The sequence below is a fragment of the Peromyscus maniculatus genome, chromosome 6 (assembly GCF_049852395.1).
Source record: "Peromyscus maniculatus bairdii isolate BWxNUB_F1_BW_parent chromosome 6, HU_Pman_BW_mat_3.1, whole genome shotgun sequence".
In the NCBI taxonomy this organism is placed as follows: Eukaryota; Metazoa; Chordata; class Mammalia; order Rodentia; family Cricetidae; genus Peromyscus; species Peromyscus maniculatus.
In genome coordinates, this window is record NC_134857.1 from 101504345 (window position 1) to 101626240 (window position 121896).

The 121896-nt window shown below is 40.4% G+C and overlaps 1 protein-coding gene and 1 long non-coding RNA gene across 8 annotated transcripts; one reads left to right on the forward strand and one right to left on the reverse strand.

Annotated features, from left to right (window-relative positions):
• Positions 1-39182: 39182 nt before the first annotated feature.
• LOC143273972 (uncharacterized) lies at positions 39183-51551 on the reverse strand. The gene is made up of 2 exons (XR_013052345.1): positions 51472-51551; positions 39183-39405 (listed from the first exon to the last, which is right to left on the reverse strand). It is a non-coding gene; the product is annotated as an uncharacterized LOC143273972 (long non-coding RNA).
• On the forward strand, positions 50874-118682 carry Arhgap29 (Rho GTPase activating protein 29). 7 transcript variants are annotated; one of them, XM_076574895.1, is made up of 23 exons: positions 50874-50960; positions 70843-71079; positions 80400-80534; positions 88609-88705; positions 89040-89112; positions 90420-90468; positions 91289-91426; positions 92148-92212; positions 92604-92714; positions 92831-92911; positions 93049-93237; positions 93961-94098; positions 104167-104327; positions 104848-104987; positions 105229-105333; positions 106662-106760; positions 107822-107961; positions 108557-108745; positions 108962-109099; positions 110945-111177; positions 112389-112719; positions 113209-113320; positions 116649-118682. In XM_076574895.1, the coding sequence occupies exons 2-23, from the start codon at positions 70875-70877 to the stop codon at positions 117536-117538; spliced, it is 3819 nt and encodes a 1272-aa protein (XP_076431010.1). In that variant the 5' UTR covers positions 50874-50960; positions 70843-70874; the 3' UTR covers positions 117539-118682. The 7 variants fall into 7 exon arrangements, with proteins under 7 accessions (XP_076431010.1, XP_076431013.1, XP_076431009.1 ...); XM_076574898.1 differs by having other exon boundaries at positions 113212-113320; XM_076574894.1 differs by lacking the exon at positions 50874-50960 and adding an exon at positions 52054-52191.
• The last annotated feature ends 3214 nt before the right edge of the window (positions 118683-121896 follow it).

The following is a 121896-nucleotide window of genomic DNA, read 5'->3' on the forward strand; positions in this document are numbered from 1 at the left end:
CCAGCAAGAGACGCTTCCCCAGATAAGGAAACAAATAGAAACAAGGGGACAGCATCTGGGGAATGAGAGCTTCCACATGCATGTGCTGCACATGTACACACACACACACACACACACACACACACACACACACACACGCACGCACGCGCGCGCGCACAAAAGAGAGAGAGGGGGAGAGAGAAATAAAAAGAATATTCACATTTTCGGTTTTTTCTCCTCTTGACACTGCTACTCCCATTTTCTCCATCCAGTCTTAATATCTCTTCTATTTATTTTTTCCTTTCCATTTCTTTATATCCACTGGTGTCACCAAGTTCATAGTTCAAGTCTTCATCTCTCATCTGGTCCCCGGTAGAAGCCTGTTGAAAGTTTCTCTCATCTTTCCAATATATAACCCACCTGTAATATCTACCTTAATAATTAATAGCAAATTAATGGTTTGCTGTGGCTCATTGGCCCAGATCATTGATTTGAATTCCCCTAACTTTTGGTCCTGACCCATGCTTCCTGCCTCATCCCTGTTGTTCATCTGCTGGTGCTTTGTCCTCCTACTGCACAGAGATCCCAGCGCTGTTCCTGCCTCTCAGGAGTGGTAATGAAAATATTCAAAGAACAGAGGCCAACAGCGAGAACATGACCACTCACAGCTGTCACTGCCCAGGACACAGCAACTCTAGCGGCCCGTTTCCAATCCCCTGAGCAGGACCACCTCCCTGGGGAGCTTCTGCGATGTCTTCTCCAGTTCCCAGAGGACCAGCCAGTGTTGGAAGTGAGGCGCTGTGTCATTTAGAAAGGTTTAGGGACCTGATTTTCCCAGTGCTCATGAAGAAGCATTCATGCGGCAGGCCCTGTTCACAGACCTGAAACGACCTCTTATGTTTTCTAAGATATTCTTGAAAAACCCACCACCTCATCTCTGGTTGCTCTATAAATACTTTTGTCTGTTTCTGTTTCCCAGAATTTTATCAGTAAAAGACATCTACCTCTCACTCAGGCCCACCACCAGGTCAGTTCTGTGACCAGCCTTGATCTTTTTTATTTTCATACTGACTAGGAAACCTTATGTCCTGAATTGACCTAAAAGTATGAGGAAAAGTTCCAGCGTCTTTTCTAACAAGAAAGAAGGAAAATAATACACAGGCTGCTCAATGCAGAACACTAACCTGGCCTTAAGGGAATTCTAAAGAACGGGTAGACACAATCGCTGTCTCCAGAACCTTGAGTTGGATGTGGAAGTTAAGACAGGAATAACTAGAATAATAGCATTTTGTTGTTGTTGTTGTTGTTGTTTGTTTTTTGAGGCAAGGTTTCTCTGTGTAGCTTTGCGCCATTCCTGGAACTCACTCTGTAGCACAGGCTGGCCTTGAACTCACAGAGATCCACCTGCCTCCGCCTCCCAAGAGCTGGGACTAAAGGCGTGCGCCGCCACCATCCAGCTAATAGCACTTATTAAAGCAGTTGTATTCAGGATTATGTCCAAATAACAATCATCGTGGGAGTGAAGAGTTGAGCATGTTTTTCTCCTACATGGAAAATGGGTCTTAATAGACGGTGTCTGCTTTAATCCATCCAAAGAACCAGCATATGTGATGGATACAGAGAACACAGAGAAGGGGCTGGCAAGCATGTGAGAGGCCCTAGGTTTGCTCCTTAGGTGCAAGTGAATAATAATAATAATAATAATAATAATAATAATAATAATAATAATCTGTAAAAAAGGAATGTACCAAAAGCAGTATCCATGCATTAGATCAGGGATATGGAGCACTCTTTAGATGCTGAGCCAAAGTTTAATATAATCAGCGCAGCGTTTGAAAATATCAGGCAGTACGTGACAACCTCCAAGCCCCATTTAATCAGCTGTAAGCACGTGGCGGTCAGTACTCCACTCATGGGGCTGTTGAGGGAGGAACGATACTTGCGTTGTGAACACTTACTATGTGCACTAGGTTATCCGCTGTATTTTTTTTTATTGTGGTAAAATACAGATAGCAAACATGTGCCACTTAAAATAAATTGCTTTTAAGAGTGGAGCTCGTGCTTATCAACTATGTTCACACTGTTGTGCAGGTATCACCCCATCCATTTCCAGAATGCTTTTCCTGCTGCAGACCTGAAACTGTACTCCTTAAACAGTGACACACACACACACACACACACACACACACACACACACACACACACACACACGCTTCCTTTGCTCCCGGGGCCTCGAGCAACCATCGGGCTTTCTGTCTGTATGAATGTGGCCGCTTGACTGAAGTACAGTCATGCACTCTGTGTCTTCTGGGACTGTTTTATTTCGTTCAAGATGTCCTCAAGATTCCTCTGTGTTTTAGCCTGTCTGGGAATTTCTTTCTCACTTAAGACTGAAAAATAGTCCATCAAATATCTTATATTACTGCATCATCAGTATCCAGAAAAACATAGCTGGCTGGAGGAAGAGCAGAAGGGCTGGACTGACACAACCCAATTCCTCCCACCCGCCCTCCCTGTGTGTCCTGCTTCATGCAGGTCAAGGGCCTGTCACTGCATCTGTCACAGGAGGGCCACTGTAGGAAGATTTTCTGTTGTTGATTGTCTAACACCATTTATTCAGCTTTTCTTCTTCTTCTTTTAAGTGTTTGTTTATGAATGTGGTGGGTGTACTTTGTGTGTGTGTGTGTGTGTGTGTGTGTGTGTGTGTGTGTGTGTGTGTGAAGGTCAAAAGGACAACCTTGATGCCATCCACCTTGTTTTTTGAGACAGAGTCTCTCACTGGCCTGGGGGCTGGATGACTAAGCTAGGCAGGCTAACCAGTGAGTGCCAGGGGTCTGCCTGTTTCTTCCTCCCCAGTGCTGAGAGTACATGCATGGGCCACCACACTTGGCTTTGTAAAATGAATGAATGCTAAGTATCAAACTCAGGTCCTCATGCTTACACGGCGAGAATTTTATCAATTGAGCCACTCCTCTGCCTCCAGCTCATCTTCATGGTAGTTCTCCTCCTCCCCCATTTCTCTCTTCTTCCCCCTTTCTCATCCTCCCCCCTCTTTCTGCTAGTGCTGGGGTGTTGAACTCAGGGCCTCCAGCATGCTAAGCTTATGTTTTGCCACTGAGTCGCACCACCAGCCCATAATCCCTCTCTTGCTTGAGGAAATCCACCTGTGCTACCCATGGGAGACCAGTCAGATCGGTGGGCTTCATCCTTCAACAGTTGCTGGTTCCAAAATGGTCGAGTGGGTGTGGTCAGAGTGCTTTCCAACACTTTGAGGAGGATGTGAGCCAAGAGTTACAGGCATCCACTTTAATCTTAGTGGGGAGATGGCAAGAGAAATAAATTCTGAGTGACATGAGTCCCTAGATCTAGACATGCCTGAAGCCAACTACCTCTGTCTGCTTCCCAAAGACATGACGGATGTATCTCTGAGCTTTGTCTTTAAGCTCATTGTAGTTCAGAGTCTGTAACTGTGCAAAGGTGTGTTACTTTCGTTTCTGCTGCATTTGTTTAAGGAGGTGAGAATATGTGTTTAATTATGTAAAGATGTGTTGCATCTGTTTCATCTTGCCTGCCTAAGGCACCTGATTGCTTTAATAAAAAGCGAAACGGCCAATAGCTAGACAGGAAAAAGGATAAGCAGGGCTGGCAGGAAGAGAGGATAAATAGGAAGAGAACTCTAGGCTCCAGAGAGAAAGGAAGAAGAAGGAAGAGAGAATGAGGGACATGCACAATGCAAGCAGCCAGGCAGACGCCAGCTAGCCAGACATAGAGAAGCAGTGAAAATAAGATATACAGAAGAAAGGTAATGAGCCCCAAGGCAGAGGGTAGATACAAGGAAACAGGTTAATTTAAGTTAAAAGAGCTAGCCAGAAACGTGCCTAAGCTAGGCCGAGCATTCAAAACTAGTAAGTCTGTGTGTCATGATGTGGGAGCTGGTTGGTGGCCCCAGAGAAAAAGCCGGGTACAGGCTAGTTCATCAGAGAAGCAGGTCAGGGAGAGAAGGAAGTGTCATGACCCTAGTGGTGTAGGAAGGGGACACAGCAAGCATCCTTCGGATACCTGGTGGCCAGGGACAATTCTATTTCTAAAGAGGTGGGAGAAGTTGTCATGGGGAGGGTTTGAACCAGAAGGTGTTTGGTACTCTCAGGAATACAGACTTCTGAAGTCTGCTAGCTACTTCACCCGCCTTACAGGATCTCAACTTCATGAACATATCCACGATCTGGCTGTGACAGGGCTCTCAGACTCTGACCTTTATCTCCCAGCCTCACTCAGTGAGCTACTCTGAGTTTTCCTTCAAAGCATTGCAAGGCTTTTCTTTATCCATCAGCCTGCTTGTTTGTGCCTTTATCGTGTACTCTGGTGAATGCTTGCTACATGTCAGGTGCTAAGCCAGGACCCAGTGATGAAACAAATAAGCATTGGCCTTCATGTTTAAGGAGTTTTTAATTAGTGGAGAAAACAGACACAGAATGGAGTATCATCCAATTGAATACAATTAAAATGGTGTGACGTAGAAAACAGGAAGTGTCTCCATGTAAGTGGTAACCCGGGAGACCTAGAGACCTAGTTTACACGGAGGAGAGTGGGAAGACTAGCATATAACTTCTCTGGGAAGGATCTTTGGAGCTGAGTCTGGGCCCAGTGAACTTAGAGAAAGGTGGAAACCAGAGGACCTGGTCTCACTGCCCTTAAGAAATCGGTGAACCATTATGAGCAATGTGAGGCCAGGAGGCTTCCAAACACAGCGTCCTTGGAGCTCAAACTGATGAAACAGGTAGCCTAGAGACACCAGAGTCACCTTGCAATGACCCTGTGGGTTTCTTCACTACTTCAATCACCCATTATGATATTTTTTCATGGAATTCATAGATGAGGAGGAGCATTATGTTAAAAGTTGACGGTCTGGCTGATGATGCATGCTTGTAGTTTTAATATTGTAAGGCTCTGGAGTTCAAGGTCAACCCCGAGCTCTGTAGCAGGACCGGTCTCTAAATAAATAAAGACATAGATGATAGCTTTAACTAAACTGAAAAGGATCTGGAGAAATTTGGGAGAAGGAAGACAGTCTCCAGCCAGTTCTCAGCAGGAGGGCGGAAGCCCAAGTAGGCTCAAGATTCATCCTCGTGAACTTGAAGGAATTGGTTAGACACAGCTACTGTGACTGTAGAAAGATATCTTGAAGCTGGAAGTATGGCTCATTGGTTAGATACAAGCTAATGTGACTGTTTAGAAAGATATCTTGAAGCTGGCAGTATGGCTCCACATTTTTCTTGCAGAGGACCCAAGTTCAGTTCCCAGCATTCACATGGAGGCTCACAGTCACCTGAAACTCTAGTTATAGGGAATCCCACACCCTCTTCTGGCTTTTGTGGGCATCAGGCATGCACACAGTACACATATATACATGCAGGGGAAACATTCATATGCTTTTAAATAAATAAAAAAATTTAATTTAAAGAAAAAGATTTCTTTTTTAAGCCCTTTACTCTGGGGAGCTTTTTTCTGTTGTTTTTTCACGCAGCTAAATCCAGTCCTTCTAAGCAAGGACAAAAGTCCTTTGCCCACAGAAAACTAAGCAGCATGGCCGTGTAACACCAAACACAGTGTGGCTGCCGGTCTCTCCAGATAAACACAAGGAAAGGTCATCCAAACACAGGAAGACAGCCGTCCCCTTCCCTTTCCTTTGCCCCCTCCCCTTCCTCCCCCTGGTCCTCTTATCCCCAGAGGGTGGACCCAGCCTTTCCCAACGTTTATTCTGAGAGCTGTGGCTCTCACAGTGGAACGTGCTTCAGACATGGGAATACAGCAGCCGGGCCAACAGGGAAAACCAAAAATATAAACTGAGCTATTTGGTAGATTTCTGTTCTCCTTTCCCAAATTGTGCCAGAAATGCCCGCAAGCACTGCTTTTACTGTTCTTGATGTCACTCAGCCCTTCCTGGGGGGAGGGCTCCTCAAGTTTATAGAATTTGCCAGTTTGCACAAAAGTTAGTCTTGCTTGGAATCTCAGAGCCTTTTGCTTGCTCGAGCACAAGACTGCAATAAATGTTAGGAAACAATATCCAAAGAGCCTCGGATCTCAGGCACTGGCAATGAGTTTAAGAAGTTCCCCTGAAATTACAAGGGAAATCAGAAGGCTAAATTTCCTTTAAATTTACTGTCGGAATTTCATAAATAAGCAGGAATTCTAAAGCCCATAAGTAAAGAGGCGTTTTATCTTCTACTGACATATTCTCATCAAAACAGTGGCAAGAAAATAAACTTTGTTCTCATCACTGGTTTTTACTCTTGACTGGAGGGGGAGAAAAAAACATTAATTCTTCAGGATTATGAGCCTCAACGATTATAAACCAGTATTTGTGATGAAATGTTCAGAACCAATTTCAAAACAGACCCAGGGTTTGAAAGCAAAGCATAATGGTGACCTTTCTCATTAGCTGTTGCTCAAACAAAGATATGTTCCAGCAATATCCGATGCTTCCTTCCTGCTGGGCCTCCACCCCATGCCATTTCAAACAGTGTGTCACTTCCAAATGGGAGCAGAGGATGTGGTGTGGCTGAGTTTCAGAAACATTGTGTTGGTGCTTTATTATTATTTTTGAAGGTTTTTAATGTTATATTTGTTTTGTTTTATTTCCACGAACTTATCGCCATGAGTTGGGTTCACAAGATTGACTATGAAAACTAATATAAACGAACGCAGAAAACTATTATAAACGAACACATTATACACACATTTACTCTTCTGTTTCTCTAGATTTCTATTTTTGTAACAAATAGCAACACTGCTTTTGTTGGTGGTGGTTTGTTTCTTGTTTTCCAAGGCAAGTTCTCTCTGGCAGACCAGGCTCCCCTAGAACTCACTGTAGTCCAGGATAGCCTCGAACTTGCTTACAGTCTTCTTTGCCTTCCAAACGCAGGGAGGGGCACTAGACGTGAATTAGCACGCTCAGTTCATGTCACAGGTTCTGCATCACAAGGACAGAGGTTTATCATCTCATTGTTCTTTGGTATTTTTATGAATGCTCTGGGGTGCAGAGAGCAAGCCAAGATTATTTTTTAAGAATCATTTACTTGTTTTGTGTAAAATGTTATAAACACAAATGAATACAAACCCCAGGGAAAATGTGAGAGAGGAAAAAAGGGAGCGGGGTTCAGAGAGAGGAGAAGGGCGGATGCTCCTGAGGTAGAGAACAGAAGCTGAAGACGATCAAAGTCAAACCTATTTTTAAAAAGAAGATTTATTTTTATTTTATGTGTATGTGCATTTTGTCTACATGTATGTGAGTTTATTTCATGTGTGCCCGTATCTGCAGACATCAGAAGAGGGCAGTGTATCTCCTGGAGTCAGAATTATAGAGGGTTGTGGGCCCCCATGTAGGTGCTGGGAACTGAACTGGATCCTCTGGAAGAGCAAGTCCTCTTAACTGGTGCATAGTCTCTCCCCCGGGGGGGGGGGGGTGCTGAGAGAGATAATACTGAGAATTCTGCTGCTGACCAAACAGCCACTAATACTGAACTAAAATGTCAATAAACGTGTTAGTGCCACTGGGAATGAAATCATTTACAATTTCTAAAATCAACGTGAGTTTGTAATAGAAGAAAATTTAATGCATGGCATGGCACAAAGCTTCCATTGTCTGCCACGCAGTCCAGAGAGAGAATCTGCTCCCAGCATTCCCAACAAAGGCCCTAAGCTGCTGATTAGACTGGCCCAGCTCTACAGCAATTATTGAGATCAGAGAGATGAATGACTCAGGTCAGGAACTATTTGTCCCTTTTTAATAATGATGCTAAGAAAGAGGGAGCCCTTATTTCCCCAAATAAAATCTGGGCATTCCAAACAAGAAGAAAAGGGATGACTAGTAGAGAGGCAGCCGGCTCCGTGCTCAGCAGGAGTTGTCATGGGGATTAGATGGTATGGATATAAAGTAGTTTTGATAGTGCTAGGATGACCTCAGCACTGGGGAAGTGACAGCTGCTGCTGGAAGCCTTACGAAGACGCTGTAAATTAGCTTCAATTTTTTAAAAAAAAGAATTTATTGGTTCTTATAACCTGAAAGTCCAAGGGCAGAGATTCAAACATGCAAAATATTTTTTTTCCGTATGGTTCCCTGTGAGAGATGGCTGCTAAGTCCCAAGCCCATCTCTTGGCAGCTGATGACTTCATAGGAAGAGAGACCCTGTCCATGTCCATGGAACAGAGTTCCTGGAAGGACGGTAACAGGTCTCGATTGAGTCTCAACCCAGCCCTTAATCACCATGGCTGGCAGGAAAGGAAAGCAGACTACCTGGCTTGGCCAGACCTCACTTGCATGGTGACCCTTGCAAAAGACAACATGGGGAAAGAGAAATATTGCAATTGAGAGGTTTTCCAGTATAAAAGATGTGCGTGAGAGGAAGATTTTTCTAAACCAAATAGAGGTATTGAGGTTGTCATAGAGAGCTCAATATGCTGAACATGGTGGCAACATGAACATGGTGCTCAGCTCACTTAGACTCAAGTTTAGATTGTTTCTGTTACTTACAACTAACTAAAAGGATTCAGGCTAATTTTACCAACACCATCAGCTTGGACATCATTCTACTTCTCCAGCTTTTCATCTTTTTGGTTTTTCAAGACAGTATTTCTCTGTGTAGCTCTGGCAGTCCTGGAACTCACTTAGAAGATCAGGCTAGCCTTGAACTCACAGAGATCTGTCTCTGCCTCCCGAGCACTCGGATTAAAGGCATGTGCTACCACTGCCTGGCCAACTTTTCATCTTCTTAGTACATTTGTTCAACTACTCCCTAGTAGGGTATCCCGTCCATACAGGACTCCTTCATCTTCTCCATATTTATAGACTCCTACTTTTAATTTCTTCCCTCTGTGACTTAAACTTATGGTTCATCATTTCAAAACCATCTTTGCTCCTTTTTGGTAAAATTCACCCCATAATCTTAACTGCTAGCTTTCTTCTCTCTTCTTGACCATGAAGAGTCAAGAAACTGGATAAAAACCACACAAAAGAGATTGATCCCACTCAGGATTCCTGCTCATACCGCCCTGGACCAATGGTAATCCTGCTGCATATGCTCTCTAATGAAGACGTCAGACCTTTCCCACTGTCCTCAAAGCTTTCACCGTTGTTATCTCCCACCTTATCAATCATGGATCTTCTTTGTTTTATACCAAATGGAACTGGCAGAGCTGTTGGTAAAAATATTTTCTATCTTCTCTCATAACATTTCTTTCTTTCTTTCTTTCTTTCTTTCCTTCTTTCTTTCTTTCTTTCTTTCTTTCTTTTTCTTTTCTTTTTTCTTTTCTTTTGAGACAGGGTCTTATTGTGTAACTTAGAAAGACTTTGAATATATAACCTCCCAAGTACTGGAATTACTAGAATTCACTACCAGGTCTAGTTTACCTTTTCTACCTGTGTCCTATCTGTTTATCTAAGACTTGAATTTCGACTCCCCTCTCCACTTGTTAGAAATCTGCACCATCAGTTGGCCTTTCTCTGGCCTGTCTCTCCCATCTGCCAATCTCTCCAGGTTGGGGAGCTCATGGTTTATCTATCCAATGCTTTCTTTTCATCCTCCTCTATTCTTCTCCACACCGGGACAGGCTAAAGTCAGGAGGAGAGATTCCACAGACTCCCTCAGGCTACAGTCTAGAGGAGAAATTCCACAGACTCCCTCAGGCTACAGTCTGGAGGAGAGATTCCACAGACTCCCTCGGGCTAAAGTCTGGAGGAGAGATTGATTCCACAGACTCCCTCAGGCTACAGTCTGGAGGAGAGACTCCACAGACTCCCTCAGGCTAAAGTCAGGAGGAGAGACTCCACAGACTCCCTCAGGCTAAAGTCTGGAGGAGAGACTCCACAGACTCCCTCAGGCTACAGTCTGGAGGAGAGAGTACACAGACTCCCTTGCTCTCTCTCTCTCTCCTTTCAGATCCCCTCTCAGCAGCAGATCTAGAGAGAGAGTACAACGTGTGATATCTGCTTCTGGAGCTTTCCCCCAAATGTCTTTGCAGTTTGGTTAAGTTTTCTTTGACCCAAGTTACTGCCTTCTCAAGGCAGTCAGCTCCTGAATTCTGCACATTATTCCTCTCATTCACCCTGTGTCTGTGGTATAGTCACTGGTGGGTGACCTACGGTCCAGCAGATAGCTCCACACCCATGCCCACATGGGTGGCCCTGGTTAAGCCCAGTAGGTCACAAAGTACAAACAAAAACAAGAGGACATGAAAGAAGGATGGAGACTAGATGGAGGAGGGGAGCTGGTGAGGATAGGAAGAGGAAAAGGAGAGCGGGGAGGTAAGTGTGGCCAGAATATGATTTATATACATATATGTGTGTATATGTATAATACATAGACACAAAAACTGTCAAAGAATAATTTTGAAAAGGCAAGTAAGAAAATCGTTCCATTTATCTTACCCTGGGGTGCTCTACAATCCTTTGTTGGGTCTCTATATTGTTACCATCATAAGTAATTTGTCCTAATTTTTTTCTTTCTTTTTATTTATTCAACGTGTCTTTCACATCACGCATCTTGATCCCATTCATTTCCCCATCCCTTTGCATCCGCCCTCTGCCCCTGAACCACCACCACCCCACCCCCCAAAATAAAACAAAATTTAAGAGGAAAAAAATTAAGAATCATGTCAAGGAAGCTGCAGTGTGACACAGTGAGTCACACAGTAAACCATCTGTCTGTCCTCCTAATTCCAATGTGGACATCTACCTCTACAGAATATGGAATTCTGTGTTAGAATCATAACAGACATTTCATCTGTTTCCTGTTGACTCTCCTGTTCTGACGAATTGTTTGCACCAGCCTATAAATATACTTAAGGACCCCAGATGCACACATCCATAATCCTTTCCTGTTGTCTATCAGTTTTAGTAGCCTGTACCCTTGGCTACATTCTCGGTCTTATCAAAAGTCGCAACTGTTCCATCTCTGAAATACTAAATTCCAACATCTGAGCACCATTTCCTGACAAGTGAGTATTTCTCAATTGCATCAAAGGCAGTGAGTACCTGAACACTACTCTACTTTTCTGCCTCCTTTGTTCTCGTTTCCTTCTCTAGGCAGCTTAGAAACCGGAGACACACCCTTGCCATCAATTGTCACCAACTCCATTCTTACATGTGGCAAAAATCCCAACACTATGTCTACCTTTTGCCCCACATTGATAAAGAATCACAGATGTTTGTAGGACATGGTGCCACTACTCTTTTAAGATCTCTAACGTTAACTTTATTCTTCTCATTTCCCCTCAACAATACGATGTCAAACCTTTTGTTAACAAGAAGAGAATTCTACAACACTTTCTTTGAATTGAAACAGGGCCATCGCACCTGGTAGACAAGAAGTCTATCATTGAGACACACCCCCAATTATCTCAAGTCCTTCCCACTCTGTCTCTGAGATATTCTTATCCACTGCCAATGATCACTAGCATGACCAACCTATACACTGATGCTTACTAAGTGTCAAATGTTATATCTAAACTCTAAATCATTATATCTAATTGAGGAATCTTTTGACTGCATGTTTGACCAGAAGCCACAATGCAATCTATTCTATATTAAACAATTAGCACTGTCCATTCTATATTCAAGCCCTATTCTTTTATTGAATGGCTCCATTTTCCACTTTCCTAGTTTCTGAAACCCAACTTTCTGAAATGGTCTTATTAATGTAGTAATTTCAATGTATTCATGTATTGTTTCTGTTTTGAGACAAGTTCTCACTATGTGGACCAAGCTGGCCTTAAATTCAGAGAGTTCTGCCTGCCTCTGCCTCCCTAGTGCTTTGAAGGTGTGAGCCGTTACACCTGTTCATTTGATTAAGTCCTTGCTGAATTTGTCTCTTTCTTTGCAGTTCTGAAACTTACTCCCTTTCTACTCCTTCTGACCTCATATTCTCTCTCTCTCTCTCTCTCTCTCTCTCTCTCTCTCTCTCTCTCTCTCTCTCTCTCATTTTGGTTTTGATAGTTTGGTGTTGTTTCATTTTTGACCGACTTTAAACTTTAAATCCTCTTGCCTCAGACTCCCCAGTTCTGGGATTACAGGTACACTCCCATGCTTGGCTCCAACTTTATTATTTCTTGCTTATAATATTATATGCTTATAATATATAATGTTGTAACAGTCTTCTAAGAAAGCTGTTATTTCTCTAATCTACCCCTCTTCCCAACAACAAAAGGATGATTGCAAAGCTAGAGTTTTACACTAGTTCTCTCTTCAGAAACTTCAGCAATCATACATTGCTTGGAAGGTGGAATCCATACACACATTAGCATCCTCTAAAAGTTCCAAATAGTGCAACTTCCTTTGTTTGCAAGGAATGAAAAAAAAAGCTACCTGTAGTGAACTCTGGTGAAAAAGAAGGCATCTTTATTGGAAAGACACTGGAGAAGTTCTTGGGGTTGAAGGGAAAATTGAATTACCAAGTGCTGAGAACCGGAATCAGGAAAGAGACAAAGACGCCAGCAGCAGAAAGGTCCCCCAGCTATACTGTGCTGATTGTGCACTATCTGGGGTGGCTTTCTCTCTGTGGGGTCCTTGTTAATATCACTCAACTAAAAAGAATCTGAGTGTGGGTCCCTCCCATTTTCAAATTTCCAGACACAATATATTTATTGGCACAAACTGACTGAATGGTTAATCTCTAGATACATAGTGGTGGGGATGGGCAGGAAATATGGGGCACAGATATGGCAATAAGGAACTCTGCCGGCTATGTGTAGTATTCTATAGCAACTGGGAATCACTGCAAACAGATTGCAGGGCTCAGAAACTCTTTTACACTCTGTCCTTTCTATCTTTCCGCTTTCTTTCTCCATCAACCCTTGAATTATGTTTTATTTTGTATGGAATGAATGTTTGGGTCTCCCCCAAATTCATATGTTGAAGGCCTAAACCTCAGTGTGATTGTATTTGGAGATCATTCAAGATAATTATGGTGAAATGAGGTCATAAGGGTGGAGGAATTTGATGTGATGAGTGGCCTTATAAGAAATGAATTCCCCCACATGCCAGGCGCATCACGTAAGGATGCAATAAGAAAACAGCTGCCTGGAAGCCAAGAAAAGAGCCCTCACCCAAACCCACCATGATGGTTTGCTACTAATATAAAACTCTGAGCCTACAAAACTGTAAAGCCGCACATTTCTGTGATTTCATCAACTTCTGTGGTCTTTGGTTATGGCAGCCAGAGGTGACTAAGCCAATGTACTTCTCCCTGCCATTATGTCCTCTCCCTTTCTTCATCCATGAACACTCTCCACTGTTTAGAGTCATCTGAAAGATCTAACCCTTCCCTGATGAAGTTAGGTTACTCTCACGTTCTTTACCCACTGACCATAGCTTTCTGAGCTTAGCTTTACAGTTCTTATTCCTTTTTGTAACACCTCATTAACAATCTGTCTCTCCTAACCTGTGGTGTGTGTGTGTGTGTGTGTGTGTGTGTGTGTGTGTGTGTGTGTGTTGTACATGTGAGTCTGTGGAAGCGAATAGAGTGGTCAACTCATTGTTGATTTTCAACATGTATTTGTGGAGTGTGGAGTGAGTGACTGAAGGCTATGGCTCCTACTTCCATACTCAATACATTTCCTGAAATACTCTTCCAGCCGGCATGGTGGCACAAGCCTTTAATGCCAGCACTTGGTAGACAGAGACAGGTGAATCCTTGAGTTCGAGGCCAGCCTGGTCTACAGAGTAAGTTCTGGAACAGCAAGGGCTACACAGAGAAACCCTGTACCCCCCCCAAAAAAAGAAAAACATAAAAACAAAAAACAAAAACAAACAAAAAAATCCAACCACTCTTCAACCTGTGGTCATTGCGTTGACACAGCTGACTGAATGTTTGACCCTCACTCATGAAATCATGAACAACTATAAAGCAATTGTTTTCATCTTTTATTTTTGTATCACCATGACATGCCCCCCGCCCCCCTGCTTTTGCACATGTTAAGGAGACAATAATTCCGTTGCCATTGTTGTCAAAGAAATCAGTACGGTTTTCAAAAAGCAATGCGCTCTAAGCCTTAGTTAACAGATGTTCGGTGTAAAAGACTATTTGTAGTCCTGGTGCCTCTTGTGTGTATCAAATCACATCTGAAATATTATGTTCAATTCTGGGCAACAACCATGCATTCCTTCCTCCGACAAATGTTTATGGAGTGCCTACACCGAGCCAAGCACCTTTATTCAATGCCAAAGCCTTAGAAATTTAGAAGGCAGGGTTGAATCTTTTTTCTTTTCTTTCTTTAATTTTTTTTTCCATTTATCATGAGCATGAAGCCAGGAGACTGTAGGCTTTGTTGCAGAAACGATCTAAAAAACGTCAGTAGCTCATCTTTGCTCCTCTTTCATGCCACACATTCATCGTGGATTGTAAGTGTCTCTACTCTGCGTGGTCTATGCTCCAGGACCCACTTGGACCGCTGCTTTTGTGGCAGGGGGGGAAGCATAGCCAGCCTGGTTCCTCAAGCTTCTGCTTGGAAACAACATGCAGCATTTCTGCTCACAGTGCAGATGACCACATTTGCACTCCCAGCCAACAGTAAAGTCGCCTGCCATCCTACGTGAGCCAACCTGCTAAGGCCCCCATTCTATCGTCTTTAAGGCAGTAATATCAATGTGGGCATTGAGGATGGAGGTAAGACTACAAACTAATCGATTCTATTGACCGGGATGCAGAGATGGCCCAGTGGGTTCAGTGCTCGCTACATACGCCGTGAGGACCTGAGCGTGGATCACCTTCACGGATGTAAAAGGCTGAGCATGGCAATATATACCTCTAATCTCAGTTCTGAAGGTTGGAAATGGGTGGATGCTGGGGGAGTGGGCCAATCCAGTCAAAATGGCAAAACCCAGGATCACTGAGAGACTCTTTCTCAAAAATAAGAGAGCCTCCACGTACACATACATGAGCAAGTGTCCTCAAACATACATGTGCACACAAAGGCATATGCGGCACACTCACGTGCATGCAAGCATGCACCACTCCCCTGTGTGCTCACACACTTACACACTGCTTTTGGAAGTTTAAAAATCCTAAGCCAGGAGTGGTGGCACACATCTTTTAGTCCCAGCACTCAGGAGGCAGAGGCAGGTGGATCTCTGTGAGTTTGAAGCCAGTCTGATTGACAGAACGAGTTCCAGGACAGCCAGGGCTACACAGAGAAACCCTGTCTCAGATAAAACAAAACAAAACAAAACAAAAAGTTTAAAAGTCCAGATAGTCACTACAAGAAGTTTCTGTGGAAAAAAAAAAACTCTCTGATCATTTATGAATAAATTATTTCTCTCTTTGAAGTTTTCTTTGAAGACCCACTAAACTGACTGAATTATGCTTTCAGCATTAGCTTGGTAAGTTTTCTATCTCTGCTTTTCAATACTAGGCCAGAATCAGAGAAATAGTTGAACAGATAGGTTGGCTACAATGTTTGTCGATGGTTTATTATTTGATGTTCTCATGTGAGGTCTGTTTTCCGAATAAGACCATAAGCATCTGGGTCTGGGACCATGCTTCATAGTTTTTGCATCACTAGGAACTAGAACCGGGGCTGGAGAATGGCATGGAGATAGACTGCTGGCCCAGCTGGTGCAAAGCCCTGAGTAAGGACAGTGGGGAAAGGAAGGACAATTCCCCACCACCAGAATTTCTTAGTGTTGATGAGGATGTTTAGGAATAATTGAGATGTCGTCATCATTTCCTAACACTCACTGATTTTCTAAGATTGTAACTTTCTTTGCATCTCATTTATTAAAATTACACACTATTTTCTATCAAACAATATCGGAGCAAAAAGCACATTTATCTGAATTTACATGTAAAAAGGTCTGATTTATATAGATACTGGTAATATCACTTCTGGACTGATCCACCTAAAAATAAGTGGAATGTTATTTTATTATTTTTGTTCATTTTTTTCCATTACTTTTCTTAGACTGATTAAAGGAAATTCTATAAATAAAGAGTTGAAACATCTTTTCATGATATAATTTGTTCTAGTTCTTTTAAATGTTTGGTAACCATGTGAGTTATCATCTGATAACATAATTATGCAATTGGGGGAATTCCAAAGTAAGACTTTGAAATCTGGTCTGTATCTCCTCATTTTACCCCTGAGGAATCTTCCCTTAAAGTGAGACACTGGAGAGGTGTCTGAGAGTCACATGAGTGGCACCTCTCCGGGCTTCTCCAAGCCAAACAGTCCTGTGTACCATGTGTGCATGGCAACCAGGTCATCTTTCCACAGTGTCGCGTGGTGTGGAAGGTGTCGTCATGTAAGGCTTTGAAGACAGGAGCCTTGCAGCCTAACGGCCTGCTCTTGGCTGCAGAAGCAGAGAGCTCTCTTCTGTGTTTGCTATTTCATTAAAATGGAGTCAATCACAATAACCACTGTGCAGAGTTGACACTGAGACTTAGAACAGTGCTTTTATGCCTCTTGCTTCAGCTTCAGGAAAGGTGGCTGGCTGCTGCTCTGTGTTTTTGCTAAACGTTTTAATTTGGTACTTATTTATGAAGCTCTAAATACTCGGGCCTAGACTGCTAAGGGAGAGGGAAGTTGGGGAAAATATATTGCCCCTAAGGGCAAGCATATATATATATATATATATATATATATATATATATATATATATATATATATATATATATATATATACACACATATATCCCTCTTGCTCAGAGGGAAAATTTTGATTTGGACTAGATGAGTGATTTACATCCATCCAGATCTAGTTTTATAAATTAGATCTCAGTATCCATCTGCTTCCGCCTCCCCAGCAATGGGATTAGAAAAGAGCACTTCTTCTAACCTGGATTCTGGGGACGGAACTCAGGACCTCATGTTTATGCAACACACGCTTTACTGACTATCTGCCCAGGTCACTGCTTTCTAAAAAAAGTTGAAGTGCTGGCCTCCACCCCAGACATATGAAGAACATCTTTTGGATGGTGGGGCTAGAAATCTGTGAAGATTTATTTTTTATTTTTTATTTTGGAGACAGAGTCTTTTATAGGCAGCCCTGGCTAGGCTAGTAGTTACTGTACAGCTTGAGCTATCCTCAAGTTCACAGCTGGTCTCCTGTTTCCTGTTGGGGTTACAAGCATGTACTACCATGGTTGGGAAGACACTGTTTCTAAAGTCCCTTTGTGATTCTGTTTATCTGCCATCTTCTGGAAGTATGGTCTCTGCCCACGGCCAAAAGGGCTGCAGCCAAAAGGGTCGATCATTCTGGCAGTTGGAAATTTGGTGAGAAGTAGCGCTCTCCCTACCTCTGAGACGTACCCTGTGCTCTCAAAGACAAGGAAGGGTGCAAGTCTGTGGTCACAGAATGCTCCTGCAGAGACTTCAGCGACTGCATTGTCCATCATAACAGAGCTCCATTCTTACATTCCAGGGTGGGGAATCCCTAAGAGCAATGCTGCCCAAACTGTCCTTCTTGCTCAGGATTGGCTTTCACCCACTCTAGCTGTAATTCCATGGCTTACACTGTATAGCGTTTGTCCAACCCTATGGACCCTGGTTCCTGCCTGATTCTATCCAGAACCCCCTTTCCTTGAGAGCTTGTGAGCACTGTTGATTCTGTCCAGACCCTTCTCACTTGAGAGCTGGAGTACCTGCCAGAGGAACTTATTTAATAAGAGAAGCCTATGTGTACATAACTCACATTCTGAAATCCCCTATGATAACACTATTATGTGTGATTGCAATTCTCTGAATTCTTTTAGCTTATTTCCTGCCACCAGAGTGACGAATGCTTTGATATGCTCTTGAATTTCTGTGATGCTCTGCCATGAAGTCCTGGAACTCATCTCACTGACGGTGTTGATCTCAGGGTTAGTTGTAAGTGCTGGGCCGTTCCCAGAAAGAGCAGCCTCCAGCGTACCTCCTGACTTGTGCTTGTCCAGTGAGATATGATAGCATAAGGGCCCCAATTCCTTCCCTATCATGCTGTCATGTTGGGCACGCACAGGGATTTATGTAATTTCAGAAAATTACAGGACCTTGTTTTATAGCGTCTAAATGTGCATATACATAAATCTATGTATTTTATAAATGCCTGGATATGGATACATGTATATATTTGTGTGAATTTAAGACAATATTTCACTGCTTTCATGTCTCAAAGAACTATATTGTGACCATTTCTTTAGGTAATAGTCACAACAACATACTGACCACCTACAAAGATGCACTTAGCCTTTGAAAAGATGGGATGATTTTACACAACAGGAAGTTATTACTCATCCAGGGAAGGAAGCTCCTACAAGTTCAAGACTGAGGAACAGGATGGTCCAGAAGGATGGGAAAGAGAATAACAGTGTGCTTCACTTAGTGATGGGCAGTTCTGACCGATCCTTTCAGGTGTAGAAGAGGAATGGGCTGAGCTATATTTGTTAGTGATGGGCAGTTCTGACCCACCCTCTCAGGTGTAGAAGAGCAATGGGCTGAGCTATATTTGTTAGTGATGGGCAGTTCTGACCCATCCTCTCGGGTGTAGAAGGGGAATGGGTTGAGCTATAGTTTGAAGTTGTCATAAAAGAATCAGGGTAGGCTCTATGATGACAGAATATTCACTACTCTGATTACCGGGGTAAGCCAGCTCAGGCTTACCTCCGCTTTTGCTAATTGTTTAAGCTGGGGCCATCCTTGTGGATTCCTTGGAACTTCCCTATCCCCATGATGTCTCCCTCTATCAAGATACCTTTCATAGCTCTCCCACTCTGTCCCTGTTTCAGCTCGACCATCCCATTCCCTTATGTTCTCATCCCTCATCTCCTACCCTCTATTGCCCCTCCCACTCCCAGTTTGCTCAGGAGAGCTCATCTATTTCCCCTTCCCAGGGTGATCCATGCATGCCTTTTAGGGTCCTCCTTGTTAGCTAGCTTCCAGTAACTGATGGAAGCAGATGCAGAGATCCACAGCCAAGCACCAGGCCAAGCTCCGGGAGTCCAGTCAAAGAGAAGGAAAAGGGATTCTATGAGGAAGGGCCATCAAGATCATGATGAGGAAACCTACAGAGACAACTGAACCAAACTAGTGGGAACTCATAAAATTTAGACCAACAGCTGCGGAGCCTGCAGGTGACTGGACCAGGCCCTCTGCATAAGCAAGACAGTTTTAGAGCTTGGTCTGTTTCAGGGGCCCCTGGCAGTGGGACCAGGATCTATCCCTGGTGCATGAACTGGCTTTTTGAAGCCCATTACTTATGCTGGGACACCTTGCACAGCCTTAATGCAGGGGGAGGGGCTTGGACCTGCCTCAACTGAATGTACCAGGCTTTTTGGACTCCCCATGGAAGAACTTACCTTTTCAGAGGAGGAGATGAGGGCTGGGTTGGGGAGAAAAGCTGTGGGGGGAGCGGGAAGAGGGATGACAGGGGGACCTGTGGTTGGTATGTAAAATGAATAAAAAAAAATTCTTAATAAAGAAAAAAGAAAAAAAGGGAGTTAGGTTAAGCTCTGGGCATTCTTTATCTCCTAGAAATGACCTCCCTTCCTGCTAGTACCCCTTTACCATCTATTACCATCCACTTCTCTTCCTTTATTCTTAATTTCCTTAACTTCAGACCAAAATTCTTCCGTATTTCTTTTGTGCATGGTGAATAAACATATTTGGTGCAATTAAAGCATTAACTCTCTTGTTGTTTTCTTTAGACAATGTCTCGTGTATCACAGGCTATCCTCAAACTTGCTACATTTAGACAAGCACAACCTTGAACTTCCAGTCTTTGTACCTTCACCTCCCAAGCACTGGAATCCCCTGTGTGTACCACGACACCTGGTTTACAAGGCCAAGCCCAGGGCTTTGTGCGTGCCAGGCAAGCATTTAACACACTGCACTACAACCCAGCACCAAATTTCTCTAATTTCTCGATGGCAGATTCCATGAGTCTACCACGCCCATGGTGGCTAGATAGTATGCCTATGAGAAAGAACAAGTAGAGGAAGCGATGATCAAGAATTCCAGAAGTCCCGCCCACCACACAGGCAACCATTCGCTTCCTCTACTTGTTCCTTGAGCTCCTTTTCAGCTGAGGAGATTTTTTTAAAAAGATTCACTTGTTTATGAATATGAGTGCTCTATTTGCATGTGTGCCTGCATGACAGAAGAGGGCCTTAGATCCCAATATAGATGGTTGTGAGCCACCATGTGGTTGCTGGGAATTCAACTCAGGGACTCCAGAAGAGCAGCCAGTGCTCTCAACCTCTGAGCTTTCTCTCCACCCCTCAACTGAAGAGTTGGGTTTTGTTTGTTTGTTTTTGTTTGTTTGTTTGTTTGTTTCTGTGAAAAGTTTCCTCAGGAAGTGTTGTGCTAGGCCGAGAGGGGAATACAGCACTGTCGACAGCTCCTGGCTTCTAGGCTGCTGTTCATTTGCAGGAGAAGCAAGCCAGACCGCCACCACCACCCCTGCCCCTTCCCCCAAAAAAAGAAATAAAGAAAAAGAGAAAAGCGAACAAAACAAAAAGCACCACTGACCAAAATGCCGAGTGAAACTGAACTGTAAGAAACTACCAGTGTAACGAATGCCGAGAGGTGGAAAGAGAAGCCAGAATTGAGTCCAGCGAGGCAATACCAGACGAAGAGTTTCTAAAGGGAAAGTGGTAACCATTTCATTTAATGACGGAGTAAAAGCAGTGACAGACGCGGAAGAAGTGATGGGGATTTGCTGGATTAACACGTGAGGGCCAAACTTAAGCAAAGGCCCAAGACTGCGGATGTGCAGGGGTAGTCTAACAATGACATCTAGTAGCTGCCTGTGGCCAGGATAGATGGCCGAGGTGGTACCAAGATGCCATGGAACACAGCTGGAACCCTAACCATAACCCCAAAGAGCAATGCTTAGCAAATACCCTACAGGGTGAATAGAAAGACCCTGAAGGCAAAGCTCCCTCTGGTTAAACGGCCCTTCCAGGCCCCAGAGTAGGAATGAGAGCAGAGGTGAAATCCGGGAATTAAGACAGAGATGTAGACCAGAGGAGAGGAACTATGAACAGGGTTATTCGAGGAGACCAAGAAGCAACAGTGTACGCTTACCCAATATGGGTGAAATGCCACCTGTTACCCGTCTCTTTGGCTTAGAGGTGAAATATATGCTGACATTGTCTTTACGGAACCCTGTTCTGCGTTGAAAGAAGGTTGGTGGGGATGTAAGCTGAAAACCCCAAGCGCACCTCACAGAGAAGATGACTTGGAAATGCAGGCATTGATGCAGAAGTGAGGCCGAGAGGCTGGGAGAGAGGAGCATGGCAGTGTAGGCCAGGGGCACAACACAGACAAGGGCATGAGATTGCCGGGCCCGTAAAGCATGGCTTCAGACTCCTAGCAGCTGCCCACTAATCTGCAGAAATACCAGGGCTGCTGGAGATTAGCCATCTGGAGCACACTCACAGCTGCTCTTTAAGAAGTGCTGTGGTAAGAGAGCAAAAGAAACCATGAGGAACACAGGCTGGAACAAAAAGACCAGAGAAGCCAGGAAGTGGGACACTGTTTCCCATCATCCAGACACTCGATAGCAGGATAAACAAGTTGTAATCACTATGTGATTCTTCCCAGGAATAAATAATCGATGCTATCATCATCAGCTTATTCTCCTATGTATCAGAAGTTAGTGTTTTTCCCTAATGGTTCCTCGGATCCTATTTGTGCATTTATCCGATAGACTTGGAGACACTCCTCATCACTTTCACTAAGGGCCCTGATATACCAGGTAGCAATACCAGAAGAGCAGGCCCTATGCTTGGAGCTGTTAAGTATTTGCTCATGTTTATTGACAGCCAAGTTGGTTAGAAACCCATCTTTCCAGACTGGCACACATACTTAGTAATTAAAGTTAGGGCTGTAAAATATTTTAATATGAGCATGCCCTGAGGGTCTTTAGCAGAGTTAGGTTTAATAAACTTAATAACCAATTAAGACACCTTTAACTTCAACCTCCATTAGGTTAATTTCTTTAATGAGTTTCAGAATGTCTCTTAGTATACTCCTTCCAGAGCTGTGGTGAGAACCACGCATGAAGGTACACACACTTGATATGGATTTAGCTTTCGAAACTACAAGTCCAGTATAACTGTGTAACCTTGGGAGAATCTGTAAGCTGCTGTTTTTGTTTTTTTTTTTCTCATTCTAGGGGAGATTTAGACAAGCTTCTCAAAGATCCTTCCAGTTCTTGCCTTTTATTGCTGAAAGTAGAGTAGATGTTTGTTGTGTGTCTTTCCTTTGAGAGTGAAACATTCCACCCTGCCAGCAAACTCCTTAAAACAGAAGGTGAACAACTCAAAAGGTTCAGGAAGTCTCCTAAGGTGACCAGATTCACTAGGCCCAAACTGCTGAGAGTCACACTCGGACAAGCCAAACTGCAAAGAAGACTCAGACCAGACGAACTGACAGGAAGAAGCAGAAGCAAGCTGGGCCACCCGGAAGAGGTTTAGAACAACTGAACCACTTGGAAGGGACACTCTGTAATATGGTGAGCTGCTTGCAGGCTGCCCAGTGTGCTCAAGGTTCCCAGATTTTGTGAGTTGTCACCCATTCTAGGTGGGCTTTGGTGATCCAAGTATCGTTTAGGCATTTCTGTCCTGTAAGTGACCCCTCATCCAAACTTAACTCCTGTTAAGTAACCCCTAATAAAACTCACTGGATCACCAAGTTGGACTTTGTCATATCTGTACGTTGGTCTGTTATGGGCTCCCTATCTGGCGTGAATAGATGTGTGTGTTGTGTCTCCCCAGGAAGAGTCTCGTCACACAAGAGTGCTATTAGTACTTTGCATTAGGGAGACAGAGGTCCCTAGTCTGTTCAGAATATATGGTGTTTGACTGTGTGTCTCTCTGTCTGGTCTCTCTCTGTGTATATGCTTAAATAAATCTCAGATAACCTGACAACTTTGCCCAGATTGTAGAATTACATTAGTGATTCATGTCCTCAGTGCACAGGAAGTTTCCTTGAAATGCTGTTTATTTACCATTTAATGTCCAGATAAAATTTGTAGATCATTCAGGTGACCAAGATGCATTGATTGTCTCAAAGCTGCTTAGCCCCTTTACTCCAAAGACTTGGAATTGTTTTACTATCAGGAGCTACACCTTAAAGGACCCATCAACAATTGAGAGCTCCCACCAATCTGGCTCCCTGAAGTAGTGATCTTGGGACAAAACAATTCACCAGCCTGTGCCTCCCTTCCTTCCTCCCATCACTCAAGGTAGGGCAATCCCACTGTGGGAAAAAAAACCTGGGAAGGAAGGAAGGGAGAATTACAAAGAAAATGAAAGAGGAAATTTAGAATATTACCTATTTCATTTGCCACAACTGGATAGTCCTTGTTCCCGGGAAGACTTGTGGAATGTAACCCCCTACTTTTTCTTCTTTTATATCAAGATTAAAAACAAAAAAAACAAGCATGTAAGATAGAGTAAAAGGCTGTCTGATCTACTTATTGCCTACAAAAATACCCACTATTTAAATATATATAACATATTTAAAACCCTGGTTAAACGGACATTTGTCTCCACGTTTTATGGGAGCATGATCTGAGGAAAAGCAATGTCGGAACTTTCTCATTCAGAGTGGCCAAGTGTTGATTATCCAAATCCATGACAAATCTGCCTTTCAGTTTCTTTGTGACATCCTTCCCTCCCTCTGTGTATTCAACTCATCTTTAAGAAGTTGGCCTGCTTTCTGATTTCCTCTAAGCTGGATCTTCCCAGAAGGGTAACTTTTTGTTTTGTTTTGTTTTGTTTTATTTAAACTCAGTTTGGATTCCCAGAAATTTAGAAGCATCCATATACAAATGTTAAAATACAAACACATTCCAAAGTAAGATGAAACAGTGCATGGCGCACTCTGCTCCAAAGGGGCCGTACTAATCAGGAAGACCCCGAGGTGGCCTGTTTTCAGTTCATTGTTCATACAGACCTCAACAATGACTTGAGGGTCAGAGCTATGGTAGTGAGATGGACTGGTCAGCAGCACTAAGACCAGCACTTGTTATGTAGGGTTTAGGTAAAGTTGATGTTTTACAACGCTCAGGAATAGAGCAAAAAAAATATTACAGAAAAGAGATTGAGCAAAATACAATCTGAGAACCCTTTGTCTCCCCACTTTGCATGCTTTTTTGGGGGGAGCTCCTAAGGAAACAGCCCCCTACCCTGTAGTTTAAAGCAACACCTGCAATAACTTCATATCCTAAGATGGCTTCCTTCCAAAATTGTTTTGTAAATTTGTATTTGTTTGCATGTTTGTTTGTGTGTGTGTGTGTGTGTGTGTGTGTGTGTCTGTCTGTCTGTCTGTCTGTCTGTCTGTCTGTCTGTCTGTCTATGTGTGAATGTATGCCACATTATGGGTGCCCTTAGAGGTCAGATCTCTTGGATTTGGAGTTATGAGCCACCCAACTACGTGAGCACTGGGAACTCAACTCTAGTCCTCTGGAAGAGCGGGTAAGTGCTCTTAACTGCTAAGTCATCTCTCTAGCACCCCTATTTTTAGGCTGATCTTGTAGTTTTGCATCTACCCACCTTTTTGCCCCAATTGAGATGGAAACCAAAACTTTCAGGTCTTTGGAGTACCAAAGAACCCAGAACCAGAGCAATCGAGATGCTCAGTAAGTAAAGATGACTCAGATTTGATGTCTGGAAGCCATGTGATAGAAGAATACTGACTCCTGTAAGTTGTCCTCTGACCTACACACACACACACACACACACACACACACACACACACACACACACACTAAATAATCAGAAATGTAATTTTCAAAAAGTCTAAGAAAAGAACCCTAGATCCAATCATTGACCTAACTTTTCAAGTAGACTCGGGCAATGAGCCTTCCTGTCTGCTGCATACTTCAATTTTGTTGCTCTCTAGCCATCTCAGCATCATCTTCCTTCTCCTCTTCATCTTCTGCTTATAACCTCTACTAACTGGCACTCCTCGACCTGCTGGACATTTAGAGAGAGCTCCAATGGTTGCCAGACTGCTTGTTGCAAAGCCGGAGGCAGGGAGGGTCTTGTTTGTGTTTTCATCTATCTGCAGGCACTGGCCTTTTACTATGGAAAGCATGCCTACCTAAAGTATGCACACAGGCCTGACCCATCCAAGACTCACATTGTTCTTCTTTTACCTAGAGAGGAACTCCAGACCAGGCTGTTCTTCAGCATATTAGGGCAACAAAGTTGCCTCCCCCACAACAACCTATGAGACAAACTAATAGCCTTATAGGGTAGTGACAGGAAGGTAGGAACTCTGGTAAAACATCCTTAGAACCATTTAGATATTCGCTTGCTCCTTACGGAGATGTTTGTAAATGTAGTCATGGCAATAAACACTGAAGAGCTGGCTGGGAAGGTTAAAATCGACTTCAGAAATCCTCCTGCTGAGCAGTTTCCAAACATGGTTCACACACATCAGAAACACTTGTGGAACTTGTTAAAAAGCTGGATTCTCTGGCAGTTAGTGAGTATTTTCTAAATTACTGTAACTAAGATCAGGATCCCAGAATCCTGTTTTGAATAAATAGGGAATAGCCCTCCCTGTTGCAGAACCCATGGGAAACCAGCCCACATGTGTCCGCTTTCTCTCCGGGTTCTCTGGGAGAAGAGGGGGCAAGTGAGAAGGAGAACATAGACATCAGAATTCAGTGATGACACCCTATCTTACAGGGCTCTTATCTGGAATAAGTGAGATCAATCCCCATGAGCCTGCACAAAGTCATTAGCATACATTAGCTGTTATTTTCCTAATCTTTTGTTTTGAGATGGGAGGTTATCCCTATGTAAGCTCAGACTAGCCCCAAATTCATAATCCTCCCACACAGCCTCCCGAATGCTGAGATCTAGGCATGTGTCACCACAGTTGGCCTACTTTAATATGTAACTTACATCAACCTTATCTGCATTCCTTGCTATCTTTTCCTTATGCTACTTCTCATCTGCTTTTTTAAATATTTAATCAAAATAAAGCTAGACCATTCTCTAGTATTAATGGAAGACCTTTGGGCTCAGTGATTTTTTTGATGATTAAACTACTCATCTCTTATGAATAAAGAGTCTAAAGGATTAATTATATTTGGGAAAAACAAAAACAATACCAAGGATAGGTCTTTTGAACGCCTAGTAAACATACTCTAATGTTAGGTATTTGTTTTGTATAAGCTTCAGTCACGATAGAAGGCGGCTCAACTATACATATGTTTGTCTCTAATTTGATATCTCTCATGCATGTTATTCTGTTGCCTCTCAAAGCAAACACAGCAGTTCTATTACATTCCTTAAAAACAAACAAACAAACAAAAAACCCAGGAAGGTTGGAAAGAAAAGAACACTAAAAAAAAAATCAATATTTTTTGTAACAAGAAAAATCTAAATGATAACTAAGAGAATGAGCCAAAACTTTGCATGAATATATTTTTCTTAAATTGTAAGCCCTGCAGCTGGAAAACCTACTAGCCAATCCAAAACAAAATGCTTAAGCCCTTCTAATCAGAAAACCATGCAGCAGAGTAGATTGCCACTCATCCAAAGGAGGCCCATGTTCTGACTCATCTAACATTTCATTTAATAATTTCTCTTTCTGGACCACAGAAACGTAGCTGGAATTTTAGTTTTCTTGTACTATTCCAGCCTTGGCATTGAGCAAGAGTCTGCCTTATCGGGATGTTTAGCAGTAGGCAACTCCTACTCTGAATTTGTTAGGTATTCTCCATCTAAGGACTTACCTGCCGGGGCACTGTGATTAACTACCCTGTAGGCATTTATAGTGTTTTGTTAATATGTAAGTCTACCCTCTCAAGCCTGGGTTTGTGTATTTGGTAATAATTAGAGTAATAATACATACATGTTGGATTATAATCTATCTAGAGTAAAGCTAATGCTTCTGGAACTTTCAATTCCAAGAAATAAACTCTGTTCTGTGTCATTTTTATAGTCCCCCAAGAAGCATTCAGCAAGGAAAGACAAGATATGCAAGTGATTTGGGGAGGGCAGGGCCATGAAGGATGGAGCAAAGAAGCATCAATAGGCAAGAAGAGCGGTCAGGCTGTGGTGCAGATCTGCCACACATAAAAGGAGAGAGAGGGAGAACTGGATGGATGGGATCTTAGACCACAGTGAAACTCTGTAGTCCTTTCAGTCAGGCTAGTGGAGAGATGTAGGGCTAAGGTTGCTTACCAGAGGAGCTTCACATTTGAGCATAAATTGGAACCCACCTCCATTTTAATCACTGACTGGGAACAGCCTGAGTGTACTGTGACTGTGGAGTGAACACTTGGACATCCAAAGGTACAGAAGATGGAGACTGTTGACCCACTCCCTCCTTGCATCTTTCTCTTGAAGAAAGATGGAAGTAATGCACGTCATCATAGTCCATCCATCCTTTACCTCATAGATCTGACACAGGCTCAGGAGCAGGTCCTCTGTGTTTTCTACAGTCCCCCTTCCAAGGAGAAACTCAGAAAGAGAAGGTTGGTGAAGTAGCTCACCTCTGTTGTTGGTAGGCAATTACCAAGAGTGCTTAGGTAAGTAGATGCATGGGTTTTCTACATATGGATCCTCGCCCTTGCTGTATAAAATCAGACCTTTCTGCCTTCCCACTCAGGATCAATTACTGCAGCCTGGATGGCGATTCTTCTTCTTGCCTACTGGTCTCTAGACCTAAGAGTTGCAAAGGGTCTAAGCTGAAGCTGTGTCTGGTAATTCAATAGGGTTCCTTGGTCTGTTCCTTTGGGGGACCAGGATTTCTAACCCTACAGAATTACTAGAACCAGTCTCTGGGATTTGTGATTGTTAATCTCCCCCACTTAATGGGTTTTGGATTCACAGTGGGAACCAACTGCTGAGCTGACTAGGAGGAGTTTCTAGATACAGGTTAATTGAGCTGAGAAGACTTATCCTAAATATGGACTGCACGATTTCATGGGCTGGTAATCAGGACTGAATGAAAGAGAGAAAGTGAACTAACCAGCAGCATTCATTGTTTTCTGCTTCCTGAATACAGATGCGATGTGACTAGCGGCCTCCTGCTTGGGCAGCTTCACTACCGAGACAAACAGTGCCGTCTCAAACTACAAGACAGAATAAACCATTTCTCCCTGAAGTTGCTTCTTCCAGAGTATTTTGTCACATCAATAAGAGTGATGGAGAGATGATTCTTTTTTGTCCTCTTGTAGTCTTAGAGAGGATATAAGCTCATAAAAAGGTCTCTAAATAATTGTGTCCTGAATGATGGCGCTCCATCCTAGACAGTATTGCCAACTCACTTGTACTTCAGCTGCATCTTCAGTAGGCCATAGAGGCATATATGGCTTAACTATGTTGGTGACCTGGAGGTCTGTGCTATATGCTCATGAAATAGACTTGCTTTCCAGTGCTACATTCTATATACCCAGTCCATCATTTCATGAGTTACTTCTCTATCTGCTTGACTTTACGATTTGGCATGTTTAAAATAAGCCAACTCATAACAGAGAGTTCTGGTTGTTGGTGTCCCATTATCACGCATTCCAAGTCTACAAGGGCTCAATTACACATCAAGAGCTAGTTCTCAAAAGGTGCATGTTTTCTTCACTCTGTACAGCATGGCTATGCTCCAGGACTGCATAGGCCCATTTTTGAGTCTTCCACTGGGGTGTACTGCTAACTCTACTTTCCTGCCGCTGACATCTCTAGCAACATAAGTCTGATAAGACATGTGGCTAAGCAGTCAAGTGGCTTGTAGTAGACCTTCTGCAGAACCTTATTCTGCTCTGGGTTCAACTCCAAGGTGTACAAATACCACGATGCTGGAATGTGTAGCACACTATTCCTATGCATGGGATGTGTTGCTTCGAGAAACCAAAGGGCTTCTTAGACTTGGGTCTTCTAACAAGTAGAGAATGTGAGCTAAAGTAAGGCATTTCTTGCTTTGAAGGTGTATCCAAGCAAATCCCTGACCATCAGACATCCTCAAACACTAAACTTTATTGAAACAGCAGATTCCTGAATCTTTGGAGATTCCCCTCACATTTGTGCTTGTATCTGCCCGGTGTTTCCAAAATTGTAACTACATCTTTTAACTATTCTTTTGCCTGATTAGTAAAATGCTAGTAATGTTCTGAGGACGGTCAGATAGTCCAGATCTCCTTTTCAAGAGTATATGACAAATGGTAGAATAATGAGCACAATCCTAGAGTATATGATAAACGATAGAATAATGAACACAGTCCTAGAGTATATGACAAATGATAGATTAATGAACATGATCCTAGAGTATATGATAAACGATAGAATAATGAACATGGTCCTAGAGTATATGACAAATGATAGAATAATGAACACAATCCTGGAGTATATGACAAAGAATAGAATAATGAACACAGTCCTAGAGTAAAACTGTAGTGGATCTGCTGCGGGGCTAGTTTCTGTTCTGGGTGCCCCCTCAAAGATGACAGCCTTCTTGAGATACTGGTAGAGGGTGGCACAGTGTTCTTGAATATATAATATGTTGTTCCCAGAAATCCACAGAGCTAAAATGCTAATGGTGTAGAAAATGTATTTTGTCTGTCCCCTTGTCCACCTTGACCATTTCCAACTTCCATCTTTGTTGATTTCAATTCTGCAGCTGGGGCCTAGAAAAACAACTCCCATTTGCATCTATATACCAGGTGAACCCTGTAAATGGGGACCCAGTCAGAATTTCAGTTATACACTCATATACTAGGCATTATTTAGTTATTTATTATAGCCAATTGGCCTGTGAGCTATTTGAGAACTATGATTTTGTTAGATTTCATCCCTGTGCCCCAACATCTTTAACAGTGTTTGCCACATAGTAGGTACCCAATGACTAAATCAATCTTTATACATTATTTTAACTTGCATTACTTTATGAGTAAGATTGTTCTCTAGACTGCTCTTTCCTCTCCTATTATTATAAAAACATAGCAATTATCCAGGTATGGTGGCTCAAGCTTGCAATCCCAGTACTCAAGAGGAGTGCTGAGACAGGAGGATTGCCCTAGGTTCAAGGGTAGACTGGGCTATATGGAGAGTTCTAGGCCAGTTCTAGGGGCTACAGAATGAAACTCTGTCTCAAAATAATACTAATGGGCTGTTGAAAGTTTAGTGGGTAAGAATTGTTGCCGTGCAAGCATGAGAAGCTCTGTTCTGATCCCAGTACTCATGTAAAGAGCCAACCATGACCACGTGCACCTTCAACCCCAGTGCTGTGGGGCTGAAACAGGAAGATCCTGGGGACTTTTCGCCATCAGCCTAGGTCCAGGTTCAGTGACAGACTCAAGAAATAAGGTAAGGAATGATAGAGCAAACCACTCTTGCCCTCCTCTGGCCTCCCTGTGAACACACACACACACACACACACACACACACACACACACACACACACACACACAAATAACAATAATAATGATAACAACAACAATAATATCAACAATACCTTTTGTTTCTTCTGTTCAGCTAATAGATAATTGCCATCTCAGAGCAGACAAAAGGCTTCGTCCAATCTTGAAATCTTAATTGTTCGTAGGTGAACTTGGTGACTGAGGTGGTTTGAATGAAAATGGCCCCCATAGGCCCATAGGGAGTGGTGCTATAAGGAAGTGTGGCCTTGTTGGAGAAAGTGTATCATGAGGGGACAGGCTTGGAGGCTTAGAAGTTCAAGCCAAGCCCAATGGCTCACTTCCTGCTGATCCAGATGTAGAACTCTCAGCTACATCTCCCGCACCATGTCTGCCTGCATGCTGCCATCCTTTCCACCAAGATGATAATGGACTAAACCTATGAACTGTAAGCCACCCCAATTAAATGTTTCCTTTATAAGAGTTGCCATGGTCATGGTGTCTCTTTGCAGTAATAGAAACCCTAAGTAAGACAGTTAGTATTACTTAGACTAGATATATGCTAACCTGTTGTGTTCCTTCAGCCTCCTGTGGTCAGCTTTGGAGAGACACATGCATTGCATTGTAATTGTCCCCTTTCCCTGTCTCTCACTGCCCTGAGTTTAGATTCCTTAAAGGAAGGAACTTTGTCCTTTACTCATATATAACCAGGACACAGCTCAATGCATGTCAAAGAACAGGAAGTAAGTTAATTGAGTGACTGTTTATGAATAAGCGAATCAAGTCACCTTCCAGGGGTAAGTAGCAGTTCATAGGTTTAAATTAGATAAAAAGCTGCTTCCTTCTGGATGCAGCTCAAAAGTTCTGTTTTTGAGCACCATGGTAAATGATTCAGCTGTGGGACTGGTTTGGGGCCAAAACTTGAATTGACTCTGGGAGTTTTGAAAAAGAGCTTTTTCTGGACTTTCACCCCAGGGCATTCTTGCTCTGTGGAATATGTGATGAAACTTCTATTTCTTTAGAAATAAACATTGCCTCAAAATAGAGAAAGGAAAAAAGATTATATTCTGTTGACAGAATTAAGTTATTGTAACAGGAAAAACACAATCTTCCTATAGCATATGTGTAATATATTTGTATACATATTGTGTGCATATGGATATGTGTACATATATATCTGCACATCACTAAAATCTAGCTTGGCTTAGCAGGAAAATATGAAAAGATAGATGGAGGTACGGCCTAGTGATTTGTCTATATTTTTCTATCATATAAAACAAGTATTTGATAGTTTGAGAACTAGTTTAATTAAATGTGCCAATTAATTTGTTCAGCCAATAGTTAATGAACTTATTGAATTTCTAAGACCCAGGCACTCATCTAGAAAGAGAGAGAGAGAGAGAGAGAGAGAGAGAGAGAGAGAGAGAGAGAGAGAGAGAGAGCGAGCTGTAGCAAAATAGCTGAGGCTGGGTCATATGAATGTGTGTCCATGCGTTTCATAGATAACTTTACCTTTTTTTTTTTTTTTTTTTTTTTTTTTGGCTTTTTTTCGAGACAGGGCTTCTCCGTGCAGCTTTGTGCCTTTCCTGGATCTCGCTCTGTAGACCAGGCTGGCCTTGAACTCACAGAGATCCGCCTGCCTCTGCCTCCAGAGTACTGGGATTAAAGCCCCGCACGCGTGCATGTGTGTGTGTGTGTGCGCGTGTGTGTGCATGCATGTGTGTGTGTGTGTGTGTGTGTGTGTGTGTGACGCACACACAAATTAAATCTTCATATGAATAGAAAAGAAACCTCAATAGGATTTGACAATGACGCTGTTTATTTACCTGTTCCCAGAACTTAACATGGGTCACACCAGGACATTCATTATCATAATCTGTATTCAAGATTTATAATATGATGGTGGCCTTTGAGCCAGAACTGTGGATGTGTGTTTTAAGTCTTTTTTTCTTAATAAACTTTATTATAAAACCAAGTGTCTTAGACAATGTCTTATTGCTATGAAGGGACACCATGACCACAGCAACTCTTATGAAGGCAAACATTTAATTGGAGGTGGCTCACAGTTTCAGATGTTTAATCCATTATTGTTATGGTGGGATGCATGGAGGAATATAGGCAAACACTGGAGCCGTAGCTGAGAGTTCTACATCTGGATCCACAAGCAGCAGGACGACAGAGCCACTGGGCCTAACTTTGGCTCTTGAAAACCAAAGCCCACCTCCAGTGACACTTCCTCCAAGAAGGTCATTCCAAGGAGGCCACATCTCCCAATCCCTCTTAAGTAGCACCTCCTTAATGACTGAGCATCCAAATATATAAACCTATGGGGACCATTCCTATCCAAACCACCACACCAAATAAAACACCAAACCAAATAAAAACACACTGAAATTAACCAGACCCAAAGTCTATACATCTCAATGAACTTCTACAGTTAGAATTGCCATTCTGAGGCTGTGGAGCTTCACACTGGATTTTAAACTTTCACTATCAAATTGTAGATGCAGCTCAATTGAGATATCTTAACAGGGCCTTCCTAGGGTGCTGGTTTACTTGCCCAATTCTTGAGGGCACAAGATGAACACATGATGGCTCTGCTCTTTAGCAGGCTACATTATTTTTAGGCCCTTTTGTATTAAGCCAAAAAAGAAAATGCTAATGAACCAGCTTGTCTACTTCTAAGCTATGGGAGTAATTTTGACTCAAGAGATAATGTTGCATAAGTCAAAGATGAGCAAAATCTGAAGAAGGCATGACCAGCATAGTGGAGAAATCCTTGGACTGAGGGAAGACGATCTGAGCTCTTGCCTTGGCCCTACTATGAGCTCGTGTGATTTAGGCAAGTCACGGCAAGTCACTCTACCTCCATGAGTCCCGAGTTTCTTCATTGGTATGATGCTCAAAGTTGTAAAGCTTAAAGTCTGTCAGTGAGTGTGCTTCCTCTGGGAGAGAATGATTGGTTGTCATCAATAGTTGATTTGCATGAGTCTGTGGAAGCTGAAAGTTTGGTTTGGGAAGAGGAGAGCTACTGAGACTATCTTAAAATGGGCTAACAAGTGCTCTACTTGCTGGGTCTTCTTTTGAATCACAGTTCTGGGAATGAGTTGGTTCTGTCTCCCTCTGTCTGTGCTCCACACTCCATGGTCCTTCCGGTGCAAAAGCTATAGCACTAAGCAGCTCCCATCATGGAACAGAGTGAGAAGAATGGAGTAGAAAAGAAAAACAGAGGTAAGGAGATAATGTTAGACCTCAAGTTAACGCAACGGGCTCAGTACTCAAAGTGAGAGCCTCTATCAGAAGGGAGCTTCAAAATCCCATTCAAAGCTCTGATACCTTTTAGCATTTGCCATTTAGTGTATCCCTGGTTATGTATTTGTTATATGTAACTATTATTAGTGCTGAGATGTGCCCCTACAACTATTTTCTTTAGGGTTTTTATCATGAAGGGATGTTGAGCTTTGTTAAAGGTCTTTCCACATCTGTTGAGCTCATCGTTTGATTTCTGTCCTTAAGTCTGTGTGCTGTATTATGCTCCCTGGTTTGTAGATGTTAAAACAGCCATAGATCCCTAGAATGAAACCAACATGGACATGGTGTATGATCTTCATGGGTTCTTGAATTTGGTTTGTAAGAAATTTATTGAGAAATTTTGCATCTATGCTCAACAGGAAAGTTGAATTATAGTTTTCTTAGTCTTATGCCCTTATCTGTTTTGGTATTGTGGTAATGATGGCTTCATAGGATGAGTTTTGCAGTGTTGACTTTCCTTTCAATTACTTATTTTTAAAAAATTTAATGTATTATTTTATGTGTATGGGCATTTTGTCTGCATGCGTATCTGTGTGTCATGTACATGGCTGGTGCCCACAGAGGCCAGAAAAAGGTATCAGATCCCTTGGGACTGGAGTTACAGACGGTTGTCAGTTGTCATGTGGGTGCTAAAAATTGAACCCTGGTCCACTGGAAGAACAGCCAGTGCTCTTAACTGCCAAGCCATCTCTCCACTCCCCCTTTCTATTTTATTTTATCTTTGTAAAACAGATCATACACATATACAAGGAAAGATGATCATATCTACCCTTCATTTCCTCCTGAGTCCCCCTCTGTGCTGGCTAGTTTTATGTCAACTTGACACAAGTTATAGACATTAGAGAGGAGGGAACCTCAGCTGAGAAATTGCCTCCATAAGACCAGACTGTAGACAAGCTTGTAGGTCATTTTCTTAACTAGTGATTGATGAGAGAGGGCCCAGCCCATGGTGGGTAGGGCCACCCCTGGGTTGGTGATCCTGGGTTTTATAAGAAAGCAGGCTGAGGAAGCCATGAGGAGCAAGCTAGTAAGCAGCACCCCTTCATGGCCTCTGCATGAGCTTCTGCCTCCAGGCTCCTCCATTGCTTGAGTTCCTGTTCTAAAGGACTGCTACCTGGAAGTACAGGTGAAACAAACCTGTTACTCCCAAGTTGCCTCTGGCCATGGTGTTTCATCTCAGTAATAGTAACCCTAACTAAGACACCCTCAACACGTCCTCTTCCCAACCTCATGTCCTCTGATTCTTTTGAAAAATAACTAACTAAGGCCCAAGCAGTGCTGCCCACACATGCGTGGCTGTGTGGCCAACCACGGAAGCACGGAAGCATGGAGCACGGACAGCCAACCAGTGGCCACACATCCACATAACAATGGTGTGTCCCCTCTCTAACAGCTATCAGTTGTCAGTTGGGGGTAGGGAGACATCAGTTTAGCTGGCTTGATTCTGTGTAGGTTTTTGCAGATGATCACACCTGCTGTGAGTTCATGCATACAATAGCTCTGTCATGCCCAGAGGGACAGCATTTCACGGCATACTTCCAGCTCTGACATTCTTTCCTTTTCCCAGTGTCCCCTGAGCCTCAGCAAGGATGGAGAGTAAAGAGGTTATGAGACGTCCCACTTAAGGTCCTGCCCTCCTGGGCATTTATTCTCAGCACTTCGACCAGTTATGTATTTCTACATTAACTGCAGCTCATTATAAAAGGAAGTTTATCCGACAAAACTCGAGAGTTGCACAGGTCTGTGGTTATAAATGTATTTAGAAGGCAGTTTGACAACATTCTGCTGCCCTTTGCCATTTCTCCTTTGAATAACCATTTCCACCCTAGTTTGACCCTGACTCCGGTGACTCCTCACTTTATCTTCAGTGAGATGAGATTTGTAGACTTTGATTCCCATTAATCAAGAGACATCCCCTCTCCTCCTCCTACCACTCTTGAAGAAAGTCAGGAGTGGGGGTTGAACAGTTAACTGAAGGTCTAAGAAAAGGTCATTGGGGTTTGGAGAGCATACTAGGCAATCATTGAAGGTTGGTTTCTTAAAGTTTCTTCAGATCTAAGAACTTCCCACTTTCCACATTCTTTTGCAAGGCTTGTCCCACCTTTGTAGGAGAAAATGAAACTTTCTGGAGTTAAGATAGCTGATCTGTACATCTTCTAGAGGAAAGCCAGATGCTAGGAGGAAGCAGAGCCTTCAGGAGTGTCAGGTCATGCCCACCAGGCAGATTAGGGATGCAGCTCATAGGGAAGCTGGGCCAAGCCAGCAATGCCACGGCAGCAGGAAAGCCAAGTGGGAAACTAGGACATCGGGGTGGGCCAGAGGCCAGAGGGTAGGTCTCTCAAGACGCCAGAAATGGAGCCCAAGCAAATGGAAAGCAAGATGGGCAAAATGGAAGTAGGGCAGAGAAAGTACGTCTGGGGGAGTGAAACGGGGTTTATTAAGATGAAACTGGCAAGCTGCCATAGGCCTTCCATGCCCATCCAGCACACTCCCTTAATATCCTGGAGCAAGGCCTTGAAGTATCAGTTTCTCACCAGACCTGTAGCGTGTGGCTCAGGGTGTGCTGGGAAGAGACTCTGAGCTAAAATGGGAAGGATTTGCCCAAAGCAGGAGCAAAGCCGGGGCAGACGTGGCATTTCAAAGGACAGAGGGCAATGAGAGACCAGGACCAAGCAAAGGCATGGTCAGTGTGGTCACATCTCATAGGTACCAAAGTCACAGCTAACTCAGAAGAGAAGCATAAAGGGATTACGTCAGTGGCCTCTTGCAAAGCCCAGGGATAGGGCAGACTGGAGCTTTATAAGATGAAAAACTAAATATCTAGAAAGTGTAATAGGAAGTAGAAACGAGCAGTGACCGTATAGACCCTGGAAGTGGGGCATGCATGGGTGTTGCCGGGAAAGAAGATATCATCTTGATGGCAGAATATAATGTGTGACTCAAGAGTAAACTCAAGAGCCCAAAGGGAGCAAGTAGAACAGAGCCATAGAGGAGTACCCCAGGGCATTTAGGAAATACCTCCCAGGTCATCAAAGCACTTGTATATTAAGTTTGCACCTATGAGCCAAAGTACATTTCTAAGCCCCACTGGCCAGCCAGTCAAGGGCTACTGAGATTCAACCCAATGGAGTCTTCTCGGTCTAGCAAGGAAAGTGCAGGCTTTGGACAGCTGGGTACCAATGATGAACCCAAGGAAGTATGTCGTGAGGATCAACACATAACCTAACACTGCAGGACTTAGAGAAAAGCCAGTGAAAACTGTGCAAGGTCAGTGAGACTTACTCTAAGTCACAGGAAAGGAAATGAAAGGCTGCTGGAGTGTGGTGGTCATCCAAATAAGAACTGCCACAGCTGTGAGTAGATATATTCTTTCTGGGACTCAAATTGGCTTTACACAAAGAAAGTGATAAAAATACATATTTGGCTCTTAACCAAAAATTCCACATCTAGGAATCTAAACTAGGGAAATAAGAATTGCTATATTCAGTTTTGTATACAAAGAAGCTCAATATTATATTATTTGCACCCAAAGAAAAATGGGAACAATAAAATAAAACAAAAATGGGAACTCAATGGAAGAGAACTGAACCATCAGAAGAAACTTTTGGAAGAAAAAATTGTGTTAATGGTTAAGGAGGTTTTTGTTGTAGATATGAGGGAGAGTATAGCCAGAGGCATCTAGAAGATTGCAGAACAGAGAGAGAAAGTAGTAGACTAAACTTGGCCAATAGACTGAACTGGGCCATGAGACGGGATGGGCATTGGGTGGGGTGGGGAGAGCAAGTGAGAGAGGAAGAGAAGAGACAGGGGCAAGAGAGAGGGGGCCAAGAGAACAAGCCAAGCTGAAAAATAAAATATTACATGGCCACATCAAATCATGCTTTTGAAGAATGCTAAATAACACTGGAAAATGTCTATATTGGAAATACATAGAAAATGTGTGTGTGTGCTTGTGTATAGTGTATAATGATAATGTTAAGTGTGTAAGTGTATAATCATAGAGAAATTGAAAAATATCCACAAAGGAAATAATATAGTCCTAAAGTAAGCATAGTAGAACATTAATAATCATTATCTTAAGTAGCAATATGATGGGTTATTCTAGAATGCTCACCAATTTTCTAAGACAAGTCTGTATAATTATAAACAGAAAATATAAATATATTGTATAAAAACCCAAGGGAAAATAGGGAAGAGGTGGTATTCATTACATGAAGGGCTCTGCCTCCTTTGATGGTATTTCATAATCATGTATGGCATGTGTATATATGGGCTGTAGGATTTTCAATACCTTTGAGTGCTGTTGTTCCTGATTTCTAGAAATAACAAGGCACATAGAACAAAGACTTATATTTCTAAGTTACTGAATTCTTCTCTAATTCTATTTGCCTTGATTGTGTTGGTATAGCAGTATGTGTATATTGTACACACAACACAGTAAAGCCAATACACATAAATAAGCATCTATTACTTCATCATGTTCAAGTATAGAAATGAAATTACATTAAATGTGATTGGTGCTATTGTAACCTATGTGTTTTAACACAGAAGCATGGTGGAGCAGACAGCAAAGCTTTGGGGGTGCAGTGGTGTAGGCAGACTTTTGTGTCTGGTCCATCAGCTCCCAAATAACCGACATGGAGACTTAATAGTAAATGCAAATGCTCGGCCGATAGCTCAGGCTTATTACTAACTAGCTCTTACATTTTTAAGTTACCCATATTCCTTATTTATGCTCTGCCATGGGGCAGTACCTTTATTAGCATGGCACGTTCATCTCTTGCTCCCTCTGTGTCTGACTGGTGACTCCAGATTCTGCCTTTCTTCCTCCCAGCATTCTCCTAGTCTGGCTCCCCTGCCTAACCTTATTCTGTCCAACTATTGGCCAGTCAGCGTGTTTATTAAACCGATCACAGTGACATCTATTCACACAGTGTAAAGGAGTATTGCACAGCAGGGTGGGGCAAGTGAAAAGGAGTGGCCAAGTATCACTGACTAGGAGATCAATGTATACTCAGGATCACTGGGATGGTAGCAAAAGTGTACCCTGAATACATTTGGCAGTGGCACAAGGTGGTTTCATGCTCTGATGTTTCAAGAACAGAGACATGCTTGCCTTGGTTAACAGGACCATGGGCATACATGGGTGGGGATGGAGGACTCATGAGGCTCTAAGGAAGTCAGAAAACACTTAATACCACACCACTCGACCTCACTGAGACAGCACATCTTTTGACAAGTAGAAGCTGTTTTTGAATGCATTACAGTTTGCCTCATTGTTTCAGCCTCTTGATATCATCACCAGCTGCCCTGACTACTGCTGTGCCGTTTTTATGATGACACAGTTGCTGTTGGTCTGTGCTGCTACTGTCCCTGATACTAATAGACAACTTCCTTTCTTCTTCTTTCTGTCTTGTGGCCTCTGCTCACTAATAGTGCCTGCTACTCCATGTTTCTGCTGTCTGTATGCCACTCTTACTTACCTCTGTCCCTGCTGCAACATCAGCACCCAAATCCCAAAACCTTTTATTTAAACATAAGGCCTCATTGGTACTGGTAATTACCCTTTTTATTTGGTAGAGCTTCCTTACCAGATTATTTCATAAAACACTGACAGACCTATGGATAGACTGTCCTCAGAACGATGGAAATCTGGTTGAACCTGGTGATGGTAGGACATAGGAGCCTGAGGCTAGCCCTCTTTAGAAGGAGCTATGGGCATTCCAGGAACTGGAAGAATGAGAGATCTTTCTCCAATGCAGAGTCCATCCAATCTGAAGCAGAGGTTAAAATAAGGCAGGGAAATGAGAACTGGAATAATAGTTCCCAAAGGGAAAAGGAGTGAACAGCTGGTCACACAGATAGAGCAAATATGTATGTATACACCAGAGAGAGAGAGAGAGAGAGAGAGAGAGAGAGAGAGAGAGAGAGAGAGAGAGAGAGAGAATAAAAAAAACCCCACTCTGTTGATATACTCATTTACTTTTATCTCTGAAATGTAAATGAACATTGCTTATCACAAACTGGCACTTTGGTTTAAATTGGCATTCCTATTCCTGGTCACGAGGCTTCTGATTTAAAGCCCTGAATAAGACCATAGAAATACCTTCTTATAGACAAACAGTCAAGAGTTTACAGTTCTTGGTGTCGAGACCTCAAAACGGATTCACCCAATAAAAAACTCGTGAATTTTGGTGGCTTCCCTGGTGAACCCCCAGGGACGAAGAGAGTTGATTCCTTTTGTGCTGGAAGCAGTGTGCATGGAGGATGAAGACTTTCTGTCAAGACTGACAAGACCTCAGATCTTGGTGACCTGGTTCAGACTAATCAATCTCTTTAAGCCCCAGTTTTCCCATGAGAAAAATGGAGTAGCAATAGCTTTTGACAGAGCTGTGCTTGCTAAAATTGTGATGAGTAAAGACCTAATCTATTACCATGATGTTCTCTTCACTGTGGGACGAGGTAGTAGGAACCCACACCACTCATTTCAGGCTATTGTTTTCTGGACTCTTGTTTATCATCCCAGAGCAGAAGACTCTTTGCTATGGTAGTATATCAAAGACTTTTCACATGTGCTACATGGCAGTCAAGTTCTCTAAGAAGGGAAATCAGAGAACATTCTAGAAGTCAACATCTCTGCTCTGTGCTTCTATAACTTCTTCCCTCTCTAGGAAGAAAAACATGCAGAATAAGTTATCACATCAGTTCTGGGGTTCATTCAGCTGTCATAAGGGGGCATGGTTTAATTTACAGTAGTACAGTGTGACTTATGCAATGTCATCAGTAATCACTCAGTGTTTTATTTATTAGTCCTCTTTAGGACATGTATCACAAGGCTATGTGACACGTCATAATTACAGCTAGAGACACTGTAAGAGTCTGTAAGTGCCTTCTGAATCATGAAAGGATAGGTTTGAGAGGAATTTAAATCAAGTCTCTGAAAACCCTTAGTTTTCAGGAGTCTCCTCCACTCAGTGAGCTTGCTTGTAAATCTTCCACGAATTCAAACACTTATGTTGCACAGATAACACATTTAAGGTAAAATACATCACGAGCTATATAGAGATTAGTACTGTTAACTATATTCTCAGCTGGGGGGTGGTGGTACACGCCTTTAATTCTATCACTCAGGGAAGCAGAAGCAGGTGGATCTCTGTGAGTTCGAGGCCAGCCTGATCTACAGAATTAGTTCCAGGACAGCCAGAAATACATAAAGAAACCATGTCTAGGAAACACACACACACACACACACACACACACACACACACACACACACACACACACACGTGTATATATATGTATGTATATGTATATGTGTGTATATATATCAGGTATTGGTTTTATGGAAGAGAAAATCAATTTTAACCACTCACCCTCAAGGAATTCTGAACCCAAAGCAGCAATGAGGATGTACTGTGATGAGGATGTAATCTATGAAGAGATTCTGGAATGTTCTCCTCTGCCCATTTATATGTACAAAATATTTATTTTTTTCTAGGGTGGATACATTAAAGCTTGCTAGTACTTAGAAATTTTAAAAAATATTTATTGATTTATTTTGATGTACAAGTACTCTGTTTGCATGTATGCCTACATTACAGAGGAGAGCACCAGATCCCATTATAGATGGTTCTGAGCCATTATGTGGTTGCTGGGAATTGAACTCAGGACCTCTGGAAGAACAGTTAGTGGTCTTAACCGCTGAGATCTCTCTCCAGTCCAGTACTTAGAATATTTAATGAATGCTAAAAATGTCATTGCTTGATTGAAATGCATCATTGAAATTTATAGAGTAAAATAGAGCTAACAATCTAGGGTATGTTGGAAAGCCCTTGCTGATGGAGATAGAGTCTAGAGTTTAATATGTCTAGAGTTTTATCTCTGCTATTAACTCATACAACTTTGAGCAAGTAGTTCATTCTCCTTGAGATATGTTTCTTTTAAACCAAATAAGGATGTTAACAATAATTGACATTTCATAGACTTGCTTTGACGATTAATTGAGATAATGTATGTGGTAGGACTTTGTACCCTAGGATCAAAAAGGAATACAAAGTTAATACTTGTTGAGCTTATATTGGAACCCAAATACTATGACAGAATTTCTATGATGGCTATTATAGTATTTCTACTAAGTAGCCACGAATACCCATTTCAGTGTCAGCAATACTGTCCTCCAACTTGCCATATCTTCCTCAGCTGCATACAAAAAAAAGTGTCTAGGACACCCCTTCAAGTTTGAGCAAGAACTTATCAACTCCCTCCCCAGAAAAGACCTACAGAATACCAGGCTTGTGAACTTCCTGCCTTCTGATTGGAATGACAATATTACAATGAGCATGATGTTGAATCCTGGCCTACACCCCAGAGTAGGAGGGATACTGACTCACTGTGCCTTGTATTGGAAAGAAGACATGTCCCACTTCCAGGGTTTGATCATGGCAACTTGAAGCACAACTGGACTTTAAAATCTCTACGGGATAGGCGTGTCTGGTATTGTTGAAGTCCTAGAAATGACCTTGTGTTGCTAGGGTTGATGTGATGAAGTACCCAAGCCTGAGTCGTCTAAACAACAGAAATGTGATTTCCCATGATTTTGGAAGCTAGAAGTCCAAGGTTCAGGTGCTGGCCTGGGTGCTTTCCTCTGAGGGTCCTAGACGGCTGCCTTCTCCCTGTGTTTCCCTGGGTCTGCTCTCTGTGCGTCTCTGTCCTAATATCCTCTTCTTATACCAGCTGTTGAATTAGGGTCACACAAAGACTCTGTTTTTTACTTAAGTACTCCTTTAAAGGCCCTGCCTCCAGATAGACTATGAGAATTCTGTTATATCCGATAGCACTCGGGAGTGCGGTGGGGTAGGACTTCAGCATATTAATTTTGGAGGGGTACAGTTCAGCTCATAATATTTTCTTGATAAATTAGTGGTTACTTTGTCCCCAAGAAATTTCTCAAAGCCTGTCTCTGTGTCTCTCGGCCTCTCTATTTTTGTCTTTGTCTCTTCATATATGTGTGTACATACATATACACGCGTATATGTGCATGTACACACACACACACACACACACACACACACACACACACACACACCTCCCTTGTTTTCTTTCCCTTTTTCCTCCAGTTCTGCCTTGCCCCCAGTTCCCCAAACTGCTTGGCACCTCCAACTCTGATTCATAAGTAAAACACTACTGCTGGCATTGACAGCGTCGTTACACTGTGGTATTGGTGTTCAAGATAAGTCTGAGGCGTTGAAATACCAGTTCTCTGTGAAACACCTTCAAAGGGTCCTTTTAGAATCCACTGTCCTTTGACCTACATCTATGCTTTTTCTTTTTATTTCTTTTTTCTTAAGCACCTACCAGTCCACTCGTTTTCTTAGAGTCTGGTTTCTTGGTAATTTTTCTTTTAGCTCCTTTTCCTGAATGGAGCCCTTCCCCCACTGTTCTTGATTTTTAATCACTACCCAGAAAGAACTTACTAGAAATCAGTGTGACCTTTCTGTTCCAACCCAGATGAACTCACAGGAGAGATCCTTCGATTCTAAAGCACATGCTGCCTCGCTGTCTGATTTGGGTCAGTTCCTGAGTGAGACAGCCTGCTGTCTGGATGCCTTGGGATTCCTCAGGCTCCCCACCCTGCATATACTAAGCAGGTAGTTTCAGTGCGGTTACACAACAGCTGTTTCATCAGGCTTTAGGCTGGTAGGATGTATAGTTATGTCTCTGACCTCATCTACTCATGTACTATGCAGCTTCCTGACCAAATCCAGCATCGTGTTGAACATCCCACACTAAATACTGCATCGAGCACAATGAGGTGAGTGATGTCAATCCGTCAGTAAATACCAATCCGTTCTGTTTGCTTGGTTCAGTTGTTTCCACTTTCAAGCAGCAACCTTTCCAATTAAAACCTCAAAATTTTATAATGTTTTTGAAGTAGAATTTTCTCAGTTATTAACCGTTCTCCCCACACCCCAGCTCTGAAGATGAATCTTACTATATTCTAGAATGGACTGGAACTTGCCTGGCCTTAACCTCTAGATTCTCTTGCCTCAGACTCTGGCGTTCTGGGATTACAGATATGTGGCTCAACTCCTACGTTTTCTTCTAATTTAAATTCCACATTGCCAGCTATTGAGATAACTTCAGAACAAAATAGTCTAAACCCAAGTAACTAAATGGTATAGTAATAATTGTGCACTAATTCTCCTGTGCTACCCAAAGTAACGTTCTCTTGAATTAACTTAAAAGCAGATTTGTAAATCAAATATTTTTCAACATTTACAAGCAGTTACTTCCCAGTCCTCTGGCAAGCACACTACAGGCAGTCACCCCTATATAAATATGAAGTTAGGAAGATAAACACTCATTAAATTCACTAGTGGTAGCATTGTTTCTCAGAAGGCTCAGCAATATTTGTTTAGTGAGTAGATAAAGAAAGAGATTGGCTATGTTTCCATTGGGCTTTACTCTTTCCTGGAGCTAGCCAGCCTGCCCTTAGGTGGTGGGTAGTGTGTGTGTGTGTGTGTATGTGTGCCAGAATGCTGTAGGAGAACTTTCTGAGTCAACAGCAAACCAAGATTCTCATTGGTGCTATGCTAAGTCACCTATTTTAAAGAAGAATTTTTTGTACTACTTTATTAAAAAAAATCAAAACTTTATTATTAGTTTCCTCAAAAGGAGTCTCACTGGAGGAAAGAAACTACTCTTAAGGGTAGTCTGATAGAAGATGGCCAAGAAAAGATGAACTCAACAGCATCTTTGGAGGTTCCTTGTCTCATAATGTTGTGGCTGGAATCTTCCCTTTTTTGTAAATATATATTTCTCCTCCTCCTTCTTTGCTCTTTTTACCCTACAGGTCCTTTGTGGACATATTATGACTTCCAGTTTGTTTTGTCCAATTCTGATGTATTAGTTTTTGTTTTATCTTTTTATCTTATATTATTATTCCACAGAAGCTTGTTTGTTTTCTGTCTGAAAGACAGAAAGGGGGTCGAGCTGGATGGGAGGGAGGTGGGAGGAGCTGGCAGGAGTAGAGGAAGGGGAAACTGTAATCAGGATAAACTCTGTGAGAAAAAGACTCTATCTTTAATAAAGGGGGAAAATAAATTTTATTATATATAAAAAACTCTTTCCAAATCAAGAAAAATAATAAGTACCAAAATTAACCACACCCCAAACTGATACAACATAATGAACTTATATGCAGTTAAAATTAAGTACTATTTATTAAGTCAGATCTCCGAATTAATAAGAATCAATTTACAGAACAAATTTTATATTTAGCATATTAGTATAGCTTACACATTCATATATTAAACTAAGAATGATTTAGGTGGGTGGTCTGATATAGTTTCATAGACTTCCAGAGATTTTAAAATTGTAGCCAATCAGCATAGAAAGAGCCCTGTCTTGGTGGCAGTCTACTTCGGCCAGTCACTGACATGTGACCTCTGAAGAACTGGGGCTTTCCTATAAAATAATGGGAGATGGAATATCTATGCTCTCACAGGCCTCTGGGTCAGAAAGCTAAAATTCTGTTGAGGAAAACAGATGCCACTTGATGGTCTTCTAGAGAGGGTGAGAATGAGATACAGAGGTTAGGAGTAGTTCCGCGTGTTTTCTGAGTAGCTAACATTTAGAGCAACGGGTGAAAGAAATGGCAGGATAACAGTTTCCCCTTTCTGCTTTAAAGGAAGAAGGAAATCGTTTCAGATTCTGGAGTTATTTATGGCTCTTTCAGATAGACTTGGCATGTGTTATTACGCTGATGATTACAGCTAGCATAAAAATATCGCCTAACACAGCAACATGGTTCTCTTATCTGATTGAAATTGATCCTTTCCACAGGAAAACACTATTTTCTACAAAACGTTTCACTGATGGGTTAACTCCAAGTCTTATTCCAGGATCTAGGGGCACAGCCATGAGCAGAACTGGCAGAGCTGCCTCTATTATGGAGTATAGACGTTCCCAAACACATGCTCACATATGTTATAGACATGATGTGTCTGTGTATAACTTGGTATCAAGTCAGTGAAGGAGTGAGTGGCGTGTCAAACATTAAAGCAGAGTGAGAAATACAAGGACACCCAAAGAGTGACATGCCACTGACATGGAGGAGGACAATCTAAGGAGGACAGGGAGCAATTGTTCACACAGCTACAAGAGAGGAGCCTGTTCCAGGCAGAGGGAGAAGCAAAGGTTAGAAGGACCTTCTGTATTTGGTGAAGGACAAGAAGGTAGTGCAGGGTGCCAATGGTAGACTAGGAGTCATTTCCCGCTAGGAGAAATCTGGTCAAGTTTATCTTTATGTCAGCATCAATTTTCCTCAAGTCAGGCAGAAATTCTTTCTCTTTTAGCTTTTAAAAAATGTTATTTCATGTTCATTGGTGTTTTACCTGCATTTATATCTGTGTGAGTGTGTTGGATCTCTTGGAACTGGAGTTACAGGCAGTTGTGAGCTGGTGCTGGGAATTGAACCCGGGTCCTCTGGAAGAGCAGCCAGTGCTCTTAACTACTGAGCCATCCATCTCTCCAGCCCCAGACATCCTTTCTTTATGGAGGGATTAGGATGTGTGCTCAGTTGTAGAGTTCTTGCCTGGCATGTGCAAGATCCTGAGTTTGAGTCCCAGTACCACAAAAGAAATAACTTTTTTAAGGTTTTGTTATTTGCCTCAGTTTTTTCTTTTTAAAACTGACTAACAATTATATAAGATTGTGATGACAGTGTTTTACTAAATGGTAAGGAAACTTAATGTACTGTCTTGCACAGAGCAAGACATGGATGTCTGGTTAAAGTGAGGACTCTTTGCAGATGTTACAATAACTGCATTTTTGCTTTTGTTTTTTGAGACTGGTGGGTTTCTCTGTAGCCCTGGCTGTCCTCGAACTCACAGAGATCCACCTGCTTCTGCCTCCCAAATGCTGGGATTAAAGGTGTGTGGCACCACTGCCCAGCCAATAACTGCAATTTTTAAAAGGACACTGACCATATATATTCACTGTTTAGTTTTCAGGGAGTTTCCTTCCACACTTAGGATATTATGTAGGATTATAGTAAGTACAGAGTAACTCAAGCACAGACATATTTTTGTTTTTCTTTTGAGACAGGGTCTCATGTAGCCCAGGATAGCCCATGTAAAGACTAGCCTTTGTTGTTGGTTGTTTTTTACTCTTTGCTCTTTGTTCTTTGAGGGGCCTGCCACCCAGCTCCCAAATAAATACACACAAGGCTTTCTTATGAATGCCCGACCTTAGCTTGGTTTATTTCCAGCCAGCTCTTCTTAAATTATCCCGTCTACCTTTTGCCTCTGGGCTTTTTCCTTTTCTTACTTCTGTGTATCTTTCATTCTTACTCCATGGCTGGCTGTGTGGCTGTGTGGCTGTGTGGCTGTGTGGCTGGCCCCTGGCATCCTTCTCTCCTTGTTCTCTTGTCCTTTCTTCTTTCTTGCTTCCTGATCCCTCTTTTTCTCCTTCTATTTCTTCTCTCTGCCTGCCAGCCCTGCCTATCCTTTCTCCTGACTTGCTATTAGCCAGTTCTTTATTAGACCATCAGGTGTTTTAGACAGGCAAAGTAACACAGCTTCCCAGAGTTAAACAAATGTAGCATAAAAGAATGCAATGCATCTTTGCATCATTAAACAATGTTCCACATCATAAACAAATGTAATACATCTTAAAATAATATTCTATAACAGACCTTAAACTCCTGATCCTCCTGTCTCCCAAGTACTGGGATTATGGCAGTGCACCACTATGCCTGGAAATAGGCAGAGGTTTAAACAAGAGCACAGAGGTTTACGCCATTGAAATTTCTATAAGAGGGGCTGGAGAAATAGCTCAGAGGTTAAAAGCATGTCCTCATCTTCCAAAGGCCTGTTAGGTTACCAGCACCCCTGTCAAGCAGCTCATAACTGCCCATAACTCCAACTCTAGGGGGATCTAATACCCTCTTCTGGAATCCATGAGCAGTGCACACACACACACACACACACACACACACACACACACGCATAATTTCAAGTTTTAAAAATCTTTTTAAGTTCTACAAGAATGTGTATAATAGCATAAAAATAATGTTGTAATCTAGTCATAATGCTAATACTTTAATCGAACTTGAAATGAGTATATCTGAACCCTCATTTAACTTTTTCTTTAAGTTTATTGTTCTTAGTTCGTTTCCTCTCTTTGTAACAGCACAGAATCTATGAATGTTTGCAGTGTCTCTCACATTCATTTCCAGCACATGAACTGATTGATTCCTTGTTTCTCAATTACAACCATCTTGGAATCAAGATTAATAACCTGCTTGGTGAGTTTTGTCCACTTTGGAATGTGAAGCCTTTGTGCTCCTGCGGCCTGCTGGGTTTTCATCGTTCTTTCTAAATGCTCAAGTCGCAAGGCTAGGGGCAGCAGCAGCCTAGGGTACCTGCTTGTGAGTTCACCCTCACCTCTTCCATGATCTCGTCCTCTCTCCCAAGCATTTAGTCATGCTTTTATTTGATATAAATAAAACTGGGAGTGGATTTAAAGTTCCCTTTAGAACAACGCTTGACATATTAGAAGTATTCAATAAATATTTGTGGAAGGAATAAGAACTAGATAGTCCTGGTGAGTGATGTTGCAGTCTCCTGAACAGATTGCCACTGAAGCATGAATGAAAAAATGAACAGCCGTCCACGGAGGGGCTGGGCTCCTGTTTCCATCATCCACATAGAACATGCACCTTTATAATTAGCCTTTCACTTCAGAGCACGTGATCTTAGGAACAGACTCTACTTTAGGCATGAGGTTTTGTGGTCATGGGATTGGTTCCACTACTTATGATAAAGTTGAACACAGGTGTGTGTGTGTGTGTGTGTGTGTGTGTGTGTGTGTGTGTGAGAGAGAGAGAGAGAGAGAGAGAGAGAGAGAGAGAGAGAGAGAGAGAGAAAGGGAGGGGGAGAGGGAGAGGGAGAGGGAGGAGGGGAGAAGGAGGGAGGGAGGGAGGGAGGGAGGGAGGGAGGGAGGGAGGGAGGGAGGGAGGGAGGGAGGGAGGGAGGGAGGGAAGAAAGAGAATACTAGAAGAATTTTTATTCCTGGATCTTCAGATCATTCCTTCAGGATTTCTGCAGGAAATACTTAGTGGAGACACAAACTGCATCCACTTAGTATAAGCACTACTAAATAAAATAAATGTGGCCCCAAACCCAAATGAACAGCGCCTGTTCTTTTTCTCCCTCTTCCCCACCCACAGTCACAACCCTGGGCTGCCCCTGAATCTGTAATCCTACCACCTCTACCTCTCCCACCTCCCTAGTGCTAGAACTACAGGAAAACAACATCCTAGCAATAAGTGGCTTGATTTTAAGGAGAAGAAAAGGAAGATTTCAGAGTGGAGCTGCTATCCTTTATCACAGACGAAATGAGCAGATCAGTGATCAGAGAGTTATCAATGTATGCTGAAATTATAAATAGTAATATTACGTCATCTGAAAAACATCCAGTAATTCCTTTGATTTCTTGTTTGTTTATTCTTGGCCTCCAAAGCCATGATCATGAGTCACTTTAGCCAGCAAACATTTATTAATTTATTTTTACAGCATGGTTCAGGGCATATTCTGGGATACTTTGGAGAATCTAACTGAGCTTTATTGTTTAGAATGTTTTTGCAAACACAGTCACCTCTACCAGGCATCAGATTCATATGTTCATTTTTTGTCAGTTTTAATAATTGTATTTTTTTTTAAGGTTTGTTGTGGTGCACCCTAATAAACTTATCTGGGGTCAGAGACAGAACAGCCAAATATTAAACATAGAGGATAGGCAGTGGTAGCACACGCCTTTAATCCTAGCATTCCAGAGGCAGAAATCCATCTGTTCAAGGATACAGCCAAGCATGGTGACTCACACCTTTAATCCCAGGGAGTGAGCCTTTAATCCCAGGGAGTGATGGCAGAAAGCAAAAAGGTATATAAGGTGTGAGGACCAGAAACTAGAAGCATTTGGCTGGTTAAGCTTTTAGTTTTTGAGCAGCACAGTTCAGCTGAGATCCATTCGGATATGAGGACACAGAGGCTTCCAGTCTGAGGAAACAAAATCAACTGAGAAGTTGGCCAGGTGAGGTTAGCTGTGGCCTGTTCTGTCTCTCTGATCTTCCAATGTTCACCCCAATAACTGGCTCAGGTTTGATTTTATTAATAAGACCTTTTAAGATTCCTGCTACAGTTTGTTATTTCTATTTTACGTGTATGAATGTTTTTCCTGCATGTGTGCCTGCTAAGGCCAGAAGAGGGTGATGGATCCAGGACCTAGAGATAAGGACAGCTGTAAGCCACCATGTGGATGCTGGGAACTGAACATCACATCCTCTGCAAGAATAGCAAGTTCTCTTAACCACTGGGCCATCTTTCCAGGCTTTGCACTTATTTTAGAATAAACTACCTTTTGTTTCCAGAAATGTCATATATCACCTATGATTAATAATGAGAACATGTGAAATGTATCTATTGTGCATTTAGAAAAAAGGATTTAAGAGAAACATGAAGTTGAAGGTTTTTTCTCGATACCCTTTTGTGCTAGTTAGGGTTAATTGTCAACATGACAGTGTTACCGTTCTAGGTTCTAGAAGTGTGGAACCTGGGAGAATGGAGCCACTGAATGAGGCAGACTAGAGTCTCATGCAATAGTCATCTTTATTCAGAGCATCAGACAGTTTATGCTTTGAGGGTTAAGAGGAATCACATGACTAAAGTGTAATCACAAGGACAAGACACATGTGATGGACAAGCCACACATGGCAAAACATGTTTTTCCAGCCGGCGGTGGTGGCACACACTTTTAATCCCAGCACTTGGGAGGCAGAAGCAGGCAAATCTCTGTGGGTTCAAGGCCAGCCTGGTCTACAGAACGAGATCCAGTTTAGGCACCAAAGCTACACAGAGAAACCCTGTCTCAAAAAACAAAACAAACAAAAAACAAAACAAAACAAAAAAAACAAAAAGCAAGCAACCAACCAACAAAACAAACAAACAAACAAAAAACCATGTTTTTCCAGAGAGGCATATAAACAAATAACAGCAAGTTGTAATGAATAATTTGAAGTACACTCACTCCTATCTGCTACACCTGGGAGAGACACAAAAATATAATTCAAGAATAAGCCTGTGCTTTTAAAGGAATTGATGTCACAAGACTCTTGTCTTGGTTTCTTAGAATTTTCTCACAAGCACTCAGAATTCTCCTCACAGGGCTCCATTATTGGACTGTGTCTGGACGGACAGGAATTAGAATCACCTGAAAGATGAGTCCCTGGGTGTACCTGTGGGACATTATCGGGAGTCTACTGACCAAGGTGGGCAGCCTGCCCATTGTAGGCGTTACTATTCCCTAGGCAGGGGATCATGGAGTGTCTAAGAGTGGAGGACTAGCATGCAGTCTTCGCTCTCCTGACTGTGAATGTAAAGTGACTGCTGTTTCAAGCTCCTGCTGCCTTGATTTCCCCGACTTAAATTTTGTGAGCTAAAGAAAACCTTTCCTTAAGCTGCTTTGGTCAGGGTATTTGATCATAGCACCGGGAAAAGAAGACAAGACACCTTTCTATAAATTTACCTATTTGTCAACTAATGTTCAGGGAGTGTTATGTCTCAGCACCAACAACAGGAAAGATATTCTTGGTATAGATAAGTGTAAGTTAGATGTGCAACACTCTGCACACTTCCCTCCCCATATATGATCTATAACCCAACATCTATGCTTTTTCTGTTCTCATCCTCACCGACCACACTTAATGGTCCTATTATCTGGAACATTCGATGATAAGTGTGTTGTATGATTAGAGGGATGTGTAGTTAATTAACACTTACCTAATACATCTATGTAGCCAGATACTCTGCATAATAGCTGATGTAACTGAGTAATTTAATTTTCGGAAAATGACAGCTGAAGAAAGAAAAGAGTGGGAAAGTTTCAATGTGAGTCATAAATTTGGTTTTGAAAGGTAAAAGGATGGAGGGGGAGGAGACTGCTCAAGACTAAAGTCCCGACTGGAAAGCATTCCTAGTGCCCGCCTGAAAATCGGCCAGTTTAAACCAGGACGAAGGAGTGGTTTCCATGTGGAGCTAAGAAAGGATGACTTTTTTCCTTGGTGGCTCCGATTGCCCAAAGTTGGGATCCACCAGAACCACTGGGACTTGGGGACCCTGATGAACTCCAGACGCCTTGCTGAGGGCGAGAGCAAGCCTTGCCCAACCCGCACCTGTTGTGGCCCCGCCCCCGCGGCCGTGGCCCCGCCCCCGCGGCCGTGGCCCCGCCTCCCTAGAGCTCAGGGCCAATGGGCTGGGCTCCAGGAGGCGGGCCCCAGAGGGCGTGAGGCGTGGGGCGTGGGGCGCGAGGCAGGGGCGGGGCGTGGCGTCCGCGGCTGGCGCGGTCGTGGCGGTAGCTGCTGGGGCGGCGGCGGCGGCGGCAGCTGGAGCCGGCGTCCTCGGGCCGGCCGTGGGGGATGGGGGCGGCGAGCTCCAGCCGGCAGAGGGGGCGGCGGCCGTGAGTGTGGGTCTGGCGTCAGGGACGCGGGATGGAGCCCCACGGTGAGTGAGGGGAGGCGGCTCGGGCTCCCGCCGTGGCCCCGGGGCTGGCCGGCGCGGACGCTGTGGAGTCTGGGGTCCCCCGAGGCGCGGGGCGGAGGCGGTTGCGGGCAAGGCCGGGTGGGTGGGTGGGTGCTCGGGACTCGAAGTCCCCTCCGCCGCCTCCGAGGGTCGGACGGGGACGAAGGGCTCTGAGGAGCGGGGAGGGCCGGGCCGGGGCGGGCTCCTGGCGGGGGACGTTGCGGACCCTGGTGCCCGCGCGCGCGGGGCTCGGCGTCGGCGTCGGTCGGGCAAGCGGCTCGCGGGAGGGACCGTCCTCATCCCCGGCCACGTCTGCGAGCGTCCGGCCGGCAGCCCCGGGCCCTTTCCCACCCAGTCCCCGCGCGCGCCTGCCCGAGACTCGCGGGCTCCGGGAGCTTCCCCGTGGCTTTTCTCCCGCGGGTCTCCGCGTCCGTGCTCCCTGGGACCCGGTCAGAAAGTTTGGTGGCGTCCTCGCTAACTCCACGGTGACAGATGCGGAGGCTGAGGTCCACTAAGGAACACCTCCGGCGTCGTCCCCACTTTCCTTCTGGCTCTTGTCGTCCTGGAGGGCCGGCTGTTTGTCAGACACCGCCCGCCCCCCCCCCTTCCCCTCTGATGCCCTGCCCCCCTCCCAGGCGTTTCTGTCACTTTTCCTCCTCGCATTCCTTGGGCTCCGGTCACCCTTTTCCCAGCTGTGGCCCTAGGGTAAACCGTGCGCTTTGCAGACTAGGAATTGATAAACTGAGATTACAGTTGCCACCAGGGGAGTCTGCCCCTGAAAGTTTTATTGCTGAGAATGTCCCAGGACTTTGTCTTTGATGGAAACCTGGTGCCCCGGAGTCGCGTCTTGCTTCCACAAAACAAAGTTGCTCAAGGCTTCTGGTCTCGGAGCCCTTTTGACAATACCCCTGAGTTTATTTCGCTTAAAAAACAAAAACAAAAACACTAACCGTCTGTGGGGGTTAAGGATTGGGTTCACACAGTGTTCTTTTGGATCTTGAACATGTTCTGACAGTGTGTCTTTTAAGGGGAGGGGAAATGTTAACGCATTTCTCAAAAGTTCGAAGACCAGAGTAGAGCCCACCCAGCATGTTTTGTTTTGTTTACCTTTTTCTTCTCTCATTGAATTTGGGGCAAAGGGGTTACCTCTTTATGAAAAAGAATTCAAAATTAGATTTGAAGGAATAGTTAAAAAGAATAAATAAACCCCAGCATGAGATTTAGGTCATTTTCTTCCGTGATTTCTTTAGGCAGCTTGCCAGAAATGCCTACTTATAAATGCTTCAAGTACTGTGCTTGCTAGTAAGGAGCCCTGACACTTAAGCCTCATTACCCTTACAGAGCTTGTAGCTCTGGTCTCATGATTTTGAGAAGTTTGAGCGTGAACTTGAGTAAGGCAGGCCCAGATAGAAAATGTTTCAAATCCCCAAGTTGGCAGAAAATACAACTTTGGCTGGGAAGAAGAAAGCACCGTTTGGCAAATATATGTTGACTCTTCCATTTCTCTTAAAGCATGCACCTGAATTTCCAGTACCCTCACATCTCCTCTGTAAAAGCTGTTTTTGCAGCAACTGTTGTTGGTGCCAAGGGTTTAGTACTATGTTGAATAAAGTTCATGCCCAGAAAGCATCGTGGAAGGATTTTTATCTTATACCTTTGATAAACCATTTAGCGTTCACTGAGAAGACTCAGCAGGATCCCACCATGCTAGAGAGAGCCCTGTACAACCTTCCCATTTATTGAGTAACAATAGACAGTATGGAATAGCCCAAGGCGTGATATTATAGGTGCCTTAAAGGAAAGAAGCATGCTGAATGTTCTGTGGGAAAGTTATTTTTAGTGGAGAGAATGAAAAGGTTTCTTGAAAGAAGTGTGTTGTATGAGTTTGAAGGCTCAGAGATGAGTTTTCAGTAAATACAGAGGAAAAGGACCCTCCTGGGCAGAACTGTACACCAGTATGCCACAGATCCAGTTCTGCTTTAGAGCATTCAGAGCTGTTGAATTTTTGTTGTTTGTTTTTTAAAATTTCCCACCCACCTCCAGCGTGGTGCTGAGCCACATTCATTTGTGGGTGAAGAAACAAGGCAGGCTTGCAGGTCATACTGTTATAATAAAGATTTTTGTGGAAGGCTAGCATTTTATTGTTTCTCTTTATTACTACTGTGATAAGGAAATGAGCCACCCCGTGCAGAGTAGACACTGGGTAATACTACTTCCTTTGGTAATAGTCTTTCTCTTAAGACATGTCAGTGTGTACTCTTGAGAAAGTTTTCAAATACCAGTCACCCTTTTTAAAAAAAGAGATAATCGATACTTGAGATGCTTTTAAAACATTTGTTGATTTTATTTTATGTGTGTATGTGTATGTGTGTGCGCGCATGTGTACCATACCACATGTGTGCAGGAGCCTGTGAAGGTTAGACAAGGTGTCATGGCCCCTGGAACTGGAGTTGCAGGTGGTTGTGAACTGCCATCTGGGGGTAAGAACCAAACCCAGGTCCTCTGGAAGAGCAGTTAAGTGCTCTTAACTGGTGAGCCATCTCTTCAACCCACATAAAAGTATTGGGGAAAGGAGTGCACAGAGTTTCAGGGACTTCCAGACATATTATATAGTTTTGCCTACTATTCATCTGTCAGATTTTTGCTTGATGTGTTTGATTTTGTGCATCCTTGGCTGGCTTCTGAAGGAAAAATGGGAAGGGGAGACTAAAAGGGAGTATTGTGACCAGACTGGTGGGAAGGATCTTGAGAGATCTCAAAGTAGATCTGGTGGATAGACTCTTGAAGAAATGAAAACAAAATAATTTTTTAATATGGAAAATTTCAAGCATATATGAAAGTAGACCGAATAATATAAAGAATTTCTCTATGTCCAGCCTCGGCATCACAGCATACCAGTGTATGACCAGCCTTTTCTCCCAGTACCAGGAATTGAACCCAAGACCTCAGACATCCTAGGCAAGTGCTCTACTACTGAGCAGTTCCCCCAGATCCTATTAAGACATGTCTTTGATTTTGAGGGAATATCTTAAATTGGTGAACTTGCTATCCTGCAACTAGAATATCCGGGATTGTAGGCATGGGTCACAAAAGCTGGTCATTCTCCTATTTATATCCCCCCTTCATTCAATCCTCCATAGTATTTTGACATAAATCTTAGGCATATTATTTTATCCATAAAATTTCAGCATGTATTTCCCCAAAGAAAGGTTATTTATTAAATGCAACACCAACATTCTCCATAATTCAGTCCAGTGTTTAGTCAAATTATAAGTCTTTTTTTTTTTTTTTTTTTTTTTTTTTTTTTTTTTTTTTTTTGGTTTTTCGAGACAGGGTTTCTCTGTGTAGCTTTGCGCCTTTCCTGGAGCTCACTTGGTAGCCCAGGCTGGCCTCGAACTCACAGAGATCCGCCTGGCTCTGCCTCCCGAGTGCTGGGATTAAAGGCGTGCGCCACCACCGCCCGGCTATAAGTCATTTTTTAATAGCTTGAATCAAGGTACAGATAAGGTTCATATAATTGTATGTATTTGATATATGTATACTGACATACACATATAATTAATTGATGCATAATTTATATAGTAGAATTTATGGTTCATAAGTATACACTTTGAATTTTGACATATGATTTGTGCCCAGGTAATCACTATATAATAAAAATGTTTTTTAGAATGATATTTGCATCATTCTAAAATTCATTCATACTAATCTGCAATTTCTCCTACATCCACATACTACTCTGTCCATAGACAACCAATTATAATGATTTTTGCTGCTAAATACTAACTTTCATATTTCTAAAGTTTTATATAAATATAATTATGCTAATATGCATAAATTGTTTTTCGACATTTTTTGACCTGACTTTTTTGACTTAGCATAATGCTTTAATGTGTTGGCTTTTTTTTTTTTTTTAGATTTATTTCTTTTTTTAATGTGTATGAGCGCTTTGCTTGAGTATGTGTATGTGTAACACATGCATGCCTGGTGCTGTGAAGGCCAGAAGAGGGTGCCAGAATCCCCAAAACTGAACGTGTGGATGGTCAAAAGCTGTCATGGGAGTGCTGTGAACCCAACCCAGTCCCTTACAAGAACAAACAAGTGCCCTTAACCATGGAGCTGTCTCTCCAGCCTTTAGTAGAGTGCTTTTAAGATTCATCTAAAAGTTCTTGCTATGTCATGGGCATTTTTTGTTAGGGGTAGTATTCCATTTTAAGACTGTACCCCGCTTTTTCAGCTTATTTGTTTAGAGGGACATCAGCTGTTTGCAGTTTCTGAATACTGTGAAAATTTTTGTGAACAAGATGTGGAGTGAATGTATGGTTTCATTTTTTGTGGGTATATAAATGAGAAGATTTAACTATGTAAGAAGCTGCCAGATTGTCTTCTCCGACTGTGTGCCTTGTATGGCAATACTGTATTACAGGGAATGTTGCTCTACATCCTCAACAACATGTAATGTTTGGGTTAGCTGAAATTAAAATTTCTTGTCATTATTAGTGTCTTAGGTTAATTTGAATTTGCATCTTCTTTATACTGAACCCTGTCTCAAGTGTGTATTTCCTAGCTGTGTATCTCCTGTAAAGTATTCCTTCATTACTTACTGAGTTTACTCATTTGTAAGCGTTCTTGACATAATTTAGACAAACTCTTTGTCAATTTTTTTCCCAATTTTAGCTTGCATTTCATATTTTAAAAGGATATTTTAAAGAATAAAAGTTAATTTTCATCCAGTTTGCTCATGTTTTCTTTTGTTTTGGGGGTCTGCAGAGAAATCATTTCTTATGTTTTTGACTATAGTTTCAAAAAATATCCTGGAATTTTTGGGTGCAGATGGTAACTATTTTAGGCCATACTGACTCAACTGCTGAATACTGCTCCTATGGCTGAAAGGAAATTATATATAATACATAAACATGGTTGTAATCCTAAAATAATCTTATTTTTAAAAATAGACATCCGCTTTCTATTCTCCTAAATTTGAAAATTTGGTGTTTAGATTTTATGTTTAGGTCTATGGGACCTGTCAAGTAAATTGGTATCACATATGGTTATCAATTATTTATTGGAAGATTACTTTTTTCTTCTGTGAAAAAAATCATTTGGCCTATGTATTTGGTTTTACTTTTGGATTCTATTCTATTGCTGTATGTTGTCAATATGTTAGAAATCATACTATCTTGATTCCTGTCGCTAAACAGCAAATCTTGAAGTAAAGCAGTCTTAAGTTCTCCAATTTAAAAAAAATTTGGTTGTTTTATATATGTAACATTTTAATATAAAATTTAAGCACAGGCTGGGTGTAGTGCCACATGCCTTTAATCCCAGCAGAGGCAGAGGCAAGCAGAGCTCTGTGAGTTTTAGGCCAGCCTGGTCTAAAGAGTGAGTTCCAGGACACCCAGAGCTACATAGTGAGACCCTATCTCAGCAAAAAAAAAAAAAAAAAAAAAAGAAAGAGGAAAAGAAAAGAAAGGTCCACAATGATTCCTTGAAATTATAATTTGAGGTAGGAGAATTGCCATGAGTTCAAGACCTACACAGTGAATGCTAGATTTTCTAGTTTCGTTTCTGTTGTGCTGATAAAACACCCTAAGAGCTACTTCCAAGTTACAGCTCCTCATTGAGGGGAAATCGAGGCGGTCACTACTCACATCCCATCCACAGTCAAGAGCAGAGAAATGAATGGGTTCGTGCTTGCTTCTGCTTGCCATTTTACTCTGGCTTCCTCCCATCCTGTGTAGTTCAGGATCTCCTGCCCAGAAAGTGATACTACCTGCAAGTGGACTGGGTCTTCCCAGAACAATTAACTATCAAGACCAGTCCTCCTGTGGAGATGTCCATAGACCAACCTGATGGAGATTTATTACTAAGACTCTCTTCCCAGGTGATTCTAAGCTGTGGCAAGGTGATGGTTTGGTTGTCGGTGTTTTGTTTTGTATTTTTGAGACAGGATTTCTCTGTGTAACAGTCCTGGCTGTCCTGGAACTCACTTTGTAGACCAGGCTGGCCTCTGCCTCCTGAGTGCTGGGACTAAAGGGGTGTGCCACCACCACCCGGCTGCAAGTTGCTATTTTAAATTTGACCAACATTAGACTATGATATGAGAGCCTTTTTTTTTTTTTTTTTTTTTTAAAAGATACTGACTCCTCTTACTCATGAAAGTGATTGCTACATTGTCAATTTAGCCAATTTGATTTCTTGCAGTAGTGGGTTTTTTTTTTTTTAAGATTTATTTTTATTTTAAATTATTTGTATGTGTGTTGGTTGTGTACATGTGTTTGGTGCTTTGCAGAAGCCAGAGAACATCAGGTCTCCTGGAGCTGGAGTTAGAAGCAGTTGTTAAGCCCACCAGACGTGGGTGCTGGGAACTGGTTGTCTGCATGAGCAGCACAAGTCTTCACTGCTTGAGTCGTGTGCTCTCTAGGCCAGCAGCGGTGTTTCATGGTTACCAGTTTAGGGCAAGTTTTGTTAAGGTTGTCCCTGAGATGTCCTGTATTTTGATGATATTGTAAATGGAATTGGTTTTTAAATTTTCATTATTCAACTGTTGGTTTATAAAGTTGATTATGATGCATTTATTAACTTGTGTTCTGATCTTGTTCTATTAAATGCAGTATTTAACAAATTCTTTAGAGTTTTTTTGTTTTTTTTTTTTTAGGAACACAAATTTGTCATCTCTGAGTAAAGTGGTTTACTTTTCTTTTAATCTGAATGCATTTTATTTCTTACTGTACTGCTTTAAACTTTGGTTAACAACAGTATTTTCACTATTAGCTATAATGGTAGCTGTGGCTTTTTATAAAATGACTTTTATCAGGGTGAAGAAATTGCCTTCTAGTTTAACTTTGCTGACTTTTTAAATGACCATTGATGGACAAGGAATTTTGTTAGATGCTTTTTCTGAATCTTTTGAAATGGTCACATGAGTGTTTCTAGTGAATGCTAAACTTAAATTTACATTCCCTGGAGCAAGCTCTTTTTAACTATGATATTGTTATAGTTTATGTGTAAATACTGCATTTAAGGAATTTGATCTGTAATCTTATTGTAGTATCATTGTTTGGTTTTAATATCAGGAGAATGCTGCCTCAAAAAGATTCGGGAATATTTTTACTTCTTTTGTTTTGCAAGTGTTTGCATATATTATTATTATTTTCTGGTCCAGTGGATTTTTATCAGTGAAACCCAGTAGATTTACAGTTTTTGTTACAGGAAGTTTTAAATTATAAATTCCATTTTTTAAACATGTATAAGACTACTTAGATTTTCTGTTTCTTTTGTTGGGTTTCTTTGACATTGTTCAATTTAAAGTTGCTATAAAATTCCTTTGTAGTCTGTTGGGTCTATAATGATGTTCCTTCTTTCACTCAAATTAGTAGTTTGTGTTTATTGCTGTCTTTATTTCTTGATCAGTCTAGCTAGATATTTTTCAGTTTAAGTAATAATTCTTTGTTTTTTTTTTTTTCCTTCTGAGACAGGGTTTCTTTGTGTATTCTTGGTTGTCCTGGAATTAATGCTGTAGACCAAGCTGGCCTTGAACTCGCAGAGATCTGCCTGCCTCTGCCTCCTGAGTCCTGGCATTAAAGGTGTGAGCCACCATCTCCCAGCATGTTTTTGTTTTCATTCAATTCAAAATAGTTTAAATTTTTGAATGTGTAAATTTGGTCTATGGATTAAAAGCCTGTTTTGTAATTAACAAATATTTGGGGATTCCACAGATACCTTTATGCTGTTGATGTCACATTTAATCTTGCCTAGGTCAGAAAAGGTATACTATATTATTTCAGTTATTTATTGGAAGTAATTGTATAATCCCACATATGACCTATTTTAGTGAGTGTGTATTCTGCCATGTGGGGTATAATTTTCTGTAAAAATCTGTCTTGTCAAAATTGTTAATATTGTTTTAGTTGTACTTCCAGAGATTTTAATACACATTTTAAATTTATTTATTTATTTATTTATTTTATTTTATTTTTTTTTTTTTTTTGGTTTTTCGAGACAGGGTTTCTCTGTGTAGCTTTGCGCCTTTCCTGGAGCTCACTTGGTAGCCCAGGCTGGCCTCGAACTCACAGAGATCCGCCTGGCTCTGCCTCCCGAGTGCTGGGATTAAAGGCGTGCGCCACCAACGCCCGGCTCACATTTTAAATTTATACCTTCAAATAATATTGTCAATTCACACATAAGACTCATTGTCAGTTTTCATTGCCCTTCTTTATGTCATCACCATTCATTTTACTTCTTCATTTATTGTAAATATTACAACATAGTATTAACTTTTAAGCAATAGCTTTTAAAAATGTGCTTGTTGATGGGCGGTGGTGGCTCACACCTTTAATCCCAGCACTTGGGAGGCAGAGGCAGGCGGATCTCTGTGAGTTTGAGGCCGGTCTGGTCTACAGAGTGAGTTCCAGGACAGCCAGGACTACACACAGAGAAACCCTGTCTCGAAAAACCAACCAAACAAACAAAATGTCCTTATTTTGAAGTTTTATTAGGGCTGAGTTAGATGAACTAAAAGGCATGATCTCCTAGGATCTGATCTCCCTTTGAGTGTTCAGTAGGTCATTCTGTTCTCTGGACAATGAAAAAACCCAAGTCTCCAGCTCCCTTGAAATTCTTTGTACCTTTGTGGAATTTGCCCTGAAAGTGCAGGTTGGTATTCAGAAAGAGCTAAGGAATTCCCTATGTAGGCCTGAGGGTCCTCCTTCCCTATTTACTTCACCCTTCACCCTGGAACTAGGATCCTGCTCTCCTCAGTTTAGCAAGAGTGCCTGCCATATTCTGCCTGGCTTCTCTCTTCATTTGCTATGGTCTAAAATGTGCCATTAGGCAAGAGTTGGGAGACTGTAGATTTCACTCCATTAAATTAGGAGATGGTAGAGTTTACTTCATTGAAAGTTCAGAGATTGTAGAATTTATTTTATTGGTTTGTGATTCCATCTCTCAAAGACTACTGCCCCTTGCTCTGTGTAGTCCAACATTTGAAAACAGTATCTATCTACCCCCCCCACACTTTCCTAGTTGTTTACTACAGTGAATGAACAGATCTGTTGATATTTATTCTTGCACTTTATCTTTTAAGGATTTCTTTTCTTTCAAATAGTGTCTCACTATGCAGACCAAGCTGGTCTTGAACTCACAGATCTACCTGTATGCACTACTACCCATGGCCCTCTTTTAAGGTTTTTTAATCTAGACATTTTTCTTTGTATCTGTTTTCTTGTAACTTTTGTTGAAGAAATTGTGTTGACTGAGTCCAGGTTTTGCTGAGGGCATACTGTGATATAACGTGACGTATTTTTTTGCTGTACAACTTACAGAGCATAAGTATAAAGCAGTCGGGTGTAGAATAAGGCGTCTTGACTTGAGACTGGCTAGGCTGTTCAGAGCGGGCTGTCCTGTGCTTGCAGGCGTTTGCATGTCCATGGCCTTTGCCCACTAGATGTCAGTAGAGCCCCTTCCTCAACCGTGACAACCACAAATGACTCCAGCCGTCCAGTGCTCTCAGGACCATGTTCTGCTATGCAAAACAGAGGCTGCCTAAATTCACCACCTACTTCAGGAATGTGAAATCATCTGCTGAACAAAACTAGCAATCGGCTATGTCACCATTATCGATAGGAACATCATTATTCAGTATGGTACCATAGATATTTTAAAGAGAATGTACAAAGAAAACTTAGAAATGTGTACGTTGATGCTTAACAGGATGGATGATTCACAGGCAACTAAAGAGAGTGTGAATTACCATTTTTAGAAGGGAAAAATGCTAGAAACAATCATAACAGAGAATGGTAGAAACACAAGTAATTTCTTTTCAATTACAGGGTGCTTACAGAATGTTTTTCTGTAACTTGTGGAACAATTTGAGATGTTGCAGTTCTGCAGTAGATGATTCAAAGATAGTTTTTACTTTTGAGAGGTGGGCTTTATAATTTTATTATAAACCAATAATTTTAAGTAGAAAAGTATTATTTCAGTATTGTGCTTTTTGTGCTTAAACTTATTTGTGTCATATAGTTACTTTAAAATGTAGGTCAGGAAAGATAAGATAGCCCTTTTAATTTAAAATGAACTTATAGTTGTGAATATTTGCAAATATCCTTTGGATGAAGAATATTTTTTAGCTGATTGAAGGATTAAGATTATAAGCTCTCAGAATTTCCCCATAAACAACCCTACCTATAATGTAGCCATCTCATATTCATTGATTTGTTCTGTGTCAGGTTCTGTGGACAGTAATTGGCTTTTTGGATAAGGATAGGGATAGTTAGAGTCAGATCTATTGTAGGAAAGGTAAACAACCACTCAGGGCAGATAGAGTCATATGCTTCTCTTTTTGTGATTTTTTTTTTTTTTTAAAACAGGGTTTCTCTGTGTACTCTGATTTTCCTGAAACTCATTTTGTAGACCAGGCTGAACTCGAACTCATAGAGATCCACCTGCCTCTGCTTCCTGAGTGCTGAGATTAAAGGTGTGCGCCACCATATTGGGCACATACTTTCTTCTCTTGATGCCCTTGGCCTCCAGAATCTTTTCTTCTCCTGTTGGTATCCTTCAGTTTTGAGTGGCCAGTGAGTTGTTCATGGTGCATTGTTTTTCTCCAGTGGTGTTTAAGGGAATATTTTTTTTAAAGATTTATTTATTTATTATGTATATAGTGTTCTGCTTGCATGTATCCCTGCGGGCCAGAAGACGGCACCATATTTCATTATGGGTGGTGGTGAGCCAACATGTGGTTGCTGGGAATTGAACTCAGGACCTCTGGAAGAGCAGCCAGTACTCTTAACCACTGAGCCATCTCTCCAGCCCTAAGGGAATATTTTTACATGTCTTAAATATTATTATTGCTTTCAATTTTGATATAGTTAAATTTGAGGATTTATGAGTACATTTTAAACAATTAAATCTGAAAAACAAAAAGCTGGGGCACTAAGTGTCCAAGAAGCGCCTCTTTTCTCCACTTGTCTTGGCTGAGTAACCACTCGAAGTCTGCATTGGCTTCACTTCCCTCACAACTTTGCATCTGGGTATTCTTCCTCTTTTTCTAGCTGTTGGAGTCTGGCAGTAAGTCATCTTTCTGTCCTAGCTTCCTTATCTCCGGTTCCATCTTATTTTTTCATTCCCTGTCTCATCCTTTCCTCACCATTCTCTCCCGTCGTCTTTCTCACGCCTTACACTTCTCATGTCTTCTGACTGCCCGTGCCCTTCTCTCTGCCAGAGACTCATTCATCTTATCGTTCAATGACACAATCAGGCCCATTTGAATGAGAACACAATCTTTCTTGTCCTTTGGGGTGGGGAGGGTCAGTGGTGGTGGGAGGTCAGTGAGATAGGTTCTTATGTAGCAGAGCCTGGCTTGGACTCTAGCCCCAGCTGCCTCTGTCTCCTGATGCTAGCATTACAGGAGTGTGCCACCAAGCTCAACTCAGTCCTCCTTACTAACTGGAATGGCAGAGAAGTACAAAGAATTGATAGGGTTTAAGACAGACTTAAGGGGTGTTTGGGTAGTTAAAGGATGTCCTGCTCCACATTCCTCCACAGTGTGTGCTTTGAACTGTAGTTGTTCCTTTCTAGCGCCTTTTATTCCTGAGGACGCCTTTCCTCTCAGTTTCTAAAGTCTTTAGTACATTTTTTCCCCAATGCTATTAAAAGGTAGCTTGGTTTTGAGGTTTCCTTAATACTTGTGGCATAAACTTGGTATTGTGTTTGAGGATAAAAGATTCAGTTGTGTGAATCTTAGAAATCCAGTGTGGGGCTAAAGTAGCCAAGCAATTCTATTTTTTCTTTTTGAGTTATACCGAAGAAGCTGTTTTTCTTGTAATAATTGGAAAACAGTAAGTGTCTTTTCTTCAGAATTTTCTCCTGTCTCGGGGCCTCACTTGCTGGCCCTGTGGCATTCACCTCTTATTTTCTGGTCTCCTTGGGTCCCACCTTTTCTTGCTTCTTTGCTTCTTTCTCCCTTGGTTTTTGTTGTCTTACGTCTACACCCACTGTGTCTTTCCAACTCTCCTCACACTCCTCTGGATCCTTTTTCTCCCGCATGTGATGATTTCTCTCTCTCACTGTTCTCACAGACACCCTCCCCATGGTTTCCTCAAAGGCCCTTATATTCTGGGGACCCTGCTGATGTTTTTTGTTTGTCTTGGTTTTTTTTTTTTTTTTTTTTTTTTTTTTTTTTTTTTGAGACAGGCTTCTCTGTGTAACACAGGATTTCTCTGTGTAACAGCCCTGGTTGTCCTGGAACTCGCTCTGTAAACCAGGCTGGTCTCGAACTCTGCCTCCCAAATGCTGGGATTAAAGGCATGAGCCACCACCACCCAGCAGTGTCGTTCACTCTTTTGGAAGGGTGTTGGGCTAGGCTGTGGTACGTGTTACCTGTGTGGAGCCTTCCTCTCCAGCTGTTATCACTCCGGGTTTGGCAGTGGAGGATGAAAGCGGTCAGGAAATACAGATCCGTCATCCAAGAACTCCCATCAGCCAGATCCACTCTCGGGTGACTTTTCCTAAGCACCAGCTCCTCTGCGAAGACCCAGTCAGGCCAAACACTGTTGACAGACTCTCACACCCTGGACTCTTCTACCTGCTGTGTGCCCTGGCCCCGCCCCCGCGAGTGTGAGCCAATGAGCTGGCCTCCAGGGGGTGGGCTGAGGCGGGACGAGGGTGGGGCCAGGGCGGAGCGCCGCAGCTGCGGCCGCCTCGCTGCAGTGCTGGCTTAGCCCGGCATGGGGGATGGAGGCAGCGAGTTTCAGCTCTAGGCGGCTGCCGCCGCAAGGCCGGGAGAGTTCATCTGGAGACGGCGCGGGGGACACAGGATGGAGCCCCGGGGTGAGTAAGGGCTGTGGTGCTCGTTCTCGGAGAGGCTGCTGGGTTGGGGTTGCCGTGAGTTGCTGTCGAGTCTGGGTCTGAAGATGAGCTTCGGACCGGACTGTGAGCGCCGACCTGCAGGGTGAGCCGACGGCGGTGATCCCAGTAAAGCGCGCAGTTAGCGCGTATTTACCTACTCTGTACTGAAACTTCACACCTTGTAACTCCTTTAGTTCTCAGGACAGGTCCATGACCCTTCAACTCATTTCTCACACAGGGAAGGTGAGGTTAAAAGCTGTCCAAACAAAGTAGTAATTGACAGTATCAAGGCTTAAACCTAGGCCCCCTGCCCCAGAATCCATGCTCTTTGAGCCACAGTCTGCTCCCGCCAACCCGCCTGCATTTCTCACTCCAGTTGGGTGCTCAGTTCCAAGGTATTTTAGGAGTTCCGTCCTGCGTATTGTTCTCATCTGTTTTGTGTTTAGAGGGGCTTTTCTTTTTGAGCGCTCCTCAGTCTCATGGTGTGTTCTAATTCTGATTTGGAAATGTTTGGAGGTTAGATGGTTTTAATTTTAAAACGTTTTAGGAGGGACGTGCTCAGGATTGAGGACTTTGAAGGCAGAATTCTAGTGGCTGATGACAGTCTCTGCTTATCAGTTTTTTACCCTTGAGAGAGAATTCACCAAACACCGTTTTAGAGAGCAGGACGTCACCTGTTAAGGCTTTCGACTCCGACTGTGTAGCCTGTCTGTTGAGTCCTTTTATCTGTCGCTATCAATGTTGACTGCCCCTTTTCGTTTCTGTATTCTTTTTTCTGTGTTTAAGTCAGGGATGGGGAACGTGCTCTTTGGCGTTGGATAGTTTTGGCTGGTCAGAAGTGAGCCTTCCCTGCCAGGAATGCTAAACATTCTGGAGGCGTGGGAGGCAGGGCAGCTTTTTTCCCCCCTTCCCGGCCCCCCCCCCCAAAAAAAAAAACCCTTTTTAAAATCTTTACTTTTTTAAAATTATCTTGCCGGTTCAAACTGCACAGGAATGAAGTGTATGTGTGTTGTATATCTTACTTTAGAAATTGTTTGTTAAGGAAAAAGCTGTTTCTGACATGTTCCCATTCCGTTTTGTAGAGTGCTTTTAAAAAGTATAATTAAAGAACTTTTAGACTTGACTCCTGTGGATTTTTTTTTCAGTGTCTTTGAATAGATTCTCACAAACTCAGGATTTATGCTGAAATAGCAGATTTCTGAAATTTATGCAACTTTAAAAGTTTAAGTAGTAAGAACTGAAGTATAGATATTTTGGGCCGTTTTACATTCCCGTTAGCTCTCTGCTTCTATCATACACATTATGGAGTGTGGGGGGATTTTGATTGACATGGACTGCTGAAGTCTTGTAAAAGTCACCATTTGGGAGTTTAGGAAATTTGCGTGCACATTTTTTTTTCCTAGTGGTTGGTTGGACGCAGGGCCTCTTGCCAGGCAACGCTTTTCCACTGAGCTCTGAATCCATATTTGTCATGCACAAACGATTTAGAGTTTAGAGTGTACAAAGTAGTTCTTGTATATTCATTTTCTACTTGCTATAAAATTCTTTAAGACATAGATAATACAATTTTTAATGTTTATGACTTGAAGTTGGAAGAGATGAGAATTAGTTTCACAAGTATTTCGTTCAACAGTCTGTTTGCACAGTTCAAACTTCACTTGGAAGCATTTACTAGGTTTCCATGAAATCAGTTAAGCTTTTGGAATTGTTTCCAGTCCTATGTTTCTTGTTTACAATATATAGACTTATGAAGCCACAGCTTGTTTATTACTTAAATATGCTTAAGAACAATTTCCCACAATCAAGTACTCTAGTAATAATAGCTCCCAATTACTGAGTCTTCATGCCAGGCACTGTGCTAAGTACTTTCCATGCATTACTATCTAATTTAATTAAATTACCAGTTGCAATCTGTTATTAACTATACTTTATATTACCACTAACTAGAGAATATTCATTTTGGTGCATGGGAAAGTAGTGTATAGGATCTTGCAAAGTGCATATTGTCCAGACTTTCTCAGTGTCATAGTTCAATTATGAAAGTGTGATTTTAATTTTAAACATCTTTTCAGTTGTTAATGTTGCCCCTTTTAAAGTTTTAAATGTAAGAAAAGTTGTAAAAACTTTCTAAAAATTAGTACATTTAGTATAATGCATATTTCAGCCCTTTTTCTCTATTTGTGTTCATTTGTGTGTTAACAGACTTTCTAAGTCTTATCTAAAAGTTAGAAGCCTTTTTCAAAGAGGGTTTACAACTTTGAGTTGCTAATTTGACACAAATTGTTCTGTTTTTAAACTTGTTGGGGTCTTTTAATTCTTGAAGTCTTTATCAGTGACTTATCAGTGACTGACTAATTGTCCAGTTTACTAAATTTAAAGGTGCCATAAATAAACAGAAAGGCTTTATTATGTAAACTGCAAAGGTGATAAAGTTTGGTAGACTAATTAGTAGCCTTCTCAGTGATACATAAAAGATCTGCCCAAACAAGGTAGATGAGTTTTATTCATTTTTGTTAGTTGAAAGGGATAATTTAATGTTAATGACCAAAAATTGTCCTGGGTTCATTTTGGAAATTACACAACGTCCTGCTCCCCAAAAAGGTGTTTGGTGAATAATTTGAGATTTAAAGCAAGTTTAAGTATAAAAAAAATATGCTTAAATAATTTGAAATTGACAAAGACATTGAGTAAATGAATCTTAAAACTGTTAAAAGGTAATGAGGCACCCTAGTTACAAAATCAGAAGTAGTAGCAGAAATAAAAGTTTCAGGCCTGCAAGGTGGTGCAGACCTTTAATCCCAGCACTCCTCGGGAGGCAGAGGCAGGCAGATCTCTGTAAGTTCGAGGTCAGCTTGATCTACTACAGAGTTCCAAGTACACAGAGAAACCCTGTCTGAGAAAAACAAAACTAAATAAAAGAAATACAACTTTGATTTTTGTTTTATGTAATTTTGTACCTTAATATAATTTCATATGCTTCTTTTTGAGAATATTTTAGGGATAGAATTTTAAGCGATTTTCCCTTAAATATTAAAATCTAGTTAATTTTGTGTTTTCTATAAAATCGTTACAGTAAACTTATAAACCGATTCATTACTATTCTTGCTAATTCGTTCATTTTGCAGATAGTTTGAAGTAGGCCATCCCTAATATGCTTACTGTGGTGGAAGCAAAGAATTCTCAGTTAGCAAATGGTTATGGTCTTGATTGTAGTCTTGGCAAGGAATCATGGGATAAGGCATCTATTTGAACTATATCAAATACAAAGTGAAGATTTCAGATACTGCAGGACTACTTGGATTCTGCTCTGGTGTGGTGGTGGTGGTGGTGAGCTTTCTGACAGTGATTTTTGAGCTGACAGAGAAAGTAAACCAAGGAGAAAGGAATGTCCAGGCAGATGAAACATCATGTGGTAGACAGGATCCTCAGCTAAAAAGATGAAGCCGGGGCTGAAGTAGAGATAGCTCAGGGCCTATGAGAACACGCTGTTCTTGTAGAAGAACTAAGTTTGGTCTCCAGTAGCCATGTCAGGCAGCTTGCAACTGCCTATAATTCCTGTTCCATGGGGATCCAGGCCAGCTTCTCTGGCCTCTGTGGGTGTCTGGACTCATATATACACACATACACATAACCAAAAGTAAATAATAATAAAAATAAGTAAAACATGAAATAGGATAGAATAAGAAAATACACAGATATATCACATGGGCGTTTAGAATTGTGTTTGTGAAACAGATGCATTTGTACATGCACTATACACAAAAATAACATACTCAATGTGTATACTAGTCATGGAGCATAATTACTTCATGCTGTGGGTTATAGTAAACAAAAATGGTCTGAAAATGAAAAGGGTGTGTGTGACAAAATGAGAGTCCAGATGGTTTTGCAGAGGCAGGTGGGAGCCAGCTATCATTTGGAACCTCATAGACCATAGCATTTACCTTTGCCCTTTTGAAAAGTATTGAGCAAAGAAGGAATACTAAGAGACATACATTTTAGAGGTTCATGGCACAAAATGGAAGTAGACAAATCCTTAGGAAATAAGTCTAGTAGCTTAATAAGAAATAATGATAGTTCATCAGTGTAGTAGCAATAAAAGAGTGGATAAATTAGAGAATTGTAATTGGAAACCAAAAATCTATTATGTCAGATGTAGTATGAATAAACAATGTATCTTACATATAACAGATATTATGACATGAAACTTTCTTCTGTTGATTACATGGAGGTCTCAGTTCTATCATTCTGAAAGTATCCAAATACTCATAGCATATTTGGAAAACTTCCTAATGATGTTTGAGCTCATTTATTTCCTTTTTTTTTTTTTTTTTAAATGAGACCAGGTCTCTACATAGTCCTGGCTGTCCTAAAAGGCTAGCCTTGAACTTGCAGAGGTCTTGCTGCTCTGCCTCAGGAGTCTGGTATTAAAGGTGTGCACGCCACACCAGGCCTCCTCTCACCTGGCCCTCTTCTTTTGTTTCCTTTATGATTTCAAGAGCTATAACCAAAATTCGGACTTTCAATTCTGGAACAATTAAATAAAGATAAAAGACAAAAACTTTGAGCTCCAGTAGATTGGGATTAGATGTCTTAACAGAAAACCCTTTTTATTTTGTGATCTCTTTTAATCTTCATATGAGCCTGTAAGTTAATTGTATAGATTACACATCTGGAATTACATATTTGGTATAAGTTTTTTCTTATACCAAATATTGCCCTTTTTACTATATCATCCTAAAATTAAAAACAAACAAACAAATAAATAAATAAATAAAAGCAAGCTCTCATAATCACAAGTTTATTTGTCCAGTCATGGTATGTGAGATTACTGGACATTCTTTGAGCTTCTTTCAACAAATAATCTTGACAAGTTTTGATAAGCTGGATACATGTGCATGTACATGCATTCTTGGAAATTGACGCTAATGGAGCCAATGTGCTGACTGGACACGTCTGTATCATTCTCCCATCTGACTCTGACAGTAATCTCTGGAGCAGGTGTGGTCAGTATGTTCTCCATAAATGAGCAGAGTACAGTGAAGAAATGATTTAACAGCTCCTGAGGTCATGTAGTAAGCGGGAGATGACGATTTGGGAAACATTGCTCTCAAAATATATTTCATCTTTAGTTTTGAAGACAATTCTCTAAAGGGAAAATATGACCTTCTACTAAGTGACGCTTTGAAAGTATTTTTACAATTAAAAAAAGAAAAAAAATCTGTATCTTAAGAATTAAAGCCAGAGGCCAGAGAGATGGTTCAGCAGTTAAGAACACATCTGCTCTTCCAGAGGCCCCGGGTTCAATTCTCAGCACCCACATGACAGCCTACAACTGTCTGTAACTGCAGCTCCAGGGGGTCTGGTACCCTCACACAGACACACACATGCAGGCAAAACACTAATGCATGTAAAATAAGAATAAATAAATTACTTTAAAAAGAATTAAAGCCAAGTAATTATGAGCACAAATTTTTACATTAGAGCTTATCCAGGTTTTAATTTCAGTTATCAGTTGAGAGGATATATGCATTTTAGCCTCTAGACCTCAGGTTCCTTGCATTGTGAAGTGAAGAGAAAGGTAGCTTGCACATCCGAGGGTTTGCTGATCATAGAGAGTTGTCAGATTGTAGACATTTAGTGGAAGATGCTGTCATTAGTAGTTGAGTGTTTTCTAAAACTAGAATGCTGCTGAGCTGGGTTGGGGCTGTTTGTGAAACCTGGTGTGATGTTTCTTGGCTGACACAGTGTTTTCCCCTCTCTTTTGTTTTTTGTCCCCTGAAGGATTTCAGTTTTTCTGACTGTTAAATGAGAGGATGATTGCTCACAAACAGAAAAAGGCAAAGAAAAAACGTGTGTGGGCACCAGGCCAACTCTCTGCTGCTGTTACAACTTCTGAAATGGGGCTCAAGTCCGTAAGTTCCAACTCCATTTTTGATCCGGAATACATCAAGGAGCTGGTGAATGATATCAGGAAGTTCTCCCATATGTTACTATATTTGAAAGAAGCTATTCTTTCAGGTTTGTCCACTGTTTTCTCAGTATTCTTATGGGCTACTTTGTAAAACTTGAGTGCCAGCCTAGTCATGGATAAATATGTATAAAATTGCGAGAACAGGGCATTCTTCATTACTAATTTTATGACTCTCCCCACCATGTTAAATGCTTCCAATGTAAACCTTTTTGTAATCAGATAACAGTACAATACATAATAAAAGCCTTGGTAAGTGTGAGGGAACAAGAGCACAAAAGAAAAACTAGTTTTGAATTTCAAGCAGTTGAATATGTTTTACATTAGCTGACCTGAGAACATTCCAGTTTTAACACTTCTGCTAACATTTACTGATCTGTGATAGCAGACTACATTTGTAGTTTACATTGCTGATACTTTTGTCTAAATTTGTTCTTCATATTTTTGCCAAAATTTAATCCAAGCTGACTTTAAGGAATTTTTTTCTTAATAATAAACTTAATTATATTTTGATATCTGTAATCTTCTAGAAATAAAGCACAGAATTTATTTTCTTACCTAATTAGAATGGATAACGAAACATGAGGCTTCATTCTCCTGAAGCAAAGAACTGTGTATCACTGGCTTGATTGGAGAAACTAAGACTTTCAACTGTTAGTGCTACTTTAATATACACATTTGGTGTCAGTGGCAGTTAATGGTCCAGACCATCCTCTTCTTTAGTGATAAATAGCAGTTCACAGTGGCATCTCCAGACAGAGAGAGTGAAAATATAGATGACCCTCTTGGGCCTGCATAGACATCAGATTTCAATAATTATGTTGGAGCATATAACTAAAGCACTTGTTTTCTAAAACCACATCTTATGTTTGTTTTCTTTCTGACTTAACTGTCATTTTCAACTTAAAGTTTCCAAAAGAATTGGACTGAAATGAAAGGTTCAAAATTTTAGTACTTAACATTTGCCATCATGTAGTATTCTTTGAGATTGTGTAAAAATTATTAAAGAAATTGCTCACAATCCTGTTTATTCTGATAGCTTGATCTTCAAATCTGACTGTGGATGACTGAATTGCTGGCGGTAAAGCTGGAAAGATACCCTAACCACATTACTATCCCACAACACATCTCAACAAAATGACACTTTCCACTTACTCGAAGAAGTATGGCTTCATAATAAAGCCTTATTTTTAACTAGGTTACTTTTTAAGTTGTCATTTGTATCTTTTTGATGTGTAGTCTATTACTGGTTGATTTTAATGCATAGTCTATTACTGGTAGGTTATCTAAAATGATATCTTAGGTAATATATTATTTACCTCAGCTTATGGTAGGGTATAATTTAATGTTTCCAGTTAACTAAGTTTTTGTTAATATAAATGAATTGTATTAGAATTTCTATTGGTGTTTATTTTTCCTAGGAAATTTATATTCTTTCAAATCTATATCTTATATAGTTTTCCATTGTATCACAGATTTAAAATAGTATTTTTAAAACAAGCTGTATCACTTTTTATCTAAAAATTTGAGTTTCAGTATGTGAGTAGACAATCTAGAGACTAAGAAAAGTCTCACCAGTCCTTAGTAAGAAGAAAAAGGTGGTTATAAGATACAGAAGGAACTACTCTTTGAGATAAAACGGTTCATGTAAGCCAGGTGGTGGTGACACACACCTTTGACCCCAGCACTCAGGAGGCAAAGGTCGGCAGATCTCTGAGTTCGAGGTCAGCCTGGTCTACAGAGTGAGTTCCAGAACAGCCAGGGCTACACAGAGAAACCCTGTCTCAAAACAAAACCCAAAAAAGGTACATGAGGAAGTAGATTTATTCAGTGAAATTTAATTTAAATATTGGTATGAACATTATTCTTTTAGTAAGAAAGTACTTAATAGATGGTCAGTACTACCACAAAAGGTTTTAAATGAGTGATTTTTGTTTTTTAATGAAAAAGCAGCATCTAGTAAGGTGGTTCATAGGATAAAGTACTTGCCTCACAAATACAGTAAGAGTCTGGATGCTCAGAACCTATGTAGAAGCCAAGCAGATCAGTAGCCACCAGTAGTTCCAGCACTGGTGGAAAGACAGGACGCTAGGGACAAACTGGCTGGCTGGACTACCATGACTGGTAAGATACCCTCAAAGTGGAGAGAGCTCACAGAAGCTACCTGGGGTCGGTCAACTGGAGGCCTCCACACACAGCACCCACACAGGAACGGATGTGTATGAATGCCTGTAGAGCGATGGAGAAAGACTGAAGCTGAACATGGCTCCATATTTATTTATCTTCAAGTTTTGTGATGCATTTAACAGAGTTATCCCCTCTTTCCCCAAGACTCAGATTTTTATTGTGAGTTTTATAACAAATGTTCATTGATCTCCTGAGTAGAACTATGATGCTCCATTTAGTTGAAGAACTAATTGGAAGAAATAAGTTGTTATCAAAGACCTCCGTGTTCCTCACAGATAGGAGATATGCAGTTTCACTCCAGTGTTCTCTCCCTCCCTCCCTCCTCCTCTCCTCCCCCTCCTCTGCCTCCCTGTCTCTCATCTCCTGCACATGCTCTAGCTGACCCTAAATTTACAAATAACTCCTTAAAGTGAAAGACCTGAGGACCGAACCTGTACTCTGCCTGAGTTAAATGATAGAGTTTGATTTTCCTTCCACTGCTTATCTCCAAGGTGAGGCTCCCCTGTAGTCCTACGCAAGTAGCAGGTGTGGAATTTTAAGTTTGAGATTTCTATCTAGTGTCATTAAGGTACATTATGAATAATTATAGGGATAAATTGTGCATCTTATATTAAAAGGCTGAAGGTACTCACTTATGTACATGTACTTTGCATTTAATTATGTAGATTTATATGTTTAATTGTAGATTACCATATATGTATATAAGTCCTATTTCAGATTTATGCCCCCTCAACCCCCACCCAGGTCTGTAGGAGTAATCTATTCTGCTTTCCAAAAAAACAGATTCACAGATGTTCTCCTAGTTTATGCAGTACTTTTTAGAAAAGATTTATTTTGTGTTTATAAGTTGTTTTGCCTATGTGTATACCACATGTAGTAAGTGCTCACATAGGCCAGAATAGGTAGGATGCTCCTGGAGCCTGGAGTCATAGATGTTATGAGCTACCTGATGTGGGTGCTGGGGACCAAGCCCAAGTCCTCTGCAGAGAGCAGCAAACACTCCTAACTGCCAAGCCATCTCTTCAGCTTTTTAGGCTGTAATTTTAAAGTATGCTTACAAAATCTAGGAATTTTAAAATTTTGAGACTTTTTAATTACATAGAAGGAATACTGCAAAATACAATGTTTGAAAGTGCAGAATGATATAAAATATCTCTGTGGGAAAAACAAGTTGTGATTGTTCTTATAACTTTGCTTTTGTTTATATAATCTGATTTTTAGTGGATTTTAATGAGCGTTTACCATGGTGATTATGGTGCTTTGTTCTCGGTAGTGCTGTGCTGTGTGGTCTGAGACAGGGACTTAGTGTGACACTCAGGTTGACTAAGTGGTCACTTGAACTAGTGCCTCCTGCCTGAGCCTCTTAGCACTGGAGATTACAAGTATACACACTCCCCTTTCTCCCTAGCCTCTCCACACCTTTCCTTTTTTATTTTTTAAATAGACCGGGATTGAAGACACATGTTTATTATGAAGTCAGGCATGGTGGTGCATACCTTTAATTTTAGCACTAGAGATGAAGAGGCAGGCAGATCTCTGAGTTTGAGGACAGTCAGGGCTTCATAGAGAAACCCTGTCTCAGAAAAACAAAAGAAAACCAAAAAACCAACAACAAAACATTTATTATGAGAGTCAGATAAACTAGTTAAATTGTCAAAACAACAAACAACAACAAAAACTTGGAAGCTAGAGAGATGGCCCAGTGGTTAAGAGCACTGGCTACTCTTTCAGAGGACCTGGGTTCAGTTCCCAGCACCCACATGGTAGCTCTCAACCATCTCTAACTCTGATTCCAGAGGATCCAGTGCAGACTTCTAAAAGTATCAAGCACACTAGTGGTGCACAGATGTACATACAGGCAAAACACTCACATAAATAAAAGTATAAAGTTAATTAAAAATTTAAGTTAGCCAGGCAGTGGTGGCACTTGGGAGGCAGAAGCAGACAGATCTCTATGAGTTTGAGGCCATCCTGGTCTACACAGTGAGTTCCAGGGCAGAGAAATTCTGTCTCAAAAAACCAAACCAAAACAAACTTAAAACCAAATTTTATTTTGTAAAAACACAACTCTTAAAGTGTGACTTATAACAAATCCTAGGTTCTAGATTTGACAGGGCCATAGTCAGAAGAGGTAACATTAAGTTTCTAAAGCAAATTTTATTGACTAGCAGGTGTTAAATAAAGCGTTAATAAGTTAAATAGCACAGTCTGTTGTGATACATTCTGCATGAACTCACAGTGTCAGTTGATATCCTAACTTGTAGGTTAACCCAGACTTTTTTTCCCCATGTGATATATAAGGAGGATGTGTAAGATCTTTCTCAGACTGTAAATTTTTACCATCAGTAGCTAATGACAACCTCACAGTCGGCCAAATTTGTAAGATACTGGAAACATTAAGTTGCTACCCTTGCTGCTCTGTATCTGTCTCCTAGAAGTAACTATCTTTAGACGTGGTTTCAAATCCGTATCACTAAGAGAAGTTAAAGCGAATGTTAATTGGCTGTGGCTTAGTGACTAAAACATACAGTAAATCTCTAAGAAATGAGGAGTGGAATGTAAGTAGCTCATTTAGTATACTGGTATCAGCTCTTTTGCTGTTTTGGTCTTCTACACTTGCCTAGAAGGAATTTATTGACTTTAACAGCATTTATAGTAACAACTTATATATTTAATGGAAGTTAAAGCCTGCTAAATCATGTATTGCAGAATAGCTATTATTAGTCTATAATCTCTTTAACCACATGGCAGTTTATCATAAAGATTCAGAGCTTGGATGTGTGGTACGTGCCTGTAACCCCAGGACTTGGGAGGCTGAGGCAGGAGGATGGCAAATTCAAGGTAACATGTATAGCAAGATGCTATCTCAGTAAAAGAGCTGCAGACTGTAGTTGGATCCCTGCCACAGTCCTCACCATGCTTCCTGCTGGTTATCTGTCTACATGACTCCATTACTACTTGTTAAGAGGTAGAAGAAAGCTGCTGTTCCTCAGGGTTCAGTTGTCCTGTATCAGTAGTCATTACAGCACAAAGTTGAAGTTTGCTCCTGATAAGTTCTGACTGCTTTTTTCCTTTGTTGTTTTTGCTTTGTTCCCTACAGAGGTCAAGCTGAATTAACAAAACCTTTTTTTTTTTTTTTTTAAAGAATTGGTCAGTTTTTCTTTTTTTAATCAAGGAAAACACCATGATTTTTTTCATGTATTTACTCAAGCATTTCCATGAAGTGTTTGCAATATAAACACTGTGGTATTGTGTCAGTGCCTGAGAACCAAAAAGTAGAGCTGGCTGGTCTGTTTTCACTAATTACTTTAATGTACTAGGAAATAAACGGCAGAAATGGGTGAGACAACAAATTAAAGTTCGGTTTGTCACGTTAAAGGGGTAAACACACATCATGGCTGTTCTAGGAAACTGGTCTTAAGAGCAGTTAAACTTCCTTATGTTTGCATCTGTAATTCCTTTGTAGCCTAAATCGAAGGGCAGGCATTACATTTATAATGTGACTACATTCAAAGTTGTTCTATATGATAGTAAATGTAAGTTGACAGGTTCAAAAGTATTTTAGTGCAATATATTCCGATTATTTGATTTCTGAGTTATTTACTAATGTTGATGTTTTTACAGTAGAAGGGAATTCAAGCTTTACTGTTTACTTTAAGTGCTGAGCCATCTTTCCACTGCCTCAGGTCTGATTTTAAAAAGCATCATTCTCACAGCTAAGTCCCATGTAGGCTTGGGAACCGACAGCAAAGTAAAACTATTTATTTATTTATTTATTTGTTGGTTTTTCGAGACAGGGTTTCTCTGTGTAGCTTTGGAGCCTGTCCTGGAACTCACTTTGTAGCCCAGGCTGGCCTCGAACTCACAGAAATTCATCTGGCTCTGCCTCCCGAGTGCTAGAATTAAAGGCGTGTGCCACCACTGCCCAGCTACTGTTTCTTTTTTATTAGCCAAAATATTGTGGGACCAGGCTATACATATATTTGTTACTAAATAATTCTCTGTGAAGCATGTCTGTTTTCAAAGGCATTGTATTTGAATGGATTTTGGGTTTCCTAATAAGGATCTGATTTGTATGCATTAAGACAAAAGGAAGTTTCATGTTTATTGGTGGATCTTCCTGGCAACCTTGTGAGGTAGGTAGAGGAGACACTGGTATCAGCTCTCTTTTACTGATGATGAATACTAGTCCAAGAAGCCCAGCGTTTCATTTCAAAGAAGTGGCGCCTGGGCTTGGATTTTTGAGTCTTAAGTCCAGAGGTTTCTACCACATACGGCAGTCCTCTCACACTTTTGCTTCAGGCGATCTTGCCACTCTTCTTTTGTTTGTTTGGGCTTCTTTCTTTTTTTGGAGAGGAGGTAATTAGTGTTGCATAAAGGAACTGTTTAAGCTCCTTGGACCTTTTGAAAAGGTGCCAGTTGCATAGTAGGATAGGAGACTTTTACTTCATAAAAAGAATTTGAGGTAGCCTTATTAAAAGAGGGAAGGAAGTTTGGTGTAAGTGAAACTCTTCTTGAACAGTTCATGGTACAGATAGTTGAGGGCTTGCTAATTTGTGAAGTTTCTGGTGAAGTATTATCAGGATATGCTAATGTCCTAATATGAATCTTCATGATTAGCCTTTTCTTTATATTCATTTCTATTGATTTATAGGCACTTTTAGATGTATTAAATTATAGGGACTGGAAGTTATTTTAAGTAACTCATTTACTACCTTTCAGAATGTTAATTTGGAACAACTTCAGTATCTGTAAGGGCTTCTTGTGTTAAAATAAAAGAGTTTCAAGTTGGTAAACGATTTATGCTGGTAGTTACTGGGATGTGCTGCAGAAGTAAACCAAAAAGCCCTCTAGTAGGGAATATACTGCAGGTAACTCTTAGAGAATCGTGGGTTTGACTCACAGTGCACAAACGGCTCCCAAGGCTTTGGCATGTGATAGGCAGCACGTGATGATGAGAGTGTGTGCTAAAGAAAAATTGCTCACACCATCACATCACAAGCTCCAGAGGAGAGAGAAAGGTCTGGGCTCTCACAGTTGCCTTCCCTGGCACTTCCTCCTAAAGTCTATGCTCGCTCCCAGAAGTGCCACTCTGGGACCACTTCTTAACAGATAGGTCCCTCATCCTCACATTTCTTTCTTGATAGTACTGTGAGTAAGGGGAATATTTGGTGGGTATGGGAGAATATTTTTTGTTTTTTTATCCTGAAGATAGTTTTTCTTTATGGTTATTATCTTTCATTATTTCTGAGAATATTTACATAATGATGAGATAACTGACTTTCCAGTTTTTGTTGTTTAAAAGCTCTTTCAATAGTGGTGGTGTAACAGTAAGAGCATGAATTCTGGAACTATATACTCTAGGTTCAAATTTGGGCTCTACAGTTTAATAACCTGATAAATTTAGTGTGCTTCAGTATTCTCATCTATATAATGGTTTGTTTGTTTTTTAATTGTCTACCTAATAAGACTGTGGAACATTCAATGAGACAATATTAAATATTTTGAGACAGTATTTCCTTTAAATATATTTTTGGAGCAGGGGTCGTTTCAAGACAGGGCTTCTCTGTGTAATCCTCGCTGCTTTAGAACTCACTCTGTAGCCCAGGCTGGCCTTGAACTCAGAGATATGCCTGCTTCTGTCTCCTGATCAAAGGTGTATGCCACTACACCCAGCATCCCTTAAATATTTTTAAGCATGCCTAATCTATACTAAGCACTTGCTAATAAATACTAAACATTACTGACCATTAGTGCTATGCAAGATTATAGAAGGAAAAATTCTATTAATATAATATTTAAGATGTTTGTGTTTTCAAACTTTTGAGCATTATTTCACAGTTTTAAAGGCAGTGTGAGTATACGTTCAGGTTCACTTGGGATGGTGATCCAAAAATAAGTTATGTTAGTGTGATTGTAGACAGCACCTTCTCTTTTTACTCTAAAAAGCATTTTGGTTTGGATGAGAAGTTACATGGTTACAACCTCACAGATCTGTATATTCTGACCAGAAGTGGCCCTTCGTTAAGTTGTGGGCCCAGAAAGAACGCTGGTAAGAATACTGGACCTGCTGAAGCTTTTGTAAGAGTATGTAGAAGTCTAGATTTCTTTTAATGTTCGCCCAATTTTCATCATTAACTACTAATTTAGCTTTTGTGAAAAGCAAAACTTCACTAAAGACCTGTAAATCTTATAAGTAAATTATATCCCAGTTTTTGAATGTACAGATCAAATGATGCTTCTAACACATATACCATAATTAATGTAGAGAACCAATTCTAATGTGGGAACTTAACTTTTTAAAAAAATTTGTTAATATATCAGACTTTTTAGGGATTTTGAGTTTGTTACTATATATATTAAAAACATAAGGTAGGAATGAATGGTCCTATTTAGTTGCCTCCAGAAGTCTGAAGAGTATGTTTAGACTAGGAAAAATGAAGACGTAATATTAAATTGGTAACACTGTGGTAGCCTTTGAAATCCTTTTTTATTGTTTCTTCCTTGTCTTCATGTTGTTGTTGTTGTGTGTGCATGCATGCATTTGTGTGGGTGCCTATGCCACAGAACACATTTGGAGCTCTGAGGACAACTTTGGGGAGTTGATTCTCTCTTTCTACCTTTATGTAGGTACTAGAGGTTGAGTTCAGGTTGCCAGGCTCTCAGAGCAAGCACCTCTACCCACTGATCCATCCCACTGGCCCTAGTTTTGTTGGTTTTGGTATTTTGTTTGTCATTTGTGACAGGGTTTCTCTGTGTAGCCCTGGCTGTCACAGAACTCACTCCGTAGACCAGGCTGGCCTTGAACTCAGATCTTCCTGCCTTTGAAGTGCTGAGATTAAAGGCTTGCACTACCAATGTCTAGTTTTTGAACAGGGTAGTATGTAACTCCAGCTGACTTCAGACTCGCTATGTAGCTGAGGATGACCTTGAACTCCTACATATCTTTTTTGCCTCCACCTCCCAAGTGCTTGGATGAAGGTTTGCACTAGTATCTCTGGTCCTGGTTTCTGAAAGTGCTAAGAATGGTGTAATTACAGCAGTTAAAAATGAAACTGAATGTGTAGTGGCTGAAGTATGGAGCCAGTGCTTTACCAGAAGTATCTTCATGTCTTCTCTAGCTTGGATTTCTTGAACTTTGCAATGTAAATTAATTTTTAATTGTTTTGTTTTCCTTTTAAAGACTGTTTTAAAGAAGTCATTCATATACGTCTGGATGAACTTCTCCGTGTTTTAAAATCTATAATGAATAAGCATCAGAACCTTAATTCTGTAGATCTTCATAATGCTGCCGAAATGCTTACTGCAAAAGTAAAAGGTAAGGAAGATGTCCTAAGGGTGGGCTCTGAGGGCAAAGAGGATCCACGCTGACTGTATGTCCACCCTTATGGCGTTGCAGGATTTGTCTGAATAAAGAATTTTACATATTTTGACATATAAATATTCCTACCAATTCACACCTAAAGACTTCTTAAAAGTAAAAACTAATAGGCATGGTAAAAATTCATACTTCTACCAAACAACCAATGTTTGAAACTTCCTTTTTGTCAATGAGTTTACCCCCTTTTAAGGTTGTTTATTACTATCTACAGACCCTTTGCTAAGTGAAGACAGTAGTGTTAGAAAATGGTCATTTGTAGTGACTTCAGATGGAGAACAGCAAGGCTGTTTAGTATGTGAAAAGGAAATTACAGTTTTAATCAGACATGTGAGGACATATATAATACTAAAACAGAACTGAGAATTAGGACATTGGCCTCTGTAATGACAGCCACTTGAAATTGCTGAAATTATTCTGGACTACAATATATAAGAAAGGCTGAGTGGAGGGAATATTAGCTAGATTAGGAAATTGTGAGAAATAATGGACTAGATAAAATTGCAGATGTGAGCTTGAGGTGGGCCATGGTAGCTGGTAGGATGCCAGGCATTTGTCAGGAGGTGTTTGAAGATGAAGAAGATGTTGTAAGGGCAGATGAAGGCTGACAGGAAACCAGGGTCGGAGAAGATGGACAGACTGGAGGAAGGGCTGCCAGGCAGCAGGAAAGATGGAGGTTCAGAGGTGCAGGCTTTAAGAAGTGCTCATCGGAGTGAACTAACTGCCAGTGACCCGGCAGCACGGCTTCCAGTAATGCACTGTAAAAGTGGTGTGTGGACAGTCAGAGGTACCCCGGGCACAGCAGGCCACCCACCTGTGCTAGTGAAGGAAAGACTCACCAGAAGGAGAGGCTCCCGGTCCAGCAGTTGGACAGATGAGGTGTGGGCACAAACAGCTACTGTGCTGGCAAGGGTGAGGCTGCAGAGGGCCCTGTGGGAGAACTCCTGGGTGAAGAACCTGAGGATGCTGAATATGCTCATATACAGAAAAGGCAAGAAGGCAGTGTCGAGGGAAAAGGCAGAAAGGAAGTAAAACCTTTCAATAAAAATGTACTCTATCTCCCCCCACCCCAACACACACACACACACACACACACACACACACACACACACACACACACACACACACACACACTTCTTTTCTGACTTAAGATTTTTCCTGTTTGCGTGGTTTCCTTTTTTCTATTTGAAGTGGAAAACGGGTAGCTTGTTTTGTGCCTTTTAAAATGTGCTTAGTAACCAAATTTGTTTTCAAGTAGATTGTTTACAAGTGCCATTTAACTTTACTTAGATATGGAAATTTGTGTCTATAGATAGTAAAATTTCCATGCTTGGAAATAGGGACTTAGTTCAATTGTTGTTAGTGGCTATTGTGCGTAGTCAGGATGTCCTGGGGAAGGAGTGCACCAGCATGTGGCTGGTGTCCACATTCCAGAAACAGACCTGAAGAGAATGCTGCTCTTAATGTAGAAGTCTTTTGAATAGTATTTCCCAAGATGGCTGTCTTATACTCAGAATTATTGCCACTATTTTCCTGTGGATGAAATTGGAAAGAGGAAACTAAAATTCATTTGTTGGTAACAAACTCTGTTTCTGTAAGATTCCAGTGAAACCAGAGAATGTTGAAAGGGTTTTTTGTTTTTGTTTTTGAGGCCCTCCACAAAGACTGAGTTACCTGCAAAATCGAGGTTAGATCAGAATTTATTTAATAGTAATTTAGTTTAATTAATAGTAATTTAGAAGGCAAGGAATAGGTAGAAACCATTTCTCTGAATGTAGGAACCAAGAAGTCTAAATGTGCTGATATTTCCATCTTTGGTGCAGGGGAGCCCTATAAATGTACATTCCTATTTTCTCCATTTGGGGAGAAACTTCAAGAAAAACTATTGTGTGATAGGATCAGAAAGGTGTAGGAATGTAGGAATCACCTAGATCATCATCCAGTCTTAGCTCACTAGTTACATTTTAAAAAACCCCAGTGACCTGAGCATTAACTGTCAAATGAGTTTTCAAAAATTGCCAGACTATTCAAATTTTAAAAAACAAAACATAACACAGAAAACTGAGGGCTATGTAGACTGTACACAGAATAACTGAGGGCTGTGTAGACTGTACACAGAGTAACTGAGGGCTGTGTAGACTGTACACAGAGTAACTGAGGACTGTGTAGACTGTACACAGAGTAACTGAGGACTGTGTAGACTGTACACAGAGTAACTGAGGACTGTGTAGACTGTACACAGAGTAACTGAGGACTGTGTAGACTGCACACAGAGTAACTGAGGGCTGTGTAGACTGCACACAGAATAACTGAGGACTGTGTAGACTGTACACAGAGTAACTGAGGACTGTGTAGACTGTACACAGAGTAACTGAGGACTGTGTAGACTGTACACAGAGTAACTGAGGGCTGTGTAGACTGTACACAGAATAACTGAGGGCTGTGTAGACTGTACACAGAGTAACTGAGGGCTGTGTAGACTGTACACAGAGTAACTGAGGGCTGTGTAGACTGTACACAGAGTAACTGAGGGCTGTGTAGACTGTACACAGAGTAACTGAGGGCTGTGTAGACTGTACACAGAGTAACTGAGGACTGTGTAGACTGTACACAGAGTAACTGAGGGCTGTGTAGACTGTACACAGAGTAACTGAGGGCTGTGTAGACTGTACACAGAATAACTGAGAGCTGTGTAGACTGTACACAGAGTAACTGAGGGCTGTGTAGACTGTACACAGAGTAACTGAGGGCTGTGTAGACTGTACACAGAGTAACTGAGGACTGTGTAGACTGTACACAGAGTAACTGAGGACTGTGTAGACTGTACACAGAGTAACTGAGGACTGTGTAGACTGTACACAGAGTAACTGAGGACTGTGTAGCCTGTCTGTGTTGCTACAGGTTTGAATTCACACAGTGTATCTAGTTCTAAAACAGAATCTTTCCTGTGGCCTTTTTTTTTTTTTTTTTTTTTTTTTTTTTTTTTTTTTTACTGTAAACATGGAATTTGCCTTGTAATAACTTTAAAAAGAACAATTCTTAGCTTTCTCCCATTCATTCTGGCAGTGATTTGTAGTTCCTGTGTCTCTTTCTGTTTCCAAGCAGGAAGTGCAGTTGACAAAATATTTGCAATATGGTAAGAGAGATACAGCCTATTTTTGAAGCAGATAAAGATGTCTTCGGATGTCAGTAATTTATGATGTACTTAGTATTTTCAACTGTTTAGGTCAGTTTTATTGATAATACAAATGAAAAGAATTTTTTTGTGTTTTTCATCTCTATATTGCCCTGTATTCAAAAATTGGCAAACAGAAAAAGAAAAACTTTAATTACACACACATTTTTGAAGCTTCATCTTTCTGTTCTATAAACCTAATTTTTCAACATGTAGTTCATTCATACAGTCAAAATGCAGGTGGCTTAGAGGGTATTGCTTTTTCTGACCTTAGCCATTCATTCTAGTCCCGAGATAGATCATGACTGTCACTGATTTCTTTTGAATCTTTCCAGAGATACATTACCACATTAAACAAGCAAACGTGTACAGTTCTCCTTTTTAACCTCTTTGCTATACAAATGATAGTATTCTTCTGCTTGCTCATTCGTCTGCACAGAAGGTGTTTCTCAGTTCTTTGGTTTTTATTTAATTTTTTTCAAAGCTGTATGGTTATACATAATGCTGACAGGCTGTAATTTAACCAGCTCATTCCTGTAGATGTTAACATTGTTTCCTGCTGCTGCTTCTATGTGAAGCCCTGCAAATTCTTAGTCCGTGTATTGAGAGAGCTTGTGTGCTTGTAGTTTGGGGTACTGCCAGATGTCCTCAGGCCCTGCCCTCTGCTAATATGAAAGGAGCTGATTCCCCTGCCTTCGACAGCAGTGCTAGTAATCAATATTCATTACCTGGGCTTGTAGTGAAAACTGATATGTTGGTGTAGGTTTGATCTGTATTTTCTCCATTTTGAGTGCAATTGAGTATGTTCCAAGAGTCATTTGTACATCCTTTTATTTGAATTGGTCTGTGTCCTGTTTTTCTCTTGGTGTTTGATGTTTTTTAAATATGAACAACTTATAGAAATTTTGTATTTCTAACATTAGCTATTTACTACAGGTTATAACTTGACTCGTTCTGTGCTTTATCTTTTATTTATTTTTGCATTTTAAAGCATCAGTCTTTTTTAATAGTTTTATTTTATTTTATTTTGTTTTGTTTTTTCGAGACAAATAGTGAGTTTTAGTTATTAGAATGGCCTTCCTTACTCTGACGTTTCACCATTCTCTAGGTTTTTTTTCCTAAAGCTTTTATGATATCACTTATTAAATTTAAATCTGAATCTCAGAGAGGCAAAATGTATTCTTTTAAATGAAGCTAGTAGTAGGAATGAGAAGAAAGGAAACATTTTAGAAACAAAACTCTGAGCTAAGCAATGTATAGGAAAAAGCAAGAGGAAAGTAGAAGAAACGTGTGAAAGAAACTATTGTAAATGTTGGTCTGTAGCACCTGGAGAAATGGTTCCTCGGTAGTATAGGAATGATAAGTTCTCTGGGGCTAGTAAGATATAGAGGGAGCAGCCAAGATACGATCTGTGGGAGGTAAGACTGTCTGCTGATGGGCACAGAACTGAGGTAGGGGCACATATCTACTGAATTCCAGGCTTAATGTCTGTTGCTCGTTCTGTCCTTGATGTGCTGCTTTGATGTAAAGAAAGTCAATTTAGATCATCTTTCAGTACTGGAAGTGGTCAAGGTCAGACTTGAACCCTTGTCTGAAACCCCAAAGCTTTACTCTTCCATGTATTTTAACAAATAACTTTTAAGAGAGTAGAATATTTCATGATAGAAGGAAGTGGTTAGTTTTGTAATAATTAGTAATTATAGCTAATGTTATTTAGGTTGTTAAACTCTTTACATGGATGACCTCACATAATCAGCACAATTCTGAGATTAATAAACTTGTCAGATCAGCTCTCCCTCAGCAGATAAGGAGGCTGAAGTGTCCTGAGAGGTTTGTCCAAGGTTGTATGCAGAGTAAGTGTAAAACAGCTGAAAGTGAAGATAAGTAGGAGGTTGAAGACTAAGTAAAGATGCTTTCAGTTTTCACTATGGAAAGTGGATAGTGCTGTTTGAGTGTGGTCTTCCAAGGTCATTTAGTTCCCACAGCACCTTCTGAAGTTACAATTCATCCCACTTTATAAATGAGGATACTGGGACTAAGATGTTAGTGTTTCATGTATTGTAAGAGAGAGAGCGAAGACTTGGCCTAAGTGGATTGTTTGCCGAACCTATCTTCTTACTTAGGAGTCAGCAGTGAGAGCTGGAGGGCTCTGTGTGGTCTGTGACTTCTTCCTTCAGCAGTGTTGACTGAACTCGACCAAGCATTGACTGAAAAAATAATGTTGGTATGGGGTTCTGAGCGAGAGAATGAGAAGGAATAACTTTTTTGAAATGGAGCAGGAACAACAAGAATAAGGCATATAGAAATACAGAGCTGCTTTGAAGGGGAGGGAAAGGCAGTCATTGGAATTCTCATTGGGTGACTGAAACCTTGTTCGAGTAGGGAGGAATACAAGAAAGATGTATCAAAATAATTACCTGTTCATTACTTTTACAGTCATTATAATGATTATTTCTATCTCCCAACTGTATTTAATGTCATGAAAAGATACCTATAGGAAAGGAAGAATAATTATGAAAATTGGGATAGTGTAATAAAGTACTCTCCAGTGAAAAATTAAAGTGGTTTTGTGGTCGAATGGACATACAGCAAGCTGCTCCTGTGTTAATGCTACTGCTTAGTAAATGCTGCTGCATGGACAGTCCTGTTGGGATTCTCCTCTCTGCCTGTCCTCTTCTCCTTGACAGACAGATTCCGCTGTTCTGTGTATTCATTTCCACTCTGTTCAAAGTAACTCTAATTCCTCTTTGTATTTGACCCATGGGTTATGTAGACAGACGCTATTTAATTGCCAAGTGTTCAATAATTTTTCAGATTTTTTTTTCTTCTAATCTGATTCGATGTAGTCAGAGAGTATATTTTGGATAATTTGAACGATTATATTTATTGAGAGGTGTTTTATGGCTCATAATATGGCTGTGTTCCTAAACATCCACTTGATAAGAACTTGTGTTTTGTACATTTTGCTTCTGGGTAGAGTTGTACAAAAATGTCTGTCATGTCAAGTTGGTTGATGAATATCATTCAGTATTCTGAATCCTTCCTTATTTTATATTTCCTGTCACTTATTGAGAGAAGTATTAAGATGTCTTTCACTGAGAATGGTTCCATTTTTCATTGTGGTTCTGTCAGTTTTTGCTTTATGAATTTTGCAGCTCTATACATTTATAAATATGTACATAAATTTATAAAATTGTTATGTCCTCCTGCTTAACTGATCCTTCAGATTATAACATTTTAAAAAATACCTCTGGACATGTCCTTTGGAAATCTACTTAGTGTAGTATGAGGCAGTAAACTGAGGCAATTGTAAGCTTATCATGGTTAGTTTCTTGTCTGTCAAAAATTACTGCCTATTAGCTGGGTATATTGGCGTATGCCTTTAATCCCAGTGCTAGAAAGGCGGAGGCGGGCAGATCTCTGAGCTCAAGGCCAGCTGGTCTAAAGAGCGAGTTCAAGGACAGCCAGGCTACACAGAGAAACCCAAATCCTGTCTTAAAAAAAACAACAAAAAGATGACTGCCTTTTGTTGCCTAATAATCTGATGTCTTTAAAATGGTTTCTTCTTCAGTTTTGTACAGGATTTTGTTTTGTTTTTTTAGTTATTTTAGGCAAAAGTGGAGTCTGTTTCTCCAACTTGACCAGGGCAAAGATCTAGAAACATTCTTATTATTTGCACTGACCGATTCTTAAGTTTTTCTTTTTTTCTAAGGGATATTTAGAAAAATTTGAAAGGTAGGGACCTGAGTGTCTCTACCCTGTAGTCTACAAAGGTGTATCTATACAATAATTCTTCTGGTTGTAATTTCAGGAGTTCTTGCTTTCTAACCTAATTTGCATATTTCAATAAACTTCTGAAGTAATAAATTATTATTATGAAATAATAAACCTATGAAATCTGAATCTTTGGTAATAGAGCTATTTTTCAAACTCCAGCCAAGATTTAAAACGACTTGTAATGCAGAGGGTAGCTTCCTAGCTTCCTCCCCTGTCTTGTAAGCAGAGCATGCAGGAGGGGCAGTGCAGGGACCAGTTGCTTCTTACAGAGTAACATGGCTTACTTAAATTTAAAAAAAAAAAAAAAGCCCATTCCACCTTCAGATTTTACCTTGATAAATTGTGTCATGGTTTTTAATACTTGTACACAGAAAGAAGCTAAAATAAGAACCTTTTCAAGTTGTATTTCATAATATTCATTAACAACATGCAAAATGTCAGAATATGCGTACTATAAACAAAACCAGCTCTGTTAGTTAAATGTACCTGTTAGTTAAATGTACCTCAGAACCCAAGAGCCTGTTGACAGGAAATAAAGCTATGTATAATAGGATTTTAACTTCTCTAACGTACTGTTTTTTTAAATGTGATGCTGTGTCATACTTTCTATGGTGTGCAAAATGTATCTATGTCTCCAGTTGTTTATAGTTTATATTAAATTTGTACTTCTTAGTCACTTCAGTAGGCCAGCATCTTTAGTTGTTTTTTAAAATGCCAGAGTAGTGGGAAGAAAGTAACACAGAACGCTCCGTAAAGCGGCCAGGGCCAGTATGAACTCTGTGACTCCAAGACTGATTAATTTCACAGTCACTGTTTAGATGTGTTGGATTATGTAATGCACACATTAATCGGCTGCAGTTCCAGCTACTTCTTTGCAAACTGATGCTTTTGCATGATTTCCTTAATAAGGAAATCTGCCCATTTTGTATATTAGACTTTAAGTTTCTGAACCTTCTAATGTGTTTTGAAGTTGTAGTGATTAAACAAGGAAATGACTTGGTATAAATCTAGTGTTAAACCTACTTTCTTCCACCACTTACTGCAACTGATCTTTGCTTATAGCTGTGAACTTTACAGAAGTTAATGAAGAAAACAAAAACTATCTATTTCAAGAAGTGTTTTCCTCCATTGAAACCTTGGCATTTACCTTTGGAAATATGTAAGTAAAGACTATCACTTAAGTTAGTGCACCTGAATGTCTTAATAAGAATATATAGTCCATAAATTTGTGGAAAGTATGAAACATAAAGTACTATGTAGTATCACAACTTGACAAGGGCTGCCTTCTGTGATGCTTTACTCACTGTACGTGCAAGTATCTGTAGAACTCTGAGTAGCAGCCTCTGTTTGCAAGGGGCTGTGTCTGGTTTGTGTGATGAGATTCCTAGGTGTTTCTTAAAGCAATTTATTCTAGATGTAAATTGAAAGTAAGAGACGAGACATGTAATAACTTGTCTTTTTATTTCCATGCTTTTCTTAACCTCTCTGGACAGCCTCACAAACTTCCTTATGGGAGATGTGGGCAATGATTCAGTACTGCGACTGCCTGTTTCTCGAGGAAGTAAGGTAGGCCCAGTCTTCTGAAAGCGAATTCTCTAATATTTTTAACTTACTATCACAGCTGCTTTCTGATGTGAAGCTTAGTATTTATCTGGAGGGGTTAAACTTTATAAATTACCTTACCATTTTGAGGCTAAACAAAACAGATTAGTTCATTTTATATATGATAAAATGGTCAGCTTCTGTAGTAGTAATTTGGTTATACTTTTCTAAGTGATGCTGTATTAAGAAAGCAGCCTAACTATTCATGAATTTGATGTTACAGGGTCCAAAACTTGAGTAAAGATCTTTTTTGGGGGAGTGGGGCGATATGGGTGTGGGTATATGTATTATGAGCATGTGGAGACGAGATGGACATAGACAGTAGCTTCCTTTATATAGAAGGGCAAACTAAGGTTAGGTAAGCCTAAAAGTGCAGTCCAGTGTCATCCACCTACTAGAACTGAACTTTTAGACCCTGGTGTCTTTGATCCCTTTTGCATTGAATCTGCAAATCCTGTATTGCCCAGCAATGTAGATCAGATTTGTCTAAGAATTTATTTAGCCGTACACCTTTAGTCCCAGCACTTGGGAGGCAGAGGCAGGCAGATCTCAATGAGTTTAAGCTAGCCTGGTCTACATGGTGAGTTCCAAGCCAGCCACAGCTACATATGAGACCGTTTTTTTTTTAAACAAACAAAACAAAACAAAAAACAGTCAAACAAAAAAATTTAGCAACTGGGATGATATTTTTAAACACTGTCTAATAAAGTATAGCAATTACATGTAGTTCTTTAAATTTAAATTGATAAATAAAATTAAAAGTTCACTTTCTAGTTGATTGGCCATATTCTAAATGTTTGAGTAGCTATATGTAACTGAAATCTGCTACATATATATATGTACATAATATAATAGGCATGGCATTTTTATCACAGGAAATTTTATACTAAGCTGCCTAAAAAACTTGAAAAGATGTGTACCTGTGATAAATGGCAAAAGATGGCTAGATGTTCTCTTATGCTTGAAATCTATTGTAACTGTTTCTTTAACTTCTGAGCCTTTTTAGAACTGTAGAATTTGAAGTTTTATGTGGATTCGTTGATTTTTAACTAATCAGATAAAATGAGTTTGTTCTATATTAAATCTTGAGAACTACAATTCTTGCAATGTTGTGGTATTTAAGCAGACTTCTTAGGCCCTTTGAGTGTTAAATACTTGAAATTCTTGAGCAAGAATTATGTCAGCACAATAAAATCGAGAACAGAATTTTGGAAGCAGCAGTTTGTTGTTTTCTGGTCTAATCTTAAATTTGTTTTCTTCCATGTGTTAAGTCTTTTGAAAACATTTCTGTGGACTCGGTGGACTCACCCAGTGAAAAAGGTAGTGTTCAGGATTTTATTAGATATTTTGCATTTTCTCTCAATAAGTATTTTGTATTGCTTAATCTCTTTATACTTTGTAATCTAGTGTATTCATTTTTAATATAAAATAATATGGAAAGTTTAACATATAAAACATAAAGGCGTGCAGTGGTGGTGCACGCCTTTAATCCCAGTATTCGGCGGGCAGAGGCAGGCAGGTCTCTGAGTTGGAGGCCAGCCTGCTCTACAGAGTGAGTTCCAGAATAGCCAGGGATACACAGAGAAACCCTATCTCAAAAAAACAAAAAGTGTGTGTGTGTGTGTGTGTGTGTGTGTGTGTGTGTGTGTGTGTGTAAAGAGAAACTTTGAGTAGATGATGTGATGATGTAAACAGATCATAATTACATACAGATTGTAACTCAAATAATAGAAATACATATTAGTATAAAAATACAGGGGCTGGAGATACGGTGACTCAGTGGTTAGAGCACTCACTATTGCAGAGGACCTGGAATAAGGTTTTCCAGCACACACATGGCAGTTCACACCCCTCTGTACCTCTAGTTTCAGGGGATTATTCCTGCTTCATGCATATGGTGCCCACCAGACATACATTCGGGCAAAACATATATGCACATAAAGTAAAAATAAATACATTTTTAAAGATTGAAAATACAGTAAAATTTTAAATAAATATAAACAATAGCATTTTATAGACTTATCCTTTGAATTTTTAGCTAGTTTTTGTTGATTAATTCCTAAGGATCCAAGTACTTTGTTTTTAGAATTATTATGTGCTCGTACTTAACATATACTTATTTTGATGTTTGTAATTTCAGGAAATTTCTCCCCTATAGAACTAGACAACTTACTGTTAAAGAACACTGACTCTATAGAATTGGCTTTGTCATATGCTAAAACGTGGGCAAAATATACCAAGAACATAGTGTCGTGGGTTGAAAAGAAGCTCAACTTGGGTGAGTTCTCTGTTAGAGCATCTGATTAACTTTAAAATGTTAGTACTAACTTGTTTGTGATTTGTTTTCTGCAGACTTTTAAGTTAATTAGTGTTTATTTCATTTTAATAAACAGAATTTTTCTTGCGATAGGCTTTCTTATACTAAATATACATACTAAACATTTTTTAATAGGCACACAAAGACAACACTGTCTCTGCCTTTAGAGAGGCCTTACTGTGATGGGTGAGGAAGTATAATCCATAATAGTAAAAGCAGAGGAGAGCAATAGTGGATGCATAAGCAGAAAGAAAGGAAGCGTGGAGAAACAGCAGCTCAGTAGTTTTACAGCTGAGAAAATGTTTTCGTATCTGTCACCTTACCTAACCCCCTAATACTTGGAAAATAGTCAAGACCGGATTGTTAGGCCCATTTTCTAGCAACTTTCCTAAGGGGCACAGCAGATTTGCTTGTGAGCATGTGGCGTATTTGGAGGGACGTAGGAGTCATCAGTGCCTGTGCTCAGCCCTCACTGGGTAGGTGTTGTTCTGAGAGGTGAGAGTCATGCATGTGTGTCTGCAAAGTTCCCCAGTTGATTCTGATGAGCAGGTAGATTAAGAATTGCTTCCTTATATCATGATGCATTCTAATATGTGTGATCACCTTTAATTGAAGAAGCACAAATAATTTTAGAGTGTATATATAGAGAAAAAATGTTAATTTTTGTCTTTAACCTTTTCAGAATTGGAGTCCACTAGAAATATTGTAAAATTGGCAGAGGCAACTAGATCTAGCATTGGAATACAAGTAAGTGTTCTGTGAACTCCTCAGGTTCTATAAGAGACTACTCAGTTAAACTCCCAATCAGCTCATAGAAAAAAGAATTTATTGAAAGAAACTTAAATTTAAATGGCTATTCCTTATGAATGAAACTAGAGTATTTACAGTGTTGTACAAATACCTATTTTGAAACTAATTTTGCTAACTAGTTCATAATTCCAGTAGTTTTCTCCATAGATAAGTCATTTTACTAGAGAAAGGAATCTAAAGTTGTCTTTTTGAAGGACAGGGATATATCTAGGTCTCTAGTGCTATTTTTTTTTTCTGACATGTAACTTTAGAGATTGAGCTGCAGCATATCAGGCAGGGGCCTCTAGAACTGCTCTCACACACCTTCCCTTTCCACTTGCAATTCCAGGAGTTTATGCCTCTGCAGTCCCTCTTTACCAATGCTCTGCTTAACGACATACACAGCAGCAACCTTTTACAACAAACAATTGCAGCTCTCCAAGCCAACAAATTTGTGCAGGTAAAAATGAATACATACAGCATAGTTTTAATGGAATACAATTAATATATTTATTAATATATTAATATATAATATTTTATAAATATAAAACGACTTCTTTTTACTCTCCTTAATAGCCTCTACTTGGGAGGAAGAATGAAATGGAAAAACAAAGAAAAGAAATAAAAGAGCTTTGGAAGCAGCAACAGAATAAACTGGTTAGTATAATATTGGAGTTAGACCTGCGTGTGTGTGAACATCCAAAGTCACCTGCAGTAAATACACCATCTGTCTTACTCTGGGGTCCCTAAAGTGCTCTCGTATAATAATCTTTTTAATGATTTTTTCTGTGTAGCTCGAAACAGAGACAGCTCTCAAAAAGGCAAAATTGCTATGCATGCAACGGCAAGATGAATACGAAAAGGCAAAATCTTCCATGTTTCGTGTGGAAGAGGAGCAGCTAAGCTCAAGTGCTGGATTAGCAAAAAATCTCAACAAACAACTAGAAAAAAAGCGGAGGCTAGAAGAAGAGGCTCTTCAAAAGGTACCATTTTTGTTATGTGAAACTTGAATCGGTATACTGTGCTTAAGATTTCACCTCAAACCTTCCCAGGAGTTGGGTCACCAGGAAAGCATACTCGGGCTGCTGGGCCTCACCCCAAGTTTCTTACTCAGCTGGTCAAGAGTGGGACCCTAACAAGTGTCACTTCTAACAAGTCCCCAGGTGACAGTGATGCTTCTGGTAGAGACCCACGCTGTGGGAACCACTGTGCTGGGATACTTGGGGGTTTGTGAAAGAAGCAGCTGAGAGATGATAGTGGTGTCTTATTTTTGACTGGAGTATTTATAAAGTCTACTTTTTAGGCAGCTTTGTGTTACATGCCTGCTGACAAGAATAAGCCAAGACTTTGTCATTAATGTATATATTAAGTATAATTTGACAAAGTGTGTAAAATAAATGGTAAATATAAGTAGGAAGTGCTTTTTTAAATGGAAATGGAGATACTCTGTATGCAGACAGCATAGTAATTGCATATTACCCCTAGCAATTAAAATCGAATGTTCTTAAATTGCCAACCAAAATGCTATTTATCTTTAAATTGTCTTACTTAAAATACATTTCATAGTACTATATTTAAAATAAAAATAAAAGATATCAGAATTTTCATAAAGACTTCCCAGTTTTTTAACTATAGCTTTAACGGCAGTCAGTTTTTTCAAATAAGTTCTAGTGATGCGTGTTGTTTGTTCCTGTGATGTTCTGAAGGTAGAAGAAGCAAATGAGCACTACAAAGTCTGTGTGACCAATGTTGAAGAAAGACGGGATGACCTAGAGAATACCAAGAGAGACATTTTAACACGGCTTCGGACACTTGTTTTCCAGTGTGACCTTACACTTAAAGCTGTAAGTTGTTTCTTCATTGAAGGCAACAGGGAAAAAGTCTTGGGATCTGATGAGTTTTGATTGCTGAGAGATTAAATTCTGAGACTGAGAACATACAGACTGTCAGTTTCTAATAGTGAGCTATAATTTGAGTTACCTTTTTCTTTCTTTTTATTGAGATAGGGTCTGGTAAAACTGAACCAAAAATGGTTTATGTAAAGACAAAGCATCCTACCTCACATTTTCATTTATGTCTTTAAAGTATTTTTAGAGTTCATATTCAGCAGGCCCTTTTGGCATGTAGTTGACAATTATATAGATATAAATCTGTTAACTTCCACCACAGTCAAGAACCAGACATTTCTTCACTTAGTGTTGCCCATCCGTTGTCAGTCACTGCACATACACCTAATGCCTAGCAATACTGATGGGTTCTCCATCTTGTTCATTATCTGCAAAATGATAGACTAAGCCTTTTTGTATCTAAATGTTTCCAAACTTTTCCTGAGTATCTCATAAATGAACTCATAATGCATAACCTTTTGAAACAGGCTGCTTTCAACAGCCTACTGTATCACATTGTTTATCCATTTACCAGGTGCACATTTGTGTTGTTTATAGTTTTGGGGTCATGAATAAAGCTCCAAAAATATTTGTTGACAGGTTTTTGTTGAACATAGTTTTTACATTTTAGAGAATACATAGAAGTGTGACAACTGTTAAATGCATGATTAACTCAGTAAGAAACTAATTGACAATTTTCCAGAGTGGCTCTAATCAGTATGAGAATTCTAGCTCTGTGTCCTTCATATTCTGACATGCTTAGCTGCTCTAGTAAGTGTGTGGTAGAGATCTAATTTTGGTTTTCACTTGTGTTTCCGAATAAGGGATGGGGAAGTAATGTAATTATATTTTAATTAGAATTTTATAATAGCATTAAAAATAGTTTCAAGGACTTATTTATAATTTGACTATTTTAAATTTTTCATTGCCTTTTTTATTGTTGTATGATTGAGGTTGCATGTATTTTCTCTCATTCCAAAGCGAATACTTTAAGCAGTGTCTTGTAGGGGAAAGTTCTTTATTTGTTTGGGTCATGCTTTTGATGTTATGTCTGTCACTTACCCCAAGGTCATAGATATTCCCCCTTTGTTTTGTACTAAAAATTGTAGAGTTTGACACTTACAAATATAGTCCATATTGAGTTCATTTTTGGGCAAGGTTTGGGTTGAAGTTGGTTTTGGGCATATAGATGCCATATTAAAATCATACCTAAAGGATTTCAACAAATACCTTTTTTAAGAAAAGAGGGTAGTGCCAGAGAAAGAATTTATTACTTCTGTTTCCCGATAGAAGAGAAACCATAACACACAAGATTACAAAGGGAATGGCAGATTTGGCAGGCAGAAAGCAAGGGTGACCAGATTTAACTAAGTTGAAGAATTTTTTTTTTTAAGACAGGATTTCACCGTGTAACAGCCCTGGCTGTCCTAGAACTCATCCTATAGGCCAGACTGGCCTCGAACTCAGAAATCCACTTGTCTCTGCCTCTGAATCTTCATTGGAAATTAGATGTAGTCGGTGCATCTAGATTACACCTATAATCCTAGCATTTGGGAGATAGTGGGTAGGAGAATCAAAATTCAGTGTCATCCTTGGCAATATGGCAAGTTTGAGGCCAGGCCTGAGCAACGTTGGATTCTGTCTCAAACAAACGTAATAACAATAACAAAAAAGAATTTTAGTTGGCGCTCCCTCAAGAAAAGGAAAGTGAACAGAGACTACACATGGTTCAAATTGGCTACTTTGCAGAGTTCAGTGAGCTTTGGGAATGAGATGTGAGGCCTTCAGCTTTACTCTTGGCTCATTTTGGGCAGAGGAAATTGGCGTAGTGTGGTAGATACATTGATTGGGACTGTGAACTTGAGACTTACTAGTTTTGTATATGAAGATGGGATGTCCTCCAAACTCTTGTCTTTTCAAGTGTAATTTCTCCCTGGCCAGCTTTTAAAGATGTTACAAATATCATCCAAAAACGTGGTAGATGGGGACATAATCAATTCCAATGTCTGCCTGTCCCAACACAATAGGTTGAAAACACTATGCTCTTTCCATTAAATTACCATTGCATCTTTTCAGAATCAGTTGACCATATTTATACGTATCTACTTCTGAATTCTCTCCCTTGATTCTGTTGCTTTATACTGAAAATCAGATGTGAGCACAATTTTATTATTTTTAAAAATTATATTTGAAATCCTTTAATGTTCTGTAAAATTGTTAAAATCAGCTTGTCTATATTACATCTTACAAACATTTTCATTAGAATGTATTAAGTCTCAGATCAGACTGTGAAGAGTTAAATACATGTTTGTACATCTCTCCATTTATTTAGGTCTTTGATTTTTAAAATCAGAATTTTGTTTTCAACGTAAGAATCTTGGACAGCTTTTATTTATATCTATGTATTTACTTTGGGAGCTGTTATGAGTAATCTATACACACATACAACTTATATATCCATTCCACTTAATTTCAGATTCTAATTGTTTCACAATATTTAGAACCATAGATAATCTTGACACAATGTTTTTATCTTGGAGTTTTGGTAAATGCATTTATCTTAGGGGTTTTTGTAGATTCTTCAGGTTTTTCTACATAGAAAATCAAGCTGTTTGCAATAAAAGCAGTTTTATGTCTTTCTCTTTTATAGTCCTTTTATTTATTTTTTATTGCATCTTTTAATTTTCCTATAGAGCTGTCAGTTAAATAGGAATGGTGAGAGGAGATTTCTTTGTCTTAGTCTCGGTCTTCAAAAAAAAGCATTTCGTCTTTTACTATTTAAATAGGATGGTAGCTATAATTCCTAGATGCCCATATATTGTTAAGAAATTTCCTTTTTCTTTGTGTTTGCTGAGTATTTTCTGTGTATGTTATTCTGTGTGATCATGAAGTTTATCTTCTTATTGCCCCGCCTCCTTCTCTTTCTTCCTTTTCTCTTCATTTTCCCTCCCTCCTTTCCCCTTTTACTGCTTTTTGTTTTGGTTAGTTAGGGCAATCTACTTTCATAAAATGAGGTAAGAAAATATTCTTAACTTTTGTTTGGGGGAAGGGTTTATCAAATTTGTGTTATTTCTTATCTCGCAGCATGTGTGGTATCTAGGGTTGAGATTTTGAAAGAATTTTTTTCTACATAGTCATTTCTTTTGGTATATTCAAGTTAATTATTTCTTAGGTGAAGTTTGGTAGCTTATGGCTTGCATAGAATTGATCCCTTTCAACTTGATGAATATGTATGTGTATATATATATATATATATATATATATATATATATATATATATATATATATATAGTTGCTGTAGCTTTCTTTCATCCCTCAGCTGTCTAAGTGGGTAGATGATGTTTCCCCTTTCATTCTTAATAATTTGCACACACATTCCCCCAATTTTGCAAGAAGTTTATACACTTCATTGATCTTTTCCTGAAAAAGTTTTTAGTTGATTTTTTCCAGTTTTATTAGTTTTTACTTGCTATTTGTCTTTTTTTTTTAACTTTTATGATTTCTCTTCATTGAGACCTGCCTCCATCTCTAGTATAAGCTTTTAATGCTTCAGATTGCCTCCTAAAGGTTATTTACCTACAGCCCACAAATTTTGAAATACGTTTTCATTTTTTACTTAGTTCAAAACATTTCTAAGTTCCTAGAGATTTGCTCTTTGAATGATGGATAATGAAAAAGCTTTTTGTTTGCTTTTCTATTTTGCAGCTGCTTTTTTTTTTTCCCTGATAATAACTTCTAGTTTAATTCTATCATGGAAGGAGAAACTAGTTATATGATATTAGGCTTCTTAAATTTGTTACATTTTTTCAAAATTGATCCAGTATCAAGTTTTTGTTTTTGTTTTTGTTTTTTTTAAAAAAAAAAAAAGAGCAGAAAGAAGTTGATAACTTTGAAAAAATAAAGAGGAAATTAAAAGGTGCTTTGAAAAGATCAATGATGAATATTCTGTGAATGTACTTTGAAAAGTATGTGTATTTTTTTACTGTTGGCTGATGTGTTGTGCGTATCAGTTCTTTAGTCTGTGTTTAATTTATTTCTTCTGTATTTTTGATTAGTTGTATTTAATTGTGTCTATCTACTGAGGGCATTTAGAGGTCCTCAACATACTGTGTGTCTGTTCCGTCAGCTTTTGCTTTGTATGTTTTGAAATCTGCGGTTTCTTCTACATTAACAAATGTTTCACCATCGTAGCAGATCTTCTTTGAAATACCTCTTTCCTAGTTTGCTTTTCTGTTGCTCAGATAAACCAGTACCTGAAATAAACTTGGGGAGGAAAGGGTTATTTGGCTTAGAGGTTGTAGGCCAGCATCAAGGAAGCCAGGGCAGGAACCTGCAGGCAGGAACTGAAGCAGAGACCACAGAGGAAAAGCGCATTCTGGCTTGCTTCCCCAGGCTTGCTCAGCTTGATTGTTTATATGGCCTGCCTCTGCCTCCCGAGTGCTGGGATTAAAAGCATGTGCCACCATGCCCGGCCTCCAACACAATGTCTTTATCCTGGTGAATTTCCTTGTTTTTTACTCTACTTTATTTAGTATTAACATGATACAGCTATTTCTGTTTACTTTTAATTATTTTGAACATGATATATTTTCCCTTAATTTTTTAAGAGTGATGGTTTTTTTTAATGTGTGTGAATGTTTTACTTGTATGTATGTATGTATGTATGTATGTATGTATGTGTAGCTCATGTGTGTGTAGTGTCCACAAAAGTAAAAACGTGGGCATGGATCCCCTGGAGTGGACATTACAAATGATTGTTAGCCGCCGTGTTGGTGCTGAAGACTGAGCCCGGGTCCTCCGCAAGAGCAGCAAGTGCTCTTACCTGCTGCACCATCTCTCCAGCCCCTTTCCCTACAATTTTAAAACATGTTTAAAATGAGCTTCTTATATAGCCTACAAATAGCATTTACTTTAGTCTTGATTTTTCAACATCTCTTGACAGTCTTTTAAGTGGTTAGATCATTCACTCATGTTTAATGTAAACACATAGTCAGATATAGACCTACCATATTATTTCCTATTTATAACTCCTATCCTTTCATCTATTTTTGTCTGTTGGGATTGTTTTATCTGAACTGTTTATCAACATTCTAATTTATTTACTTAATTCATATTTTGGGGTTCTTTCTCTAAATTTTGTAGTTATTGAACTAGGAATTGAAATGCAGATTTATGCATGCTGTGTATTTGCTGTTTCCAGTTTTCCTCCATAAATGTGAATTCCAAATCTTTGGATTCAACAACAAATAGAAAAAAAATTTTATCTTTATTGAATATATACAGACCTCTTCTCTTTGCCATTCCTTAAATGATACAGTGTAACGGCTGTGTTCACTTTGCATTTGTGTAGCATTAGTAGTTATTATATGTAATCTAGAGATAAATCCATGGGAGAATAAGCAGCATAAGCTAACTATAAATAAGAGACTTAACTCTCCATGATTTGGGTACCTGAGGGGTCCCCTGGGTAGATACCCAATCCTCATGGATACTAACTGAGGAACAAGTATATACTTAAACTTTTATTTTGAAGACAGGGTCTCGCTGTCTCAGACTTGCAAGCCTCACCCCTACTGCCCGAGCCCTGGGATTACAGAGCATGCCAGTGTGCATAGCTTTGTATTATTTTTACTCAGGCCCCTAAGAACCAGGATTTCAGTACTTCAGGTGGAGTGCAGAAAACCTAGCACGTGTAAACCCCTTTACTCAGTATGAATTGTAGTCATGTTTTTATTTAAATGCATATACATTTAAAAAAACTCACCAAACTGGCTTTATTCTAGGGGGGGGGGTGTTTGCTTTTCTATTATTTTAATTGAGATACTATATTATTTCTTCCTTCCCTTTCCTCCCTCCAACCATCCCATATACCCCTCCTTCTCTCTTTCAAATTCATCAGAATATTACATTTTCCACTTAGGATGAGTGTGTTGACATATAATCCACTATAAGCTGAGGAGTGTTATGTTGTCCTTTTGATTTGCCTTCATGTTTACTACCTCTCCTTTGTTATTTTCCTTTCCAAATATAGTCCTTCAGGAACTTTTTGTTTTGGAAATTATATTTTTCAATACTGAAACTGCCTTTTTTGTTTGTCTTCAGTTCCTCTGTAGAGATTTGTGTCTTTCTATGTTTAAAACTAATTTGCCCTTTTATGTATATGAGTGTGTGTCTTGTACACATGGGTATACATGGAGAGGAGGCCAGCAGGTGTGATTCCTCAGGAACCATTCACTTTTTTCTTTGGAGACAGGGTCTCTGAGTAGACTGGGGTGGCGAGCCGTCAAACCCTGGAGATCTGTTCCTTCCTCCTTTCCAGTGCTGGGGTATAAGCACAGGCCATCATACTTGTTCTTTGTTGTTGTTTTCTTTTCTTGTGTTTTTAAACTCTTGTGAGTTCTGGGGCTTAAACTCAAGACAAGCACTTCCCCAACTGTCCAGCTCTCCACTTCCTTCTGCAGCCCATTCTAACAATAACAACTGCCCTGGAGGCTTCATCCTGGTGTCTGAGTTACCTCAGGGTGATAGCTGTCTTCTTGTGTGGTTAGGATTGTCCTGATATTTCAATATTAGGAAATGTACAAGTAATTTTGTACATTAACTTTTCCTGGGAAGACAGCAACAGCAAATGTCTGTTCACCCTGATAAAGTACCAGTAACTGCCAAAGGAAGTTTGGTTGGAGTCTAGTTTAGTGAACCAGTCAGTTTAACTGGGGTTACTTACTTACAGGAACGTGGGCAACCATAGAAGCTAAACTACAAAGGAGTAGTCTTTCCCCCGCAGCTGTTAACTGCTTATGTATCCTCTAGGGAAGAGCCTGGTGAGTGCCCACCCCCACCTCACCCCCAGCAACTGTTAACTGCCTCTGTATCCTTGGGGAGGGGAGGGGAGGGACGGAGAATCACAGCTGCTGAGTTCAAGAAGGCCATGCCCGGAGGACAGCATTCCACAACACATTTTGAATGCTATCCTAGGTATTTTCGATGTTACTTTGTATGACTCTGGGTCCTACTACTGTTTTAAAATGTACATGACCGTTTGAACTAGGTAGGTTCACCTTCCCGGCTTGGCCTGTCACCTTAGTCTGACTGGGAAGCTCAAGTGTAATGCTATTTACTCTTCTGCTCTCCAGAAAGTCAGAGAGAGAGCAAGTCTTCATTACTAAGTGCAGGAGGTGGGCGGGGGATGCAGGGATAAAGAGAAAAATGAAAGCTACAGGAGTTTCAACAATCTGCCACTATTCTTAGATCAGTTAGCTGATCATAAAGGAGGATTCCCTTCCGGGTTTTAGATCTACTTAGTTCCTGTAACTGCCATCACTGCTACTACAGGTTTGTGCCCAAGGATTTGGGCTTGTATGAGGAATGGGGCAGAAGATGGAACACAGAAACCAGGGCTCTCTTCTCCCTTTTGGGGCACATTTCTACCCCCTGGCTGTTTTGGTCCACAGGGGCCCTCTCTTGAAGCTCTCTGTATCCATACCTGATGCTACACTTGAGGCAATCAGCCTAGGCTAGAAAGCATTACCGGAGTGGGAAAAGCAAAAAATGTATCTAAAATTGTTATATATTTCCATATCTTTAGATAGATGATATTAATATATGGATTCTGAACAGGACTTTTCAGTGGATTCAGTTGGAGAAAAGATTCCATCTCAATGACGAACTTTTAAAATGTTTTGAGCTCTTAAAAGTTGTAAATCATTTGCTTATCAAATTTTGATTGTTATTAGCTTTCAGGTTTATAAAATAACTTAAAATATTTATAAAACTCCCTTTACCTCAAATCATAGCTGATAATAGCTAAGATTGAGTACATAACTGTGTATTAAGATGTCTATCTACATGAATGTACCTAGTTCTCAGGGGTCCTACTAGGTACACATATTTTTAGCTCATTTTACTGATGCAGAAACAGAAGTTGAGAAAGTCTTTCTTTCCAGTGGGGGTGATGATGGTCTTCGGACCAGTCACCATGACATTGTTCTGATAGCCTGTAAGTAATGTAGAGGTTTGAGTTTTGAACCAGACTTCTGCATCAGAATCTGCATTTGAACAAAGTCTCTCAGATGCAAGTTTTGGGGACAGAGAAATTATAAGTAACTTAACCAGTGTCTGTCACCCATCTAAGTTACCCTTGGGATCAAGCAAGTTCAACTCACAATTAGCATTAGGCTACCTTAATATAGCCAGTCATCAGATTTTAAATTGTACCAAATAAAGGTTGAATTTCCTTTGTTAATTGAAGGGTTAAGACATGAACTGTTCTTTTGGGTAATACATTTCAAATACTACGTTATGTTCACTGGCTTATCCTTAGAGAAATGTGTTCTCCACCTTGGAAAGGACTGTGGTGATGTCTTCTGCCTATCATCTGATAAACCCTGAGTGCTGAAGAGAAAACATGATAGTCTTTTTGAAATAATATTAATCAAAATTTGGCATTTTTTCCATATTGTTTCCTTAAGTATATCGCCGCACAGAATCTAGAGTGGCACTTTAGGGAATAAATGAGATCATGCTTTGCTCAAGTCTTTAGCTGGCTTCCTGTCCCCTTTCCCTGCAGTCCTTCAGACTCCATGGTTGAGTTGACTGCTCCCTTTCTTGCCCTGTCTCCAACAGCAGTTGCTTCCTTGTGTGCTTTAGCCCATTGACCTTTTGTCTGCTTCTGGAGCACAAGCTCCGTCCTGCTCCTTTCTACACCTTTTGTTTGAATTGACCTTCTCCCTGGAGCTATGTCTTGGCTCTTTGTCACGTCATCATATTTCAGGTGTCAGTCTTCAGCCTTCCCTGACCTACTGTGTTGAAAATACCCTCCACAAACACATCCATGGTAGTACTCCATGGGCCAGTAGTCACTGCTTTTTAATTTGTTATTGGTATATGTGGGGGTTGTGTGTATGTGTGATGACAGACGTGCGTGCCGTAGAATGTGAGTGGCAGTCAGAGAACAACTTTCTGAAGCTGGATTCCCTTCTCCACCTTTACATGTTCCCGGACTTGACCTCAGGTCATCAGGCTTGTGTGGACAAGTGCCTTTACCAGCTGAGCCATCTCACCAGCACAAGTTGACATTCTTATATAGTGTTTATAACATTTTTCAGTACCACAAAATATTTTAGGAACCACCCTTAGGATCATATGTAGGTAGATGGGGATGAATAGCCCATCAATTTGCCATAATATACTGAAGTATAGTGTGTGTTTGAAATTAGTTAATATAAAACTCAGATATTTTATGAACTCTGGCTTATTATGTGAGGTTTTTTTTTGTTTTGTTTTTTGTTTTTGTTTTTTTTGATTTTTCGAGACAGGGTTTCTCTGTGTAGCTTTGCACCTTTCCTGGATCTCGCTCTGTAGACCAGGCTGGCCTCGAACTCACAAAGATCCACCTGCCTCTGCCTCCCGAGTGCTGGGATTAAAGGCGTGCGCCACCATCGCCCGGCTCTATTATGTGAGTTTTATAACCACTATTGTAGTCATTTCTGTAAATAGGAATGACAGTTGTCTAAATGTAGTAGACTAATTAGGAGTCTGAGACGAAAATATCTCACATTTCAGGCCAGCATGGGCAACATAACAAGACCTCATCTCAAAGAAAAGAACTTTTAAAAAAGGAAAAAGTGAAAATAGTCAAAATAATGCTACTTATAATTGGAAGATTCCCCCATCCGTGTGTTTTTTCATTTAGGAGTTTAGACAGTAGTGGGTCAACCATCAGGGTAGAGCTAGATAGAGATCCTGAGACACATCATGTCCTAAAGCCATTAACCAGCAAGGATATGGGTTGTAATTTTAAACCCATCTTGCTGGAATTGATCATGCTTAGCTGGTAGATTAAAGCTGCTGTTTGATTTCCATTCTAAGTTTGCATGCCACAGTCAACATAGCGTGCTGATATCGATACTCAGTCTATGTTGAGTGTGTCAGATGCATGATCTTCTTATTGGTGTGCTGGTTTACATAAATGCGTTTACATAGCATTTTGTATCTCATGAGTTCTATCCGTCTTGTCTTTGACTGTAGGTAACAGTTAACCTCTTCCATATGCAGCAGCTGCAGGCTGCATCCCTTGCCAACAGCTTGCAGTCTCTCTGTGATAGTGCCAAACTCTATGATCCAGGTCAGGAGTACAGTGAGTTTGTGAAGGCTACAAGCTCAAGTGAATTAGAAGAAAAGATTGATGGGTAAGAATTTATGTATAGGTGAAATTATTTCAAGAGAGAAAACGTTTGATGAGTTACTAAGTTTATAAGAAAGTGTCTTTTCTTACACTGAAATATTAACTTTAATTTTTTTCAATATTTCCATATTATTTTGTGGTTTCTTAGTACATTTAAGGAATAGATGCAGCATACTTGAGAACAAAGCTTTCCATTTTCACACAGACAGACTTCACTTTGAGTCTTAAAAATCCTTCGGGAATAGCAAATAGTGACCTACATATTTTGAGTATCCCAAAAACTTAACCTATATTTTCCACTAATGCTATATTAGAAAAGTTTAATCATAACATTGACTATTCTTTTGTTACACTTCTTGCATATTTCAACTGTTATAAGTGCACATTAAAAGCTTTATTCACATCTTTAAAAGAATCTGTATAATAAAGTTATTAATATTTAGTAAGCTTACTTATTCTGTATTTATTAACAGGTTTTCTTAATAGACCATTAGTGATGAGCTTTATTTACTTTCACCCTACAGGAATGTAAATAAAAAGATAACCAATAGTCCCCAGACATCTGGATATGGACCTGCTGACTCTTTAGAGGACGTCGCCCGCCTCCCTGACAGTTGCAGTAAACTCGAAGAAGACAGGTGCTCTAACAGTGCAGACATGACAGGTGCGTTTCACACCAGAGCAAACACTTCTTTATGAACAGCGGCACTCACGTGCTTACCAAATGAATTTGAGCCCTGCAAACTAGTCTACTGTTAGATCATTTATAGCTCTAACCACTGTGCAGTCTCAAAAGTCCGTAATTAGCCATTGTTAAAGTTTGAATCATTTCCTTGTATATAACATAAATGTCAGTATTTCACCTTATGAAATCTACAGAGTTTTTAACTCTTCTTTTTTTAAAGGTCCTTCTTTGATAAGATCATGGAAGTTCGGAATGTTTAGTGACTCTGAGAGTACTGGAGGAAGCAGTGAATCTAGATCTCTGGATTCTGAATCTATAAGTCCAGGTACAGATATATCTAGTCTAACTGACAGTTCAGTGAAAGACTTAAATAGGCCATTTGGGATTTTTGTTTTGTTTTGTTTTTCAAGACAGGGTTTCTTTGTGTAGCTTTGCGCCTTTCCTGGAACTCTCTGTAGCCCAGGCTGGCCTCGAACTCACAGAGATCCGCCTGCCTCTGCCTTTCAAGTGCACCACCACCACCTGGCTTCATTTGGGATATTTTTAACGAGCATATTTTTAGGATGATCTATCTCTGAAATAAGAGAATATACATCTATATGTGTAATTTAAAGAAAAACAATGAAACCTTTATATGAAATCATCATGTAGCCCAGCAGGCAGAACATTAGTAGTACATGAGAAGCCCCACTTATACAAATATAAGTAACGTACATATATATAGATATAGATATATCACTTTCTATCTCACCAGAATAAAACATTCTCTAGCTGTTTTAAATGTTTATGGTAACATATTTCATGGACTTGACCCTCTTCTGGGTGCTATAAAAATAAAATCATTTCCTTACTCTTGATTTGGTATTAGGGATTGGATTTAAGACCTCTTACATGAGCTATACACTGAGCCTGTTTTTTAACTTTTTTTGAAACAGGCTCACTAAGTTGCCTAGGCAGGCCTTGAATTTATTCAATAGTCCAGGCAAGCTTTGAGTCCTGTGCTCTTCCTTCTTCAGTCTCCCACGTAGCTGGGATTACAGCCCATACCCCCACTAAGCCTTGACTTCCTTCATCCATGTTGATGTGAATAGCTGTCTCCTAATAACTTAGTAATGAAAGATCATTAAAATATGAGTGGAAGATGCTGCCTGTCTTTGTAAAGCCTGTAACCTCAAGTGCTGACTGTCAGAACTGGATAGTAAGGGCTCATAAGAATAGGTAATCTTGTTTGTTTGTTTGTTTGTTTGTTTGTTTGTTTGTTTGTTTGTTTGTTTGTTTCAGGCAGGGTTTCTCTCTGTAGCTTTGGAGCCTGCCCTGGAACTCACTCTGTAGACCAGGCTGGCTTCAAACTCAGAGAGATCCACCTGCCTCTGCCTCCTGAGTGCTGGGATTAAAGGCGTTGCGCCACCACCACTTGCCCCTTTTTTCTTTTCTTTTCTTTTTTTTTTTTTTTAAATCAGATTTAATTATATTCTTTTTGTTCCCAGGAATGAATATTGAATCCCCTGTTACCTAGATTTTGAGAGTAAAAGAAAAATTTCAATCAAAGCTAATAAAATAATTCAAATTGTGTAATTCTAAGAATTTTATCACTGCTTATTTCTGCTGTTCTTGACTGACGAGTCAGAGAACGGTATCACAATTTCCTTTTAGGAGACTTTCATCGGAAACTTCCACGAACTCCGTCCAGTGGCACCATGTCTTCTGCTGATGATCTAGATGAACGGGAGCCACCGTCCCCTTCAGAAGCTGGTATCATATTCATCTTCTTTTAGAACCCGCTAAACCAGTTGAAATAGTGGCAATGCATAATACTAGATCATTACTTTGTTATACATATCTTAGATACATCTGCATGTTTATGTATATAAGATGAACTGATATTGAATTGACTAGATGATTGAAATAACGTCCACAAGAATAAGGAGTAAAACTCCTGGATCTAAGACATACTGCCAGTGTGTAGAACAGCAGGTTGTACATGTTCAGTACAGCAACTTTCCGTTAAAAGTGTGGCAGTGCATGAAAAATTCTGGAGTAACTCATTGTTAATAGTGCAGAGGCTATGGGCAAAAATTTCAGTAGTAAAACTCTTCCTAACTGTGCACAAAGCCCTGGCTTCTAGCTTGAGTACAGCAGAACAATAATTCCAATAATGAAGAAACTGCAAGAAGCCAAGTTGGAAAAGCAGATAAATGTACTTCTCAAGGACAAGGACAGTTGTGGGTGCTGAAGATATAAAAGTTAGTTACTTAATGACTTGAATTGAACGCATATGAATTAGCTTTTGTATATTTGGTACATTCATGCCTATCTCTTTTGGCAGAATTTCCCAAATTAATAGGATATCTGACTTCCACTGTGGCTTAAATATATTACTAGCTAGTATTAATCTGTAATTTTATAACACTAGTTCTATCTTTAATGCACATATTGCTGGCATGCTAGCTTCATGTAACTAGCTCTTTTGAAGTAGTAATTGAGTTTTCTTAGGAGTATAATGCCACCCATAAACATACTTCCCTGTTCTGTACAGGACATATTAATAAAAGCATAAACTTGCTCATTCTGAGAGCATCGTGTCATGGTATCTTAGAATTAACTTACTGGTTTGGTGGTGGCTGTACAGCTAAATCATTTGATAGAAGTATGTGGTTTTATCTATAAGTTGGATGTTTTTAATGTTAGAAACCCCAGACAATAGTTGTAATATTTTTGTAACGTGTAGATGATTGAAAAGTCTAAGGATTATACTCAGAACACATAAAATTTTTTGTCACCTTTTCATTCTCATGTACTATTTCTGTTTCAAGGACCCAATTCCCTTGGTGCATTTAAGAAAACACTGATGTCAAAAGCAGCTCTCACTCACAAGTTTCGCAAGTTGAGATCCCCCACAAAATGTAGGGATTGTGACGGCATCGTAATGTTCCCAGGCGTTGAATGTGAAGAGGTGAGATCTGTCTGTAATTGCATTGGCCTCTCACTTGTTTAGTTGGTTGATTCCTCTGTATTTACCACTGTTTTTGATTAGAATGTAAAATGTTAGGTTTTGTTGTGGCATCTTCATACATATGTGTCATTAAATAGTGTTGGTTTTTTTCACTGTGTACATTTCATTTTTGTTAGGATTTTATTTATTAGGTTCTTTTACAAATACATTTTTTACTTTATTTTTTATTTTGTGTGTATTGATGGATTCCCGCATGCATGTCTGTGCACTAAATGTGTACAGTGCCTTTGGAGGCCAGAGAAGGGCATCAGATGCCCTGGGGCTGGAGTTACAGATGGTTGTGAGACATTCTGTGGGTGCTCTGAGCTGAAGGTCAGCCCTTGTCTCTTCCAGCCCTACAAATATGTTCTTAATAAGTTGTACTGCAGTGTATCTTTTGTTGTTTTGTGTTTTGTCCTGTTGTTGGTTCTGTTTCAGACATTACAAATAATTCACTTTATACTTGTTTCAGTTACATTACCAGTCTCCCTATCGTCTGCTCACCTATGAGTAGTTTTAGGTGATCTAACGAGTTTAAACCATCATTCTCTTGTAGTGTCTCCTCGTTTGTCATCGGAAGTGTTTGGAGAACTTAGTCATTATTTGTGGTCATCAGAAACTTCAGGGGAAAATGCACATATTTGGAGCAGAATTTATACAAGTTGCAAAAAAAGAACCAGATGGCATCCCTTTTGTACTAAAAATATGTGCCTCAGAAATTGAAAATAGAGCCTTGTGTCTCCAGGTACCTCTTAAAATTAAAAAAAAAAAAAAAAAAGTGCGTGTTATTTATTCTAAGGAAAAGAAAACTACACTATCAGTTTGTCATAGCTGCTTTTGTTCCAACTTATTTGGAAAATGTTATTTGGCCCCAGCTAGGTTTTTTCCTGCGATACTAAAAAAAATGAAGTAGATACATCAAGCCATTTGAACTAAAACAGAATTTGTTTCTCTATTCAAGGGAATTTACCGTGTTTGCGGAAACAAAATAAAAACTGAGAAACTGTGCCAAGCTTTGGAAAATGGAATGCACTTAGTAGACATTTCAGAATTCAGTTCACATGACATCTGCGATGTCTTGAAATTATACCTACGACAGGTAAAGTTGGTATAATCTATCATCATATTGAAACCGTAAAAATGTGATTTGTGTTTTGTTTTACAGTTTATAACCTTGTACACTGTATTTTCATTGACATAGACCATACTGATGTCTTCTAAATATTAATGTATAGGTCATAGTGTAAATAAGTCAGACATACAATTAGAAGTAATAATAATAATAAAACATTGATTTCTCATCTCAGTGTAAGAACATAGAATATTACTCGACCTTACAAAAGACCTGCATGTGTCTTTTCCAGTTACAGCCTCCTGACTCGGTGGAAGCCCTTTCCTAACAATTTAAGGAATAAACATTTTCCTAGACATAAAGAAGTAAATAACATGCGGTGTTTATATTAAATTTTAGAAACTTGACTTTCTTTGAAAGTTTAGCTTTGTAAGGGAAGGCCAGTATTGAACTGTTCCATGTGAGCAGAACAGTGTTTGGATCATGGTTTAGTTTTGTCTTCTCTGATATTTCAAAACAGCTATTTTAGATGGTCAGTGGGAAAACCTTCAAGTACATATTTGGAGCAAGAAGCAGAGCCATCCTGTAGCTGGGAACTAGAACACTAACAGGACTGTGGTCAGGAAATAGGCCGTCCTGTATTGTCTTTTTCTGTGCTCAATATCGGGTCTCAGGATTTGTGGGAGCCAGCTACAAAAAGAACTTATCTATGGGGTAAAGTAAGTGGCCTCAGGCAGAAGCTTATGGAGAGGTTATAGGAGTTTGGCACAGTGTTGTGAACCAGGTACAAAAACGACTTGGGCTAAGCCCGTCTGGCATTCTGTTCCTGGGCGAGGTTGAAGGGATGGTGGTAGAGAGCAGTGCTGGTAGTCCTTACCATGTCAGTCTTGGAGTCTTTGGGTCATTTATACAGCCTCTGACTTGGGATTTCTTTGGGCGAAGAAAATACCCCATATTTTTGTTTCTGCCTTTTCCCTGCTTTGCTCATGTCTGTCCTTGGACAAGATGGACCTTTTCCATCTGTAAATGTTTTTATTCTATTTTCTTGATGAAAGTGGAACAGTGTAGATAGTAAATGTCTGTGCTTTTCAGGTAAAACTTTGCTTTGGGTGCTCGGCAACCTGTGCTGACTCAGGTTTCTCCTCTGTCTGTGCTCATTCTCCTGCTTTTGCTGTCCAGTAGTACTTTCTAGAAGATTCCCTCAGCCTCATCTTTTCCCACTGCTATAAACTTCTCTATCTCTAGGGTCACTCTTTGATCACTACAAACTCTGGTGGACTGTTCCTTCTGATACGTATGACTGCATCTGTGTATTATAGTGGATTTGTTTTATTAAATCAGTAGTAACATTGGGATGGTAATGAATATGAATATAGACGTAGATCAGCATTTTAAAATCCCTTGTGGAACTTTTAGTTTTAGAATTTTATTGTCTGTTAGTTAACGTCTTAATTATTTAACTTATGACAGTGATTTCAGATTAACCTAATAGATCATATCTGTAGTAAGCATATACATTTAAACTATTTTTTATATGGATGTTTTGCCAGCATGTATGTCTGTACCACATGCATGCTTGGTGCCCAAGGAAGCCAGAAGCCCATCAGATCCTCTGGAACTGGTGTTACAGACAGTTGTGACTAGCTGTGTGGGAGCTGGGAGTGGAACTCACATCCCTTTAGAAAAGAAGCCAGTTCTCGTAACCACTGAGCCATCTTTCCAGCCCCAGACATACACAGCTAAAGGCCTACTGTAAATCTTGTTAACCTAAAAGAGCATGGTGAATCATTGATTAGCTGTGAATGATAGTTAACGTTATAGCAGGAAAAAGAAAGACAGAACAATATTCATAATGTAATTTTATTTCTTTAGCTCCCAGAACCATTTATTTTATTCAGATTATACAAGGAGTTTATAGACCTAGCAAAAGAGATACAACATGTAAATGAAGAACAAGAAGCAAAAAAGGAGAGCCCTGAAGACAGAAAACACCCACATGTGTGCATAGAAATCAACCGAATCCTTCTGAGGAGCAAAGACCTACTGAGGCAGTTGCCGGCATCGAATTTTAATAGTCTTCATTACCTCATAGTACATCTGAGGCGGTAAGAGTTGTACATAAATAGACATAACCTTCTTTAGTGAGTAGTTTTTTGTTGAATAAAATGTAGCAAAACTTTTACCATTTTTAATACTATAGTAGTGTTAAGTACATTCATGTATTTTTAAAATGAATTTCATTTTTCTAACATGTTAGAGGAAAGGGAGTGAGTGTATATTCAGGCAGCCAACATCATCCTCATATGTCTGCTGTGTGCCTGGCTCTGGTTGGAGAAACGGGATGGAAACAGAGTTTCTGTCATCCGTGGGCTCACAGACCTTCACGCACACACAGCGCAGCATCATTTGTTCAGTAGGTGTGTGCAGCATGCAAAGGAAGATGGGGTAAGTCAGAGGAAGCAGCCCTCAAGTAAGGCTTAAAGAACTCAGTAGTGACTTAGTTGTCCAAGAATGCTCAGAAGAGCATTCCAGGCGGAGGATAACAGACACAGCTAGGTGGGAGCAGTTTACATTTAAGAAATGAAGCGATGTGATTAGACTGCACTACAGAGCGCACAGTGGGAACTGAGAAGATCTTGCATACCTAACGGTTGTTTGTCATCTTGCTTCTGTACCCACTAAAGATTTTTGAGCCAGGAATTTTACATGCTCAGATTTGCCTGTTAGATCTTTCTGGCAGAGATCTTGAGAATGGACTGGAGTGGAAGTCTTTACACAAGTTCTAGTCTCTGTGAGTCATCATAGCAACAAAGGGTGATGAGAGCTGGAAGTAAGCTGGGAATGTGAGAGTGACCATCTAGTACGGAGGCCGGAGGGAGTCATCTAGGCTTGAGAAATAGCCTTGGTTGTAAGAAATTGACAGTAATAGTCTGCTTCCAGTATAAAGACCTGGAAGCATATACAGAAGTAATTTTTAAGGATCCTTTTTTTGTATCTGCTGAGAAAATATCAGTAATTCCTTCTCTTTGCTTTTTATCCTAATACAAAAATACTATTAAACCAAATTTGGCACGTGATCAATATTTTAATCAAGTAAATATGTATTTTTCTTAGATCTCTCTCACAACTTGACCCTTGACCGTTTTCTAGGTTTTTGTAGCCTGTGTGTTGAAGCAATCCACGTGGTCCCTCAGGTACCTCCTGTGTGCCAGCCTAGAGAAACGGGTTTCTATCTACTCTTTCCAGCCCATAGTAAACTACATTGAAAAACTTCAATAGGCATATCTCATAAAGCTTTGTGTGTTCCGCTTTGCAGGGTGGTAGATCATGCCGAAGAAAACAAGATGAATTCTAAGAACTTGGGGGTGATATTTGGACCAAGTCTCATTAGGCCAAGGCCCACAACTGCCCCTGTCACCATCTCGTCACTTGCTGAGTATTCTAACCAGGCACGATTAGTGGAGTTCCTCATTACTTACTCGCAGAAGATCTTTGATGGGTCCCTCCAGCCCCAAGATGTTGTTATATCGAGTGCAGGTGCTGTTGCGCCTCAGGTTGATCAAGGGTATCTTCCAAGACCTCTGTTATCACCAGATGAGAGAGACTCAGATCATTCTATGAAACCACTATTCTTTTCTTCAAAGGAAGTAAGTGGTTTCTTTTTAAGTGTGTGTGTGTGTGTGTGTGTGTGTGTGTGTGTGTGTGTGTGTGTGTGTATGCGCATGTGTACAAGCATGCACACAAATGAGAAGACAGGCTTGTACATGCCATAGCACAGGTGGAAGTCAGAGGACAACTTTGGGGAGTCAGTTTTCACCTTCCACCAGTGTAGAGTCAGGGTCTGGTTTCTGCTACTGTGCTGTATGCTCTAAATTAGCCGGCTCACAAGCTTCTGAGCAGTTCCTGGATCTCGGCCTCTTACCTCACTGTAGACACACTAGGATTGCAGACACGTGCCACTCACTGCATCCAGTCTTTGACATGGGCTCTGGGGCTCACACTCGGGTTGTCAGGCTTGGGTGAACGGCACCTTTTCCTGTTAAGCCAAAGTTTTGACTGTTAAAGAATTGCATTGGAACTGTATGGTTTTTGAAATGTGCTTTGCTTCTACAAGTGTGAATATTCTCTTCCATTAGCAGGATTTCCATACTGCAGATTGTGAGAGCAAAACTTTTGAATTAGCTACATCATTTGAAGAATCAGAACGCAAACAAAATGCATTGGGAAAATGTGATGCTTCTCTCGTTGGTGAGTAGCCATATGGGTACGAAATTAAGACTTTACAAAGAAACCATTATTAAAAGCCAAGGTGAGTGCACCAGGTCAGCCCTAGTACTGCAGACAAACACAAGCCAAGGAAGGGAGGTCCAGACCTCCACATTTTGTCGCTTCACAACTTTCTCTGTGCCAGCCACTGAAGAAGTTGCCTTTTAATGTACCTTGCTCTTCTGTTTTTCCATTTGTGTGTGCATCCATGCTTTTCATGTATGTGGGGACATGCATATGGATGCCCAGGGTTGGTGTCGGGAATCTTCTTTGGTCACGCTTCTACCTGATTTATTAAAGCAGTGTCTCCTAATCAAACCCAGGGCTTGCTGATAGGGCTAGTCCTGGAAGCCAGCTTGTTCTGACCTCTACCTTCTGAGGCTGGGATCCTGGGCAAGCTGCCAGCCACCCCCAACATTAACATGGGTTCTCTCTCGGAAAGTGTATACTGGTCCAGTGTGTTAACAGCCGAGCCATCTCTCCAGCCCTGTCCCTCACATTTATAAAAGATTCCTTAGGGATGCTAAGTGGGTTTGTGCTCCTGCTAAAATTTTGTTTGGTTTTGACTTTTGTTTCATTTTCAGTTAAAGTCAAGGCAGATAAGTCTTAAGCAGTGTGCTAATGGATAGCATGTTTTGTAATGTGATTCAAAGTATTGCTAAATTTAACTGCTAATAGGCATTAAACCATAGTGGGCTGGAAAGATGACTCAGTGGTTAGAGCACTTGCTAGAGGACCCAGGTTTGATTCCCAGCATCTACATGGTGGCTTACAACCCTCTGTAACTCAGGTTTCAGAGGATCTGATGCCCTCTTCTGGCTTTCACTGGCCCCAGGCACTCATAGGGTGCACATATGTACAGCAGTAAACACTCATATGTATAAAATAAATCTTTAAAAAAAAAGTTCTTTTTTTAATTTTTAAAAAAAGTTCCAGCCAAGCAGTGGTGGCGCACACCTTTAATCCCAGCACTCAGGAGGCAGAGCCAGGTGGATCTCTGTGAGTTCGAGGCCAGCCTGGGCTACAGATTGTGATTCAGGACAGGCACCAAAACTACACAGAGAAACCCTGTCTCAACCCCCCCCCAAAAAAAAAAGAGTTCTAAAAATAGAAAAGTTTAGACTACAAACATTTTTGTGTGCTTTTCTTGTGGACTACCTTTGCACTGGGCACATAGGTGTACATCCATTCATTTGCTTGATCTGACATCTCCATCAGCAGTTTTCCTCTGATTTTGTTGACGGGTAGCTGTCATGCTCATGAAAATACTTGCATTTTTTACTGTAATTCTGTAATCTATCTTGGCAGAAAGGTCAGATTTGATGTGTAATCAAATATCAGGGAGCACAGCCTGAGAAAGGAAGGGAGCCTACCTGACTTCTCTGTCTGATGCCATCCATTAGCTGTGCCATAGTGCCTGAGAGAACAACTTAGGGTCTTTCTCCCCTTGGTGGGAAGATATCTTGGAGTAGAGTGATGTGGAATGTCATTTTGTACTCTGTGAATATGTGTTGCTCCCATTAGTTAATAAGTGAAGCTGCTTTAGCCTATGGCAAGGCAGGGTAAGAGCCAGGCAGGAAATCCAAGCAGAGAGACAGGGAGAAGAAGGGTGGAGTCGGGGACAGTCACCATCCAGCTGCCCGAGGAGCAAGATGCCAGCAGACCCATAATGCCACAGCCACGTGGCAAAATATAGATGAATAGAAATGGGTTAATTTAAGTTATAAGAGCTGGTTGGTAATAAGCCTGAGCAATAGGCCAAACAGTTTGTAATTAATATTAAATCTCTGAATGGTTATTCAGGAACTCATAGCTAACATTCTGAGAGAAAAATGATACCAAAAGTCATATGTTTAATGAATTATTCAAATAGGATTTTAATTTTATTTTAATGTATAAATCTAACCTATGTTTTTGCTTTTCACTACCCCATGAAATTAGGTTCCCAATTAGTAATATTAATAAACATAAATAATTTGAAGGGATTTTTTTTAGTATTATATACAAGATAGTTCTAGGTACTTTTCTTGTTAGACTGTTTAGACGACATGACAACTTAGACACATGTATTCTTATGTGACAGGTGAAGGCAGGTAGGGACCGTACAGTGACCTTTCCAGTGCAGACCAAGACCAAGAGATGACCAGGCAGCTGACCTAGAGGCTACGCTGTTTTCTGTTAGGCTAGCGACTCTTGTTGCAGAACCGAAGGAGTGCGTGCACTCTGGTTCTTACAGGCCAACTGCAGTAAGTCAGGTCCTTAGATACTCTGTGAACGTGGGAAGGACTCAGGAAGGAAGGTCATCTGGGGGCTGGAGAGATGGCTCAGCAGGTAAGAGTGCTTGCTGAGTTGACCTGCATTCGGTTGCCATTACCCACCCCAGCTGCTCCTAGCTGCCTGGAACTCAGCTCAAGCTCCAGAGGGATCCAACACCTTGTCTCTGAGAGCATCTATGCTTTTGTGTACATGTGCACACAGACACACATAATTCATTTTTTAATAAAAAGGTTACAGAGGTCAGATGAGCTGATGACTGACAAGTGACGCTGGTACTCACCTGTATACCATGTCCAGCATGTGTCACAGAGCAGAAGACTCAAGCCACACACAGGGCCATGACCAGCTGCTACTCAGAGTCAGAACAGTATCAGGGTGCCAATCGTTTGCTGTGTCTTAGCATCAAGGAGCTGGGGGCCAAGGGCAGAACCTTTGCAGAATTGGAAGAGACAGGCTATGGAAAGCTGAGGACTCGGGGTGAGTGCTCTTGAGACCACCTGAGAATGACAGTGTTCTACCTAAAGCCCAGTTTTCCATCCTTAGTTTGACCTAGTGGGCGGTACAGTTGGTTAGCTCTGAGAGCTGTGGCCAGCACCCTCACTGTGGAATGAAGGGAGCTAAAGACATCTCAAGTGGGATGTCTTGAGATCTGGGATCCAGGGCCCGCCCGCATTTGGTTGGCTTGAGGTGGTGTAATTTTTCTGAGTTAACTCCTTACCAGTGTCTTCCTGTTGAATCTTTTGACCTAGAAAATACCTGTTCATGGGAAGCACTTTAAAACAAATTACTAGACAAGTAGTTTTTTTATTTTGTTCTGTTTTTAACTAATTTGTAAATGCTTTGTGGTTTGTTTGGTTTTTTTTACATAAAATTTTAAATGAACTTTTAAATTCAAACTGTGTCTTTGAAGAACAGTTAGGTCTTATGCATAGACAACTGAGAATACCATGCTGGGGATTTTTATAAAATTATTTTGTTATCCAGTGTCTGTCTATGGATTCTAGTGTTAATCATGAGCTACTTTCTTTTTCAGACAACCAAGTGCATTTGCTTTTTGACCAAGAGCTTGAGTCAGCATCACAGAAGATGGAAGAGGTTTGTAAAAGCCCCAAGCTGCTTCTGCTGAAATCGGATAGGGCAGCAAACAGTGTGCAGAGACATACTCCAAGGACCAAGATGAGACCTGTGAGTTTGCCCGTAGATCGGCTGCTGCTGCTTGCAAGTTCTCCTCCTGAGAGGAGCAGCAGGAACATAGGGAATGGAGAGTCAGACAAGGTTGGCAAGAGTCTTGCCGCTGAAGGTCTTCATAGAAAAGACAACTCAAGTACTACTTGTTCCAAAGTGAATGGCTTGGACCAGCAAAGTCTCCAGAAATCCTGGGATAAACAATATGAACGCAACAGTTTTACTGCCAAGACCACACTGGTTGTGCCCAGTGCACACCCTGAGAAAGGATTGACTGCAAACATTGGGAATAGCGAGGACCATTCCGGTGGTGGCACCCAGGCCAGTAAACCACACGCAGAGCCAGCCAGGTCAGCAAGAGACACGTCAGAGCGGAGGTCCTCTGATTCCTGTCCTGTGGCTGCTGTCAGGGCACCCAGAACATTGCAGCCCCAGCACTGGACAACATTTTACAAACCTCCTAATCCCAGCTTCAGTGTCAGGGGGGCTGAGGAGAAGGCAGCATTGGCCACGGCAGCCGGGCCTCCTGCCCCGGGGCATGCTCCCCAGAGTCCTGTGGCCAAATCAGACCCAGACTTGAGTGCCACATCAGCCTGTCCTGTGCAGCCAAGTGGTCAACCTAAAGAGAACTCTGAGGAGCCTGGCCTGCTTGAGGGGACCCCGGCCTGTCAGAGACCACGGCTAAAACGAATGCAGCAGTTTGAAGACCTTGAGGATGAGGTCCCGCAGTTTGTGTAGGGTTGTCAGACTGCTTTTTCTGTTCGTTGTTTGTGAGAGGAATGTTTGGACAGGGCCCTTTGTATAGGATTGCCAAAGCTGTTTGTCATTGTGTTGTCTGTTGATCATGTGGGACGGAGAGAGTCCTGACAAGGCCATGTTTCTGCCTCACTGGAATGATCTTTGAAGTTGTAAAGAAAATGCGTGGATTCGTGTTTTTTAAGAGTTGATTTTCCTCATAAAATGATCCATTTAAATTCATCCTTAATATATGATAGTTTTTAGCAGGAGGTGCAGTTGGGGAAAATGAGCTTTATTGTGCAGAGTGAGATCAAGTGCATATTTATAAAGTATTTCTGAACGTTAGTTCCTGGAAGATGTCATGGGCTGTGATTCCCGCAGTTTCAGGGGGCATCTTCAACCATTTGTGCTTCTGTAGTTGTATGTATGTGAGCTTTTATTTTTCCATTGGAAATTCACTCTTTAATATTTACATAATGGCCAAAGGTTTGCCAATCTGTATTTAATTATATTTTAATTGCCAATTTTTACATGTGGTGGTTTAATTGTACCCAAAAAATGCACTTAAACCTGAACTGTGTAGTTCCGTTACCTTTTATTTGGCTTTAGATGTTTTTAATACATTTGTAGGGGCTTGAGGGGCTTGTTTTATCTTAGTTTTATCTATATAAACTTTTGTTTTTGAACAGTTCTAACTTTTAAATATTTTATATAGTGGTCCAGAAAAGACACTATTTTCAGAAGTTTTAAAATTCCGTACATTTCCTCTTTTTATTACCCGGGTTTTGTTTAAACTGTTCCTTTTATAAGAAATGTTTTGACTTATGAATCATTTTATATACTTTTTCTACCTGACTTTCAACCATTGAAAATGTATAGTTATTCAAATGAGTGAAGATTTATTTAAGTTGATCCCAAGAGTTTAGAAATTTGAGAGGTGTAGATGATCAGATCTGTTTCTTAAGAAAAAACAACCTAGTTTTCAGAACTTGTGCATTCCTGATACTCTCTGTCATTGTTTTGTCTAAAATAGGATGTAAAAGGGACAACAAATACAGTAGCCTTTTGTATGTGTGAATTATATTATGCTTTTGTATGACCTGTGTATTTGATAAATACATGTACATATCCACTTGTTAAATTATTTCAGGTTCTCGTGGCTTGTCTGGCAGGACTGCGCTGTCGTTGTGATCTTTGATGTTATTAACCATTGACTTAGGGGTCAGCACTTGGCTCCTGCATCCCCTAACTACAACATGGAGTGTTTTGTGACAAGGTGTGTTGGAGTCTGTGCCATTCTGAACCAGGGAGAAATGAGTAACCAGCATTTTCATGATGAAACTTTGTTTTCATTCCTTATTGCACACCCTATTGCTGTGAAAACGTAAAATGAAAATGAAATCAGCCAACATTTATTGAGCCCCTTCTGTATGCTGCAGACTTTACAAGTTTCATAGCAACCTGTAATGGGTGGGTGAGCATGCCGTTTGTTATCCCCTGCCACTGATGGCAATAGACACTTAGGTGACATACTTCTAAATCCCACAGATGTCACAGCAGAATTAAACCTACAACAAAAGGGCTATCCTATTTTGATGTTTGGTGCTCTTAACTGTGAGAGCACTCACTATTATCAGAGTATTAACAATAACAAATACCCCTCTAAAAATTCTTACTGTGAAATACACCTAAAGATCACCATGTGAATCATTGTTATGTGTGGTTCAGGAACAGTAAGCCTGTTCACATTGTTATGCAGGTGTGCATAGCTAGCCATCTCCACAGCTTCTTCACCATCCCACACTAAGACTTGTAAAACGTACTGTTAACTCCAGTTGGATTATGTGGAGACAGCCCGGTCACTAATGAATATATCGTGGCATAAAGCTGCCTCTCTGCCTACTTCATAAGTGACAGTTCCCCTTTGGGGCTACCTTTAGGGCTTGTCCAGCCCATTCTGTCTTCCTGGGAGCAGTAAGCAGGCTTCTCGGAAGAAGGGGTGCCCACGGTATGTACTGTGCCTGCCACCCAATACAGAGGCAGCCACCCACTGGGGAGTTACTTTATGATGAAGGAAATCAATGTGAGCAAGGGGAAAGGATAGAAGCTAGGAGTCCAGGAAAAGAGCTTTCAGACCACGAGAAAGCTTTATGGAAATTTCTGGCAAGCAGTTATGGAAAATTGATCATACTTTCCTAAACGGGCTTAGCCGAACGTGTGATTATTTTAAATGACTTTGATATAGCATAGGCAAGCTAACTCCTTTGCGGTGGAGATACTGTGGTCCCGGTGGGGATTGGCCTAGTGACCTCACAAGCAGATTGACTTGTCCCTCACTCCCTTTGGACTTTACACACGTGACAAACTCTCCCCAGCCATCACTGTGCTGTAGCAGTTATACAACTACACATCCCTTCAAATTTGAACTGCCATGTCTTTATAAGTAAGTTATGCTTCATGTAATTCTGTTTTTCCCTTTCCTAAAAATAGATAATTTTTGTGCATTGATGTTATTGGATGTGTAGATGAGTCAGTTAAGATCCACAGTCTAGCAGTATACAAAAGTCAGTTGAATTCCCCATAAAGCAGCAACTAACAGAAATGAAAGTTTTTAGGGCTTCATTTCTTAAATAGAATAAAAATTGAAGACTCTAAAATTTAATGAAAGATGTCCAGAGGAGAAAATTTTAGCTCATACCAAGACATTTACACAGAGTTCTCTATTATATGAATTGGAAACCTCTACTTGTATATGACGGTAGTACACCCATTAAATTCAGAAGGTTAACATAATAGTGACGTCTACTCTATAGATCAAGTTTCATTGGTTGTCCCCATTAATGTTCCTGTCTGTGCCTTTAGCCCAGTCCTAGGTCACATGGTGCATTTAGTTGTCCTCTTTCTTTGGTCTCCTCCAATCTGGAATAGTTCTTTGGTGTTTGACCTCGTGACCTTGATACTTAAGGGGCACAGACCAAATTACTTAAGTATCAGTTTGGGTTCATGTGCTGTTTCTTCACAGGTGGAGTCAGGACACACATTTTGTCAAAAATATTACATTTTTGACATACCAGGTACTTTTGCTATACCAGGAGATGAGTAATATCTGGCCTGGAGCTATTGTCTTTGGTCATTTGATTAGGATAAAGTCCGGGGAGCTTCTCCTTTGTAAAGCTAGTAATTAAGAAGTACTTTGGGGTTCAGTAAGTGAAGGCTCTTGCAGTGCACATCTGATGATCTGTGTTCAATCCTGGGACCCACGTAAAAGTGGAAGGAGAGAAGAATTCCACACAGCTGTCCTCTGACCCCCACCATACACTATGACATGCACATGTCTGCACGCAAGCACACGTCACACACAATAAAAGATGGAAGTGTTAAAGTGTGAGCAGTTTGGGAGGAGAGTCCTAAAAGCTGTAAATGTTTCATTCATTGCCAACTGCTAGTTTTGAGTCCATTGGCAATTCTCGTCTAATTCCGTCACCAGATGGCAAGTTGATGGCTTTAGGACTTTGCTGTAAGGAAGAACTGTCCTTTTGTCCATATCTGTCAGTAGAGACTCCTAGATTCCTCCTTCACAGAGTACATTACCATGTGTTGTCCTTTACTTTAGTGCTGCAAGTCCCCAGAATTGATTTGTGAGAGTCTTCTCAAGGTGACTTGTGTGTGCCTTCGATACTGCCACCTGACCTGAGGGTTTATTTAGGAGGGTATGTTAATTGTTAGAAAGTCACCTGGCCTTTTCCATATCTCAGATCAAGGATTAGGCATTTTCCAAGAAGCTCATGCTCCTTTAGATAAAATGTAAGTTCTGAGCATTTAATGTAGTTCATCCTTTCCATACTTGACAATTCCTCCTCACTAGGCATCTCATCTCTGCTAGATGGGTCCTCAGTCACAGCCGCACTGGCTCTGACCACACTTATCCCAAGCCATTCAGAACTCTGATCTTGCTGGGCGGTGGTGGAGCACACCTTCAATCCCAGCACTTGGGAGGCAGAGACAGGTGGAGCTCTCTGAGTTCGAGGCCAGCCTGGTCTACAAAGAGAGTTCCAGGCCAGCCAGGGCTGTACAGTGAGACCCTATCTCAAAACCAAACTCAAAGATCTGATTTCTACCACATCTTCCCAGACCACACTGAATCTGTGACCCCCTAATGTCAACCCTCAGAACTCAGAATTGTAGGCCCAAAGGAAGGGAAGAAAGCAGCTTGCAATCTTTTTAAAATGAGCAGTTACTGAATATTGACTGCAGAAAGCGTTTAAGTGAAAGCCGTATGTGGTTTGAATCATCTACACAACCCATGGAATTACCTTGTCAGTATAAAATTAGCATTTCAAAAAATTAGTGTAGAAGAT

Excerpts from the sequence above, each read along its gene's own strand:
- Arhgap29 (XM_076574895.1), top strand. The coding sequence starts at position 70,875 with ATGATTGCTCACAAACAGAAAAAGGCAAAGAAAAAACGTGTGTGGGCA. Across the intron at positions 94,099-104,166 it reads GTGACCTTACACTTAAAGCT|GTAACAGTTAACCTCTTCCA; the intron begins GTAAGTTGTTTC and ends CTTTGACTGTAG. Across the intron at positions 112,720-113,208 it reads TATTCTTTTCTTCAAAGGAA|CAGGATTTCCATACTGCAGA; the intron begins GTAAGTGGTTTC and ends CTCTTCCATTAG.